Genomic DNA, 144179 nt, shown 5'->3' with positions numbered 1-144179 from the left:
ATCACTGCTGTATTGCGCTTTGTTAAAAATTACGATATGAGTGGGAATGACTTAATGCTTATCACACAATACAACATTGTCCATCAGACAATACAAAATACACTCAATAAGTATTGGTACATTATTCAGAGAGATCCTGTTCTCAGAAACATTGTTAAAGATAAACAGAGAATAGTGTACAGGGGGGCACCAACTTTCAGGAATTAGTTGGCTCTTAGCAAAAGAGTAAAACATCTTAATTTCAAAACATTAGTTAAAAAATCTAACGCAACTGTTTTTTTTTGGTCTCAAAGGAATATACAGATGTGGGAAGAATGGGTGTAACACATGTAAATACATTAAATCAGGTCAAGAATTTTTTTTATCTAATGTTACAGGTGAAAGTTTTCCCATCTCAGGATTTTTTAATTGTGGTTCCTTTTTTGTAGTATACCTTAAAGAATGCTTATGCGGCCTACAATATGTAGGCCGTACTTCAAAAAAAATTAGAACAAGATGGGGAGAGCATTATCGAAGTTGCAAAATTGCAAAAAAGCTAAAATCAAACATACGGCTAGATTTAGAGTTTGGCGTTAGCCGTCAAAACCAGCGTTAGAGGCTCCTAACGCTGGTTTTGGGCTACCGCTGGTACTTAGAGTCTTGTAGGTAAGGGTCTAACGCTCACTTTGCAGCCGCGACTTTTCTATACCGCAGATCCCCCTACGCCATTTGCGTATCCTATCTTTTCAATGGGATCATTCTAACGCCGGTATTTAGAGTCTTGGCTGAAGTGAGCGTTAGAAATCATAGACAAAACTCCAGCCGCAGAAAAAAGTCAGGCGTTAAGAGCTTTATGGGCTAACGCCGGTTCATAAAGCTCTTAACTACTGTGCTCTAAAGTACACTAACACCCATAAACTACCTATGTACCCCTAAACCGAGGCCCCCCACATCGCCGCCACTCTATTAATTTTTTTTAACCCCTAATCTGCCGACCGCACACCGCCACAAACTACGTTATCCCTATGTACCCCTAATCTTCTGCCCCTAACACCGCCGACCCCTATATTATATTTATTAACCCCTAATCTGCTGCCACCAACGTCGCTGCTACCTTACCTACAATTATTAACTCCTAATCTGCCGACCGGACCTCACCGCTACTATAATAAAGTTATTAACCCCTAATCCGCCTCACTCCCACCTCAATAACCCTATAATAAATAGTATTAACCCCTAATCTGCCCTCCCTAACATCGCTGCATCCTAACTTCAAGTATTAACCCCTAATCTGCCAAACGGACCTCACTGCTACTATAATAAATGTATTAACCCCTAAAGCTAAGTCTAACCCTAACACTAACACCCCCCTAAGTTAAATATAATTTAAATCTAACGAAATAAATTAACTCTTATTAAATAAATTATTCCTATTTAAAGCTAAATACTTACTTGTAAAATAAACCCTAATATAGCTACAATATAACGAATAATTATATTGTAGCTATTTTAGGATTTATATTTATTTTACAGGCAACTTTGTATTTATTTAAACCAGGTACAATAGCTATTAAATAGTTATTAACTATTTAATAGCTACCTAGTTAAAATAATTACAAAATTACCTGTAAAAAAAGCTAAGTTACAAAAAATAAAAAAATTAATTACAAACATAATAAAAATATTACAACAATTTTAAGCTAATTACACCTACTCTAAGCCCCCTAATAAAATAGCAAAGCCCCCCAAAATAAAAAAATGCCCTACCCTATTCTAAAATTAAAATAGAAAAGCTCTTTTACCTTACCAGCCCTTAAAAGGGCCTTTTGCGGGGCATGCCCCAAAGAATTCAGCTCTTTTGCCTGTAAAAAAACCCATACAATACCCCCCCAACATTACAACCCACCACCCACATACCCCTAATTTAACCCAACCCCCCCTTAAATAAACCTAACACTAAACCCCTGAAGATCTTCCTACCTTGTCTTCACCATGCCAGGTATCACCGATCAGTCCAGGCTCCAAAGTCTTCATCCAAGCCCAAGCGGGGGCTGGAGATCCATCATCCAGCTGAAGTCATCTATCAAGCGGCAAGAAGAAGTCCAGAAGAGGATCCAAAGTCTTCATCCTATCCGGGCAGAAGAGGAGATCTGGACCGGCAACCATCTTCATCCAAGCGGCATCTTCTATCTTCATCCGATGACGAGCGGCTCCATCTTGAAGACCTCCGGCGCGGTCCATCCTCTTCTTCCAACGTCCTAAGTCTGAATGAAGGTTCCTTTAAATGACGTCATCCAAGATGGCGTCCCTCGAATTCCGATTGGCTTATAGGATTCTATCAGCCAATCGGAATTAAGGTAGGGAAAATCTGATTGGCTGATTGAATCAGACAATCAGATTGAGCTCGCATTCTATTGGCTGTTCCGATCAGCCAATAGAATGCGAGCTCCATCTGATTGGATCAGCCAATCGGATTGAACTTGATTTTTTTTTCCTACCTTAATTACGATTGGCTGATAGAATCCTATCAGCCAATCGGAATTCGAGGGACGCCATCTTGGATGATGTCATTTAAAGGAACCTTCATTCGGACTTAGGACGTCGGAAGAAGAGGATGGATCCGCTCCGGAGGTCTTCAAGATGGAGCCGCTCGTCATCGGATGAAGATAGAAGATGCCGCTTGGATGAAGATGGACCGGTCTGGATCTCCTCTTCTGCCCAGATAGGATGAAGACTTTGGAGCCTCTTCTTGACTTCTTCTTGCCGCTTGATAGAAGACTTCAGCCGGATGATGGATCTCCAGCCCCCGCTTGGGCTTAGATGAAGACTTCGTAGCCTGGACCGATCGGTGATACCTGGCATGGTGAAGACAAGGTAGGAAGATCTTCAGGGGCTTAGTGTTAGGTTAATTTAAGGGGGGTTTGGGTTAGATTAGGGGTATGTGGGTTGTAATGTTGGGGGGGGTATTGTATGTTTTTTTAAAAGGCAAAAGAGCTGAATTCTTTGGGGCATGCCCAGCAAAAGGCCCTTTTAAGGGCTGGTAAGGTAAAAGAGCTTTACTATTTTAATTTTAGAATAGGGTAGGGCATTTTTTTATTTTGGGGGATTTGTTATTTTATTAGGGGGCTTAGAGTAGGTGTAATTAGCTTAAAATTGTTGTAATATTTTTATTATGTTTGTAATTTATTTTTTGTAACTTAGCTTTTTTATTTTTTGCACTTTAGTTAGTTTATTTAATTGTATTTATTTGTAGGTATTTCATGTAATTAATTTATTGATAGTGTAGTGTTAGATTTAATTGTAGGTATTTTATTTAATTAATTTATTGATAGTGTAGTGTTAGGTTTAATTGTAGATAATTGTAGGTATTTTATTTAATTAATTTATTGATAGTGTAGTGTTAGGTTTAATTGTAACTTAGGTTAGGATTTATTTTACAGGTAATTTTGTATTTATTTTAACTAGGTAGCTATTAAATAGTTATTAACTATTTAATAGCTATTGTACCTGGTTAAAATAAATACAAAGTTGCCTGTAAAATAAATATTAATCCTAAAATAGCTACAATATAATTATAATTTATATTGTAGCTTTATTAGGGTTTATTTTACAGGTAAGTATTTAGCTTTAAATAGGAATAAGTTATTTAATAAGAGTTAATTTATTTCGTTAGATTTAAACTATATTTAACTTAGGGGGGTGTTAGGGTTAGGGTTAGACTTAACTTTAGGGGTTAATACATTTATTAGAGTAGCGGTGAGCTCCGGTCGGCAGATTAGGGGTTAATACTTGAAGTCAGGTGTCAGCGATGTTAGGGAGGGCAGATTAGGGGTTAATGCTATTTATTATAGGGTTAGTGAGGCGGATTAGGGGTTAATACATTTATTATAGTAGCGGTGAGGTCCGGTTGGCAGATTAGGGGTTAATTATTGTAGGTAGCTGGCGGCGACGTTGTGGGGGCAGATTAGGGTTTAATAAATATAATATAGGGGTCAGCGGTGTTAGGGGCAGCAGATTAGGGGTACATAGGTATAATGTAGGTTGCGGTGGTGTACGGAGCGGCAGATTAGGGGTTAAAAAAAATATGCAGGTGTCAGCGATAGCGGGGGCAGCAGATTAGGGGTTAATAAGTGTAAGGCTAGGGGTGTTTAGACTCGGGGTACTTGTTAGGGTGTTAGGTGCAGACTTAGGAAGTGTTTCCCCATAGGAAACAATGGGGCTGCGTTAGGAGCTGAACGCTGCTTTTTTGCAGGTGTTAGGTTTTTTTTTCAGCTCATACTGCCCCATTGTTTTCTATGGGGGAATCGTGCACAAGCACGTTTTTTAAGCTGGCCGCGTCCGTAAGCACCGCTGGTATTGAGAGTTGCAATGGCGGTAAATATGCTATACGCTCCCTTTTTGAAGCCTAACGCAGCCCTTCTGTGAACTCTAAATACCAGCGGTATTTAAAAGGTGCGGGAGAAAAAAAGCCAGCGTTAGCTACGCGGGTCGTTACCGACAAAACTCTAAATCTAGCTGATAGTGTTTCCAACCATTTTTTAATTAAACACAATAGTAACACATCTACAGTTTATACCGTTTTCTACCAATTGATTTCATCCCTAAATAATCTGACTACAATAGACTGACGAGTTTACAACAACGTGAAACTTTTTGGATCTTCAAGTTAAAAACTCTATATCCTTTAGGTCTTAATTCTAATCTCAATTTAGCAGCTTTCAATTGATCGTATTTTAGTTTCTTTTTCCTACTTTTTTTTACATGCGTTATTGCTTTTTAGTAGATATTTGCAACTCATTAATATGCCTCCCTTTGATCAACACATGACCAAACAGGTTATATGCCAACACATGACATATACCAGAATTAGAATTCCATCATTTTTTTTAAATCTATAGACGATTCAGTATTTTTTAGCACACACATTCTATCATACATAAACTATTTCAGCACATTCCAACACACATTTCATTTTGACATATGACACACTGAGCACAGATTCACACATAATGTAATTTAGGCACTGATGCTCTTTAAGAATTCACATCAGCACATAGTTCCACAAGTAAAAATATAACCAACCAATCACAATTGGGCAGATATTTCATTTTAAAGGTATAAACCACACAATACCATTACACTTTAGTTTTCCATTCATATATATTTTTTACGTATTTTTTTTATATATATATATATTTTTTTTATTATGTTGTATTTTTTGGGTGATACCCTATGATTAAATGTATACACCACACAGTATTATTATACTTTAGTATCATATTATGATTCATTTTGTTGCATCATTTTATCCCTTGGTAAGTATTTTTTGGCAATTTGCGTCTATTAAAAGATTAATCCACGCAATCATGTAAATGTATATCTCAGGTCACAATTTTATTTAACCGTGTTAAACAAATATTCAAACGAATACCAAATTTGCAGAAAAGTCTGTATATTCTAAACCTGCGTATTTTTTATCCAAAAAAAAGCAAAGATGACATCAGCAAATTTCCAGTAACGGACATATTTTCAGAAAGACTGATACTAGACTTATAATATACCTTCTGTATTATTGGTCACTATTACCTATAGACACAACCATATCACCGAAATACCATTTTCATAGATTCACGCATGCCTCCAATCTCCACACACGCATTCTCTCAGATATATACACGTTCATGACATTTTTACATAATTTTTGACATTACTATTCTAAATCTTGAATATTGTATCCATGGTATGACAGAAAAAGGTTTTTTTGTGTATATATTGTTCATTTACACATATGCATGTTTGTATTAATTTTTTATTAGTTTTCCACTATGTAATTTTTATCAAAGCGCAATATAGCAGTGATATATTGTTTATGTATATTCCCATTGGTATTTTTCGTTGTTCTATGATATATAGATCTTTACAGCATTGATTTTAATAACACTAATGTAGCATGGTAACACTTTTATTATATACAAATGTATTAGCCATTGAATAAGGTTAATATTTGATACAATGCAATGATCACACTGGTATGACGATGCATATTCTCATTGGTGTTTTTCTGAATTGAGAACTTCCTGTTTTATTGCCACGTGTATTTAATGGTGCTAATAAAGCATGTTTGTATCTGTTTTTTTTTAACTTGCCTGATGAAACGACCATTGAGTGGTTGAGAAACAAGTTGCAGCAAAGAGATATTAAAGTTTTAGTTTTTATTACACTTGGGAAGTTGTCTTTATATGCTGACTCGATTTCAGCTTACGTTTTTCCAGTTTGGTGTAAAGATTTGCAGCCCTGACCGGCTAAAACTACTTGGGATTTCTTGCATTTCTACCAGCCCGGCGCTCGCTCTGCTTCTCTTTAAACTTTATTGTTGAAACTTATAGAAAATGATTTAATTGTTGACCATTATCTGCACTTTCTAGTGGTTAAAGTGGGTAGTTTAAATGTGGTGTTACTAAAAATGTGGACATACCTGTATACATAGTCAGTGTCAGTTTTGACTGCTACTGTTATTCCAACCAGATCACTGCCAACCAAACTCAGCGTTAAGAGACTGACAACCACGCTTCATAGTGGCAGCTGAGCGATCTGACATTTGGTATATTTTAGTAACCACTGGTGTGTTAAAACCAAATCTAATCCTGGGTATTATACAATAATTGCACAAAAAGTGCAAATAGTGGTTTTGTACATAACCTCCTTTTACGGTGGCAGCCAGTTTTATGATACATACATCTGTCTCACTATGTGACTATTCAACAAGCTGTAAACCATACAATAACAGAATATCTGACAACAGCATGTGTGTTTATATGAATGAATGTAATAGTGACTGTTTTTTTCGATTCATATGGTCTTACATTTTTTGTAAATTAACCCACAATCTATCCTCCACTTACCACTAGCCTAACAGACTAGCATTCCCTTATTGACTTTGTTGGTGGGAACGCTTTGTGCTTTCCCATATCTGCAAGAGAAGCATGTGCGTGTATTAAGCAGGTAAAATGTGTCTACCCTCTGATACATTTTTCTACCTGACTTGATAGATTTTATAAATCAAGGTTTTATAAATGACATTGTATATGTCATCCTAGGTACACCGTATTACCCAATTATAATAACCGAAGCTACGCCCATTTTGTCCAGTCGTATATAGCTTACCCATTAATGGTGTATTATTCACAATATATTAAGTACTAGTTTTTAGGGCTATCATTTGGGACAACCTTTTCCAATAGGTATTGACATAATAGGGACTGTCCTCATGAATGTGGGACATATACTGTCTGTATAAGTGAACGTAGCAACATGTAATAGATGTAGTAATATGGTGAGACTTATTTTTAATTTATTCTCATTTTATATATTGTTTCATTAATAAAAGTTATGTTTTAATTAATGTCTCATATGCCTATCCCCTATCTGAATACCTAAGACTCTCACTCAAGTGAGCCCCAAGATACCTTCTTTCTTTTCTTCTTTGTCAAATACCCCTGGTATCAAGGCACTGCCCCTGTAATATGTAGGCTTACTCCAAAGGGAAATTTGTGTGAGTCTTTATTCTCTGTTCCCCCTCCTAACTCCCCTGGTTTAGGGGAGTTAATTTTATATGGCCAAGGAACAACTGACAGTGGACTAGCCGCTGTACTAAGTGCTAGCCTGCATTCAAGCACCAGTCACAGTACGGTGCAACAACATCTGGTGAGCATATTTCAACCTGTTTGTTGATAAATTCAGCAATCTGTAATACACTATGAGGCACCCTCTTCTCCTTTTCCATTAATTCAAATTTGCTAGTGCTACAAAAATTTGCGATAATTGTTCCAAATGATAATACATATGTATCTTTATTTGTTTATGTTTATAATAATGGGAGATTTTTAATGACAACAACTAAAGGTACAGTGTAGTGTACATCCTTTATGTGTTTGCTATTTGTTTTAAAGGAGTGGAATTTTATATCCATTTGAAGAAGAAAAAATTGGATATGTCTTGCAATTTAAAAAATAAATAAATTAGTAACTTATAACACTATGATAATGTTTAAATATTTAAAGTAATGAAATTCAATGTAATAGTACTAAATAAAAATTTATAATAGGATGTGTGCAATTATTCTAGTACACTGTCCCTTTAAATATATAAGAGTCCATCCCAAGTAGTGGCCTATGTACTTACATAGAGGTCACTTATTTGTGCTATATAGCAAATGTAAGAGTAAAAACTCCATTTAGATTTAGATTACAAGTGAAGAGCTATTTTAACATGCGCCGGTAAAGGGGCAAATTTACGGGCGCACATTAAATAACCAGCAATTACAAGTGGTTGGTTAATGTTCTCACAAGCTCGCGGTTTCACTTTTAGCTAAGCGCAATTGCCAGAGGTCAGATCTCTGGTTAATGATAAAAAGTTGCTCCAATTGTCTGCCATATAAAGTGGACAGTTTTTTAACATAAATAAAAAAGATGAGAATTTTTTTTTATTTTTAATAAAAAAACTGCACAAAGAAGTTATAAGGGGTTAATTGAGGTGATGTGGGGTGTTTGAAAAAACGGCACTGAAAGTGCTTTTACATAGATGTGAATGGGGACTGTGTTTTTACTCTAAATACATGTGTATATGCTTATATACAGTACATATATATATATTTATGTGTATATACACAACACACTCACAGACTGGACTGGGTATACATCCTAAGCCACAGCTTCAAAGTTCCCAGCAACCCAGGCAGTTAACCCAAGAGCAACCTGGGTGACAGGCCCACAGGGAAGCATTACAAACATTATCAACACAACACACAGAAAATATGGCACTCGCCAGCAGATTCACAGTAATGTTTAAAAGCAAAACTGGGGGAAGTCAGTTACATTTGGTGCCAAAGGAACAAGCCCAGGACCACGACAAGGTCTCCTCCTTCCTGGGACACTAAACCAGCACTCACACAATGCATACTTCCAATCAAACCAACTGGGATCCTCCCAGGGTGACACAGGCTTTTGTAACCTCCCCTATGTAAATACAAAACACAGGAATGGACCGCACTCACAGACTGGACTGGGTACACATCCTAAGCCACAGCAAACTCCACAGCCCTGAACACTGAGAGACAGCTGCAAAGTTCCCAGCAACCCAGGCAGTTAACCCCAAAGCAGACTGGGTGAAAGACCCGCAGGGAAGCATTACAAACATTATCAACACAACACACAGAAAACCTGGCACTCGCCAGCAGATTCACAGTAATGCTTAAAAGCGAAACTAGGGGAAGTCAGTTACATTTGGTGGCAAAGGATCAAGCCAAGGACCACGACAAGGTCTCCCCCTTCCTGGGACCCTAAACCAGCACCCACACAATGCATGCTTCCAAACAAACCAACTGGGAACCTCCCAGGGTAACACAGGCTTCCCTGCGGGCCTGTTACCCAGGCTGCTCTGGGGTTAACTGCCTGAGTTGCTGGGAACCTTGCAGTTGTCTGTCAGTGTTCAGGGCTGTGGAGTTTGCTGTGGCTTAGGATGTGTACCCAGTCCAGTCTGTGAGTGTGATCCATTCCTGTGTTTTGTATTTACATAGGGCAGGTTACAAAAGCCTGTGTCACCCTGGGAGGTTCCCAGTTGGTTTGTTTAGAAGTATGCATTGTGTGGGTGCTGGTTTAGGGTCCGAGGAAGGGGGAGACCTTGTTGTGATCCTGGGCTTGATCCTTTGGCACCAAATGTAACTGACTTACCCCAGTTTTGCTCTTAAACATTACTGTGAATTTGCTGGTGAGTGCCAGGTTTTCTGTGTGTTGTGCTGATAATGTTTGTAGTGCTACCCTGCGGGTCTGTCACCCAGGCTGCTCTGGGGTTAACTGCCTGGGTTTCTGGGAACTTTGCAGCTGTCTGTCTGTGTTAAGGGCTGTGGAGTTTGCTGTGGCTTAGGATGTGTACCCAGTCCAGTCTGTGAGTGTGGTCCATTCCTGTGTTTTTTATGTGTATATACATATATATTTAAATCTGCTGCCCATCGCTGCGCGACTTCATTCTCATTTTGTTTTGCACACATTAATTCCTGGAATAACTCTGTGCTATTTTTGTCTCCTAGATGTGACCTAAGAAACCCTTTGAGTTCCTCAACTGTCACGACTTCCTTATTCATCAACATGTCCTTAAAACTGCCGGCTTTTATTATCCGTAGAGTCCTCCTGAATAATTCAGTATCACTAAAAATTGTTAGTGTATATGATGTCAGATGTGTAGTCGCCAATTTGTCCTCCTTGTATTTTAAATTTGCAACCCTCTTGGAATGTCATACATAACAAAACATGTAATAAATATTTTCTAATAGAAGACAATAATGTATCTGAGATTATCTGTATATAAGGAAAGTGGAGAGCTGATTAAGCGCACATCAACTTAAGGGTTAACTTTTGTCTTGATTGCTAGGTGTATTGCTGTCAGTGTCTTAGCAGGTCTGACAGCTAGAGGGAGATGTTGCAGAGTCTAGATTAGTGTCTGCAGGCAGGAAGTAGGGTCACTAACCTGTTTCTTGTCTTGCAGGTGGAACAATGGTGAAGACTCGTCGCTCCTCCAGGGCTCCAAGGCGGTTTGGCGATGAACAGGAGACACCTGAATAGAGGAAGAAAACATCAGTTTCTACAATGGGTGATATTATCCCTCCCTCTCCTTCTGTGCCCTCTGCTATGCCTTTTCCTCATGCTACCTATTCCCTCTTGTCTTCTTCTGCAGCTTCTGCTGCTGCACCTTCTTTTCTCCCTGCCTATTCCCCTCTACCTCTGTTCTTTCTTCTGTAATTTTTTTCTTCCCCTTCCTCTTTCCCTTCTGTATCTTTTTACTCTTCCCTGTCTGTCCCTATATTCTCTTCTACCCCTTCTATTTTTTCTATTCCCCATGTTGGCCCTTCTTTGGCCTTAGCCCCTTCCTTATTAGCCCCCCTTCCCTCCGGTCCTGCCCCCCTTTCCTCTGGTCCTGCCCCCCTTGTTGTGATCCTGGGCTTGATCCTTTGGCACCAAATGTAACTGACTTACCCCAGTTTTGCTCATAAACATTACTGTGAATTTGCTGGTGAGTGCCAGGTTTTCTGTGTGTTGTGCTGATAATGTTTGTAGTGCTACCCTGCGGGCCTGTCACCCAGGCTGCTCTGGGGTTAACTGCCTGGGTTGCTGGGAACTTTGCAGCTGTCTGTCTGTGTTCAGGGCTGTGGAGTTTGCTGTGGCTTAGGATGTGTACCCAGTCCAGTCTGTGAGTGTGGTCCATTCCTGTGTTTTTTATGTGTACATACATATATATTTAAATCTGCTGCCCATCGCTGCGCGGCTTACCCCCTTCGCTGTGTTAGGTTCTCATGCCATGTCTGGGGGCATGAGAATCAGGCTCTCATTGGAGCCTAAGGAAGCACGCTCTTGTGAGCACAAAGCCTCAGTGCAATGTGAATGCAAGGTTGTATTCACATTGCACCTAACTTGTAAAACCAGTGCACATTTGCATGTGCTGGTTTTACTAAGTGGAGCGCATATATAGTTTTGCAGTTGTATTCAAACATTAAAAGTTTTGCAATTGTATTCAAACAATAAAGTTTTGTAATTACATTCAAACAATAAAGTTTTGCAATCTTAATAACCAAGTAACATGTAATTTGTGCTTATTTATCATAAATATTAAACATGCACATATTCATTTTTCCCTAGTGCAAGAAACTCAAGTTTACCACTATGTAGGCAGTATTTTTTTTCAACTGGGGAGAGTGTCCGGAAGCCATACACAATGACCCTCAACTTTCCATACTGATGCTGGTAGAGGATAGCTCCTAGGCCCCTTTCTGATGCATCAGTGTGGAGCAAGAATGGTAAATTAAAGTCAGGGTAGGCTAGAATTGGTGGTTTTGTCAACATGTCGATCAATACTTCAAGTTTTTTCTGGTGCTTTCTTTTCCACTCCACAGGGGTTCGGGAGGGCATTTGTGGGCCCTTGGTCTTTCTTTGACTGGGCTGAACTGGTGCCACCCCAGGCTTTGCCTGGACAAGCTCATAGATAGGCTTGGCCACACATGAAAATTTTTGAATAAATGAGTGTTGGTATTTTAGGAAGCCGAGAAGCCTTCCTTCCTCACTAATGGTCTGTGGAGTATGATCTTTGAGTGACAGAACTGCTTCAAGATCTTTGGGATCAATCCACACACTTTCAGCAGACACAAGCCGACCCACATATCTGACTTCACAAGAGCTCACATTTTTCAGGCCGAAGTTTGACCCCATGATGTTGGAGCCCTTTTAGAACCTTGCAAATCCCTTCCACATGTTCATCAAAAGACTTGGCATAACATAGCATGTCATAAAGGTATGGTATGCAACATTCATCCCTGAGGGAATCCAGCATTTCCTCCATCCTGCTCTGGAATGCTGCAGGTGCATTGGACAGACCGAATGGAATTCTTACCCATTCATAAAGCCCCCCAAGATGTTATGAAAGCTGTCATGTGCCTGGAACCTTCGGCTATGAAGCCCTGATGGTAAGCTTTTCCTTGGTCAAGAATACTGAACCATGCATAACCCCCCAGTGTATCAAGCAAGTCTTGGATTCTCGGTAGAGGGTGCCTATCGGTTATAGGCACGATATCTAACGCTGGCTTTTTTCTGGCCGCACCTTTAAAAAAACTCTGGTATTGAGAGTCCACAGAATGGCTGCGTTAGGCTCCAAAAAAGGAGCGTAGAGCATATTTAACGCAACTTCAACTCTCGATACCAGAGTTGCTTACGGACGCGGCCAGCCTCAAAAACGTGCTCGTGCATGATTCCCCCATAGGAAACAATGGGGCTGTTTGAGCTGAAAAAAAACCTAACACCTGCAAAAAAGCAGCGTTCAGCTCCTAACACAGCACCATTGTTTCCTATGGGGAAACACTTCCTACGTCTGCACCTAACACTCTAACATGTACCCCGAGTCTAAACACCCCTAACCTTACACTTATTAACCCCTATTCTGCTATCGCTGACCCCTGTATATTATTTTTAACCCCTAATCTGCCGCTCCGTAAACCGCCGCTACTTACATTATCCCTATGTACCCCTAATCTGCTGCCCCTAAAACCGCCGACCCCTATATTATATTTATTAACCCCTAATCTGCCTCCCACAATGTCGCCTCCACCTGCCTACACTTATTAACCCCTAATCTGCCGACCGGACCGCACCGCTATTATAATAAAGTTATTAACCCCTAATCCGCCTCACTAACCCTATAATAAATAGTATTAACCCCTAATCTGCCCTCCCTAACATTGCCGACACCTAACTTCAATTATTAACCCCTAATCTGCCGACTGGAGCTCACCGCTATTCTAATAAATGTATTAACCCCTAAAGCTAAGTCTAACCCTTACACCCCCCTAAATTAAATATAATTTTAATCTAACGAAATTAATTAACTCTTCTTGAATAAATTATTCCTATTTAAAGCTAAATACTTACCTGTAAAATAAACCCTAATATAGCTACAATATAAATTATAATTATATTATAGCTATTTTAGGATTAATATTTATTTTACAGGTAACTTTGTATTTATTTTAACCAGGTACAATAGCTATTAAATAGTTAAGAACTATTTAATAGCTAAAATAGTTAAAATAATTACAAATTTACCTTTAAAATAAATCCTAACCTAAGTTACAATTAAACCTAACACTACACTATCAATAAATAAATTAAATAAAATACCTATAATTATCTACAATTAAACCTAACACTACACTATCAATAAATAAATTAAATACAATTCCTACAAATAAATACAATGAAATAAACTAACTAAAGTACAAAAAATAAAAAAGAACTAAGTTACAAAAAATAAAAAAATATTTACAAACATTAGAAAAATATTACAACAATTTGAAACTAATTACACCTACTCTAAGCCCCCTAATAAAATAACAAATCCCCCCAAAATAAAAAAATGCCCTACCCTATTCTAAATTACTAAAGTTCAAAGCTCTTTTACCTTACCAGCCCTGAACAGGGCCCTTTGCGGGGCATGCCCCAAGAAGTTCAGCTCTTTTGCCTGTAAAAAAAAACATACAATACCCCCCCCAACATTACAACCCACAACCCACATACCCCTAATCTAACCCAAAACCCCCTTAAATAAACCTAACACTAAGCCCCTGAAGATCTTCCTACCTTATCTTCACCATACCAGGTTCACCGATCGATCCAGAATAGCTCCTCCGATGTCCTGATCCAAGCCCAAGCGGGGGGCTGAAGAGGTCCATGATCCAGCTGAAGTCATCATCCAAGCGGGAGCTGAAGAGGTCCATGATCCAGCTGAAGTCTTCATCCAAGCGGGAGCTGAAGAGGTCCATGATCCGGATGAAGTCTTCTATCAACGGCATCTTCAATCTTCTTTCTTCGGGAGCCATCATCTTCCATCCGACGCGGAACATCCTCTCCTCCCCCCTGACGCCTACTAGCCGAATGACGGTTCCTTTAAATGACGTCATCCAAGATGGCATCCCTCGAATTCCGATTGGCTGATAGGATTCTATCAGCCATTCGGAATTAAGGTAGGAATATTCTGATTGGCTGATGGAATCAGCCAATCAGAATCAAGTTCAATCCGATTGGCTGATTCAATCAGCCAATCAGATTGAGCTTGCATTCTATTGGCTGTTCCGATCAGCCAATAGAATGCGAGCTCAATCTGATTGGCTGATCGGATCAGCCAATCGGATTGAACTTGATTCTGATTGGCTGATTCCATCAGCCAATCAGAATTTTCCTACCTTAATTCCGATTGGCTGATAGAATCCTATCAGCCAATCGGAATTCGAGGGACGCCATCTTGGATGATGTCATTTAAAGGAACCGTCATTCGGCTAGTAGGCGTCGGGAGAAGAGGATGTTCCGCATCGGATGGAAGGTGATGGCTCCCGAAGAAAGAAGATTGAAGATGCCGTTGATAGAAGACTTCATCCGGATCATGGACCTCTTCAGCTCCCGCTTGGATGATGACTTCAGCCGGATCATGGACCTCTTCAGCCCCCCGCTTGGGCTTGGATCAGGACATCGGAGGAGCTCTTCTGGATCGATCGGTGAGCCTGGTATGGTGAAGATAAGGTAGGAAGATCTTCAGGGGCTTAGTGTTAGGTTTATTTTAGGGGGGTTTGGGTTAGATTAGGGGTATGTGGGTGGTGGGTTGTAATGTTGGGGGGGAGTATTGTATGTTTTTTTTTTACAGGCAAAAGAGCTGAACTTCTTGGGGCATGCCCCGCAAAGGGCCCTGTTCAGGGCTGGTAAGGTAAAAGAGCTTTGAACTTTAGTAATTTAGAATAGGGTAGGGCATTTTTTTATTTTGGGGGGATTTGTTATTTTATTAGGGGGCTTAGAGTAGGTGTAATTAGTTTCAAATTGTTGTAATATTTTTCTAATGTTTGTAAATATTTTTTTATTTTTTGTAACTTAGTTCTTTTTTATTTTTTGTACTTTAGTTAGTTTATTTCATTGTATTTATTTGTAGGAATTGTATTTAATTTATTTATTGATAGTGTAGTGTTAGGTTTAATTGTAGATAATTATAGGTATTTTATTTAATTTATTTATTGATAGTGTAGTGTTAGGTTTAATTGTAACTTAGGTTAGGATTTATTTTAAAGGTAAATTTGTAATTATTTTAACTATTTTAGCTATTAAATAGTTCTTAACTATTTAATAGCTATTGTACCTGGTTAAAATAAATACAAAGTTACCTGTAAAATAAATATTAATCCTAAAATAGCTATAATATAATTATAATTTATATTGTAGCTATATTAGGATTTATTTTACAGGTAAGTATTTAGCTTTAAATAGGAATAATTTATTTAATAAGAGTTAATTAATTTCGCTAGATTTAAATTATATTTAATTTAGGGGGGTGTTAGTGTTAGGGTTAGACTTAGCTTTAGGGGTTAATACATTTATTAGAATAGCGGTGAGCTCCGGTCGGCAGATTAGGGGTTAATGTTTGAAGTTAGGTGTCGGCGATGTTAGGGAGGGCAGATTAGGGGTTAATACTATTTATTATAGGGTTAGTGAGGTGGATTAGGGGTTAATAACTTTATTATAATAGCGGTGCGGTCCGGTCGGCATATTAGGGGTTAATAAGTGTAGGCAGGTGGAGGCGACGTTGAGGGCGGCAGATTAGGGGTTAATAAATATAATATAGGGGTCGGCGGTGTTAGGGGCAGCAGATTAGGGGTACATAGCTATAATGTAGGTGGCGGCGCTTTGCGGTCGGCAGATTAGGGGTTAATTATTGCAGGTAGCTGGCGGCGACGTTTTGGGGGGCAGGTTAGGGGTTAATAAATATAATACAGGGGTCGGCGGTGTTAGGGGCAGCAGATTAGGGGTACATAAGTATAATGTAGGTGGCGGTCGGCAGATTAGGGGTTAAAAAAAATTAATCGAGTGTCGGCGATGTGGGGGGGGCCTCGGTTTAGGGGTACATAGGTAGTTTAAGAGCTTTATGAACCGGCGTTAGCCCAGAAAGCTCTTAACTACTGACTTTTTTCTGCGGCTGGAGTTTTGTCGTTAGATTTCTAACGCTCACTTCAGACACGACTCTAAATACCGGAGTTAGAAAGATCCCATTGAAAAGATAGGATACGCAAATGACGTAAGGGGATCTGCGGTATGGAAAAGTCGCGGCTGAAAAGTGAGCGTTAGACCCTTTTTTGACTGACTCCAAATACCGGCGGTAGCCTAAAACCAGCGTTAGGAGCCTCTAACGCTGGTTTTCACGGCTACCGCCAAACTCCAAATCTAGGCCTATGAAAACTAAAAATCACACTGCAGTTTAGAGATAGCTTTTTCTTTCAATCTGAATAACTAAAATTGTTAGAAAATGCTTTAAAATTAGATATCACAATCCTTGGTATTTAATAAAAACTCAGCAGTTTATTTTGCAGAATTAATATGTATAAGTGATGTTCCCATCAAATGTGAATTTCCTTAATTGCTTTAGTTTAAGTGTCAGTATGTTAAAATGTGTCTTGATTTTACATTCTTATTGACTTAATACTGCAAGGTTTTAACACAATATAATGTATATATCAATACCAAAATAATAAAACAAGCTATGTTACTGCTGAAATCTAAACGTATTTAATCGCAACATAATATGAATTATCAATAACTAATCATTATTTTATCAGTACAAGTTGATGGAGATGTTTCTGAGGACTTTTCACATAATCTATATTATTTTTTGTGATGTGAGCAAGTTGATGTAAAAATGTTATGTATATACTTTAAAAGCTCAAGCCATTATGTAGTTTAGTGTTTCAATTTGATAAGCCCAGTTTGGGTTGTGAGGTGTTTAGGAACTACATAATAATGTTAGTGTAGTTTGTTTTGAACTGGTACAACCACCAAGAAAACTAATTTGATTTACAAATATTTTTTTTACGTGCAGTATATGTACTGTATAGAACTGGGTGTACTTATGGCTACTCAGATATGCTCTTTATACCAGCTGTACTTGTAGTGTGTGCTGGCTGAACGTTATTAAAGGTGGTCATCACCTATTAAGAAGGGTCCCTTTACCTCTTGTTCAACAGGTCTTATCTGTATTTTACATCAACACATTAATATTTTTTTCATGAAGTTACAATAACAAAAATAATTCCCACACACATAAAACATTTACAGTCCACAATTGTTTTTATATAAAAAAACAAGAACAAAATAGGGAGTCTATTTTAACACAAATGTGGTATAGTTGGAAATGAAAATAAAACCTTGGTTAAAAGCAGACTGTATCCCACAGTAATATGTCACTTTTGATCAATATGGGACAATATTAGGGCTGTGGTCTTTCTATTCCCCATCTTCTACAACATTGGTAACGGTGAAGTTGCCCTCAGGTGCAGCCTCACAATCCACTACTTCTTTGGAGCTCTCATTACTGACTGGTGAATGGCTGGCCAGGGAAACCAAACCAGAGTCCTGGCTGTTGGGTGTGGAAAACACACTTCCATTTGCCTCTGAATAAGAGGGGCTCTCTCCAAAAGCAAACATGGACATGGGTGTAACACAGGCCTGTGTGCCAACACTCTGCCCCATGTATTGAGGGTAATAAGAGTGCATCCTGTACTGAGAGTTAGTGCTGGATCCAGGAAATCGACTCTCAGCAGTCTTTATCTGCCACTGGTTTCCTTACTGGCCTGGGACATAAGCAGAGGAGAGACTTCTAAAACTGTTCTTCATCGGTGACCCACCTATCATAGGTATGTCACCGCCACTAGTGGGTTCAGCAGTCATATCCATTTGGTAAGGGGGGTAGTTGTATAAATTGTTGTAGTATGGATAGAGGGATGTCTGGTAGAAATTGGTATAGTAACTTGAGTACACAACAAAGTCAGATGTATTCTCCATGTGCCCTCTGCTGGTGACAGAAGGGATATCCTGAAAAGACATTTTTCCCTCTTTATCTGATGCGCTTGGTGTGGATATCGAAGAAGATGAAACTATTGTCTGTGTAGAACTGTTTTCTGTAAGTAAGCAAGAGCTACTTCCTCCATGCTCCTTTTTCACAAGTACTTCTCCAGCAATGGGTAAAGGGACAGGATTGCTACCTGCGCGGCCATGACCCGCTGCCTCTCTGCTCCGGGTACAGTCTTTTTATTGAGGAGACGATAATCTATACACAGGCGGAGCGAACCATCCTTCTTTCGGACGCAGACTACTGGTGCAGAATAAGGGGACTTGGACTTCACAATCCACCCTTTTGCCAGGAGATCTTTAATATAGTCCATGACTTCTTGGAACAAAGGCTTAGGTACCGAAGAGTATGACCGCTGCACTGGTATGTCATCTTTGAAATTAATTGACATTTGCAGGCTCGGTATGCAATCAAGGTCACTCTTATCACGAGAAAAGGCAATAGACTCTTCATACAGCATCTTTCTTACTACCTCCTGCTGTTTCACACTCAAATGGCTGAGGTCTACAGGCGTGTGCCACAGTGTCAAGGTTTCTTGAGTAACTAAAGTAGTCACACCCTGGGCCCATACACCAGACTTCATGTCTTCTGGTTGCTCTGCCTCCAGTACTTTTTCAATTGGCTGAATATAACCAAGAATTGTATTACCAGGCAATGTTACATCACATGTGGAGTTGTTTCTGATTGGGACAGAAACATAAAGGCTTTGCTGGTTCTGGACTTCTAGGAGCCCCTCCCCTATATCCAGCTTTTCCAAATATACATTGTTTTGTTCTTGTTCAAACAGTGCGACTGGGGCAGGTTGATCCATGGTGGTTGGTATTTTACACTTTAGCCATGTTACTTGGCCTGCTGGAATGACAATGCCTCTCTATACTTTCAAACCTCCCTGCTGTTAGTTAAGTTCAGGAGTTTGGACAAAGTTTACAAGCATTTGAGCTTTCTCATTTGACACAGAGATGGCTCCAGATAGAAGGGAGACTAGAGTCAGTACAAGGCCCTCGAGTTGCCCCTGAATTAATTCTTCTACTACGTTGACCACAAGCAGTGGTCTTTCAATTGGCAGATGACTTATTAAGAAGGGAACATTGATAGATAGATTAAGGTAATCGTTTTCTTGTAAATTGACAGTGATAACAGCCCATCCATCAAATGGAATGAGATTCCCCATTTACAGCATACACTTCTAACTTCTCTGTAGTTCCCATGAGTTCAGAAAGAGGTCTTATGTCCACAGTCGGTAAATATTTATCTTTCCAAGCACGATCAATGATACTAATTGAGCTCCAGTGTCAGGCAGAGCACTTACTGCAAGACCGTTGAGGTTACACAGAGTAAAAGCCTTCCTTCCTATTAGGTTGACAATAGCCTCATTTTTTGTCCTAGGGGCAGAGAGAATGGAAGTCTGATAATGTTCTTTCTTGTCATTGGAAGTTTTGAATGTCGTACAATGAAATGTATTTGTGCTTTTGCTTTTTACAGGACCAGATTCAACCTCTGGACTTTCATCATTTGAAATTTGGGACAAGGGGGGCTTGGTCACTGGTCGTCCCGTTGCAGTGATCATTTCCCGTTTCCCTGCAGGTTGCGTTTCTTGAGGCATCCCCTAGCCAGGTGCCCTTCTTCACCACACTGAAAGTAGTGAGTACAGTTTTGCAGACCAGTTTCAACACACTTTAAGCAACCCCAAGGTTTTGTCCTTTCTGTAGAGGTGGCCGGCTCACGCCACGCTGACAGGTATGCTCAAGCTGTGCTTGTTGTGATGAATTTCTCATGGAATCTACCATACTGGTAAGTGCATCAATTTGAGCTGTTAGTTGTTTGATTGCATCATTCTTGTTTTCTTGTTCATCGGTTTCTTTCACATCTCCCACAGGTTCACTTTTAAGCTGGGTACCACTTGCAATGTTTGACTTAGTACGAGTTACAGGACCCAGCCTTCGGACCCTCTCATTCTCATCGCTGTTGTTTTTTGTTACATTTCTCAGTATTTCCTCATCTGTGATGTTGTGGTTGGAGAGTAGGGGTTTTAACTCACTACTAATGTCTTTATATTTGTGTCCTAGGCCCTGGTAAATGGTGTGAAGGAAAACATCCTGAATAGTTGCCAAGCTTTATCTCACTTCAGTGTCAGCCTGTTTTGCAGCAAAGATGATTTTTTGTTTGAGACCTATTACTCGATACAGGAACTGCTGGGGCGTTTCATTCTCATTTTGTTTTGCACACATTAATTCCTGGAATAACTCTGTGCTATTTTTGTCTCCTAGATGTGACCTAAGAAACCCTTTGAGTTCCTCAACTGTCACGACTTCCTTATTCATCAACATGTCCTTAAAACTGCCGGCTTTTATTATCCGTAGAGTCCTCCTGAATAATTCAGTATCACTAAAAATTGTTAGTGTATATGATGTCAGATGTGTAGTCGCCAATTTGTCCTCCTTGTATTTTAAATTTGCAACCCTCTTGGAATGTCATACATAACAAGACATGTAATAAATATTTTCTAATAGAAGACAATAATGTATCTGAGATTATCTGCATATAAGGAAAGTGGAGAGCTGATTAAGCAAGCAGCAACTTAAGGGTTAACTTTTGTCTTGATTGCTAGGTGTATTGCTGTCAGTGTCTTAGCAGGTCTGACAGCTAGAGGGAGATGTTGCAGAGTCTAGATTAGTGTCTGCAGGCAGGAAGTAGGGTCACTAACCTGTTTCTTGTCTTGCAGGTGGAACAATGGTGAAGCCTCGTCGCTCCTCCAGGGCTCCAAGGCGGTTTGGCGATGAACAGGAGACACCTGAATAGAGGAAGAAAACATCAGTTTCTACAATGGGTGATGTTATCCCTCCCTCTCCTTCTGTGCCCTCTGCTATGCCTTTTCCTCATGCTACCTATTCCCTCTTGTCTTCTTCTGCAGCTTTTGCTGCTGCACCTTCTTTTCTCCCTGCCTATTCCCCTCTACCTCTGTTCTTTCTTCTGTAATTTTTTTCTTCCCCTTCCTCTTTACCTTCTGTATCTTTTTCCTCTTCCCTGTCTGTCCCTATATTCTCTTCTACCCCTTCTATTTTTTCTTTTCCCCATGTTGGCCCTTCTTTGGCCTTAGCCCCTTCCTTATTAGCCCCCCTTCCCTCCGGTCCTGCCCCCCTTCGATTTTTACAAAACCCTGAGCCAGCACGGATCCCCACTAAGGTAAGTGGTTCATCCGGTGTTGGCCGTGACCACCTGGGGGAAAAATAGCAGTTAAAAAAGGGCAGTGTGGCGGTAGGAGGGGTAAAGAAACCATGAAGAGAGTACAAGGGGTTAAAATGGGAGCACGCAAGAGGAGTGAAAAAGTTAGGGAAGGGCTTAAATTAGGTGAATTAATCCCTACTGGAAAAGGCATAAAAAATAAAGGAGGTTACATGAATATTTTGTCAAGCCTTAAAAAGAGGTTGCTAGCTAGGGGGTCATGCATTTTGCAGGGTGTGGGTGGACTAGAGACACAGGAATAGGGAGTGGGGGGCCTCATCGTTTACTCCAGTGATACCCCCACTTGCCCTCTTGTTTTACGGGTTTCGATGGCATCATCGGCTACTACAGTATCTGTTGGCGAAGCTGCTGCGGCAATGCAGAAGCAGGCTGGGACATCAGCGGCTACTGTGACTCCTGCGGTGAGACAGATTCCCCAATTCCCAAGCCTACACCGTTAATATTCATTCCTGCATCTTCTGGAGCTGAAGCGACGGCTGCAGCTGGTGAGCCATTAACTGCGCCACACTTTAGGGGGGAGGATAGTTACTCCATGGGAGACCCCGATAGTTCTTCAGGGTTTAAGGATAAGGGTCAGCGCAAGCTAATTTGATACATCAGGAAAATAGCGGATGTGAAAGGGGCCAGCGCGGTGGGCCCTGTTAATTTAGGGGCGTCAGCAGGGGCTCAGGGAATAACAGGCTCTAGTTCTCTGTCACGTAGCCAAGCAAGTTCCTCCAAGTCACTTGTGGTGAGCACATCTGACACTTATCCATGTATAGTGCATTCTCTGCATTCTCATCTGAAACCGCGTATAGCCAGGCGCATTAAGGAAGGGAGGTACATTAAGATATTTGAATGCAAGATTTGAAGGAAAGGGTTGAATAGGGGACAGGAGATAAAAAGGTTAAGAGGCTTGAGACTTATGAGGAGTGGATGCGCTGCTTCCACGTGTTGGCATCCTGCTACTTGGAGGCTAACCCTCAACATAACTTCAATATCCTCAAATATATGGAAGTCAAAGATGACATTCATACCAGAGGAAGAGGGACAGCATGGTGTCAATATGATGCTGAATTCAGGCGTAGGTTAGAGTCCAATCCTATACTTAATTTTGGGATGAAGGAGATGGATCTGTTTTCAGGTCTAGAATTATCAGATAGTGTAGCCATGGTGCCAGCAAGGCCCGCACTGTCAAACATACTGAATAGACAGTTCCGGAGGCGCGGAGGGAGAGAGTGTTGGCGGTTTCAGGAAAAGCAGTGTGACAAGGGTTTACACTGTCTTTTTCGGCACATCTGCATCTATTGCGGTGGGCCTCATGCATGGACGGACTGCCCCAGGCATCGTGAGTCAGGTGGGAGGAGGGCTCCATTTAGATCGGCTCCTGCGGGAAAGGGCCCATTCACCCCTGAATCTAGGGGAAATTTGTAGCTTGCTTAGGGCTTATCCTGACCAGGCGGCAGGCTTCCTCAGGTCCGGGTTATTATTAGGTTTTCGCATTCCAGTTAGGCATCCCGTTTCCCCCTTTCCGGTGGTTCATAACCTTAAATCAGCTGTTCAACACCCCCAGGCTGTTGCAGAAAAATTAAAGAAGGAAGTAGACTTAGGGCGTATGGCAGGTCCTTATTCTTGCGTCCCCTTAGAGAATCTAGTTATATCACCACTTGGAATAGTGCCCAAGAAGACAGGGAAGTTTAGGCTGATTCAACATTTGTCTGACCCGGAGGGACCGTCTGTGAATGATGCTCTCGACGAAGGAGACACTTCAGTATCATATCAGTCCTTTGAATCTGCCCTGACGATCATTCAAGGGCTTGGTCCAGATGGCAAAGGTGGACATCGAATCAGCCTTTTGCCTCCTCCCTATTCACTCCTAGAGCTTCTATCTGATGGGGTGCATGTTCCAGGATCGGTATTACGTGGATCGCTGCTTGCCAATGGGTTGCTCAATATCGTGTGCATATTTTGAACTGTTTAGTTATTTTCTGCATTGGGCGGTGGTTCACGAGTCCGGGCTGGTGCATGTAGCTCATTATTTAGATCATTTGCTTTTCTTGGGGAGGGCGGGATCTGGGGATTGCGCTAGACTTCTGACTATCATGCAACAATTGTCCTAGCGCTTAGGCGTTCCGCTTGCAGCCGAAAAGACGGAAGGTCCATGCACGCGCATTGTATTCTTAGGCAAAGAAAATGATACCGTAGATGGGGAATGCAGACTGCCAGGTCAAAAAGTTTATTCTGCCTTGTCAGCTATCCAGGCCATCAGGGAGGCTGGTAGGTCCATGCTTTCGGACTTTCAATCTTTGCTAGGCCTATTGAACTTCGCTTCCAGGGTGATCCCCATGGGTAGAATATTTCACCGGAGGATGGAAGCCGCAACTAGGGGCTTAGGTTACCTAGGGCTCCGGTGAGGATTTCCCTAGATATTGTCAGGGTTTTTTCCCTGTTGTGTTTGCCATGTGCTGCTGGCAGCCATTTTACTCACCTCTCTTCCTGACTATGGTGCATTGTGGGGGATGCTGCTCATTTCCTGCACTTCCTTTTATGGCCAGACTGGTGTGCATCATCCATGTGAGACAGGATGCAGTCTCAGAATTGTGATGTCATCACTTATTATTTAAAGGGCCTCTGTTCAGTATGCTTTGCCTTTGCGTTGTCTCAGACCTGTTTGTGAGAGTTCCTGTGTATTACCTGGCTGCCTGACGTCCTTCCTGGTTTCTGATCCCTGGCTTGTTCCTGACTCTGCTGTTTTCCTTGTTCCTGATTCCGGCTCGTCTGACTATTTGCTTAGGCTCCTGACTCGGCTCGTCTGACTACCAGCTCTGGTTTTGACTCCTGGCTTGTTATTTGACTTGTGGACTTTTTATTATTTTTTGCTATTAATAAAGGTGTGATTATTTTTGCACTTTTCATCTAAGTCTGATTCCTGGTACCCTGACATTACGCAAAGGCCATGAATCCTGATGGTGCTAATAATCCACCTTTACCTGCCATCATTTCCAGGATGGATGTACAGGATCACTGCTTGGATCAATTTGCACTAGCTGTCACATTCTGTACCTTTAAGAAAGAGTCCTGCCCTCTCCTCACTTGGCTATAAAGTATCAACCCACACACCTGTTCTTTGCTTGATTATTGAAGTGCATAGCTACTAGTGATTGCACTTTGTACCTCGCTCTCTGAGAAGTCTTTCTGTCAACAGTTTGTTTGTTGAAACTTACCACCTTTAAAAGTCACTAACTGGATTCAGCCCTTTTGTAACGTGTCAGTTACATTACTTCTACTTTATTCCTGCTACCTGTGACGTCATCTCACAATGCCAGACGCCTAACTTTCTTGTGAGACTGTATTCCTAACTATTTGCTCTAATCATTACTTGCTACACTAACAGCTCTGCTTACTACATGCCTAAATATTTGTGCCTTATTTGCTGTTCAGTTAACCCCTGACATACTTGCTTCTCCCACAGCCTAAGTAAACCCTATAACTCTGTCTCTGAAAAGTGCTACCTTAACTGTGCTACAAACATATTTGATTCAAGCCTTTAATTACTGATCCCTGCTCTAAAAACATAACTTATGACTATATGTGTCTGCTACAGTAAACACTTTATGAAAAACCCTACCTTCTAAAGTGTATTCAGTAAAAACAGCTATCTCTTATGGTAACACCTTATGCATCAATTACATATGTTTAAGGATTTAAAGAGACAGCCACAAAACAACAAATTATACAGGGAGTGCAGAATTATTAGGCAAATGAGTATTTTGACCACATCATCCTCTTTATGCATGTTGTCTTACTCCAAGCTGTATAGGCTCGAAAGCCTACTACCAATTAAGCATATTAGGTGATGTGCATCTCTGTAATGAGAAATGTGTGGTCTAATAACATCAACACCCTATATCAGGTGTGCATAATTATTAGGCAACTTCCTTTCCTTTGGCAAAATGGGTCAAAAGAAGGACTTGACAGGCTCAGAAAAGTAAAAAATAGTGAGATATCTTGCAGAGGGATGCAGCACTCTTAAAATTGCAAATCTTCTGAAGCGTGATCATCGAACAATCAAGCGTTTCATTCAAAATAGTCAACAGGGTCGCAAGAAGCGTGTTGAAAAACCAAGGCGCAAAATAAATGCCCATGAACTGAGAAAAGTCAAGCGTGCAGCTGCCAAGATGCCACTTGCCACCAGTTTGGCCATATTTTAGAGCTGCAACATCACTGGAGTGCCCAAAAGCACAAGGTGTGCAATACTCAGAGACATGGCCAAGGTAAGAAAGGCTGAAAGACGACCACCACTGAACAAGACACACAAGCTGAAATGTCAAGACTGGGCCAAGAAATATCTCAAGACTGATTTTTCTAAGGTTTTATGGACTGATGAAATGAGACTGAGTCTTGATGGGCCAGATGGATGGGCCCGTGGCTGGATTGGTAAAGGGCAGAGAGCTCCAGTCCGACTCAGATGCCAGCAAGGTGGAGGTGGAGTACTGGTTTGGGCTGGTATCATCAAAGATGAGCTTGTGGGGCCTTTTCGGGTTGAGGATGGAGTCAAGCTCAACTCCCAGTCCTACTGCCAGTTTCTGGAAGACACCTTCTTCAAGCAGTGGTACAGGAAGAAGTCTGCATCCTTCAAGAAAAACATGATTTTCATGCAGGACAATGCTCCATCATACGCGTCCAAGTACTCCACAGCATGGCTGGCAAGAAAGGGTATAAAAGAAGGAAATCTAATGACATGGCCTCCTTGTTCACCTGATCTGAACCCCATTGAGAACCTGTGGTCCATCATCAAATGTGAGATTTACAAGGAGGGAAAACAGTACACCTCTCTGAACAGTGTCTGGGAGGCTGTGGTTGCTGCTGCACGCAATGTTGATGGTGAACAGATCAAAACACTGACAGAATCCATGGATGGCAGGCTTTTGAGTGTCCTTGCAAAGAAAGGTGGCTATATTGGTCACTGATTTGTTTTTGTTTTGTTTTTGAATGTCAGAAATGTATATTTGTGAATGTTGAGATGTTATATTGGTTTCACTGGTAAAAATAAATAATTGAAATGGGTATATATTTGTTTTTTGTTAAGTTGCCTAATAATTATGCACAGTAATAGTCACCTGCACACACAGATATCCCCCAAAAATAGCTAAAACTAAAAACAAACTAAAAACTACTTCCAAAAATATTCAGCTTTGATATTAATGAGTTTTTTGGGTTCATTGAGAACATGGTTGTTGTTCAATAATAAAATGAATCCTCAAAAATACAACTTGCCTAATAATTCTGCACTCCCTGTATTACTGAAGTATGCATACAGTTTCTTTTTATATAGTAGCTTCCTGACACTAGCCTTGCAAACCCTGCTGACTCGCACTGCACATTTGGACCAAAGTGTCCCGCAAGTTATGGCTTCTCCTGTTTCTGCTGCTGCACCTATGCCTACCAGGAGCATGTCCGGTTCTGCACTTCTACCTCAGCAATATGGAGGTGATCCTATTCAGTGAAGAGGGTTTTTGAACCAGGTGGGCATTTACTTTGAGATGTTACCTCAGGCCTTTCCCTCTGACAGAGCTAAGGAGGGATTTCTCATCTCGTTACTCTCTGACACAGCTCTTGCCTGGACTAATACCTTGTGGGAGACTAATAAACCTGTGATTTCAAATTACCCTGAATTTGTGGCCTCTGTTCGAAGGGTATTTGATGTTCTGGCTCGCTCCTCCTCTGCTGCTAAACGACTCATGTCCATTCAGCAAGGTACAAGATCTGTTGCTCAGTATGCTATTGAGTTCCGTACTCTTGCCTCAGAGGTAGGTTGGAACAATGAAACCCTTGTTGCCGCCTTCTTCATGGGCTCTTTGATGCGATTAAAGACGAAGTTGCTGCCAGAGATTTACCAGAGGATCTCGAGGCATTGGTGTCTTTTTTGATCCTAATTGACATCAGACTTCAAGGGCTTCTTTCAAGGAGCGCTTGCGAAAGCCTCCTGTTCCGTTGTTAATCCTGTGGCCTACGCTCTTGACCTTCCTCCTGCTATGCGCATCTCTAATGTTTTTCATGTCTCCCTCTTGAAACCATTGGTTTGTAATCGGTTTACCACTGTGTTGCCTTGTCCCTATCCCATCTTTGTTGACAACCATGAGGAGTATGAGGTCAGCATTATTGACTCTCGTATGTCCAGGGGCCGTGTACAGTATTTGGTTCACTGGAGGGCTACGGTCCGGAGGAGCGTTCCTCGGTTCCTGTCAGGGTTTTTTCCCTGTTGTGTTTGCCATGTGCTGTGGGCAGCCATTTTATTCACCTCTCTTCCTGACTATGGTGCATTGTGGGGGATGCTGCTCATTTCCTGCACTTCCTTTTATGGCCAGACTGGTGTGCATCATCCATGTGAGACAGGATGCAGTCTCAGAATTGTGATGTCATCACTTATTATTTAAAGGGCCTCTGTTTAGTATGCTTTGCCTTTGCGTTGTCTCAGACCTGTTTGTGAGAGTTCCTGTATATTACCTGGCTGCCTGACGTCCTTCCTGGTTCCTGATCCCTGGCTTGTTCCTGACTCTGCTGTTTTCCTTGTTCCTGATTCCGACTCGTCTGACTATTTGCTTTGGCTCCTGACTCGGCTCGTCTGACTACCAGCTCTGGTTTTGACTCCTGGCTTGTTATTTGACTTGTGGACTTTTTATTATTTTTTGCTATTAATAAAGGTGTGATTATTTTTGCACTTCTCGTCTCAGTCTGATTCCTGGCAACCTGACATTAGCCAATAGGAATTAGCTGTTCAAATCATCCAATAGGATTTAAGCAGCTCTAATTCTATTGGCTGATTCATCATCCAATAGAATTAGAGCTGCTTAAATCTTATTGGCTGATTTGAACAGCCAATAGGATTTTAGCAGCTCTAATTCCTATTGGCTGATTCATATTTTTCAGCCAATAGGAATGCAAGGGACGCCATCTTGAATCACGTACCTTTCATTGAAGATTCAGTGTACGGCGGCGACCGTATAAGGAGGATGCTCTGCGCCGGATGTCTTCAGGATGAGATCAAGATAAAAGATACCGCCTGGATGAAGATTCAGATCGCTGGTTATTTTCTAAATGTCCCCCAATTTCCCCCAAAATAAAGTGGTGTTTTCGAAAATAAAAAAAAATGAGCATCTTTATTTTTTAAAAATATAACTGCTTAAAGCAGTTATAAGAAATTAAAAATGGCTGGTGTGGGGTGTTAGAAAAAAAATGGCGCTGAAAAGTGCCTTTGCATTGCAGTCTATGGGGACTGTGTTATTTCTGTGTATATATATATATATATATATATATATATATATTTATATATATATATATATACTGTATATATATATACTGTATATATATATATATATATATATATATATATATATATGCTTATATATTTATGTGTTAATATGTGTAAATATAAAACATAAATATTTATATTTGCTGACCATTGCTGCACAACTTACCCCCTTTGGCTGCGCTAGTTTTCATGCCGTTTCTCACGGCATGTGAGCGAGGCTTCAATTGGAGCCTATGGAAGCCTATTGGAGCCTATGGAAGCGCATTCTCGGGAGTGCAATGCTTCTGTGTTCGCATTGCACCTCACTTGTAATATGAGCACACATTTGTGTGCGCTGGTATTACTCAGTTGAGCACAAATATCACTTTTGCGGAAGCAATATTTTGTGCTCAACTTATAATCTAGCCCTGTATCTCAGTTAATAGAGTTATATATCCCTCTAAGCTATGTAATGCTGTAAAGTTGTATATCTTGTCTATTAATATATGTACTTAGAAACAAAGACAATGAGGTAATTTAAGAAACTGTAGATGGATATATTTGGATAAATCTTTTGGTATGCCACCGAATAGTCCTAGACTATACAGTGACATCACTGTGGCTGTTAACTTGCATATTATAGCAATTGCAAACAAAATTCCAGAACACATAGCAAAAGGATTTGCAAAAGCAGAATGTTCTGATGACTAATGAGAGACAAGACAATACTGAGTATATAAATCTTGGTAACACCTTTTTACCCAGATATAAACCTCTTTTTTACTTTTTTGTTTATTTTTTATTAATGGTTTACAGCCTTGAAGAGAGAAAAAGGGTATTGGTAAAGGCTATTTATTTACGCCACTTTTTAATTAAGCATTTACCACAAACTTTAAAAGTTTAATGTATAAAACGTGCACAGTTGAATCAAAGAATTATTTACATTTGAAGCTCCAAAGGTGTTAAAGGGATATGAAACTCAAATTTTTTCTTTCATGATTCAGATAGATCTTACAATTTTAAACAACTTTCCAATTTACTTTTATTATTTAATCTAATTTGCTTCATTCTCTTGGTATCCTTTTTTGCAGTAGTAGAAATGCACTACTGAGGGTTAGCTGAAAGCCAATGACAAGTTGCATATATGTGCAGCAACCAATCAGCAGCTTCTGTACCTACCTAGGTATATTCTCAATAAAGGATGCAAAGTGAATGTAACAAATTATATAATATAAATAAATTGGGATGTTATTTAAAATTGTGCTCTCTGTCTGAATAAAAAAAAATATTTTTCATGTCCCTTTAAACAGATTTTGAAATGAAAAAAAATATATATGTGTATTTTAAGTTTATTTTATTTCAGTATAATATTCCAAAGCCCCTATAGATGTACAGTATATTAAGTTGTACAAATATAAGCCTAGATTACGAGTTTGGCGTTAGCCTTAAAAAGCAGCGTTGAGAGGTCCCAACGCTGCTTTTTATCTAACGCTGGTATTACGAGTCACGCAGGAAAGGGTCTACCGCTCACTTTTCTTCCGCGTCTCGAGGCTACCGCAAATCCCCTTACGTCAATTGCGTATCCTATCTTTTCTATGGGACTTGCCTAACGCTGGTATTACGAGTCTTGGAAGAAGTGAGCGGTAGACCCTCTCCTGTCAAGACTTCTACCGCATTTAAAAGTCAGTAGTTAAGAGTTTTATGGGCTAATGCCGGAACATAAAACGCTTAACTAAAGTGCTACAAAGTACACTAACACCTATAAACTACCTATTAATCCCTAAACCGAGGCCCCCCATTTTGCAAACACTATAATACATTTTTTTAACCCCTAATCTGCCGACCGGACATCGCCGCCACCTACATTATACTTATGAACCCCTAATCTGCTGCCCCTAACATCGCCGACACCTACATTATATTTATTAACCCCTAATCTTCCGCCCCCAACGTCGCCGCAACCTAACTATACTTATTAACCCCTAATCTGCTGACCGGACATCACCGTCACTTTGATAGATGTATTAACCCTTAAACTGCCGTACTCCCGCCTCACAAACACTAGTTACATTTTATTAACCCCTAATCTGCCTGCCCTAACATCGCCGACACCTACTTAGATTTATTAACCCCTAATCTGCCACCCCCAATGTCGCTGCTACTATATTAAAGATATTAACCCCTAAACCTAAGTCTAAACCTAACCCCCCCCCCTAACTTAAATATAATTTAAATTAAACTAAATAAATTTAACAAACTTTTAAAAATTATTCCTATTTAAAACTAAATACTTACCTGTAAAATAAACCATAAGATAGCTACAATATAACTAATAGTTACATTGTAGCTAGCTTAGGATTTATATTTATTTCACAGGCAAGGTTGTATTTATTTTAATTAGGTACAATAGTTATTAAATAGTAGACATGTGCATGGCGAAAAAATTTGGTTTGGTTCGGTTTGGATCGATTCGGATTTTTTCAAATTTCCACCCAATACCCCCTTAAAAAAAACTAACACTACCCCCTTGAAGATCACCCTACCTTGAGCCGTCTTCACCCAGCCGGGCACAAGTGGTCATCCGATCCGTCCAGTAGTCTTAATCCGATGGGGCAGAAGAGGACATCCAGACCGGCAGAAGTCTTCATTCTATCCGGGCAGAAGAGGACATGCGGACCGGGAGAAGGCTTCATCCAAGCGGCATCTTCTATCTTCATCCATCCGACGAGGAGCGACTCCATCTTGAAGACATGCGGCACGGAGCATCCTTCCAGCACGACGGACTAACGATGAATGATGGTTCCTTTAAATAACGTCATCCAAGATGGCGTCCCTGGAATTCCGATTGGCTGATAGGATTCTATCAGCCAATCGGAATTAAGGTAGGAAAAATCTGATTGGTTGATGCAATCAGCCAATCGGATTGAAGTTCAATCCAATTGGCTGATTGGATCAGCCAATAGAATTGACCTCACAATAAATAGTTACAATGCAATTAATTTGTATACAGCGCCAATATTACAGGATACAAGCTAACAAAATAAGATCCCTATAAAATCAAAGATAATAGATATGAATAGAAGGAAGAAGCTTAAAAAAAGGCTAAAGTATCTACATATGCTAAAATATCAAGGTTAAAATTAATTTATTACAAACTTAAAATATGGTAGGGTAGTGTTAACTTAGATTTGGGATATTTTAAAGTGAAATGGCTTCTTTGAATATCACCAAGACCGAAAGTGACTTAATAAATTATACTAATAATCACCATTTTGACTAAGAGCAATGATTAAAATCAATGATAAACATAAGGGCATTTTCTAGACCGGAAGTGACCTAATAATGGCACTAATAGTCACCATTTTGACTAAGGGCAATGATTGAAATCAATGATATATATGAGGGCATTTTCAAGACTGGAAGACACCTAATAATGGCAATAAGAGTGACCATTTTGATTAAGGGCAATGACCGAAATCAATTATATACATAAGGGCATTTTCGATACCAAAAGTGACCTAATAATGACAAAAAGAGTCACAATTTTGATTAAGGGCAATGAACAAAATTAATGATATAAACAAGGGTATTTTCGAGGCGAGAAAAAGTTTCGATTATGATTGGCCAATACAGGCTATTTAAGTTTTAACACTACTAGCAGTTGACATCTTGAAAAAGGCCAAGTTTGGGTCCGAAACGCATCAATATAGACAGTCACTGCTCGAGTCTCAAAATAGGGTAAGCCTAATCCTAGTAGTCTCCATTTATTTTATCAGTATTGCACTATGTAATTTTTGTTTTCACAGGTATCAATTATATTGGATATTAAAATGGATTTTTGGAGCTTCACTTTTTGGTTCAATATTTTTCGAGGCGGGAATAAGTCTCGATTATGATTGGCCAATACAGGCTATTTAAGTTTTAACACTACTAGCAGTTGGCATCTTGAAAAAGGCCCAGTTTGGGGCTGAAACGCGTCAATATAGACAGTCACTGCTCGAGTCTCAAAATAGGGTAAGCCTATTCCTAATAGTCTCAATTTATTTTATCAGTATTGCACTATGTCATTTTTGTTTTCAAAGGTATCAATTATATTGGATATTAAATTGGATTTTTGGAGCTTCACTTTTTGGTTCAATATTTTTCATTTTTTGTAATAATTTTTTGATTTTTTAATTTTTTACTTTTATTTTTGTTTTTATTCATTTTTTGGGAACACTGGATACAACTTAATTCGGATTCACCATTTGGACACATTGGACATTCACAGAGGACACTCATCAAGGACACTTATATTCACTTTGGATACTATATATATATATATATATATATATATATATATATACATATATATATATACAGGGAGTGCAGAATTATTAGGCAAATTAGTATTTTGACCACATCATCCTCTTTATGCATGTTGTCTTACTCCAAGCTGTATAGGCTCGAAAGCCTACTACCAATTAAGCATATTAGGTGATGTGCATCTCTGTAATGAGAAAGGGTGTGGTCTAATGACATCAACACCCTATATCAGGTGTGCATAATTATTAGGCAACTTCCTTTCCTTTGGCAAAATGGGTCAAAAGAAGGACTTGACAGGCTCAGAAAAGTAAAAAATAGTGAGATATCTTGCAGATGGATGCAGCACTCTTAAAATTGCAAAGCTTCTGAAGCATGATCATCGAACAATCAAGCGTTTCATTCAAAATAGTCAACAGGGTCGCAAGAAGCGTGTGGAAAAACCAAGGCGCAAAATAACTGCCCATGAACTGAGAAAAGTCAAGCGTGCAGCTGCCAAGATGCCACTTGCCACCAGTTTGGCCATATTTCAGAGCTGCAACATCACTGGAGTGCCCAAAAGCACAAGGTGTGCAATACTCAGAGACATGACCAAGGTAAGAAAGGCTGAAAGACGACCACCACTGAACAAGACACACAAGCTGAAACGTCAAGACTGGGCCAAGAAATATCTCAAGACTGATTTTTCTAAGGTTTTATGGACTGATGAAATGAGAGTGAGTCTTGATGGGGCAGATGGATGGGCCCGTGGCTGTATTGGTAAAGGGCAGAGAGCTCCAGTCCGACTCAGATGCCAGCAAGGTGGAGGTGGAGTACTGGTTTGGGCTGGTATCATCAAAGATGAGCTTGTGGGGCCTTTTCGGGTTGAGGATGGAGTCAAGCTCAACTCCCAGTCCTACTGCCAGTTTCTGGAAGACACCTTATTCAAGCAGTGGTACAGGAAGAAGTCTGCATCCTTCAAGAAAAACATGATTTTCATGCAGGACAATGCTCCATCACACACGTCCAAGTACTCCACAGCGTGGCTGGCAAGAAAGGGTATAAAAGAAGAAAATCTAATGACATGGCCTCCTTGTTCATCTGATCTGAACCCCATTGAGAACCTGTGGTCCATCATCAAATGTGAGATTTACAAGGAGGGAAAACAGTACACCTCTCTGAACAGTGTCTGGGAGGCTGTGGTTGCTGCTGCACGCAATGTTGATGGTGAACAGATCAAAACACTGACAGAATCCATGGATGGCAGGCTTTTGAGTGTCCTTGCAAAGAAAGGTGGCTATATTGGTCACTGATTTGTTTTTGTTTTGTTTTTGAATGTCAGAAATGTATATTTGTGAATGTTGAGATGTTATATTGGTTTCACTGGTAAAAATAAATAATTGAAATGGGTATATATTTGTTTTTTGTTAAGTTGCCTAATAATTATGCACAGTAATAGTCACCTGCACACACAGATATCCCCCTAAAATAGCTATAACTAAAAACAAACTAAAAACTACTTCCAAAACTATTCAGCTTTGATATTAATGAGTTTTTTGGGTTCATTGAGAACATGGTTGTTGTTCAATAATAAAAATTAATCCTCAAAAATACAACTTGCCTAATAATTCTGCACTCCCTGTATATATATATATATATATATATATATATATATATATATATATATATATATATATATATATATATATATATAATTTTTTCTTAGACACATATTTTTATTCACAGCTATATTATTTCCTCACAAATTTGATGAAACTTGTTTTGAGGAATTGACCTACCTTGTTTTTAATAGAATAAATAGTTAGTTAGGTCGCATTGGTGGATTGAGTAAACTTGTACACTTACACATATTCTGACATATTGCACACATTGCATACATACATATACAAATACACCACACTTTCTTTTCTAACACCTCACATATTTTATTTTATTTTTACAGTGTGATAGGCTTTGTGATAGTGTTTAGTTGTGATTGTGTGTGACTGAACTGGGAGTGTGTGGGAGTGTGTGTAGTGTGATAAGTGTGAGGATGACAGGGAGAGGTAGGGATGAGGGGAGGAGGGGAGAGGGGAGGAGGGGAGAGGAGAGGCAGGGAGAGGAGGATAGGAGAGGACAGGAGGAGCAGTGGGCCCCCTGACAGTTAGTAAGTGGAGTGGAGAGAGGGAAAGCCATAAGAGATGATGGGAGGAGAGATGCCAGAGAGCCCCAGATACCAGGTACATCCAGGAGAGGGACAGAGGGTACACATGGGGGGAGAAAGGGGGAGAAGGGAGAAGATAGGGAGGGACCCACACTGCCAGGGACATCACAGGGAGGAAGCCAAGTGGCCATGGTGGATGAGAGGCTGAGATGTCCCAACTTCTCATTTGATGAAAATGTTGCCCTAGTCTAGGCCATCATGGACAACTACAGTGACCTCTTCGGGCAGGAGAAGGGAAAAGACAGTGACAAAAAAGTAGGACTGCATGGATGGCGGTAGAGGATGCTGTCAACAGTGTGGCCCCACAGAGGAGGACTGTAGAGGGCCTGAAAAAGAGGTGGAATGATTGTAAGAGGCAGGCCAAAGAGAAGATGAGGCAGGAGGCTGTCCACCAGAAGGGAACAGGCGGTGGGCAGCCCTGGAAATGGAGTACAACACATGGCAGGAGATGATACGCAGGTCCCTTGTTACTTAGGGGTTGCAACTACAACACATCATGCTGGTGAGTAACATCCCACACACCTGTATTATATGTAATTCAGTGGCGTAGTGTGGGTTGTCAGCGCCCAGGGCAAGGTAAGAATTGCGCCCCCCTAACCCATTAGCACTGACTGAGCTAATGCATGTAATAAGCAATTGCAAAGCAGGAAACTTGTAAATAATTAACCAGCAATAGATTAACAACTTCCTTGAGCCTCAATGCTAAACCATGCAACAAATGTGCAGCTTTCAAAGCCACAAGAACAGCTTTTTCCACTAACAGCCTTAGCCATGCACAAAACCCATATAATAAGCATGTTTATTAATGTTATGTAATGCAAGTTGGCTATGCATTCTAATATGAAGAAGTCTAAAAAAATGTCAACTTTTACTTAAGTTCCACACCGACCCTAAACCCACACATATGAATAGGCTATTATTTAGACACCCACCAGCAGTGCATCTTGTAAAAACGAGACCAGACAGTCTACACATATAGATCTAAACACCAAGTGATACCCTCAAACAAAAACATTTAACCCCTTAGTGAACAATAAGGGCTACTCTGACCCCTTAAGCAGTTAAAGTGTTAAGACCCACAGGGAACAGCACACATTACCAGCTATATAGCACAACAAACTCCTACTGGGGGGTTTATTTACCTCTGCCGAGCTGTTTGTGCTCCACAAGTCACAGTGCTGAGGTACAGAGGTGTCTTCCTTCAAATTTTTCCCAGCCAGGCTATGGTCTGCAGCCAGGTGATCTCATCCCCGGACCCCATTCACCAATTAACACCCAGTATAAGCTGCTGCCACAGACATCCCTTTCCTCTCCTCCCCAAATTACTTACCACCAGGCTTAATAAAGTCACGGGCAGCAGGGCAGGCACGACACGCTAGAAACAGTCCTCAGGCAGGCAGCAGCTCTTCCCCTCCACTTCTTGCACTCTTGGTCCCTCTTGAACTGCGCGCGCTAGTAGTGGGAGGAGTCAGGACCCGGCGTGCTGTGCTAGTGGCATAAACTGTAAACAGACAGCAGCACAGCAGGGGTAACGTTCAGAGAGAGTTGGATAAGTAGATTTAGGGATTACAGGAGGCGACCAGACCATGACGAGTCAGACAGACGACACACTGACAAACAATTAAAGAAGTTCACACTTGCGTTGACTAATGACTGAGAGTGAGACTTTTGCGCCCCCCATAATTATGCGCCCGGGGCAACAGCCCCTCTGGTCCCCCCCACGCTACGCCACTGATGTAATTGCAATACAACATGCTTTAATATCACACATTTATGTACATGATGAGGAGCATGGTATTTGGAGTACTAACAAAAACATCTACAATTATACTTGACATTACTGCTACATAACACAATGCAATTCACGATGTGATGTGGAATAGTGCAATACTAACATGTCTTAGAGTACTGTTACTGTTAGGGGGGACTTAATATTTTTTAGAGGTAAAAGAGCTGTTTAACTTAGGGCAATGCCCTACAAAATTCCCTTTTAAGGGCTATTGGTAGTTTAGATTAGGGGGTGTTTTTATTTTGGGGGGGCTTTTTTTATTTTCATAGGGATTAGGTATAAAAAAAATATTTTTTGACAATTTTGTTTATTTTTTTCTGTAATGTTAGACTTTTTATTTTGTTGTAATTAAATGTTAGTTTTTTTTATTTTAATTGTAATTTAGTAGTAATTGGGGTTAATTTTGGGGGTATTAGGTTATGGGGCTTAGTAATTAAATTAGTTATTTGCGTTGTGGGGGGTTGGCAGTATTGGGGTTAATATATAAATTAGGGTTATTGCGATGTGGGGGGTTGTCAGTTTAGGGGTTATAGGTTAATTAGGGTTATTAAGATGTGGGGGTTTGGCAGTTTAGAGGTTAATAGGTTAATTAGGTTTATTGCTCTGTGGAGGATTGGTGGTTTAAGAGTTAATAGGTTAAATAGGTTTATTGCGATGTGGGTGGTTGGCGGTTAAGGGGCTAATATTTTAGATATTTTGTGCGGGCAGTTGTGTGTTTTTTATAAAGCTTGTGGTCTGCCTACGCTGCATCCAGGTGGACTCTTTTGGCTGCGCGCGCAGCCATATCCTTTTGGCTGCCGCGCAGCCAACATTCCTTTGGGGATGTGTGCACAACTGGCGACACGACAGACGCGTTATAAACGCGATTATATTAAAAATTATTTTTCATGTTTTCAGGTATTTGAGTGTAAAGGTTACCAAAGTGTTTATATATATATATATATATATATATATATATATATATATATATTAGAATTGATTAAAAATTATTTTTAACTTTTAAGGTATTTGACTGAAAAAGCTCAGTTTATATATATATATATATATATATATATATTACATACACATATACCTATACACCCATACACATATTTAGACATATATATATACATAATAGCTCTTTCCACTCAAACACCTTGTCATATATCATATACCTTTTAACCCTCATCATTTTTTTTTTTAACATTCATAGGAATACATTTTATTAGATAGTGTATATATAAATGTTAACAAAAAAGTACAGATTATGATACGATGTTATACACAATAATCTTGCACAAATGGCAAAGAAACAATACTCTCCTTTTAATCTGGACCGCTGCCTTCCTGCAATCTCTCCCAGAAGACTGAACAATATGGATCGTGTAAAAGGTTTACAGATGGTGCTGGTCTTAGTGCAAGTATTCCAATCAATATAGATATCTCTACTAAATAAAGGAAAAAGGGCTTGACAGATGTATTGTAGCCAAAATGATATATATGCTTTAAACTCACTCCATGAAATTTGGGTTGTCAGCCGAACCGAAGCCGAGTTCAAACTACTTTAATCTTGTTGTTTAAATCTCAACCAAGACTCTTGAAAAGCCTTATGAATGTTTCTCCCCTTATAACCTTGGCTGTGGCTAACTACAAACAAGTTCTTACATATATCCAGTCTCTGGTCAGGTGTTAGCTTTGTGTGTGCTCCAGTCATTATAGGTCAGAATAAAGAATAGATCTGCTCAAAAATAAGCTGCATTTTACACACAAAAAAACAACATAAAGAAGCCGCCTGCAGTGGTAGCGCTTTTCTCCACCCCAGAGTTGCTGGAGTGCAGTCAGTGGAACACAGACACCTGACCAGAGACTGGATATATGTAAGAACTTGTTTGTAGTTAGCCACAGCCAATGTTATAAGGGGAAAAAACATTAATACAGCGTTTCAAGAGTCTTGGTTGAGATTTAAACAACAAGATTAAAGTGGTTCCAACCCAAAATTCATGGAGTGAGTATACTGCATATATATCATTTTGGCTAGAATACATTTGTCAAGCCCTTTTTCCTTTATTTGGTAGAGATATCTATATTGATTGGAATACTGGCACTAAGACCAGTGCCATCTGTAAACCTTTTACACGATCCATATATGAATGTTACACTTTATTTTAATGTATTTATGTTGTGTTTGGTGCAACTTTTAATTTAGCCCTAATGTGAGGACTTCAGTCATGCTAGCCTGCTAAACAGTGTGGTCGCGTTTATTTTCAACTTGCAGTATGAGCACAAGTTAACAGGGGCATGATATTTCAATATCGCGTGCGTTAACATTAGCGAGCCACTTGTAATCTAGCCCTTAATGTACAAAAATATTGAAATAGTAATAAGTTCATAGAAACAAGAACCAATCAAATCACACCATCAAGATCAAATATCAAATGGCTTTGACAAAGCAGCTGACAAATGTGCTTATCAGGCATTTGCATGGTAGGACCCTTTATGTGATTTTATGGTTGAGTTTATGAGCTTGATAATTGTGATTATATTGGTTCATGATAATTTTACTGTGTACTTGTATTAGCATAAGTATGACAGCCCTTGCTGCTGCAATTGTGAGGATTAGTCTGATACAATCTGTAAGACCACTGTTTGTCCTGTCATGGAACTTCAAAAAATGATAGCTTTATTTATATATTGATTTTTTAATTTTGACAGAGCCTAAAAATTAAATACATATTTGATAGTGTGACATTAGTTTTTGAAGTGAGTATGTGGATTTGTAATAACCAGTATTATATAGTATAGTATTTGTAGGTCCCATGCATTGTTGTATATATGTTTCTAATCCACATGTTTGAATTAACTACTATTTCAATATTTTTAGACATTAAAATTTAAAGGGACATGAAACCCAACTTTTTTTCTGTCATGATTCTGATACAGAATACAATTTTAATAAAGTTTCCAATTTACTTCTGTTATCAATTTTGCTTCGTTCTCATGATATTCTTTGATGAAGAGATATCTAGATAGGTAACATTGCACATGCCTGAGGCCTTACATGACAGGAAATAGTGCTGCCATCTAGTGCTCTTGCTAATGTATACAATTGTTTTAATAATGCTGCCATATACTGCTGTAGACACATAAATGCTCCAGAACTTACCTTCCTGCTTTTCAACAAATGATAACAAGAAAACAAAGAAGATTTTATAATAGGAGTACATTGGACAGTTGTTTAAAATTGTATGCTCTATCTGAATCATGAAAGAACATTTTTTGGTTTTATGTCCCTTTAAGTTTTAATGTTTGGCTTTTTTTTCATTTTAGTGGAGAATTGTTTGATTATTAAAGCAAAGTGCTTATAAAGTGCATTATGCAGGGGGCTTTCACAGACTGTCTATATAGAGATTGCAAAGACTACAAGGGAGAACCAGTGTAATACAAACCGATGCTGTACTGTAGTCTAATGTCATTGATATCCTATGTAATAACAATGATAATGCCATATATGGAGGCCAATTTAACAAAGGTCTTGCGGACCTGATCCGACAGTGCGGATCAGGTCCGCAAGACCTCGCTGAATGCGGAGAGCAATACGCTCTCCGTATTCAGCATTGCACCAGCAGCTCACAAGAGCTGCTGGTGCAACGCCGCCCCCTGCAGACTCGCGGCCCCCAGCAGGGAGGTGTCAATCAACCCGATCGTACTCGATCGGGTTGAATTGAGGCAATTCCTGTCCGCCTCATCAGAGCAGGCGCTGCTTCATAACTGCTGTTTCTGCAGAGTCTGAAGACTCGCCTTCTATTCCCCTTCCATTCGGAGCTTGATAGATAGGCCTCATGGTGTAATTTAAAAAGCCCAAGGGAACCACAATTTAATTTCAGAATTAACTTTACTGTAGTTAGTGTGAATTCAACATGATATACAGTATTTCAGTTTTTTGCTGATAAGTTGCATTAATTAGTATAAATATAGAGGTTCCAGTGATCCCAGTGGAATGTAGAGGATTGTGGGCTCTCCAGAGCTGCAGATCTGGTCTCGCATGAAATCACTGGGACTTCTATTTTTCAACCAATTGAAGTAATAATCCTTAACACCACTGATATTTTGACATAAAGTCACAACTGAATCACACAATAAAATAAATACAAAGTGAAAAAATATACACTTTGGGGCCAATTTATGAAAGTGTGAACGGACATGATCCGCTGTAGCATACGCTGATCATTGATACATAAAAAGTAATAGTTAAAAATAAATATTGCAAAATAAAAATCTTCCAATCACAATGAAAGGATGAAAATATTTCTTTCTTTGACAGTACTTTCTGTGACATCATTAGATATGCAAGTTATTGAAATACATTCCAAAGCTGGCAGGCCTGGTACATTCTTTCTGTCAGCTGATTAGGTGCCTAACAAGGAGATATAGTGCAGGAAGGATAGTGTTTGATCAGCAATATTTAGTACTGAGCTGGTTCAGAATTGTTTAGTATACACAATTTTCAGTCAGAGCAATGTATTAGATGTTTATAATGTTGTTACTATGCGTGCCCAGAACATTTCTGATATTTAACAAATAGAAACATATTTTGGTGCCATCCCATTCCATATATACAGAAGCAAAATGTACTTTATTAAAGTGTTTGTGCATGGTGAGAAAGAACAGAAGAGATAAGACCTCTCTTGAAGGATAGATTTATAGATAGATAGTTCATTAATATTTGTAAACAAATGGTTATAGCATTCCACATATCATACAGTGATATAGCACACAGTGTGACATGTTACATGAAGCATCTTCAGAGATGGGGGGGTAGTTATCAAGCCGTCAACTTTTCTGACTTCGCCGGCCCAATACACCCGCCTAAGCTCGCCTACCTTCGCCGCCGCGGACCTGAAAAAATACGCCTAAGTTATCAAAAAAAGCTGTCAAAAAGCCGCGGGGCGATGAGCAGCGGACTGTGAGAGTTATCACTCATCCGATCTCGCTGCTCTTCGGCTGTTTGACAGCTTTCTTGCTAGCCTGTCACTAAGCACTCACACTAAACTACACTGCTCTAACCCCTATACCGGCGCCCCCGGAGCCCCCCGCAACTAAATAAAGTTACTAACCCCTAAACCGCCGCTCCTAGACCCTGCCGCAACTATTAAAAATGTATTAACCCTAAACCGCCGCTCCTAGACCCCGCCGCAAGTCTTATAAATGTATTAACCCCTAAACCGCCGCTCCCGGACACCGCTGCCACCTACATTATACCTAGTAACCCCTATCCTGCCCCCCCTATACCGCCGCCCTCTGTAATAAAGTTATTAACCCCTATCCTGCTGATCCCGCACCTCGCCGCAAATAAAAAAATTGTTTAACCCCTAAACCGCCGCTCCCTGAACCCGCCGCAACCTATATTAAATTTATTAACCCCTATCCTGCCCCCCCTACACCGTCGGCACCTATAATAAATTTATTAACCCCTATCCTGCCCCCCACTACACCACCGCCACTGTAATAAAATTATTAAACCCTAAACCTAAGTCTAACAATAACCCTAACACCCCCTAACTTAAATATTAATTAAATACATCTAAATCATATTTATATTATTAACTAAGTTAATCCTATTTAAAACTGAATACTTACCTATAAAATAAACCCTAATATAGCTACAATATAAATAATAATTATATTGTAGCTATCTTAGGATTTATTTTTATTTTACAGGTACCTTTCAATTTATTTTAACTAGGTACTATAGATATTAAATAGTTATTAACTATTTAATAGCTACCTAGCTAAAATGAAGAGAAATTTACCTGTAAAATAAATCCTAACCTAAGTTACAATTACACCTAACACTACACTATACTTTAATAAATTATTCCTATTTAAAACTAATTACTTACCTGTAAAATAAACCCTAATATAGCTACAATGTAATTCATAATTACATTGTAGCTATTTTAGGATTTATATTTATTTTACAGGTAACTTTGTATTTATTTTAGCTAGTTAGAATAGTTATGAAATAGTTATTAACTATTTAATAACTACCTAGCTAAAAGAAATACAAAATTACCTGTAAAATTAATCCTAACCTAAGTTACAATTAAACCTAACACTACACTATCATTAAATTAATTAATTAAACTACCTACAAATAACTACAATTAAATACAATTACATAAACTAACTAAAGTACAAAAAAAAAAAAAGCTAAGTTACAAAAAAAAAAAAAAGTTACAAACATTTAAAAACATATTACAACAATTTTAAGCTACTTACACCTAATCTAAGCCCCCTAATAAAATAACAAACCCCCCAAAATAAAAAAATGCCCTACCCTATTCTACATTAAAAAAGTTCAAAGCTCTTTTACCTTACCAGCCCTTAAAAGGGCCTTTTGTGGGGGCATGCCCCAAAGTTCAGCTCTTTTGCCTGTAAAAGAAAAATACAACCTCCCCCCCAACATTAAAACCCACCACCCACATACCCCTAATCTAACCCAAACCCCCCTTAAAATAACCTAACACTAATCCCCTGAAGATCATCCTACCTTTAGTTGTCTTCACTCAGCCGAGCCACCGATGGAACTGAAGAGAACATCCGGACCGGCAGAAGTTATCCTCCAAGGGGCGCTGAAGAAATCTTCCATCCGATGAAGTGATCCTCCAAGTGGCGCTGAAGAAATCTTCCATCCGGGCGAGGTCATCTTCCAAGAGGCGCTGAAGAAGTCTTCTATCCGGGCGAGGTCATCGTCGAAGCCGGGTCTTGAATCTTCATCCCGCCGACGCGGAACATCCTCCTTTCCCGATGAACTATCGACGAATGAAGGCTCCTTTAAGGGACGTCATCCAAGATGGCGTCCCTTCAATTCCGATTGGCTGATAGGATTCTATCAGCCAATCAGAATTAAGGTAGGAAAAATCTGATTGGCTGATGGAATCAGCCAATCAGATTGAGCTTGCATTCTATTGGCTGATCGGAACAGCCAATAGAATGCGAGCTCAATCTGATTGGCTGATGGAATCAGCCAATCGGATTGAACTTGAATCTGATTGGCTGATTCCGTCAGCCAATCAGAATTTTCCTACCTTAATTCCAATTGGCTGATAGAATCCTATCAGCCAATCGGAATTGAAGGGATGCCATCTTGGATGACGTCCCTTAAAGGAGCCTTCATTCGTCGGTAGTTCGTCGGGAAAGGAGGATGTTCTGCGTCGGCGGGATGAAGATTCAGGACCCGGCTTCGACGATGACCTCGCCCGGATAGAAGACTTCTTCAGCGCCTCTTGGAAGATGACCTCGCCCGGATGGAAGATTTCTTCAGCGCCGCTTGGAGGATCACTTCATCGGATGGAAGATTTCTTCAGCGCCCCTTGGAGGATAACTTCTGCCGGTCCGGATGTCCTCTTCAGTTCCATCGGTGGCTCGGCTGAGTGAAGACAACTAAAGGTAGGATGATCTTCAGGGGATTAGTTTTAGGTTATTTTAAGGGGGGGTTGGGTTAGATTAGGGGTATGTGGGTGGTGGGTTTTAATGTTGGGGGGGGTTGTATTTTTCTTTTACAGGCAAAAGAGCTGAACTTTGGGGCATGCCCCACAAAAGGCCCTTTTAAGGGCTGGTAAGGTAAAAGAGCTTTGAACTTTTTTAATGTAGAATAGGGTAGGGCATTTTTTTATTTTGGGGGGGTTTGTTACTTTATTAGGGGGCTTAGATTAGGTGTAAGTAGCTTAAAATTGTTGTAATATATTTTTAAATGTTTGTAACTTTTTTTTTTTTTTGTAACTTAGCTTTTTTTATTTTTTGTACTTTAGTTAGTTTATGTAATTGTATTTAATTGTAGTTATTTGTAGGTAGTTTAATTAATTAATTTAATGATAGTGTAGTGTTAGGTTTAATTGTAACTTAGGTTAGGATTTATTTTACAGGTAATTTTGTATTTCTTTTAGCTAGGTAGTTATTAAATAGTTAATAACTATTTAATAACTATTCTAACTAGCTAAAATAAATACAAAGTTACCTGTAAAATAAATATAAATCCTAAAATAGCTACAATGTAATTATGAATTACATTGTAGCTATATTAGGGTTTATTTTACAGGTAAGTATTTAGTTTTAAATAGGAATAATTTATTAAAGTATAGTGTAGTGTTAGGTGTAATTGTAACTTAGGTAAGTTTTTATTTTACAGGTAAATTTCTCTTCATTTTAGCTAGGTAAGCTATTAAATAGTTAATAACTATTTAATAGCTATTGTACCTAGTTAAAATAAATTGAAAGGTACCTGTAAAATAAAAATAAATCCTAAGATAGCTACAATATAATTATTATTTATATTGTAGCTATATTAGGGTTTATTTTATAGGTAAGTATTTAGTTTTAAATAGGATTAACTTAGTTAATAATATAAATATGATTTAGATGTATTTAATTAATATTTAAGTTAGGGGGGTGTTAGGGTTAGTGTTAGACTTAGGTTTAGGGGTTAATAATTTTATTACAGTGGCGGCGGTGTAGTGGGGGGCAGGATAGGGGATAATAAATTTATTATAGGTGACGACGGTGTAGGGGGGGCAGGATAGGGGTTAATAAATTTAAGATAGGTTGCGGCGGGTTCAGGGAGCGGCGGTTTAGGGGTTAAACTATTTATTTATTTGCGGCGAGGTGCGGGATCGGCAGGATAGGGGTTAATAACTTTATTACAGAGGGTGGCGGTATAGGGGGGGCAGGATAGGGGTTAATAGGTATAATGTAGGTGGCGGTGGGCTCCGGGAGAGGTGGTTTAGGGGTTAAGACATTTATTATAGTTGCGGTGGGCTCCGGGAGTGGCGGTTTAGGGGTTAATAGGGATAGAGTAGCTTGCGGTGGGCTCCGGGAGCGGCGGTTTAGGGGGTAATAACTTTATTTAGTTGCGGCGGTGTAGGGGGGCAGATTAGTGGTGTTTAGACTCGGGGTACGTGTTAGGGTGTTAGGTGTAGACAGCTCCCATAGAAATCAATGGGATGTCTGTCAGCAGCGAACTTGTACTTTCGCTATGGTCAGACTCCCATTGATTCCTATGGGATCCGCCGCCTCCAGACTGGCGGTTTGAAAACCAGGTACGCTGGGCCGTAAAAGTGCCGAGCGTACCTGCTAGTTTTTTGATAACTAGCAAAAGTAGTCAGATTGTGCCGCACTTGTGTGCGGAACATCTGGAGTGACGTAAGAATCGATCTGTGTCGGACGGAGTCCGGCGGATCGAAGTTTACGTCACAAAATTCTAGTTTTGCCGGTCTGAAGCCTTTGATAACTAAGGCGAATCAGCCTCGCCACAAATACGCTGCGGAATTCCAGCATATTTGAGGTTGACAGCTTGATAACTTTGCCCCATGGTCCTCTTATTAGCACCTTAATCATTTTAAACAACATATAGGGGCCGAATTATAAAGCTCCGAATGGAGCTTGATGCCCCTGTTTCCGAGCGAGCCATAAATGATCCGCTGTCTCTGATCGGGCTGACAATGTTAAATGCCGACAGCGTATGCTGTCAGCATTCAGCGATGTCTGTCGGACAATATACGTTTCAGCGTATTATGTCGGAGAGATATTGATAAATCGGCTCCATAGCCTCCACGCACTTTTTCAATTGTCCAGATAATTAGGTGTAACTAATATATAGGAACTACAGACTGCACACAGGGGTCTCTAGACTGATGCTGATTAATATTATTATCATTATTATGGATGTGCATTTGAATCCTTTGTGAGGATCTGAATGTGGAAGTAAATAGTGTCTCGTGCCCTTTGGATATTTTTGTAGCTGGATTAATTCTTGTAAAAGATCTCCACACTAAGATATGTGCAAATCCAGATCTTAGAGTGGGGATCTTTTACAAGAATCAATCCGGCTATGAAAATACCTAAAGGGCACAAGCCGCTGCTTACTTCTGCATTTAAATCCTCAAGAAAGATGCAAATACACAGCGATTACATTTACTCCGTAACTAAGGAATACATTGCTTATGATTTGTTCATTCTCAGAAATTCTAAATTAGCCCAGCAATCTAAATCTACTAAACTCTTATGGTTATTGGTAACTGATATATATATAAAAATATTGTTTGCAAGAGAGGGCTGCTTGCAACTGTTTCCAGCAGATGAAGCAAAAATAATGTGTAGTATTATTTGGGCAACATATGTTAGAAATTTGCACATTAATTTCAAGGTGACTCTGGCTATCACTTAAAATGGTGACTTTAGACACTTGTAACTCACAATCCTGGTCTTTCTTGAGCTGTATAATGAGCTGCAAGGAAAGGCTCTTAAATAATATTTTGCTGTCTTTTCCACCTAGTATGGAGCAATACAGTATTCTCTAGAGTTAGATAAAAATCCTTGTGTGCAAATTTTTACTGCGTAACAGTTTACTTCACAATGCAGCTACACCACAAGGTCTTATGGAAAGAGTTGCCACCTTTTCTAGAAAAATAAAATGCTAGCCCTGCTCATTAGCATACATTTGCAATGTATGATCTTGGTTAACGGTGAAACGTGCGTCAGATTTTACTTCCCTCCAACAAGGCTGGTGCCTAGGGCGGCAGTTTTGACGTTTTCCTCCTTCGGCCCGCCCGCCTTCCTGTCTGCTCACACGCCGCACATGGATGGAGGGAGCCACACACGTGATCTCTGAGCAGGGCATTGGACTCCATGTGGTAAGTCACAGTGACAGATGTGAGAGACGACGGTCGGCGGCTATAGACTGCAGATGCAGAGGACAGTGCAGACAGATTCAGTCAGTCAGTGAGAGTGCTGCCTGTGTGAAGTGATTGATTGGAGCGGAGCAGAGCATGGCTAAGAGGGGGTGAGGCAGCACATAGCAGTTAGTCAGTGCACTGTGCAGAGTTACTTTGCAGACACAGTCAGACGGTCACGACACAGGTGAAAAATTACAAGCCAAGGTATTTTTTTTTTGTGATTGTCGCCATTGGGATTGGCACCAAATCATTTCGCCTCAGCTCTATTCTAATTCTAAGCTAAAATAAATGAGAAGTCAGACAGTCTGACAGAGAGTGTGTGTGTACTACTACTACTCAGACTCAGAGAGTGTCATGATCATCCAGCGTCAGTACATTTAATTGCTGTATGGACAACCACCACAAGGGGATTCATTTAATTTAAAGGGTCATAATAGTTCAAAGTCAAAAGTGCATGAGTGTATTTGAACTTGGAATAGAATAATTTTAGCAATATATATTTGTTTTAGTCTAGAAAAAGTGCTTCCACTCCTTCCAGTAAATGTTATGCCAGTTTTAAGTGTTATACGCACATATGCTGTGCAATTGTGCACCAACATTTAAACATTACCAGCTTAGATAGCCAGTGATGGGGTCTGTTGTGTTAGGGATGACTTAATTTGCATTATAGAAGTTAGAAATCACATCTATTATTAGAGCGTGTGAAGTTTAATTGCTGATTCACAGGGTATTGAAAGCATATGTGCTTATGCTACTTAATACAGTCATAACATTTACTAGAATATTTTTTGTTAATAAAATTATATTGCTGTAATGTTTCTAATCAAATAATAGTATACCCATGCTCATTTCATCATAACATAGCTTAACACTTTCTGTTGTGTAATTTTGATCCTGTTAGTACTAGTACTAGTATTAGTACTAGTGAAAAAAAAACCAAATATCTTTTTTAAATTCCCTACTCATCTATTCAGTAAGTGGTAGAGAATGTAATTTTAAAATGTAGCAGCAAAAAAAAATTAAAAAAAAGGAAGTCACAACTCCCTAACCAAAAAATTATATGGCCAAAAATGACCTAAATAAAGGGGGGGGGGGGGGGCAGCAGGATTCTGAGTGCCTAGGGCAGCACAAAACCTAAATACGCCTCTGGGCTAATTAAGTGACGTTTAAATGAATCCGCCCATATTCTAAACAGATTATCATTATTTAAGGTTTAACATTGTAGTGACATGCTTTCCAATGGAATGGAATATAGTATAGAGAATGTATGTACCACCATATTATCTTTGAACTATCATGAAATAGTGATTTAATAGCATATTTTTGCCAAAGTATTATTGCTAAACCCCAATGTCAAGGAAAATATATCATGCAAGTTCCATACTACTGCATGGCTATTATTTTTTAAAATTAAACTATGCACTTATCAGTTTGTTAAAGTTCTTCATACATTCCTATAAGCATCAATTCAAGGTTCACTAAAGTACAAATTAAAGTTTCATGATTCAGATAAAGCACACAATCTTTAAAATCTTTCCAATATACTTCCATTATGAAAACATGCACATTCCTTTTGTATGCATACTTTCTGATGCACCATCTCCTATTGAGCATGGGCCAAAGTGTACAATATATGCATATATGCATTTTGTGATTGGCTGATGCCTGTCATATGATACCAAATGTGCTAGAAAATATTCTACTGCTCATTTGAAATTCAAAGTAAGTGCTATTGCATTATCTTTTTATTGTATATTTATCAGTTATTAAATCCTACAGTATTTAGTACTGCTTTAAGGGGTTGGTCACAATCTCTTGTTTTTGGCAGATATTTCTGAACTTTGACCAGTATTTTGTGTTTTTCCAGTGATCATAATCTCAATATGCTTCTGCTGCTAATTCCTCCTAAAGCTTGAAATCTTTACATCTCTAAACAACACACAGTTGCTATCTGCACTGTTAATTCCCACAATCTCATAATTTTAAAAATGCATAAAATTAATCACAAAAAACAAATAAATAATATAGCCTATATGTTGTTTGATCCATTTTACAGTTTGTAGTGCTGCTAATAGGTGATATGTGTGTAATCAACCTTTTGTTCTCCAAGACCATATAGGTATTTGTATGTGTGCTTTAAAGCATTTGAACAGGACAATTTCAGCATAGTGAGCAATTTGTGTTTGTTCGATAATCATTTTTTGTGCTTATTATTCATTTTTACCGTGATAAAGTATGAAGCATTTTTAGCTGGTGATGTTGCTTCCTAATGCTATGAAATATGTTGGTGGGTAATTCCAGTGTGTTTTGCCCATGAGTAAAATAAATGTTACATTTGAAAAATGTTGGGGTACCCGGAAACAAAATATTGTCAGGGTTTATCAAGTTACCTTAGATTTTAAATTCAATAAGGGAAAATGTGTTATTAAATGTTAAGAATGTGGATTATGCTTCGAAAAACAGTATAGGTCAATTTTTTACCAAATCAAGTGTTGGGCGTGTCCAGCTTCATATGTTAATAGAAAGGACACCCACTGACAAAAACGCAGGAAAAGATAGGTGAAGTGATGATTTTTAAACATGATCTCACCCTTAAAACAAGGCCTTTTGCCAACCTTATTAGAATCTATACATCTATGTCAGTGGGTGCTAGATATTACTGTTTGTTGTAAAACAAAAAGAAATAGAACCTGTACACAATCCCAAAGCTGTGAGAAAATTATTCAGCTACATTATACAGAATTGTTTCCTCTGCATTATTTTTAAATGTTCATGATGAAAAACATGTTAGTGACATTTTGTTGCCAATATATAAGAGCTCAACTGCCAATTTTAAGGCAAATGTAATAATAGGTAAATTGTATATTTAAAGGGACACTGAACCCAAATTTTTTCTTTCGTGATTCAGATAGAGCATGCGATTTTAAGCAACTTTCTAATTTACTCCTATTATCGTTTTTTCTTCATTCTCTTGCTATCTTTATTTGAAAAAGAAGGCATCTAAGCTATTTTTTTGGTTCAGACCCTGGATAGCCCTTGTTTATTGGTGGGTGAATTTATCCACCAATCAGCAAGAACAACCCAGGTTGTTCACAAAAAAATGGGCCGGCATCTAAACTTACATTCTTGCTTTTCAGATAAAGATTCCTAGAGAAAGAAGAAAATTTGATAATAGGAGTAAATTAGAAAGTTGCTTAAAATTGCATGCTCTATCCGAATCACAAAATAAATTTTTTTGGTTCAGTGTCCCTTTAAACTGTGATATAATTAAACTCAATTGTAGTTTCCCAAAATAAGTTGACCTGAATACCTTCTATTATATAAGCTAATATTAGTATAAAACTTTAAAGTCTATTACAGATTGGATAAGTAGTTGTTTTATTTAATATTGATATATCAAGCATTATGATATTAAGGGGCTTATTTATTAAACCAGGACTAGGACATTAACTTTCGGCTAGATTACGAGCTTTGCAGTAAAAGGGGTGTGGTGCTAACTTGCACATTATTGTCACCGCTCACTTCCCTACAGCGCTGGTATTAAAGGTTTTCATATACCCGGCGTTAGGCAAGAAGTGAGCGTAGAGCAAAATTGTGCTCCATACCACACTCCAATACCAGCGCTGCTGAAAGCTACGGTGAGCTGGTTTAACATGCTCGTGCATGATTTCCCCATAGACATCAATGGGGAGAGACGGCTGAAAAAAAGCCTAACACCTGCAATAAAGCAGCTTAAAGCTCTGTAACGCAGCACCTTTGATTCCTATGGGGAAACAAAATTTATGTTCTCACCTAACACCCTAATATGAACCCCGAGTCTAAACACCCCTAATCTTACACTTATTAAACCCTAATCTGCCGCCCCAACATCGCCAACACCTACATTATACTTATTGACCCCTAATCTGCCACTCCGGACATCGTCGTCACTATAATAAACATATTAACCCCTTAACCGCCGCACTCCCGCATTGCAAACACTAGTTAAATATTATTAACCCCTAATCTGCCACCCCCAACGTCGCTGCCACTATACTAAAGTTATAAACCCCTAAACCTAAGTCTAACCCTAACACCCCCTAACTTGAATATAATTAAAAGAAATCTAAAAAAAATTACTATCATTACCTAAATAATTCCTATTTAAAACTAAATACTTACCTGTAAAATAAACCCTAAGCTAGCTACAATATATCTAATAGTTACATTGTATCTAGCTTAGGGTTTATTTTTATTTTACAGGCAAGTTTGTATTTATTTTAACTAGTTAGAATAGTTAGTAAATAGTTATTAACTATTTACTAACGACCTAGCTAAAATAAATACAAATTTACCTGTAAAATAAAACTTAACCTGAGTTACACTAACACCTAACCTTACACTACAATTAAATAAATTACCTAAATTAAATACAATTACATAAATTACAAAAACAAACAAACACTAAATTACACAAAATAATAAATGAAATTATCAGATATTTAAACTAATTACACCTAATCTAATAGCCCTATAAAATAAAAAATCCCCCCAAAAATAAAAAATAAACCCTAGCCTACAATGAACTACCAATAGCCCTTAAAAGGGCCTTTTGCAGGGCATTGCCCCAAATAAATCAACTCTTTTACCTGTAAAAAAAATACAAACACCCCCCCAACAGTAAAACCCACCACCCACACAACCAAACCCCCCCAAATAAAAACCTAACTAAAAAAACCTAAGCTCCCAATTGCCCTGAAAAGGGCATTTGGATGGGCATTGCCCATAAAAGGGCATTTAGCTCTTTTTCAATTGCCTAAACCCTAAATTAAAACTAAAAGACACCCTATAAACCCTTAAAAAAAACTAACACTAACCCCTGAAGATCCACTGCTCCAATCAGCCATTAGAATGTGAGCTCAATCATATTGGCTGATTGGATCAGCCAATAGGATTGAAGCTCAATCCTATTGGCTGATTGCATCAGTCAATAGAATTTTTTTCACCTTTAATTCAGATTGGCTGATAGAATTATATCAGCCAATCTGAATTTAAGGGACGCTATCTTGGATGACAATACTTAAAGGAACCTTCATTCTTTAGTCGCCGTCGTCAGAAGAGGACGCTCCATGCCGGATGTCTTGAAGATGGAGCAGCTCCGCGCTGGATGGATGAAGATAGAAGATGCCGTCTGGATGAAGACTTCTGCCCGTCTGGAGGACCCCTTCTGCCGGCTTGGATGAAGACTTCTCCCGGCTTTGTTGAGGACTTCTTACTGCTTCGCTGAGGACTTCTCCCTGCTTCGTTGTGGATCTTCAGGGGTTAGTGTTAGGTTTTTTTAAGGGTGTGTTGGGTGGGTTTTAGTTTTAGATTTAGAGGTTTGGGCAATTGAAAAAGAGCTAAATGCCCTTTTAAGGGCAATGCCCATCCAAATGCCCTTTTTCAGGGCAATGGGGAGCTTAGTTTTTTTTTAGTTAGGTTTTTACTTGGGGAGTTTGGTTGTATGGGTGGTGGGTTTTACTGTTGGGGGGGTGTTTGAATTTTTTTTACAGGTTAAAGAGCTGATTTCTTTGGGGAAATGCCCGCAAAAGGCCTTTTTAAGGACTATTGGTAGTTTATTGTAGGCTAGGGTTTTTTTTAATTTTGGGGGGGCTTTTTTTTTACTTTGATATGGCTCTTAGATTAGGTGTAATTAGTTTAAATATCTGATCATTTCATTTTTGTGTAATTTAGTGTTTGTTTTTTTGTAATGTAGGTAATTGTATTTAATTTAGGTAATTAATTGTAGTGTAAGGTTAGGTGTTAGTGTAACTCAGGTTAGGTTTTATTTTACAGGTAAATTTGTATTTATTTTAGCTAGGTAGTTAGTAAATATTTACTAACTAGTCTACCTCGTTAAAATAAATACAAACTTAGCTATGAAATAAAAATAAAACCTAAGCTAGCTACAATGTAACTATTAGTTATATTGTAGCTAGCTTAGGTTTTATTTTATAGGTAAGTATTTAGTTTTTAATTAATTAGTAATTTTTATTTAGATTTATTTTAATTATATTTAAGTTAGGGGGTGTTAGGGTTAGGGTTAGACTTAGGTTTAGGGGTTAATAACTTTAGTATAGTGGTGGTGACGATGGGGTGGCAAATTAGGGGTTAATAACTGTAATGTAGGTTGCAGCGATGTTAGGGACAGCAGAATAGGGGTTAATAATATTTAACTAGTATGTGCGAGGTGGGAGTGTGACGGTTTATGGGTTAATATGTTTATTATAGTGGCGATGATGTCGGGAGCAGCAGATTAGGGGTTAATAATTTTATTTTAGTGTTTGCGATGAGGGATGGCCTCTGTTTAGGGGTTAATAGGTAGTTTATGGGTGTTAGTGTACTTTTAGCACTTTAGTTATGAGTTTTATGCTACAGCTTTGTAGCGTAAAACTCATAACTACTGACTTCTTCAAATCTTGTGGGATAGGCTGTACCGCTCACTTTTTGGCCTCCCAGAAAAAACTTGTAATATCGGTACTATGAAAGTCCCATTGAAAAAAAGACTTTACACAAATTGCGTAAGTTAATTTGCATTAAGGCCAAAAAAGTGTGCGGTGCCCTTAAATCTGCAAGACTCGTAATACCAGCGGTAGTGAAAAAGCAGCGTTATGAGCCTTAATGCTGCTTTTTCACTCATAACGCAAAACTCGTAATCTAGCCGTTTGTTTTTTTGCATCAAAATAAGCTCCCAGATAGTCTTTCATATTTATCAAAAACAAAACTGTTGAAACTAAACGTTCATTATACATTGAATCTGACGTGAAATTATTATTCATGTGAATTCAATGTCAACACAATTTCCAGATGCTCTGAGCACATCTACTAAACAGATTGTCTGTTTAATGTATTTATCAGATTTTGTGCACTATCAAATCAACACTACGTACATGAATTCCTACTCAACCCTTCCAATGTTGAACAAGATAAATTAAACTTGTATCTCTCTTTATAGTTAAATGGCAAACACATTGAAACAGTAGTCTATGCCAATAGCTGAGCATTGTTAATTTAGTTGAATGCTGACCGTTCAGACATTTTACAGCAGCCTTAACAGAAAACAGAAGAGAACGAGGAGTCAACACATGGTCAAAAGTCAATAGGTGCATGTAGTGGGACTATATAGACATCTTATCCAGTACATCAGTGTTAACTCCTTCACTACTGGGACTTTCAGAGAAGAACTTGCCCAAAATACCAGAGAATTGTTTGCATTTTTGCTATCACTCCTTTTAAACAGAGTCTTGTTTTTTTTTACTTACTTGTCAAAACTCTCTCTCTCTCTCTCTCTCTCTCTCTCTCTCTCTCTCTCTCTCTCCCTCTCTCTCTCTCTCTCTCTCTCTCTCTCTCTCTCTATATATATATATATATATATATATATATATATATATATATATATAATTTAAGAGACAACCCAAGGTATTGATCTAGGCCCATTTGGTATATTTAAAGGGACATTAAACACTTTGAGATAGTAAGTAAAAATGATAAATCATGTAAATAAAAGAAGTCTGTAATATATTTTCATTATTTATTTTGTCCCATTTTCCTGTAATTCCTTTCTGAAATGGTAAGCTTTTCAGTTCATGTTAAAAATGGAAGTGCAGAACACGGTTAAATTCCACACAGCCATTGGCTGCACAGTTACCTATTTTTAACTGTCCCTAATTGGCCACAGTAGAGAAGGTAACCTAAGTTACAACATGGCAGCTCCCATTGTTTTATAGACACTAAAACTTTACACTTATTTTGCCAACATTTAAACAGCTAATGAAACTTTAAAAAAAACACATCTACATGTTATTCTCAGACTAATTTTTCTTTGAATGCATCATTCTACCAAGCATTTATCTAGTGTTTAGTGTCCCTTTAATGCCACCATTTCCCTGCTAAATAAAATCATATAAAAATAGTTAACTTTTTCACAAACTTTGGGTTTCCCATTGAAATTATTTACATACCGCTTGTGCAATCGTGGCACAAATGATTGTAAAAGATTCTCTGGGAACCACTTTGTTCAGAAATATCAGACATATATTGCTTTGCCAATGCTTTTTGGTAATTAGAAGGCTGCTAACTGCAGCTGCACACCACACGTCTATTATTCCTGGCAGTGAAGGGGTTAATCAGGTACCTTGTAAGGTTATTTTTAGCTTTAGAGGCCTATTTATCAAGCCGTCAGCTATGTTGCATTCGATGGCACCAATACACTTGCCTAACATTGCAGCCGCGGACCTGAATACGCTCTCCATATTTATTAAAAAAGTCTGATGAGCAGCGGACTGTTGTTAACTAACAGTCATCGATCTAGCTGCTATTAGGCTTTTTACCAACTTTATTTATACCCTGTCGCTAAACACAGCCACTATACTAAAATGTTTAACCCCTGTCCCGCCTCTCCCGGACCCCACCGCCAGCCCCCACATCGCCATAAACTAAATTAAGCTATTGACCCCATAACCTAACAACCTGCTAACTTTACATTAAAATTACAACATCCCTATCTTATAATAAATTAAAACTTACCGGTAGAATTAAATTAAACTATATTAAACTTTTAATTAACCTACCCTAACTATTATACTAAAATTACATTAAACTACCAATTAAATGAACTATATTACATATTTAAAAACCTAACCCTACTCAAATTATTTAAATCTACAATTAAATATTACTAAATTACCAAAGAAATAAACGCTAAGTTACAAAAAATAAAAAACACTAAGTTACAAAAACAAAACAAAACCATAGTATCAAAAATAAAAAACAATTACACCTAATCTAATAGCCCTATCAAAATAAAAAAGCCCCCCCAAAATAAAAAAAACCCTAGCCTACAATAAACTACCAATGGCCCTTAAAAGGGCCTTTTGCAGGGCATTGCCCCAAAGAAATCAGCTCTTTCACCTGTAAAAAAAAATGCAAACACCCCCAAACATTAAAAACCACCACCCAACCAATGACACCCCCAAATAAAAACCCTATCTATAAAACCACCTAAGCTCTCCATTGCCCTTTAAATGGCATTTGTATGGGCATTGCCCTTAAAAGGGCATTTAGCTCTTTTACTGCCCAAAGTCGCTAACCTAAAAATAAAACCCACCCAATAAACCCTTAAAAAAATCTAACACTAACCCCCGATGATCCACTTACAGTTTTCGAAGACCGGACATCCATCCTCATCCAAGCGGCAGAAGTCCTCAACAAAGCCGGTAGAAGTCTTCATCCAAGCGGACCGAAGTTCTCATCAAAGCTGGCAGAAGTCTTCATCCAGACGGCATCTTCTATCTTCATCCATCCGTCATGGAGTAGATCCATCTTCAAGACATCCGGCGCGGAGCATCCTCTTCTTCCGATGGTCAACATAGAAAGAAGTTTCCCTTTAAGGTACGTCATCCAAGATGGCGTCCCTTACATTCCGATTGGCTGATAGAATTCTATTTGCCAAAAGGAATTAATGGGGAAAAAATACAATTGGCTGTTGCAATCAGCCAATAGGATTGAGCTTGCATTCTATTGGCTGATTGGAATAGCCAATAGAATACAAGCTCAATCCTATTGGCTGATTGGATCAGCCAATAGGATGGAAGCTCAATACAACAGCCATTAGGATTTTTTCCCCTTTAATTCCTATTGGCTGAAATAATTCTATCAGCCAATTGGAATGTAAGGAATGCCATCTTGGATGACGTACCTTAAAGGGAAACTTCATTCTATGTTGACCATCGGAAGAAGAGGATGCTCCGCACCAGATGTCTTGAAGATGGATCTGCTCCGCGCCGGATGGATGAAGATAGAAGATGCCGTCTGGATGAAGACTTCTGCTGGCTTCGATGAGGACTTCTGCCGCTTGGATGAGGATGGATGTCCGGCCTTCAAAAACTGTACGTGGATCATCTGGGGTTAGTGTTATTTTTTTTTAAGGGTTTATTAGGTGGGTTTTATTTTTAGGTTAGAGACTTTGGGCAGTAAAAGCGCTAAATGCCCTTTTAAGAGCAATGCCCATACAAATGCCCCTTTCAGGGCAATGGGGAGCTTAGGTTTTTTAGATAGGGTTTTATTTGGGGGGTTTGGTTGTGTGGGTGGTGGGTTTTAATGTTCGGGGTGTTTGTATATTTTTTTTACAGGTAAAAGAGCTGATTTCTTTTATTTTTTGTAACAGCGTTTTTTATTTTTTGTAACTTAGTGTTTTTTATTTTTTGTAACTAAGCGTATTTATTTTTGGTAATTTAGTAATTTTTTATTGTAGATTTAAATAATTTGAGTAGGGTTAGGTTTCTAAATATGTCATATAGTTAATTTAATTGGTAGTTTAATGTAATTTTAGTATAATAGTTAGGGTAGGTTAATTAATATAATTGAAAAAAAAGCCACTACTGCTCACGGTCACTGGGTACATGCGGTGTCTAGAATTGATGATGTAACCTATCAACGGGCAATCCTCACCACAGCCCTTGGAATGCAATACTCCATCCGAGCAAGGTGCAAAGCCGTGAATGCGGAAACCAACCGTCAATGACAACACAAATGAAGAAGAGGCTGCACAACATATCCAAATAAAAAAAACACAGGTTTATTCAAGTGATACAACCGGGACAGACATGGACAAGTTAGTAGGTAGGCTGACGCGTTTCACGCCCTCTAGTGGCACTTCATCAGAGACTCAACTACAGTGTAAAACCACCGTCTTTAAATAGGGCTACCTTTGCTCTCAACATTTGCCCATACATAACAAAATAACAAGTACATATAGACAATTTTAAAGAAATTAATTGATACACAACATATACAGTTTTATCAGCTATTCATTTATGCTCAAGGCTGTACTTAGAGTAATATACTAATCACTTGCTAAGTTATCTCTTAGAATTTAGCAAAAAATATATAAATAAATTATGTTACAAATGTAATCATCATTCTAAGTCATTGCGACTACTACGGGTCAGATCCTACAAGGAACTACTTACTAGATCCTGTATACTCATATCCACATAAGGTGTAAGCTCAGTGAGTTGAACGATACTTGTGGTATACTGTCACTTAATTGAAACTAAGTGTCCCATTCCCATGTTTTGTATAACAACTCTATACCTCATATCTGGAAAATGATAATAAACAAATTCAATACATTACCCCATAAAAGTTAGTGTGAAGACACATACCCTATGATGGTATTTATAATGAATATAAACATATATGCATAAGTCAAATACGGATTGACAGACAATCCCACAAGACAAATCTAGACAAAGTAACATGTTCCATTCTTTATTCAAACCTAGTGGGGCTCTCGGTTTTAATTTAAAGATCCAATAAAGTTCTTTTTTTTAATAAAGTTCTTTTTTGTCTAGTTTAATATAGTTTAATGCAATTGTAGTATAATAGTTAGGGTAGGTTAATTAATAGTTTAATATAGTTTAATTTAATTCTACAGGTAAGTTTTAATTTATTATAAGATAGGGATGTTGTAATTTTAATTTAAAGTTAGGGGGTTGTTAGGTTTAGGGGTTAATAGGGGTCAATGTGCACCATTGAAAAATTTGTTTTGTCTGAAATATTTGTTTAGTTCGTACTTGATTATTAATTTGGTCAACAATTCTTTCATTTGCTCACTTGTTTCGGATGAATATTCATTAACATATTTGTTTATTAATTCGTTCACTATTACATTCAATAGTAAATTGAATAATAAATTAATTTTAACTGAAAACCTGCATTATACAACTTGAGAAATTAAAAGAATAACATTAATTTAATGCTAACACTAGTAATAGAACATATACAAAATAATTTCATTATTATTTGTACTTTTGTAGGGAATGCAAATGTTATTTAAAACAAAGCATTGTCTTGCCAGTGACAGCCACCTAAGCCTTCTATAAAGTGAACATAGACAACATGAAACAGTTTAGAAAAGTACTTTCATAAACAAGTAAAGTCACATGCAGCAGTGTTGGATTGCAGCCTACCATATGTAATACATAACTGTCAAGATGACAAGAATTGATCACACTTCTTGACCAGTTATACCTAGTAGGTCAAAATAAAATACATTTTCTTTGTGACTTACTGTCATGCAACGTTCAGAACGTGTAAAGTTGGGTTTTGCATCACTGACTGAAAATAAGAGCATGCTGACAGAGAGCAGCGGAGTACAGTCTTGTGTGTGTGAAGTCCCAGCCATTTCCTGGTCGGTAACTGGATAGGATACCCAGACATTAGGGATGAAACTTTACAGCTTAATTTACCAGTCAATCCTAAGTATTGTTAAAGTACACTACTGTATTATTAATAGTGTAGTCACACTGATTTATCTAAGTGAGAGTTGAGTGATTGTTGTTTTCAGTGTCTTCCTGTATAGCCCATTGACTGTATTCACCATTCAACTCCCTTGGACACAGAAGTGCATTGTTTCCTAAGTAAATTACACATTCAGTCTAGGAGCACCAGCAGAACAAAATAAGTATTTTTGCTTATTTTTCAGGTTTGAAATCATTTGTGCAGGGACGAAACTACAGGGGGTGCAGAGGTCGCAGCTGCGACTGGGGGGCCCAGCTTTAAAAAAAAAAAAAAAATCAATAAAAAACTTTGACCAGCCACTGCCTGCACTGATATCATGTGAGTGTGACATGATGCCTCACTAGTGTCTCTGACTACAGGGGTTAGTGTTTCTGTTTTACCCATTGGTGTTTATGTGTGTGTGTTTGTATGTATGTATGTGACTGTGTGTATTTATGCATGTATGTATATACAGTATGGGGGGGGGCTGGACCATGTCACAGACTACTGTGGTCACTCTATAAAGTACTGGGGCGGTTAGGGTCAGGCCAGCTATCTCACCAGAAGATTACAGACTGTGTCACTAACTCACTATATACAGTACTGGTGGGTTAAACAGTGTCACTATATACAGTAATAGGGGGTCAGACCATCTCACAGACTGTTGGCAAAGGGTACCTCCTTTTGCAGACATGTAATCTGATTCACATTTTTTTTCTATGTTAAAAAGAATTCACCTTTGTTTTTTTTTTCTTTGGGGGGGGGGGTAGGGGGGCCCTTCTTAGATTCTTGCACCTGGGCCCTGTGCTTTATAGTTACACCTCTGCATTTGTGTGCTTTTCTTAAAGGAGATGACACTGTTAGCTGCAGTATAAGTGGAACTTTGTGTAGAAATGGATTTGAAATCTTGAAATCACTCTAGAGACAAAAGTCATTTGATTAATATTACATTTACTTAGCCATTAGCTAACTATATCTTAGTCAGAGGCCACACAACAGTCATGGCATTAGCTAACTATATCTTAGTCAGAGGCCACACAACAGTAGCACAGCAGCAGTAGTATGAGTGAAAATTTGGCAAAAGGTAACTTTTTAAGTCTTCAAATCACTTTAACGAGAAGAGTGTTTTTTTTAAGTAGATGTTCTATTAGATTCATGTCAGAGGCCTGGTGCTCAACCCACTTGTACTCAAAGACATTCTCTTCTCTAAGCAACTGACACCCTCAGTCTTGGAGCAGCAGCAGCAGCAGTTTATGAATAAGACTTTGGCAAAAGGGGACATTGAAATATTTAAATCACTGTAACAAGCAGAGTGATTTTTTTGAAGTACATGTATGTACTACTAGATTCAGGTTACAGGCCTGGTGAGCAATCCCCCTGGACACAGCAATGTCCTGTTCCCTAAGGAACTGTCACCCTCAGTCTTGGAACAGTAGCAGACTACGAATGAGACTTTGGCAAAAGGGAACATTGAAATCTTCCAATCACTATACAGGGAGTGCAGAATTATTAGGCAAATGAGTATTTTGACCACATCATCCTCTTTATGCATGTTGTCTTACTCCAAGCTGTATAGGCTCGAAAGCCTACTACCAATTAAGTATATTAGGTGATGTGCATCTCTGTAATGAGAAGGGGTGTGGTCTAATGACATCAACACCCTATATCAGGTGTGCATAATTATTAGGCAACTTCCTTTCCTTTGGCAAAATGGGTCAAAAGAAGGACTTGACAGGCTCAGAAAAGTAAAAAATAGTGAGATATCTTGCAGAGGGATGCAGAGCTCTTAAAATTGCAAAGCTTCTGAAGCGTGATCTTCGAACAATCAAGCGTTTCATTCAAAATAGTCAACAGGGTCGCAAGAAGCGTGTGGAAAAACCAAGGCGCAAAATAACTGCCCATGAACTGAGAAAAGTCAAGCGTGCAGCTGCCAAGATGCCACTTGCCACCAGTTTGGCCATATTTCAGAGCTGCAACATCACTGGAGTGCCCAAAAGCACAAGGTGTGCAATACTCAGAGACATGGCCAAGGTAAGAAAGGCTGAAAGACGACCACCACTGAACAAGACACACAAGCTGAAACGTCAAGACTGGGCCAAGAAATATCTCAAGACTGATTTTTCTAAGGTTTTATGGACTGATGAAATGAGAGTGAGTCTTGATGGGCCAGATGGATGGGCCCGTGGCTGGATTGGTAAAGGGCAGAGAGCTCCAGTCCGACTCAGACGCCAGCAAGGTGGAGGTGGAGTACTGGTTTGGGCTGGTATCATCAAAGATGAGCTTGTGGGGCCTTTTCGGGTTGAGGATGGAGTCAAGCTCAACTCCCAGTCCTACTGCCAGTTTCTGGAAGACACCTTCTTCAAGCAGTGGTACAGGAAGAAGTCTGCATCCTTCAAGAAAAACATGATTTTCATACAGGACAATGCTCCATCACACACGTCCAAGTACTCCACAGCGTGGCTGGCAAGAAAGGGTATAAAAGAAGAAAATCTAATGACATGGCCTCCTTGTTCACCTGATCTGAACCCCATTGAGAACCTGTGGTCCATCATCAAATGTGAGATTTACAAGGAGGGAAAACAGTACACCTCTCTGAACAGTGTCTGGGAGGCTGTGGTTGCTGCTGCACGCAATGTTGATGGTGAACAGATCAAAACACTGACAGAATCCATGGATGGCAGGCTTTTGAGTGTCCTTGCAAAGAAAGGTGGCTATATTGGTCACTGATTTGTTTTTGTTTTGTTTTTGAATGTCAGAAATGTATATTTGTGAATGTTGAGATGTTATATTGGTTTCACTGGTAAAAATAAATAATTGAAATGGGTATATATTTGTTTTTTGTTAAGTTGCCTAATAATTATGCACAGTAATAGTCACCTGCACACACAGATATCCCCCTAAAATAGCTATAGCTAAAAACAAACTAAAAACTACTTCCAAAACTATTCAGCTTTGATATTAATGAGTTTTTTGGGTTCATTGAGAACATGGTTGTTGTTCAATAATAAAATTAATCCTCAAAATACAACTTGCCTAATAATTCTGCACTCCCTGTAGAGAGTGTACAATTATTTTAAGTGCTGTTCCATAATTGCTCAGTCCATGTTAAAACTTAGAGCAGGTCCTAACTGCTGGCACATTGAATTTTAGAATGGCCATCTTTTTAACCAGGTTTTGGGAGAACTGTGACCGTTGAGGTTTAGGATATTGCCCCTGACAGAGAACACTCTCACTTTTGGCATGGGGGGGGGGCATGACAGCAACTCCTGGGCAACCACATACTCTTTTTCTCATTCCAGTACATTAGGAGATCAGATGTGGGAGTCAAGGGAGGTTCTGCTAGATAGACTTCTACTATTTCTGAGCATCACTTCTTTGTACAAAGAACCCAAATTCTCTGCCCAAAATGCTGCTGCTTCTCACTGACATGTTAAACCACATCCATGGACAGCTGTAGAGTATGAGGAGGAAGTCATTTGTGTTGAAGTTCTGCTGACTCCACTGTTGACAACTTACTGGGAAATGTCTTGCTTCCTTACCTTCTCCCTCTCTTAAACATACCAGTCTTGCCCTGCACCGAAATAACTCTTTTGGTGAGTTTTTCTCTCCACTCTGGCAGAATATTTGCCTTCTCAGACACACTGCCCTTTTCCCTTAAGTAACACAATGTATCAAGAATTTAATTTGTGCTGTCGTCTATGTCCAACAAATTATGCAAGAGTCCTTTAACTGTACTTTATATGTTTTTATAAGTGCTGCAACATCAACAAACAGCCTGTCACCAGGTACAGCCATGAATAACCTTGTTGAGGCTTGAGGTGGTTTGACTGAGAATTTCACTGACATCCCTAAATGGCTTCAGGACTGTCATTATCTGACCTATAGTTGTATAGCTGTACATTTATCTCTGCCAAGTGGACACTGCACTCCAATTTGCTCCAAGAGCCACTCCAAAATCTGCAAGGTGGTTCCACTTTGTGACTACATCTTGGCGTAGAAGATGCTTGAGTAGGCCAACTCTGATTCTTTCCTGCCACCAGAGAAAAGGAAGCCCCTTCAACAGTGATCTTCTACCCAATTAGTCTTGTAATCTTATTAGATTGTTGTTTAGACACACCCCTAGAATCAGTGGCATATTTAGATTTTGTGCTGCTTTAGGCACTCAAATTCTGCTGCCCCCCCCCCAAGTTTTAGGCTCAGGGAGTAATGTGTTTTTTTTTCCCATGACATTTCCGAAGTAAAATTCTCCAGGACTTGCAAAACATTTACATACAATTATACACAGGCACACACAAATATACTGTATATACAAACACACACAGACACATACACACACAGAGATATTCACATACACACTGTCACATGCGCACACATATATACACATACAGACATATATACATATCTATCTTTTGCTGCAATATAAATATATATATATATAAACACAGATTTCTTGAAACAATACTTCCCTGAACACAATACTGAGTGTTAAAAGCCAACAGAACTAAAGGCAACAGCTAGCTAAATATATGAAAGGTTCAGAGTTACCTCTAAACTGTAAGCTCTATGTGCACTCTTTTATTATGCCCCCTAGAATGTAAGCTCTTTGGGCAAACTATCCTGTTATATACCTGTTTAATACTTCTAAAATAACTGTAATCTTCTGATAAATATATCCATAAAAAACTGCTGCCCCCCTCCAATCTGCTGCCTTAGGCAAGTGCCTTGCTTGCCTAGGCCCAAATATGTCACTGCCTAGAATGGAAGGTGCCAAAATGTTTTAGGGTGGGCTGCTGCTGGCTATGTCCCTGCCTTATTGGTAGTGATGTCGCGAATAGTTCGCCGGCAAATAGTTCCCGGTGAACATAGCATGTTCGCGTTCACCGCGGCGGGCGAACATATGCAATGTTCGGTCCACCCCTTATTCTTCATCATTGAGTAAACTTTGACCCTGTCAGTCAGTCAGCAGACACATTACAGCCAATCAGCGGCAGACCCTCCCTCCCAGACCCTCCCACCTCCTGGACAGCATCCATTTTAGATTCATTCAGCAGCTGCATTATTAGTGAGAGGAGGGACAGTGTAGCTGCTGCTGATTTAATAGGGAAATCGATAGCTAGGCTAGTGTATTCAGTATCCACTACAGTCCTGAAGGACTCATCTGATCTCTACTGTAAGGACAGCACCCCAAAAAGCCCTTTTTAGGGCTAGAACATCAGTCTGCTTTTTTTTCTTTCCTGTGTAATCTAATTGCAGTTGCCTGCCAGCGTGTGTCAGGCTCACAGCGTATACTGTGCCCACTTGCCCAGTGCCACCACTCATATCTGGTGTAACAGTAGTGTACATTTAAAAAAAACAACACTTTTTTGACTGTGAAATAATAGCAGACAGCTGCCAGTACCCAAGATGGCCGCCAATAAGGCAGATGGGGAGGGTTAGAGAGCTGTTTTGGGGGGATCAGGGAGGTTGGGGGCTAAGGGGGGATGCTACACCACAGCATGTGTAAATATGCTAAAAAAAAAAAAAAATTAAAAACCTTTTATTTTAGTACTGGCAGACTTTCTGTCAGTACTTAAGATGGCGGGGACAATTGTGGGGTGGGGGAGGGAAGGGAGCTGTTTGGAAGGGATCAGGGGGTTTGTTGTGCCAGGTGGGAGGCTGATCTCTACAATAAAGCTAAAATTAACCCTGCAAGCTCCCTGCAAACTACCTAGTTAACCCCTTCACTGCTAGCCATAATACACGTGTGATGTGCAGCAGCATTTAGCGGCCTTCTAATTACCAGAAAGCAACACCAAAGTCATATATGTCTGGGGGTTCCCAGAGAAGCATTTACAACCATTTGTGCCATAATTGCACAAGCTGTTTGTAAATAATTTCAGTGAAAAAAATTAAGTTTTTTTTAAATTTGATCGTATTTGGCGGTGAAATGGTGGCATTAAATATACCAAAATGGGCCTAGATCAATACTTTGGGGTGTCTACTACACTACACTTAAGCTAAAATTAACTCTACAAGCTCCCTACATGCTCCCTAATTAACCCCTGCACTGCTGGGCATAAAACACGTGTGGTGCACAGTGACATTTAGCAGCCTTCTAATTACCAAAAAGCAACGCCAAAGCCATATAAGTCTGCTATTTCTGAACAAAGGGTATCCCAGAGAAGCATTTACAACCATTTGTGCCATAATTGCACAAGCTGTTTGTAAATAATTTCAGTGAGAAACCTAAAATTGCGAAAAAAATTAAGTTTTTTTTAAATTTGATCGCATTTGGCGGTGAAATGGTGGCATTAAATATACCAAAATGGGCCTAGATCAATACTTTGGGGTGTCTACTACACTACACTTAAGCTAAAATTAACTCTACAAGCTCCCTACATGCTCCCTAATTAACCCCTTCACTACTGGGCATAAAACACATGTGGTGCGCAGTGGCATTTAGCAGCCTTCTAATTACCAAAAAGCAACGCCAAAGCCATATAAGTCTGCTATTTCTGAACAAAGGAGATCCCAGAGAAGCATTTACAACCATTTATGCCAAAATTGCATACGTTGTTTGTAAATAATTTCTGTGAGAAACCTAAAGTTTGTGAAAAAGTGAACAATTTTTTTTTATTTGATCACATTTGGCGGTGAAATGGTGGCATGAAATATACCAAAATGGGCCTATATCAATACTTTGGGATGTCTTCTAAAAAAAAATATATACATGTCAAGGGATATTCAGGTATTCCTGACAGATATCAGGGTTCCAATGTAACTAGCGCTCATTTTGAAAAAAAGTGGTTTTGAAATAGCAAAGTGCTTCTTGTATTTATTTCCCTATAACTTGCAAAAAAAGCAAAGAACATGTTAACATTGGGTATTTCTAAACTCAGGACAAAATTTAGAAACTATTTAGCATGGTTGTTTTTTGGTGGTTGTAGATGTGTAACAGATTTTGGGGGTCAAATTTAGAAAAAGTGTGTTTTTTTCCCTTTTTTCCTCATATTTTATAATATTTTTAATAATAAATTATAATATATGATGAAAATAATGGTATCTTTAGAAAGTCCATTTAGTGGCGAGAAAAATGGTATATAATATGTGTAGGTACAGTAAATGAGTAAGAGGAAAATTACAGCTAAACACAGACACCGCAGAAATGTAAAAATAGCCCTGGTCCTTAAGGGAAAGAAATTGAAAAATGGCCTTGGTCCTTAAGGGGTTAAAAAAAAAACTAGAAATTTGACTGTGAAATAATAGCAGTCAGTTTCCTTCACGCGTGTGCGTTTCAGGGCCTGCCAGGGCACAGTGTCACTGACACCAGTGCAACTCATATCTGGTTTAACAGTAGTGTACATTTAAAAAAAATACAATTTTGACTGTAATAGATTGAATAGCAGTTAGTTGTCTGCAAGCGTGTGTGTCAGGCCTACAGCGTCTACTCTGCCAACTTCTGCCAGTGCACAGTGCCACTCATATCTGTTGTCACAGTAGCTTGCACGCATAGTACCACTAATCGAAAAAAAAATGACAGGTAGAGGCAGGCCACCCCGCAGGGGCCTTTGTGGTCGTGGTGCTATGATTCCCTTTGGCCCTAGAATAATGCCCAGTGTTCAGAGGCAACGTACCCTGAACTCGAAAAGTTCTGAGGACATAGTTGACTGGCTAACACAGGACACCCAATCTTCTACAGCTTCCGCTCAGAACCTTGACGCACCATCCTCCTCCAGCTTAGCTTCAGGCACCTCTCAAGTTACCACTCGCCCGCCTGCCGCCACCACCAACACTAGCACCACAGCCGTTTCACTTGATCTGTCAGAGGAGTTATTTACACATCAGTTGGAAGAAATCAGTGATGCGCAACCATTATTGCCAGAGGATGTAGATAACAGGGATATGTCTCAGTCAGGCAGCATTACACACATGGACGTACGGTCTGATGATGATGATGTTGTACCCGCTGCGGGAGTTTGGTCTGTCACTGTGAAGCGGGCATAACCCTTACACTACCTGATCGATACTCATCATACCTGATGTTTTAAAGCACGTTATTCCAAACAATTTAGGAATGTTAGGTGATTTATGCCCTTTATGGATTAAAACCAGACTCTGCATCAACTATGTAATTTTCCATGGGAGTTTTGCCATGGATCCCCCTCCGGCACGCCACAGTCCAGGTGTTAGTCCCCTTGAAACAACTTTCCCATCACTATTGTTGCCAGAAAGAGTCCCTGTGGGTTTTAAAATTTGCCTGCCTATTGAAGTCAATGGCGGTTCAGCCGGTTCGCCCATTCGCAAACTTTTGCGGAAGTTCTCATTCGCCGTTCGCGAACCCAAATTTTTAGGTTCGCAACATCACTACTTATTGGTCACTGCAGAGAACTTGCTTCACTCTCAAGGCTAGAGGACGTTGAAGCGCTGCCTTTTACTTGGCTTCTGCGGCTAATGCTGCTGCTACTGCTTGTGGGTGCTGGGATGCTCTGGGTGTCTCTGCTAATGCTGTCAGCCTGGCAGTCCGTTGGTCTGATGATATTTTCAAAGGAAAAGGGGTGTGGAAGAGCAGCGCCTGGGAGCTACAATGTCTGTCCTATAGAATTCAATGGGAGCATGACATCACCTACTCATCCCCGTCATCGCTGCTCATCAGCATTTTGTGGCGTCCGGGGGTTGTCCTATTTGGAGTGGGCTTACGCTTACTGAAACTAAAAATATAAATATGTTATATTGCTGGTGGGACCTAAGTTGCACTACACCTCTGCTAACTACCTCAGGCAATGTGAGTCTCGCAAGCTGATAGCTGGCAAGACAAACATGGCCACTACCCTCCTCGCATCCTGCACTATGCAGATTCAAACATATCGCATTGTGTGGCAATATATATTGGAATCAAAGTGCAGCCTTCTCCCCCTAGCATGCCCCGCTAACTCCCCCTGAATGCCTATTCCTTCCTCACACCTAACCTACACTCCCCCTGCACCGCCCAGCTAAACCCCCCTGACCATCTAAAACCTATGTCACGCCTAACCTACAAACCCCTGGAATGCCTGACTTACAAGTTAGATGCAATGTATTTTGCGCTAGCGCAATGGCGATTTCCCAATCCATTTTTCTCCCGCTGATAATACAGGTCGGCAGACATCGTGATTGCAATAGCGCAATAGCCTTTTACGTTTTAATCCATACTGCGATCTAAGAGCTCTGGTAAACTGGTTTCTTAAACTAAAAAGTTGCATAGAACACAACAAAAAATACCACTTACACCCATAGACTACACTATTAACCCCTAAACCACCATCCCCCCACATCGCAAACACTAAATAAAACTATTAACCCCTAAACCGCCATCCCCCAAATCACAAATACTAAATAAAAATATTAACCCTTCAACCGCCATCCCCCACATGGCAAACGATCAAAATAAACTATTAACCCCTAATCCGCCACCCCCACAACACAAAATATCTAAATAAATTGTTAATTCCTAAACCACTATCCTCCCACAATGCAAACTATATAAACTATTAACCCCTAAACTGCCATCACCACAATGCAAAATAATAAACTAACTAAACCCCCTAACCCAACACCCCCTATCTTAACCGCAATTAAAATACTCATAAATTAAATAAAAACTATACTAACTACCTTAAAATAAATAAAAACTTACTGTAAAATTAAATTAAATCATAATCTTACCCTACAAATAAACTACTATTACCAAAAATAAAAAACCTACATTAAAAAAAATAAAAAACCTAACATTTACCGAAAATAAAAAAACCTACCATTTAAAAAAAAAAAAAATACCATTACAGAAAATTACAAATCCCACCCTTACAAAAAAAATAACAAATGAAATTACCAAAATTAAAAAAATTATTTCTATTTTAATACCTCTAACCCCCCCCAAAATACCCTCTCATTCTACAAATAAACTACCAATTGCCCTTAAAAGAGACTTTTGTAGGGCATTACCATAAAGCACAAAGCTCTTTAGCATAAAAAAATGACCCCTAACGTTACAACCCCCCACCCCCAAAAAATAAAAAAAAACTTGTCTAACCGCAAAATTGGTACTCAACAATAATGATGGGCGGAGCTCCATCTTCATCCTGGTGGCACTGCATCTTCAATCTTCATCTTCTTTCATCAGCGTTCCATCTTGTATCTTCATCCCAGTGTTGGCGGTGAGGTCAGTGGCACCCTTGCATTCCTATTGGCTAATTTGAATATTCAAATTCAAATCAGCCAATAGGATGAAAGCTTTTTCCTTTCATCCTATTGGCAGATTTGAAATTGAGGAATTAAATCAGCCAATAGGAATGCAAGGGTACACCTATATTAATGGGGTAGCTTGCATTTAATCTTCAGTGTGCGGCTGGAGACCGCAAGAAGAGGACCTCCGTGGCGATGGTCTGAAGAGGAGGACCAACATCGCTGTCATAACCGATGACCTTGCCATCGACACCGTGATGAAGATTTACACTGCTTTTTAGCAGGTGTTAGACATTTTTTCAGCTGGCTCTCCCCATTGATGTCTATAGGGAAATCGTGCACAAGCATGTATGACCAGCTCACCGCTGACTTAAGCAGCGCTGGTATTGGAGTGCGGTAAGGAGCACAATTTTGCTCTATGCTCACTTCTTGCCTTTTAACGCTGGGTGTATAAAAACCTGTAATACCAGCGCTGTCGGTAAGTGAGCGGTGAGACAAAACTGCTTGTTAGCACTGCACAGCTCCCAATGCAAAACTCGTAATCTGGCTGTAAGTTCTTTTGCCCTTATCTCACTCCAGTCCTCGTCGGCCAGCAAGTTTGTACCTTACCATTAGAAATCAGCCCGAGGCTCAACACCCAGGATCCATGCAAATCTTGTTCTCTTAGGAAAGGTCCTGTTAGTGGACCCCATAAAGTCCGTGCATTAAGACCCTTGTAGTAACCTCTTGTTCTGCTTCTCATCTCTCGATGTTGGGGGACTGAATCTTTCACCGCGATGAGTATATGTCAGACCTTTGTTACACTCAGGGAGGCCGACCGCACCTCCCAGAGCACCACACACAGGTGGTTTTACTTCTGATCATTCCCCTGCATTTTCCCCTGGATGACTCTCTGTACTGACCACTGTCCTGTGTTGGGGGCTATGGGCTCTTCACTTTGTGCCACAGTAAAATACTTCTGACATTCTTTCAAACCAGTGGTGGATCTCAGTGCAGCACACTCTTCTATACTGGAGCGGGCTATCTCTGTGCGTTTGAACTTTGGGGCACATTCTGTTTGTTCCAGATCCGCAGAGTGTCTGAGAATGAAATAACTGGTTTGGAGTGGAGGAAAGCATAGCCAGATAACAGTGAAACTAACTTCTGTTCAAGTTCCTCCATATGGCTCTGGATCATTTGGGATATTTTTGCTTCCCATTTGTTAGTAGCCTCCATGACCATATTCCTTCTGTAACGTTATAAGTTCACTTAGCTTCCGCTAAATTTGGTGATAGATTGCTGTAGAAGGTCTCAATTGTTGTAATTATATAGGCACTGTTTCTTCTCCCCTATCTGCCATAACAATTACGATTTTGCATCTACTATTTGAGTGTAGGACTATGTAGGGAACTTGAGAGCAATGAAAGTGTATGGAGACCAGTCCCTTGGAGTACCAGAGTACTTAGTAACCCAGTTGTTTGAGGGGAGGGGGATTATTGCGGCAGCCAAAGCCACACTGTAGAAGAAGCTCATAGACTATAACCTCCAAGGCCTAAATGCAGGTTCACGTGGCGTTTCTGAAGAGCATAGGCCAGGCTTGCAGTTGATTATCAGCTCTTTAATTAAGATGTTGGCATGCAGCATAAGTTAGCGTTTAAATCAGTAAATACAACATATTGCCAATAAACAATTATATCTAGGAATATACAGAAAAACAATACTGAAGCCAGGAGCTTCACTAAGATGCGTCCTGACGCTTCAGAAGTCGTCTCCGCCCCCTTTGTGTTTATTATTTTAAATATAAATATATATTTTTTAAATATATTTATTCTATAAAAGACAGTTGCATTACATGTCAATAATGCAATTGTAATGCTATTGACTTTTGTAACATATACATTTTTAAAAAAAAATTATGTTTACATTAATAAACACAAGAAAAAATAAATACATTTAATTTATATACAATACTTAAAATAATACGCATCATACATGAGAAGGCATATTATTTTAAACATTGTAGATAAATGTTAAAATACACTATTAAACCCTATAGGAATGGGGGTGGTAAGGTGATTAAGGCCTACTAAGTACTAAACAACACTAATCACCTAAACAAACCCCATACAGGTATGGGGGTGGTTGTGTGATTGAGGCCTACTAATTGCTAAACAACACTTATCACCTAATCAACCCCCATATAGGTACGGGGGTGGTTAGTTTATTAAGGCCTACTAAATGCTAAACAAATACTAATCACCTAATCAACCCTTATGCAGGGGGAATAGGTTATCTTGTGCACGATAAGTCCAGCTTTCTTCAGATGTCGGATTAGCACAAGAGCAAAACATTTTTACTTTCAACTCATAATGCAAGCGGAACCCGATGCACGCAAAAAGTTTACTTCTAGCGCTATTAGTGTTCTAGTGAACGCACTAAATAGCGCTCCACTCGTAATCTGGCTCAAAGTGTTTGCGCATACATTAGTGAACTCCTAAACAGACATGCGCCTTTGTGAGTTCAATTCAAGCGGGACTTTGTTTGTACAATGTTGCAATGGATTTAGTTCAAGATCTACTGTTTCAGTACTGTTAAAATCCAGTAAAGAAGATAAAAGTCCTTTCAATAAAATAATGAACAATTTGAAAGGACAAAACAAGGAGACAATCTTTCCAATAGAAAAGGGACTGAATCTGATTGTTGAAATAAGAATTGTTTATATGTAGAGAGTAGAATCATTTATTAAAATTTTACCCAGAAATTGGGGTCTAGCAGACAGTGGTGGTGGACAAACTGTAGATAAAACTAAAGCAGTAATAATTGGTAGAGTAGGACTTAGCTTTTAACAAAATATGTCCCTGAAAAATTCGATTAGTGTACTAATTATTTTCATTTAGCATTTTCTGTAGCTTCAAAGTATTGCATGTTTCATAAGGACCGAAAAAAAATGTTTATTTTCTTGAAAATCAGACGTTTTCAATGCCAAAACAGTTAATACAAAAATCCCAGAAATATTCAGCTTGATCTTGAAAGTTAATAAGGATTGGCATCTGGGTTTAATCTATAGTTTGTTATTCATTGCCAACCCCCCCCCCCAAAAAAAAATACATTTAGTAGTTTCAGATTCAATTTTTTCTTCATGTGGGTATAGCTTGACACCAAAAATTAATGACTTTTGCAGCTCATAACATTTAGCTACGCTACAGTATTTATTTACTAAGCTAAAGCATAGTACTTAACTGTGCTAAAGAGTCTATAACAGAAATTGCAATTCATTTAAATCATTACTGCATGTCATATAAAAAAAATGGTTATTAATTAACCTTTGTTCTTCACTCAGAAGAAAATGTTACTGTGTATATAGATAGAGAGATAGATAGATAGATAGATAGATAGATAGATAGATAGATTATAGATAGAAAGATAGATACATCAGGATTTCTTCATTGGAAGGTGCATGGTCTTATTTTATCTATGTAATATTATATATGGAGCTGCAGAACTCCAAGTGGCAACTAGCATTAGAGATATCTACTGAGTGACTATGATTGAAAGAGGACCTATATATATATATATATATATATATATATATATATATATCAATATCCACAGGAAGTACACTCTCACCAAACTTAGCAACTGCCAGGGTACAAGCAAATCAACATCTAATAAATAACCACAGGCTTGCACTCTCTGGTCTTTTCAAATCGCTTTACTTGTGCAGTGACGTTTCGGGGACTAGACTCCCCTTCCTCACACATGTGCGTGTCTGTGTGTATTTTAATTAATGGGATATGAAACCTAAAATTTTCTTTCATGATTCAGATAGCACATGTAGTTTTAAACAGTTTTCTAATGTACTTAATTTCTCTTTATTCTCTTGGTATCTTTTGATGAAAAACATAGACATATGCTTAATAATGGCACTCTAAAAACTAAGCATATGTGTATATGGGACCTCTTCCTTATATCTCAGTAATGTCTGCTGCAGCAATTAAATTAAGATAGTCACTGAAAATAAAAACTCATATAAATAATCAAGAATCCTGATAAAAAATCCTGTTAAAAAGGAAAAAATCCTAATAAAAAGTCCTGGTTTATAAACCACTTTAAAATACTGAATAACGAGGGGCGGAGTTTGAAGGGAGACGAAGATGGCCGCATAATCAGGCAGCTCTGTGCAGGACATTAAACTAAGAGGTATTAAAACCCGTAAAACACCACTACCGCAACTAGAACTAGCTCTGGGTAACTAACCGACATAAAGATGAAGCAAATGCTTGATTCCCAGAGTTCAGGAACGTAAGACAAAGGAAGCTTTGAGGCGACGCTGACTAGGCTGAACGGAGGCGCCATCTTAGCAGCTAAAGAAGCGATCTACAGATACGGCACTACAATTGAATATACACGCTGCGATCATCCCTAAGACTTGCCGATAATGCATCCACACCACCGCAAGTAAGCATAACCGAAGGCGCAGCCTGTGATCTCCTGAAAGGGTAGGGGAGCATTCCCGCGGCAGCTCACATGTAACGGGCTAAGAATATATTGCCACGCAGCTTGAGAGGCCGCACATAAGAAGATCCATGCTGCCCTTTTTCATTATGGAAGGTGCCCGAGAGGTCTCAGCTTAGTCTTTAAAAGAGCCCCATGATATGGGAATAAAATAATAAAGCACCAACTTAGCGGTGAGGGAGTCCGGCCTAGAAGTGGCCCAGGAAGGGCTAAAGCAACTAAAGCAACAGATAAAGAAGCTGAATGGGTTAACATATACACAAGCCGGTCATTACAGATATATGGTATAATCTTTGAGTCGATTTCTAGCTGTGTCATTTATAAAGAGTAGAATCGTTTTATTACACTGAACGTTTTTCCTGCAACTTGTTATATGCAACTTTTTGAAGGTGTAACTGGGGGATATAACACTGCTATCTGACAAGGTGACCCTCCCAAGTAAAAGAGAGGCATGGCTTCTAGAAAATTAAATAAAACACAGGTGGTGGGTAAAGCGGCTGCAGCCAGTTTGTTTTTCAAATCCTCTAAGGGTGACAAAGCTACAGAACCCCAAGATGCAGAGCAGGAAGAGGAAATGGATGCAGAATTAAGTGTGCAGGCCAGTCCTGAGGAGCTGATCCCGGTCACGAGAGCTGATATTAAAACGCTAGTTTCAAAAAAAGATATTGAGACAAATTTTGAAAAGATGTGGAATAAAATGGACTCTTTCCAAAACTCCGTCACCAATAGCCTAGCGGAACTTAAACATGAAATTCTTGATTTAGGTATGAGAGTTTCGACTCTGGAGGAGAACGAAAACAATGTCGAAGAGACAGTAACTAACTTATCCCAACGGACCCTAGACCAGCAAATAGAACTGGATGCTCTCCAAGACAAAATGGAGGAGATGGAAAATCGCTCTCGCCGCAGTAACTTGCGACTTAAAGGAATTCCGGAAACTATAATGCAATCAGACTTTTCCGGGCAATCACAGGCTGCGCGGAGGAAGACAACTTCCAACTAGAAAGGGCACATAGAGCTCTTAAACCAAAGCCGAAAGGAGATTATCCCCCTAGGGATGTCATAGTTAAGTTGCTCCGATACCCTGAAAAAGAACTGATTCTCCAAGCAGCAAGGAAGAATCCAACTTTCAAATATCAAGGTGTAGTAGTCCAGTTTTATCAAGATTTATGCATTCGGACTCTACAGAGGCGGGGCCTGCTCAGACCTCTTACCCAGCTGCTCCGTAAAAACCAAATAAACTATAGATGGGGTTTCCCCTTTGCATTACAGATATTACACGAAGGTAAAACTCTGACGATAAAGGACAAAAGGGATATTCCGGAAATCTGCACATACCTGGGCCTGGACGCACCTGATCTACCTTCCAGCCACAGCGACTCAGAAACTGAAAGACCCTCTCAAAGAGAAGAAAAGAACAAAAGACCCAAATGGACCAAAGTGACCAAGAAAAAACCAAAATAGCAAGTTGCGGAAGAAAACTATAGGACCCTACAGAAGAGCAAGTGTCAGATGAGTATACTTTATAATGTTTTACTGATCTATGCTCACCATGGTTTCTCCCCTTGAAAGACTAGGCTATTAAAGCTTGTAGAAGGGGGATAGAGTTATGCCCCCCCCTAAGTTGGGGTAAGTTGTGTTGCAAGCTATCTCTTTGTCCACAGGCTAAGGACAGTTTTTATTAATAAGTTCAGACAACCTCCCAGGAGATAGGGAGGATGATACAAGATGTTTGATTTGAAACAAAAGAGACTGTCCCATGAGGAACAATGCTACACTTGAACAGTGAAGGTGGTTTACAGGACACATGCCCTGATTTATTTACTTAAGGTGTAATAACCTCTAAGACTATAGCTCTAATTATAATAAGTTATAACCCTGCACAAATTTTTTCTTTTATTTGCAGCAAAATTGATATGGACAGTTCAAGTCATATTCAGGACTTTTACCTGAATGAATTTTGTTTTTATTTGTTTATAAAGTTTCAATTGTTATTATGTTGTTTTCATGTGTGGTCAAATGGGACACTGATGTTCAAAAGAGCCTCTGTCAATCCTACTCTAGGGAGTACACAGTGCTGTCTTACGATTAACAGGTTTATATTGTAATCAATAATGTCATCTACTCTTACAGTTCTCTCACATAATGTGAGAAGTTTAAACACGAATGTTAAGAGAAAGATAGCCCTTACTCAATACTTGAAGCTAAAAGCTAAATTAGTTTTCCTACAGGAAACACACTTTACACAAACACTAATACCTAAGTACTGGCATAGACATTTCCCCCTACATTACCATGCCACAGCTGACCAAAAGAAGAGAGGGGTCTCTATCCTCATCCATTCTTCCTTAAACTTCAAGGTAGAGGAGGTAGTAGCTGACAAAGAAGGCAGATTTCTCATAGTGAGGGGTATGGTCCAAGATACGAAGATTACACTTTGTAATATCTATGCACCGAATGAACAACAACACATATTTTTTAATCAAGTCTCTTATCACCTCACTCAGTGGTCCCAAACAAGAACAATTCTAGCAGGTGACTTTAACATCCCATTGTCGCTCCACTTGCATACTATGGGCAAAAAAATGACAAAGAAACAACAAAGACAACTAGGAATAATTAAGTCAGTTAGGGAATCCCTAGCCTCACATAATTTGGTTGACACCTGGGAGACCTTATACGGGCAGACAAACGACCATACTTTTTTCTTGCATGCTCATAAAACATATACCAGATTAGACCATGTAACAGTAAGTCAGACTTTAATACCAAATATCAGAAAGGCAAATATACATTCCTGTGTGTGGTCTGACCACTCTATTGTACAGACAGACCTGACAGGCATAATTGACATACATAGACAAAGATCGTGGACATACGACCCAAGCATTCTTAGCAACAAACATACATATAAACGGATACTTGAAACTATGGAGGAATACTGGAGGCTTAACGAGCATTCTACAGACAATCCGCTATCCTCCTGGGCGGCACATAAACCTTTTATAAGAGGGATTCTTATTCAAGAAAAATCAAAGTTCAATAAACTTGCCAATAAGGCTATAGAACAGCTACAGGCAGATATACATAAACTTGAAACTCAACATAAGCTATCCCAGTCAGACTCCATTCTCAAACAGCTCCAGACCAAGCGACATATTCTAGCAAAGGTCTAAAATGATGCAGCGCTTAGAGCAATTCAGAGACTGAAAAGCACCTACTTTATACACTCAAACAAACCTGACAGATATTTAGCGAATAAATTGAGAGAGAGAACAAAAATGTACACGATCTCATCTATACAAAATCAAGAGGGGATAGGGATGAGTAATCCGAGGGAAATTGCAGATATTTTTGCATCATATTATGAAACTCTCTATGACGGTAGGAAAGTTCAACACTCAATAGAGAAGAGGGTTATTACTACTAACTTCTTGAGACAAGCTAAACTCAAGGTTATCAGTGAAACAGATATAGAAGCATTGAATGCTGAGGTCTCAACCCAAGAGATTGTTAATGTGCTGAAGGAATTGAAGATAGGTAAAGCGGCAGGACCTGACGGTTTATCCAGCGAATATTATAAGTTATTTAAGTTAGCACTGGTCCCACACATTAGGAAGTTTTGTAATGACATTATGAAAGGAGAAAAGATCCCAACAGACATTCTTAGGGCCAAGATAGTAGTTATCCCCAAACCTGGGAAAGACCCCACACTGTGCAAAAATTACAGACCAATCTCCCTGATCAACCAAGACATAAAAATTCTGACAAAGATTTTAGCCAATAGACTTAAGACGATTCTTCCAAACATTATACATCCTGATCAGGTAGGTTTCATCCAGGGAAGGGAAGCCCCAGACAACATACGGAGAACTATAGATCTGATAGAGCACTTGAGGGAGACGCGAACGCCTTCTCTGCTCCTATCTCTGGACGCGGAGAAGGCGCTCGATAGAATTGATTGGACATATATGTTTGAAACCCTAGGGGCATTTGGGTTTAAAGGAGAATTTATACAAGCAGTTAAGGGAATTTATTCCACACCAACAGCCACGATAAGCGCAGCAGGCTATCAGTCTAGATCCATGCAGATTTTAAATGGTACACGCCAAGGCTGCCCATTGTCCCCGCTCCTATTTGCGTTATGTATTGAACCGCTTGCGTCCTGTATTAGAGGATCCGAGGAAGTTAAGGGAGTAAACATAGGAACATCAGAATATAAATTGTCGTTATTCGCTGACGATATCCTACTGACGCTGACCAAACCGCTTAATTCTTTGACACACCTATATCAGATTTTAGGGGAGTTCTCGGAGATCTCAGGCTACAAAGTGAATTTAGACAAGTGTGAGGCTTTGCCGCTTTCGATCCCTTCTCATACACAAAAAATTATAGAGATTAATTTTGAAATGACATGGACCAAACACTCTCTATCTTATCTAGGCACTAAGATCTCGGATTCAGGGGACAAGCTGTACAAATTAAACTACATCCCATTATACAAACAAATTAGACAGGAGTTACAGAAGTGGAAGAAAGGCAATTTCTCGTGGTATGGTCGCCTATCAACTATTAAAATGAACATATTTCCTAGAATCTTATATTTATTTCGCGCATTGCCAATTACAGTGCCCCCCCAAGATTTGAAAAGACTACATTCAGACCTTCAGTCCTTTTTAAGGGGAGACAGGGGAGCGAGAATAGCCTCTCAGGTACTAGCCCGACACAGACAGCTTGGGGGAGTGGGGCTACCTAATCTAGCAGACTACTACCAAGCCTCAAGGATTGCACAAGCCACCCTCTTAAGCAAGCAGTCACAGAGCTTGATCTGGACAAAAATAGAAACAGGACTAGTAGGCAAAGACAACTCAGACAGTATTTTATGGGACACTGGGGTAGGAGGTAATAGTATTATGAACAAAATATCTACCATTAAGGACACGTGGTCCCTCTGGAGAGCAGTCACAAAAACCCAAGAACTTATGCCCACAAATACATGGTCTATACCCATTAGGTACGTTATTCCAAAAGAGATACAGAAGCAAGTAGGGAAGTGGTCAAACAAAGGATTATACAGGGTAGCAGACTACATGACAAATAATAGCATTATTACGTTCAATCACCTACAGGATACAATACACCCAGACAAACTACACTGGTATGTATATCTACAGATTTCCTCAGCCTTAAACAATTACACCATACACCACAAACACCAACCAGGGACAAATCTTGAAAGGATGTGTAGGTCAATAGACAGGGAAAGACAGATGATCTCCAGATTATATATAGACATTCAAAGAAGCAAAATTAAAATCAAACCCAATATATTATTAAAATGGGAAGATGATGTAGGAGTCGTACTTCCAAGAGAAGACTGGTACCAAATTTTGTATAAGTCTTGTAAGGGACTGTTGAGCGCTGACCTGAGGGAAAACACCATTAAGACGATATTTAGATGGTATCTGACCCCAATAAACACATCCCACTACTCCAAAAGAAACACCAAATTCTGTTATCGGGGATGTGGGGAGATAGGCTCCTATAAGCATATGTGGTGGGAATGTGTGGTAATAAAGGATATATGGCAAAAGTTGAATGAATTACTAAATTATACATTAGAGGAAAACTTTACATTAACCATGTTTCAGGCATTACTGAATCAAGGTTTTCCAAAATGTATTCCAGCAATCAACAGATATATTAGAATACTATGCACAGCCACCAGAATTTGCATTGCCAGGCACTGGAAGGAAGGTACTCCTACTTGGACAGAAGTAAAGGATAAGATCCAAGACATATATATTATGTCTGAAGGAGCTTCTAGAATTCAGGGCACAGAAGAACAGTTTCAGGCAACCTGGTATTATTGGATCTTGAATAGTAGAGAACTAAATAGTTAAGAAGATAAAGAAAATAGTTATAAAATAGAGGGATTGACATATATAGAGAGATCCTGGGCCAGCAGGGGTTCTGGGAGTTGGTGTCCCAATAGAAGCGGTTAATTTAATTCAGTTAGAAGTATTTTGACCACACTGGGTTTTGATTGTTTTAAGTTCCGATGTTTATTTGTTTACTAGATACTAAATGAAAATATTCCCAAGGTTTATGTATGAATATGCATTGTTAACTAAAGCTTGAAAGGAAAACCCTAATTGGAAACTATTTCAGAAATGTAATAAACAATGTTTATATATGGGTAATTAAGATGATATGTACCATTGTAACGTTTTATGAAAATTGTACACTGCATTCACCTTGTGGAATGAAATAAAACTTATTTTAACATAAAATACTGAATAACTAATATGTCCAAAAGGTTCACTCTTGTTAGTGCAATTTTAGGGCATATAAACTTTAAGCCCACAGGCTTCACATAATAATATGTAAAACGTAGAAGTGAAAGGTTCCAAGTGTCAGTTGTAATACAAAAACCCAAGTACCTTTTACAGAGTATATCCGTAGCTCTTAGCCTATCTTTGCAACTCACTGCTGTAAGGTAAACAGGATTTGTGAGAGAAAAGGGGTTTATCGCGTCTGTTTGTGTGCTTCGCTCATATTACAAGTTTAAAGTAAACGGGGATAGTGCATCCTCAGAGCTCTGGTTAACTGTTTCACGTAACAAAAGAGTGTCACAAAACACATGAAAATACAAGTAAAAGTACAGTTACACACATAATAACAATATCTAATACACATTATTTAAAAACAACATTGCATAAACAAGTTATAAGGGCTCAAAGATGTGAGTTCCCAGGTGTAAGAAAAAAAAGGTTGCAAAGGGCTTTAACATAGAGATAAATACATAAACATGTCTAATAATGTACGTGTGTGTGTGTGTGTATATATATAAATATATATATTTAAATATGTGTACATATGTATTTATATGTCTTTATATGTATTTACAGACATATATACACATATGAACACATACATACGTATGCATATATAGATTTATAGACATTGAAGCCCTTTGCGATTAAGTAGATGAAAACATGTAAAATCATATTTATGTTATACAGTATATATATATATATATATATATATATATATATATATATATATATATATAGAGAGAGAGAGAGAGAGAGAGAGAGAGAGAGAGAGAGAGTATAGATTAATATGTAGAAATATATATTTAGGAATAAATCCTATAATATAAAAGGCTGAGTGTGTTTGTCCGAAGCTGTCATGCGCAGTAGAGACAGCACAAGGACAAACACACCTGGCCTTACCTGAGATGCTGTTTGCGGCGATGGGGCAAAAGTGGGTTTGGCCGGATGGGAGCATGGGCGTGACCAGGTATGATCAGGTGTGGTCAGGGTCATGGTCGGGTGTGGTGGGGGCATGGTCGGGCACGGTCGGCACGAGAGAGAGGGGCGAGAAATAGAAAGAGAGGGGGAGAGACAAAAAGAAATAGGAAAGAGTTAAAGAGAGGGGGAAGAGCAGAAGAGAGAGGGGAGAGAGAGCAAAATAGAGGGGAAAGAGCAAAAGAGAGGGGGAAGAGCAAAATAGAGGGAAGAAAGAGCAAAAGAGAGGGGGGGAGAGAGAGGGCAAAAGAGAGGGGAGAGAGAAAATAAGAGGGGGAAAGAGAGAGAGCAAAAGAGAGGGGAAGAGAGAGAGTAAAAGAGAGGGGGGAGAGAGAGAGCAAAATAAGAGAGGGGGGGAGAGAGGGGGTGGGAGAGAGCAAAAGAGAGGGGGGAGAGAGAGCAATAGAGAGCGGAAGAGAGAGAGCAAAATAGAGGGATGGAGAGAGAGCAAAATAGAGGGGAAAGAGCAAAATAGAGGGAAGAGAAAGAATAAAAGAGGGGGAGAGAGAGCAATAGAGAGGGGGAGAGAGAGAAAAAGAGAGGGGAAGATAGAGAGTAACAGATGGGGGGAGAGAGAGCAATAGCGAGGGGAAGAGAGAGAGCAAAAGAGAGGGATGGAGAGAGAGAGCAAAAGAGAGGGGAGAGAGACAGAGCAAATGAGAGGGGGGGAGAGAGAGAGCAAAAGAGAGGGATGGAAAGAGAGAGATCAAAAAAAGGGGAGAGAGACAGAGCAAAAGAGAGGGGGGAGAGAGAGAGCTCAAAAGAGAGGGGGTGAGAGAGTGCAAAAGAGAGGGGAAGGGAGAGAGCGCAAAAGAGAGGGGAGAGAGAGAGCACAAAAAAGAGGGGGGAGAGAGAGAGCGCAAAAGAGAGGGGAGAGAGAGAGCGCAAAAGAGAGGGGGAAAGAGAGAGCACAAAAGAGAGGGGGAGAGAGTGCAAAAGAGAGGGGGAGAAAGAGTGCAAAAGAGAGGGGGAGAGAGAGCGCAAAAGAGAGGGGAATAGAGAGAGTAAAAGAGAGGGTGAAAGAGAGCGCGTTAAAGAGGAAGGGTAGAGAGAGAGATCGCAAAAGAGAGGGGGAGAGAGTGTAAATAGAGGGGGGAGAGAGAGAGCAAAAGAGAGGGGCATAGAAAGCAAAAGAGAGGGGGAGAGAGGGAGAAAAAGAGAAGTTGAACGAGAGAGAGTGCAAAAGAGAGGGGGAGAGAGCGCAAAAGAGAGGGGGAGAGAGCACAAAAGAGAGGGGGAGAGAGAGAGCAAAAGAGAGGTGGGTTGAGAGAGAGCGCAAAAGAGAAAGGGGGAGAGAGCGCAAAAGAGAGGGAGAGAGAGTGCAAAAGAGAGGGGGAGAGAGCACAAAAGAGAGGGGGAGAGAGCACAAAAGAGAGGGGGAGAGAGAGAGAGCAAGGGGTGGGACCGCTGTACTGCAAAAAATGGCCCCTGTAAACGGGCTTTAGGACTAGTATAACATATTTGTAAATGTTAAGAACACTGGAAAGTGAAATATTCATATTTTCATGTCGGGTTAGCGCACGAGAATATGCAATTGAGATTGCGTGTGCGAGTAGGGTGCTACTTTATTCCACTTTCTTTTTGCTCCATTTACTTCTATGGGGGAATACATTAATGTGATCACAAGAGGGATTTTACTATACATTGCAATGGGTAGCGATGCTGGCAATATATTCCAAGCAACATCGCCATCTACATTTATGATGTAAAGGATCCCTTTTAAATATATCACCAATCCTAATAAACATAACTATTAACCCATAACATGACATAACCCCAACGGCATCAAACGTCCTACACTACTTAACCCCTTAACTGCAAATACCCCCTGCAAACTAGCCCTACACATTTAACCCCCTAACTGCCAATACCCCCACTGCAAACTACCCCTAGTCTATTAACCCCGTAACCACCAATACCCCATCGCAAACTAACCCTTCACTACTTAACACCCTAATCGCCAACACCCCACCACGATCTACCCCAACACTATTTAACCCCTAACTGCCAATTCCCCCAGCGAAAACTACCCCTAACCTATTAACCCCCTAACTGTCAATAGCCTCTCTGCAAACCACCCCTAATCTATTAAACCCCTAACTGATAATACCCCATCACAAAATACCCCTACACTACTTACCCCCCTAACCAACAATACCCCACAACAAACTACCCTTACACTACTTACCTCCCTAACTGCTAATACTCCCATTGCAACTAAAAAAAAAACTCAAGAGAATCTTGGTGGATACATAAATTGGAAACCATGATCCCTAAGGGGTTAAATAAAGAGTTGGATATGTCTGTATACCTGTAAAAAAGCAAAAAAGTAGAATTGAGATAAATATAGAAATCCCTCAATAAGCGGTTAATTTCAAACAAGATATATAATATGTACATACATAATATGCTTTATACATGTAGCATTATCCAGTACCAATAGTGTAACACCTTTGTAATTCTTTCTTTGTTTTTAATATATCTGTTTTAATGTTGTATAGTTATACATGTGGTCACCACTAGATGGTGTCAGAGAGGCATTAAGTGATGAAAAATTGCCATTTGGCGCCAATACACAGGGTATAAAAGTTCACAAATCACAGTATTAACCCATGCATGATTAAGGGAAATTAATCCCGAAACGTTGCTGTTTTATTGTGTCCTGAAATAAAAGAATTTGTCATTTGGAGTGCTGTGGACATTATCATCTTTTGTGACTTCTGATAGGTGAATAGGCAGTTCACCGGTCTACACGAGCACCCACTTCATAGAAAGTGCTGTTCCACTCTACTTGTTTCCTGCAATACTATACTGCCTAGGAACGTGCACTTCTACACAACCTGTATGACATGGAAAAGGACACTAATATGGGTACTGATGGTACTAGAACATTTGCTTATACAGAAATGGATGCAGCACGCATCACCATTCTGGTAAAAGGATCAAGAGATTTTTTGAAAATACAGCCAAGCGAGAATTTGGGTAAAGAATATGAACAATTGAAATTCAAGCACATGAGATGGGATCTCCACGCTACCACCTTGGCCGAATACTACCGAGTAAAGAGAAAACCCAGAGGACTCCGGATGAGTACCTGTCCTACTTTATTACGGGACAACAAAGAATATTGCAATACATTTGAGGCGATCCTGAATAAATGCTCTTACGACTTAATGGTACTCACCGTAGAGTCGCTCCTAAAGGAGATGGAGGTACAAGAAACGAAGATTAAAGAGAGCCGTGACAAGCTGCTGAAAATAATGACAACGGAGGAGATGTCAGCCTTGGAGACACAGATTGAAGGAAATATCAAGACAACACAGATCGAGATTAAAGAAACAAAGCGGATCAAGTTCCTCAGAGATGAAGATGACTACCGGAGGGGATTCGTTTACAAATGGCGTTCCGGTAACAATAGCAACAGGCCAACCAATAGAGGAAGAGGCAGACGCATAGCCAATGCGCAACGCACACGTCAGCAGAGAGGCACTTCCGGATCATCGTCACAAGGCAGCTCGTCGGAGCTATCACCATCCCCTTTAGATCAGAGCGGGGAAGAAAGTACCGGAGAGGGGGCCGAAAGCACAACCGGTGGAAGCAGAAGGAGAGGCATGACATTAAGGAAACCCGGCAACAAGAAGAAAGTCCAAAACCGCAAGTAAACTGCAATTTGCAGAATGACATTTCAACTGTTGTTAATATTTCGGGACATGAACTAACTTCATATGAGCAGAAATTGCTTGATAAGGGCCTTTCTTTTTGCCCTTACACTAATGTGAATTTTTTTGAATTGGAAAAAGATTTGTTCAAATTCTTTAGAAATATTAAGTTGAAATACTGGTTTGCAAATAAAGGCAATAATGGTAATACACTAGAGAGACAACAAACTTGTGATTGGTCATTATCAAAATTGGGGCTAAGTAAGAAAAACAGCACTTTTAACCCTATTATAAATGAACACAGTGTAAATACATATGTAAAGTTGGTAGAGAACGATATTGCAAAATTGAAAGAAACAAGTAAGCATAAAATAATCGTTAATACCAACTTTTCATATGATGATAAAAAAGCTTTAAAATCTTTAAAAGCACAAACCAATCTCATATTGAAAGGGGCCGACAAGGGAGGGGCCACAGTCCTTATGGATAAAAGTTATTATATTGGGGAGATTCAAAACCAATTACAGGATAAAAGTACGTATAAAAAAATTAAACAATAATCCAATTTTTTCCATACAAAAAGAAATAACTCACATATTGGATAAGGCACATAAAGATGGTGTTATCGATAAAAAATTGAAGGAATATTTATATGTACAAAATCCACGTACTCCAATTTTTTATACAGTCCCAAAAATTCACAAACATGACAAAAGGCCCCCAGGTAGACCCATTGTCTCAAGTATACAATCAGCATACTCTAACATTTCTATCTTTTTAGACAAAATTTTGCAACCAGAGGTTAACAAAATGTCATCTTATGTGAAGGATACTAACCATTTTCTAGAAAAGGCCAGATCTCTTGAATTTGTGTCCAATAGGTATATATTATATACTATGGATGTAAAAAGTCTGTATACATGTATCAAACATGAGACAGGTATCGCTATTGTCATGAAAAATCTCTTGAACAACAATATATGCACAAGAAAACAGGGCATATTCATTGAAGATTTACTCAGACTTATACTCTTTTGGAACTATTTCCTATTCCAAGATGATTGGTATGTACAACTGAGAAGTACAGCCATGGGGTCCAGTGTTGCCCCATCATATGCCAATTTATTCATGAATGAAATTGAAGAACGTTTTATCTATGAAAATGATATATTTAAACAGTTTGGTTCAGTATGGTGGAGATATATAGATGATGTCTTTGGCATATGGTGGGGCAGCATTGGATCCCTGGAAGAATTTGTAAGGGAGGTTAATTCGTCTGTTGAAGGCCTGGAACTCACTATTACCTATAGTGAAGAAAGCATAACTTTTCTAGACACTAGAATAAGCAAAATAGGTAACACTCTAGAATTTGACTTATACACAAAAGACACTGACAAGAACACACTATTAAGGTTCGACAGCTTTCATCCCAGGCCATTGGTGGAATCACTCCCAAAGAGTCAATTGCTCAGAGTAAAGAGAATTGTGAGCAATGAACAGAAATGCAATCTGAGGATTGAGGAGATGTCCAATAAATTTTTGAATAGAGGCTATCCAAAAAAATTAATTGAAGAAAAGAAAATTGATATTTTTCAAAGAAAACAAGTAATGAGTAACCCTAAAGATAAGGACAATAGAATGGTATTCATTTCTCAATACAGTCCACTCAGCAAAGAAGTTTCAAAAAGTATATGTAAGCATTGGCATGTGCTGAGGGACTGCAATGAGAAGGTATCCATATTCAAGAACCCCCCACTCATAGCTCACAGGAGAGTAAAAAATTTGAGGGACCACTTGGTAAAATCTGATGTGGGCCCTAGTAAAATTAGTGTACAGTCCTGTATTACCAAGAAAAACTTAGGCTCATATCCCTGTCTTAACTGTATGAGTTGCAGTTCTATAATAAAAGGAAAACATTTTCACCACCCATATAAAGGTACAACATATGAAATCAATGGCTATTATACATGTGATACCACTCACGTGGTATATCTTATTAAATGCCCATGTTCTTTGTTCTATATTGGCGAGACCACTCGCAAGGTGAAAGATAGAATGAGCCAACATCGCTCTAATATACGTTAGGGCAATACTGAAGCACCAGTGTCAAGTCACTTTATTACAAAAGGGCATAATATTAGCCAGATGAGGTGGCAAGTCATAGATCATGTAAAAACTCAGAGGAACGGGCAGGACAGGGAGAAAGTTCTCAAACAAAGAGAATCTTGGTGGATACATAAATTGGAAACCATGATCCCTAAGGGGTTAAATAAAGAGTTGGATATGTCTGTATACCTGTAAAAAAGCAAAAAAGTAGAATTGAGATAAATATAGAAATCCCTCAATAAGCGGTTAATTTCAAACAAGATATATAATATGTACATACATAATATGCTTTATACATGTAGCATTATCCAGTACCAATAGTGTAACAACTTTGTAATTCTTTCTTTGTTTTTAATATATCTGTTTTAATGTTGTATAGTTATACATGTGGTCACCACTAGATGGTGTCAGAGAGGCATTAAGTGATGAAAAATTGCCATTTGGCGCCAATACACAGGGTATAAAAGTTCACACATCACAGTATTAACCCATGCATGATTAAGGGAAATTAATCCCGAAACGTTGCTGTTTTATTGTGTCCTGAAATAAAAGAATTTGTCATTTGGAGTGCTGTGGACATTATCATCTTTTGAGATTGCGTGTGCGAGTAGGGTGCTACTTTATTCCACTTTTTTTTTGCTCCCTTTACTTCTATGGGGGAATACATTAATGTGATCACAAGAGGGATTTTACTATACATTGCAATGGGTAGCGATGCTGGCAATATATTCCAAGCAACATCGCCATCTACATTTATGATGTAAAGGATCCCTTTTAAATATATCACCAATCCCAATAAACATAACTATTAACCCATAACATGACATAACCCCAACGGCATCAAACATCCTACACTACTTAACCCCTTAACTGCAAATACCCCCTGCAAACTAGCCCTACACATTTAACCCCCTAACTGCCAATACCCCCACTGCAAACTACCCCTAGTCTATTAACCCCGTAACCACCAATACCCCATCGCAAACTAACCCTTCACTACTTAACACCGTAATCGCCAACACCCCACCACGATCTACCCCAACACTATTTAACCCCTAACTGCCAATTCCCCCAGCGAAAACTACCCCTAACCTATTAACCCCCTAACTGTCAATAGCCTCTCTGCAAACCACCCCTAATCTATTAAACCCCTAACTGATAATACCCCATCACAAAATACCCCTACACTACTTACCCCCCTAACCAACAATACCCCACAACAAACTACCCTTACACTACTTACCTCCCTAACTGCTAATACTCCCATCGCAACTAAAAAAAAAAACTCAGTTACACCAAACAAACACTACCATTACCAGAAATAAAAGAAATTACCACAAAAAAAAAAATAGTAAACCTATTCTAAAACTAAAGTCCCATTTAAGAAAAAAGCCCACATCTAAAAAAAAAACTATACTAACACTAACACCTACTCTAAAAAATGTTTGGCAGTGCCATAGTTTGGATCTTTGCATCCAAAATACCCTATATTAAAATAAAAGTAACCCCCTACCCACCCCCCCAAAAACTCCTATACTAAAAAAAGATGCCTGAATAGGAACTCAGTAATTTAGCACTTTTGCTAAAAGAAAACCCTATACTAAAAAAGATGCCCTGAAAAGAACTCCCGGGCCTGCCCCTCCAGTCTCGGCAAACACAGAGAATGACTTATCTTCATCTTGGCCAACCACATGGAGGGACGCAGAGACTCGGGCCTCTAGTTATCAACGTGTATACTTACCTGCCATCGCCGGCCCCAATACGCCCGCCTAAGCTCGCCTACCATCGCCGCCGCGGACCTGAATACGCTCGCCAAAGTTATCAATAAAGCTGTCAAAAAGCCGCGCACCAAGTACGGGGCGATGAGCAGTGGACTGTGATAGTTATCACTCATCCGATCTCGCTGCTCTTCGGCTTTTTCCCAGCTTTATTGATAAGCTGTCACTAAGCACTCACACTAAACTACACTGTTCTACCCCCTATTCCGGCACCCCGGAGCCCCCCGCAACTAAAGTTATTAACCCCTAAACTGCCGCACCTACACCCCGCCGCAACTATAATAAATGTATTAACCCCTAAACCGCCACTCCCGGAGCCCACCGCCACTCTAATAAACTGATTAACCCCTAAACCGCCACTCCCGGACCCCGTCGCCACCTACATAATACCTATGAACCCCTATCCTGCCCCCCTATAGTGCCCCCACCTATAATAAAGTTATTAACCCCTATCCTGCCGATCCCGTACCCCGCCGCAACTAAATAAATTGTTTAACCCCTAAATCACCGCTCCCGGACCCCGCCGCAACCTATATTAAACTTATTAACCCCTAATCTGCCCCCCTACACCGTTGCCACCTATAATAAATTTATTAACCCCTATCCTGCCCCCCCATACCGCCACAACCTATAACAAAATTATTAACCCCTAAACCTAAGTCTAACCCTAACACCCCCTAAGTTAAATATTAACGGCTAGATTTAGAGTTTTGTCGGTAAGGACCCGCGTAGCTAACGCCGGCTTTTTTCTGGCCGCACCATAAAAATAACTCTGGTATTGAGAGTCCACATAAAGGCTGCGTTAGGCTCCAAAAATGGAGCGTAGAGCATATTTAACGCAGCTTCAACTCTCGATACCAGAGTTGCTTACGCAAGCGGCCAGCCTCAAAAACGTGCTCGTGCACGATTCCCCCATAGAAAACAATGGGGCTGTTTGAGCTGAAAAAAAACCTAACACCTGCAAAAAAGCTGCGTTCAGCTCCTAACGCAGCCCCATTGTTTGCTATGCGGAAACACTTCCTACGTCTGCACCTAACACTCTAACATGTACCCCGAGTCTAAACACCCCTAACCTTACACTTATTAACCCCTAATCTGCCGCCCCCGCTATCGCTGACCCCTGCATATTATTATTAACCCTAATCTGCCGCTTCGTAAACCGCCGCTACCTACATTATCCCTATGTACCCCTAATCTGCTGCCCTAACATCGCCGACCCCTATATTATATTTATTAACCCTTAATCTGCCTCCCACAACGTCGCCTCCACCTGCCTACACTTATTAACCCCTAACCTGCCGACCGGACCTGAGCGCTACTATAATAAAGTTATTAACCCCTAATCAGCTTTACTAACCCTATAATAAATAGTATTAACCCCTAATCTGCCCTCCCTAACATCGCCGACACCTAACTTCAATTATTAACCCCTAATCTGCAGACTGGAGCTCACCGCTATTCTAATAAATGTATTAACCCCTAAAGCTAAGTCTAACCCTAACACTAACACCCCCCTAAATTAAATATAATTTTAACCTAACGAAATTAATTAACTCTTATTAAATAAATTATTTCTATTTAAAGATAAATACTTACCTGTAAAATAAATCCTAATATAGCTACAATATAAATTATAATTATATTGTAGCTATTTTAGGATTAATATTTATTTTACAGGTAACTTTGTATTTATTTTAACCAGGTACAATAGCTATTAAATAGTTAAGAACTATTTAATAGCTAAAATAGTTAAAATAATTACAAATTTACCTGTAAAATAAATCCTAACCTAAGTTACAATTAAACCTAACACTACACTATCAATAAATTAATTAAATAAAATATCTACAATTACCTACAATTAAACCTAACACTACACTATCAATAAATTAATTACATAAAATACCTACAAATAACTACAATGAAATAAACTAACTAAAGTACAAAAAATAAAAAAGAACTAAGTTACAAAAAATAATAAAATATTTACAAACATAAGAAAAATATTACAACAATTTTAAACTAATTACACCTACTCTAAGCCCCCTAATAAAATAACAAAGCCCCCCAAAATAAAAAAATGCCCTACCCTATTCTAGATTACTAAAGTTCAAAGCTCTTTTACCTTACCAGCCCTGAACAGGGCCTTTTGCGGGGCATGCCCCAAGAAGTTCAGCTCTTTTGCCTGTAAAAAAACCCCACATACAATACCCCCCCCCAACATTACAACCCACCACCCACATACCCCTAATCTAACCCAAACCCCCCTTAAATAAACCTAACACTAAGCCCCTGAAGATCTTCCTACCTTGTCTTCACCTCACCGGGTTCAGCGATCGGTCCAGAAGAGCTCCTCCGATGTCCTGATCCAAGCCCAAGCGGGGGGCTAAAGAGGTCCATGATCCGGCTGAAGTCTTTATCCAAGCGGGGCAGAAGAGGTCTTCCATCCGATTGAAGTCTTCATCCAAGCGGGATCTTCTATAGTCATCCATCCGGAGCGGAGCGGCAGAATCCTGAAGACCTCCGACGCGGAACATCCATCCTGGCCGACGACTGAACGACGAATGACGGTTCCTTTAAATGACGTCATCCAAGATGGTCCCTCGAATTCCGATTGGCTGATAGGATTCTATCAGCCAATCGGAATTAAGGTAGGAACATTCTGATTGGCTGATGGAATCAGCCAATCCGAATCAAGTTCAATCCGATTGGCTGATCCAATCAGCCAATCGGATTGAACTGGATTCTGATTGGCTGATTCCATCAGCCAATCAGAATATTCCTACCTTAATTCCGATTGGCTGATAGAATCCTATCAGCCAATCGGAATTCGAGGGACGCCATCTTGGATGACATCATTTAAAGGAACCGTCATTCGTCGTTCAGTCGTCGGACAGGATGGATGTTCCGCGTCGGAGGTCTTCAGGATTCTGCCGCTCCGCTCCGGATGGATGACTATAGAAGATCCCGCTTGGATGAAGACTTCAATCGGATGGAAGACCTCTTCTGCCCCGCTTGGATGAAGACTTCAGCCGGATCATGGACCTCTTCAGCCCCCCGCTTGGGCTTGGATCAGGACATCGGAGGAGCTCTTCTGGACCGATCGCTGAACCCGGTGAGGTGAAGACATGGTAGGAAGATCTTCAGGGGCTTAGTGTTAGGTTTATTTAAGGGGGGTTTGGGTTAGATTAGGGGTATGTGGGTGGTGGGTTGTAATGTTGGGGGGGGTATTGTATGTTTTTTTTTACAGGCAAAAGAGGTGAACTTCTTGGGGCATGCCCCACAAAGGGCCCTGTTCAGGGGTGGTAAGGTAAAAGAGCTTTGAACTTTAGTAATCTAGAATAGGGTAGGGCATTTTTTTATTTTGGGGGGCTTTGTTATTTTATTAGGGGGCTTAGAGTAGGTGTAATTAGTTTAAAATTGTTGTAATATTTTTCTTATGTTTGTAAATATTTTATTATTTTTTGTAACTTAGTTCTTTTTTATTTTTTGTACTTTAGTAAGTTTATTTCATTGTAGTTATTTGTAGGTATTTTATGTAATTAATTTATTGATAGTGTAGTGTTAGGTTTAATTGTAACTTAGGTTAGGATTTATTTTACAGGTAATTTTGTAATTATTTTAACTATTTTAGCTATTAAATAGTTCTTAACTATTTAATAGCTATTGTACCTGGTTAAAATAAATACAAAGTTACCTGTAAAATAAATATAAATCCTAAAATAGCTATAATATAAATATAATTTATAGTGTAGCTATATTAGGATTTATTTTACAGGTAAGTATTTAGCTTTAAATAGGAATAATTTATTTAATAAGAGTTAATTTATTTCGTTAGATTTAAATTATATTTAACTTAGGGGGGTGTTAGTGTTAGGGTTAGACTTAGCTTTAGGGGTTAATACATTTATTAGAATAGCGGTGAGCTCCAGTCGGCAGATTAGGGGTTAATATTTGAAGTTAGGTGTCGGCGATGTTAGGGAGGGCAGATTAGGGGTTAATACTATTTATTATAGGGTTAGTGAGGCGGATTAGGGGTTAATAACTTTATAATAATAGCGGTGCGGTCCGGTCGGCAGATTAGGGGTTAATAGGTGTAGGTAGCTGGCGGCGACGTTGTGGGGGGCAGGTTAGGGGTTAATAAATATAATACAGGGGTCGGCGGTGTTAGGGGCAGCAGATTAGGGGTACATAAGTATAACGTAGGTGGCGGCGCTTTGCGGCCGGCAGATTAGGGGTTAATAGGTGTAGGTAGCTGGCGGCGACGTTGTGGGGGGCAGGTTAGGGGTTAATAAATATAATACAGGGGTTGGCGGTGTTAGGGGCAGCAGATTAGGGGTACATAAGGATAACGTAGGTGGCGGTCGGCAGATTAGGGGTTAAAAAAATTTAATCGAGTGGCGGCGATGTGTGGGGACCTTGGTTTAGGGGTACATAGGTAGTTTATGGGTGTTAGTGTACTTTAGAGTACAGTAGTTAAGAGCTTTATAAACCGGCATTAGCACAGAAAGCTCTTAACTACTGACTTTTTTCCTGCGGCTGGAGTTTTGTCATTAGATGTCTAACGCTCACTTCAGCCACGACTCTAAATACCGGAGTTAGAAAGATCCCATTGAAAAGATAGGATACGCAATTGACGTAAGGGGATCTGCGGTATGGAAAAGTCGCGGCTGAAAAGTGAGCGTTAGACCCTTTTTTGAGTGACTCCAAATACCGGAGGTAGCCTAAAACCAGCGTTCGGAGCCTCTAACGCTGGTTTTCACGGCTAACGCCAAACTCTAAATCTAGGCCTAATTAAATAAATCTAAATAAATATTACTCTTATTAACTAAATTATTCCTATTTAAAACTAAATTCTTACCTATAAAATAAACCCTAATATAGCTACAATATAACTAATAATTATATTGTAGCTATTTTAGGATTTATTTTTATTTTACAGGGAAATTTTAATTTATTTTAACTAGGCACAATAGCTATTAAATAGTTATTAACTATTTAATAGCTACCTAGATAAAATAAAGTCAAATTTACCTGTAAAATAAAAACTAACCTAAGTTACAATTACACCTAACACTACACTATCATTAAATAAATTATTCCTATTTAAAACTAATTACTTACCTGTAAAATAAACCCTAAGATAGCTACAATGTAATTAATAATTACATTGTAGCTATTTTAGGATTTATATTTATTTTACAGGTAACTTTGTATTTATTTTAACTAGGTAAAATAGTTATTAAATAGTTATTAACTATTTAATAACTACCTAGCTAAAAGAAATACAAAATTACCTGTAAAATAAATCCTAACCTATGTTACAATTAAACCTAACACTACACTATCATTAAATAAATTAAATTAATTATCTACAAATACCTACAATTAAATACAATTAAATAAACTAACTAAAGTACAAAAAATAAAGATACAAGATTTTTAAGATAATTACACCTAATCTAAGCCCCCTAATAAAATTACAAAGCCCCCAAAATAAAAAAATGCCCTACCCTATTCTAAATTACGAAAGTTAACAGCTCTATTACCTTACCAGCCCTTAAAATGGCCTTTTGCGGGGCATGCCCCAAAGTATTCAGCTCTTTTGCATGTTAAAAAAAATACAACCCCCCCGCCAACATTAAAACCCACCACCCACATACCCCTACTCTAACCCACCCAATCCCCCCTTAAAAAAAACTAACACTACCCCCCTGAAGATCATCCTACCTTTAGCCGTCTTCAGCCAGTCGACCACCGATGGAACAGAAGAGGACATCCACAGCGGCCGAAGTCATCATCCAAGAGGCGCTGAAGAGGTCTTCCATCCGATAGAAGTCTTCATCCAAGGGGCGCTGAAGAGGTCTTCCATCCGATAGAAGTCTTCATCCAGGCGGCATCTTCATTCTTCATCCATCCGGAGCGGAGCCATCTTCAAAGCAGCCAACGCGGAGCCATCTTCATCCACCGACGCCTACTCGCTGAATGAATATTCCTTTAAGTGACGTCATCCAAGATGGCGTCCCTTGAATTCCGATTAGTGGCTGATAGGATTCTATCAACCCAATCGGAATTAAGGTAGGAAAAATCTGATTGGCTGATCCAATCAGCCAATCAGATTCAAGTTCAATCCGATTGGCTGATCCAATCAGCCAATCAGATTGAGCTCGCATTCTATTGACTGTTCCGATCAGCCAAAAGAATGCAAGCTCAATCTGATTGGCTGATTGGATCAGCCAATCAGATTTTTCCTACCTTAATTCCGATTGGCTGATATAATCCTATCAGCCAATCAGATTTCGAGGGACGCCATCTTGGATGACGTCACTTAAAGGTATATTCATTCGGCGAGTAGGCGTCGGTGGATGAAGATGGCTCCGTGTCGGCTGCTTTGAAGATGGCTCCGCTCCGGATATATGAAGATTGAAGACGCCGCCTGGATGAAGACTTCTATCGGATGGAAGACCTCTTCAGCGCCCCTTGGATGAAGACTTCGGCTGCTGCGGATGTCCTCTTCTGTTCCATTGGTGGTCGGCTGGCTGAAGACGGCTAAAGGTAGGATGATCTTCAGGGGGGTAGTGTTAGGTTTATTTAAGGGGGGTTTGGGTTAGAGTAGGGGTATGTGGGTGGTGGGTTGTAATGTTGGGGGGTGGTATTGTGTTTTTTTTTACAGGCAAAAGAGCTGATTTCTTTGGGGCATGCCCCGCAAAAAGCCCTTTTAAGGGCTGGTAAGGTAATAGAGCTGTTAACTTTTATAATTTAGAATAGGGTAGGGCATTTTTTTTATTTTGGGGGGCTTTGTTATTTTATTAGGGGGATTTGATTTGGTGTACATAGTATAAAAATCTTGTAATATTTTTTTATTTTTTGTAACTTAGTTTTTTTTTATTTTTTGTACTTTAGTTAGTTTATTTAATTGTATTTAATTGTAGGTATTTGTAGTTAATTAATTTAATTTATTTAATGATAGTGTAGTGTTAGGGGGGAGAGAGTGTAAATAGAGGGGGGAGAGAGAGAGCAAAAGAGAGGGGCATAGAAAGCAAAAGAGAGGGGGAGAGAGGGAGAAAAAGAGAAGTGGAAAGAGAGAGCGCAAAAGAGAGGGAGAGAGAGCACAAAAGAGAGGGGGAGAGAGAGAGCAAAAGAGAAGTGGGTTGAGAGAGAGCGCAAAAGAGAAAGGGGGAGAGAGCGCAAAAGAGAGGGGGAGAGAGTGCAAAAGAGAGGGGGAGAGAGCACAAAAGTGAGGGGGAGAGAGCACAAAAAAGAGGGGGAGAGAGAGAGAGCAAGGGGTGGGACCGCTGTACTGCAAAAAATGGCCCCTGTAAACGGGCTTTAGGACTAGTATAACATATTTGTAAATGTTAAGAAAACTGGAAAGTGAAATATTCATATTTTCATGTCGGGTTAGCGCACGAGAATATGCAATTGAGATTGCGTGTGCGAGTAGGGTGCTACTTTATTCCACTTTCTTTTTGCTCCATTTACTTCTATGGGGGAATACATTAATGTGATCACAAGAGGGATTTTACTATACATTGCAATGGGTAGCGATGCTGGCAATATATTCCAAGCAACATCGCCATCTACATTTATGATGTAAAGGATCCCTTTTAAATATATCACCAATCCTAATAAACATAACTATTAACCCATAACATGACATAACCCCAACGGCATCAAACGTCCTACACTACTTAACCCCTTAACTGCAAATACCCCCGGCAAACTAGCCCTACACATTTAACCCCCTAACTGCCAATACCCCCACTGCAAACTACCCCTAGTCTATTAACCCCGTAACCACCAATACCCCATCGCAAACTAACCCTTCACTACTTAACACCCTAATCGCCAACACCCCACCACGATCTACCCCAACACTATTTAACCCCTAACTGCCAATTCCCCCAGCGAAAACTACCCCTAACCTATTAACCCCCTAACTGTCAATAGCCTCTCTGCAAACCACCCCTAATCTATTAAACCCCTAACTGATAATACCCCATCACAAAATACCCCTACACTACTTACCCCCCTAACCAACAATACCCCACAACAAACTACCCTTACACTACTTACCTCCCTAACTGCTAATACTCCCATTGCAACTAAAAAAAAAACTCAGTTACACCAAACAAACATTACCATTACCAGAAATAAAAGAAATTACCAAAAAAACAATCAGTAAATCTATTCTAAAACTAAAGTCCCATTTAGGAAAAAAGCCCACATCTAAAAAAAAACTATACTAACACTAACACCTACTCTAAAAAATGTTTGGCAGTGCCATAGTTTGGATCTTTGCATCCAAAATACCCTATATTAAAATAAATGTAACCCCCTACCCACCCCCCAATAACTCCTATACTAAAAAAGATGCCTGAATAGGGACTCAGTAATTTAGCACTTTCGCTAAAAGAAAACCCTATACTAAAAAAGATGCCCTGAAAAGAACTCCCGGGCCTGCCCCTCCAGTCTCGGCAAACACAGAGAATGACTTAGCTTCATCTTGGCAAATCACATGGAGGGACGCAGAGACTCAGGCCTCTAGTTATCAACGTGTCTACTTACCTGCCATTGCCGGCACCAATATGCCCGCCTAAGCTCACCTACCATCGCCGCCGCGGACCTGAATACGCTCGCCAAAGTTATCAATAAAGCTGTCAAAAAGCCGCGCACCAAGTACAGGGCGATGAGCAGTGGACTGTGATAGTTATCACTCATCCGATCTCGCTGCTCTTCGGCTTTTTCCCAGCTTTATTGACAAGCTGTCACTAAGCACTCACACTAAACTACACTGTTCTACCCCCTATTCCGGCTCCCCCGGAGCCCCCCGCAACTAAATAAAGTTATTAACCCCTAAACCACCGCACCTACACCCCGCCGCAACTATAATAAATGTATTAACCCCTAAACCGCCACTCCCGGAGCCCACCGCCACTCTAATAAACTGATTAACCCCTAAATCGCCGCTCCCGGACCCCGTCGCCACCTAATAATACCTATTAACCCCTATCCTGCCCCCCCTATACCGCCCCCACCTATAATAAAGTTATTAACCCCTATCCTGCCGATCCCATACCCCGCAGCAACTAAATACATTGTTTAACCCCTAAACCGCTGCTCCCGGACCCCGCCGCAACCTATATTAAACTTATTAACCCCTAATCTGCCCCCCCTACACCGTCGCCACCTATAATAAATTTATTAACCCCTATCCTGCCCCCCATACCGCCGCAACCTATAATAAAATTATTAACCCCTAAACCTAAGTCTAACAATACCACCCCCCCTAACTTAAATATTAATTAAATAAATCAAAATAAATATTACTCTTATTAACTAAATTATTCCTATTTAAAACTAAATTCTTACCTATAAAATAAACCCTAATATAGCTACAATATAACTAATAATTATATTGTAGCTATTTTAGGATTTATTTTTATTTTACAGGGAAATTTGAATTTATTTTAACTAGGCACAATAGCTATTAAATAGTTATTAACTATTTAATAGCTACCTAGATAAAATAAAGTCAAATTTACCTGTAAAATAAAAACTAACCTAAGTTACAATTACACCTAACACTACACTATCATTACATAAATTATTCCTATTAAAAACTAAATACTTACCTGTAAAATAAACCCTAAGATAGCTACAATGTAATTAATAATTACATAGTAGCTATTTTAGGATTTATATTTATTTTACAGGTAACTTTGTATTTATTTTCACTAGGTAAAATAGTTATTAAATAGTTATTAACTATTTAATAACTACCTAGCTAAAAGAAATACAAAATTACCTGTAAAATAAATCCTAGCCTATGTTACAATTAAACCTAACACTACACTATCATTAAATAAATTAAATTAATTATCTACAAATACCTACAATTAAATACAATTAAATAAACTAACTAAAGTACAAAAAATAAAAAAACTAAGTTACAAAAAATAAAAAAAATTTTACAAGATTTTTAAGCTAATTACACCTAATCTAAGCCCCCTAATAAAATTACAAAGCCCCCCCCCAAAAAATGCCCTACCCTATTCTAAATTACGAAAGTTAACAGCTCTATTACCTTACCAGCCCTTAAAAGGGCCTTTTGCGGGGCATGCCCCAAAGTATTCAGCTCTTTTGCATGTTAAAAAAAATACAACCCCCCCGCCAACATTAAAACCCACCACCCACATACCCCTACTCTAACCCACCCAATCCCCCCTTAAAAAAACTAACACTACCCCCCTGAAGATCATCCTACCTCTAGCCGTCTTCAGCCAGTCGACCACCGATGGAACAGAAGAGGACATCCGCAGCGGCCGAAGTCATCATCCAAGAGGCGCTGAAGAGGTCTTCCATCCGATAGAAGTCTTCATCCAAGGGGAGCTGAAGAGGTCTTCCATCTGATAGAAGTCTTCATCCAGGCGGCATCTTCATTCTTCATCCATCCGGAGCGGAGCCATCTTCAAAGCAGCCAACGCGGAGCCATCTTCATCCACCGACGCCTACTCGCTGAATGAATATTCCTTTAAGTGACGTCATCCAAGATGGCGTCCCTTGAATTCCGATTGGTGGCTGATAGGATTCTATCAGCCAATCGGAATTAAGGTAGGAAAAATCTGATTGGCTGATCCAATCAGCCAATTAGATTCAAGTTCAATAGAATTCGAGCTCAATCTGATTGGCTGATTGGATCAGCCAATCAGATTTTTTCTACCTTAATTCCGATTGGATGATATAATCCTATCAGCCAATCAGAATTAGAGGGACGCCATCTTGGATGACGCCACTTAAAGGAATATTCATTCGGCGAGTAGGCGTCGGTGGATGAAGATGGCTCCGTGTCGGCTTCTTTGAAGATGGCTCCGCTCCGGATATATGAAGATTGAAGTCGCCACCTGGATGAAGACTTCTATCTGATGGAAGACCTCTTCAGCGCCCCTTGGATGAAGACTTCGGCCGCTGCGGATGTCCTCTTCTGTTCCATTGGTGGTCGGCTGGCTGAAGACGGCTAAAGGTAGGATGATCTTCAGGGGGGTAGTGTTAGGTTTATTTAAGGGGGGTTTGGGTTAGAGTAGGGGTATGTGGGTGTTGGGTTGTAATGTTGGGGGGTGGTATTGTGTTTTTTTTTACAGGCAAAAGAGCTGATTTCTTTGGGGCATGCCCCGCAAAAAGCCCTTTTAAGGGCTTGTAAGGTAATAGAGCTATTAACTTTCATAATTTAGAATAGGGTAGGGCATTTTTTTATTTTGGGGGGGCTTTGTTATTTTATTAGGGGGATTAGATTTGGTGTAAATAGCTTAAAAATCTTGTAATATTCTTTTATTTTTTGTTACTTAGTTTTTTTATTTTTTGTACTTTAGTTAGTTTATTTAATTGTATTTAATTGTAGGTATTTGTAGTTAATTAATTTAATTTATTTAATGATAGTGTAGTGTTAGGTTTAATTGTAACTTATGTTAGGATTTATTTTACAGGTAATTTTCTATTTCTTTTAGCTAGGTAGCTATTAAATAGTTAATAACTATTTAATAGCTATTGTACTTAGTTAAAATAAATACAAAGTTACCTGTAAAATAAATATAAATCCTAAAATAGCTACAATGTAATTATTAATTACATTGTAGGTATCTTAGGGTTTATTTTACAGGTAAGTATTTAGTTTTAAATAGGAATAATTAATTTAATTATAGTGTAGTGTTAGGTGTAATTGTAACTTAGGTTAGTTTTTATTTTACAGGTAAATTTTCTTTATTTTAACTAGGTAGCTATTAAATAGTTAATAACTATTTAATAGCTATTGTGCCTAGTTAAAATACATTGAAATTTCCATGTAAAATAAAAATAAATCCTAAAATAGCTACAATATAATTATTAGTTATATTTTAGCTATATTAGGGTTTATTTTATAGGTAAGTATTTAGTTTTAAATAGGATTAATTTAGTTAATAAGAGTAATTTTATTTAGATTTATTAAAATAATATTTAAGTTAGGGGGGTGTTAGGGTTAGGGTTAGACTTAGGTTTAGGGGTTAATTAGTTTAATATAGATGGCGGCGGTATAGGGGGGCAGGATAGGGGTTAATAAATTTATAATAGGTGGCGACGGTGTAGGGGGGGCAGATTAGGGGTTAATAAATTCAATATAGGTTGCGGCGGGGTCCGGGAGCGGCAGTTTAGGGGTTAAACAATTTATTTAGTTGTGGCGGGGTACGGGATCGACAGGATAGGGGTTAATAAATTTATTATAGGTGGCGGCGGTATAGGGGGGGCAGGATAGGGGTTGATAGGTATTATGTACGTGGCGGCGGGGTCCGGGAGTGGCGGTTTAGGGGTTAATAAGTTTATTAGAGTGGCGGTGGGCTCCGGGGGCGGCGGTTTAGGGGGTAAAACATTTATTTAGTTGCGGCGGTGTAGGGGGGCAAATTAGGGGTGTTTAGACTCGGGGTACATGTTAGGGTGTTAGGTGCAAATGTTTCCCATAGAAATCAATGGGATGTCGGGCAGCAGCGAACATGAACGTTCGCTATGGTCAGACTCCCATTGATTCCTATGGGATCCGCCGCCTCCAGGGCGGTGGATTGAAAACCAGGTACGCTGGGCCAGAAAGCTTACGTCACAAAATTCTACTTTTGCCGGTCTGTAGGGCTTGATAACTTAGGCGAATCAGCCTCGCCACAAATACGCTGCGGAATTCCAGCATATTTGCGTTTGACGGCTTGATAACTAGGGGCCTCGGTCTCTTTTGATGCTTCCTGCAGCTGCTACTGAAACCTCTAGGCATACAAATTTAAAGAGGCCATGTACTAATTATATGAACGCTCACCTGGAGAACTCAGGTGTGGGAGTTCCTATAAAAAATCCCCCAGCCCATCACTGTGTGCTGAGTTATTGTCTTATCTACCTTGCTCACCTTGCTCCTGATACTAAAGCATACTTAGCTGATTCCTGTGTATGCTCACTTTGCTCTTGAGTTCAAAATATACGTAACAGGATATCTGTGAATGCTCACCTTGCTCCTGAGACCAATCATACTTAACTTATGTCCGTGTATGTTCACCTTGCATCAGAGACCAAGCATATTTACCTTGCACCTAAGTATGCTCACCTGGATCCTGAAAGTCAAGCAGAATAACCTGATGCTAGGATATGCTCACCTTGTTCCTGAAGTTGTGCCTGCTGTACATATATATTATGGATTTATATGTGTGGTGAAGATGAATATCCTATTTATGGTCTATGCATACATAATGCAAACTATCCCTCTTTTACCCACTTCTCCGTACATTGATTATATTCAGAATGCTATAGAAGAGTATATATGGCAGAAAAAGCCCAGAAATCATCTGTACCTGCCAATAGAAAATTTATTTTTCTATTGGCAGGCCAAGCAAGCCTGCAGCCAAAGGTGCTCTGAAGCTGTTATCACAGATTACTATATGGAGCCCTGTGTATGTTCTTTTTTAGCACCTGCCTCACTAAGACTCTGATCTAAACATCCACAATGTGCCGATATATTAAAAATAATCCATCGCAGGAATGAGATTGCCGGTGAAATATTAAAAACTGCTGACATCAATGTTTGAAGGCAGACTTGCCAAGGGGCATTTTACCATACATCTCAGTGGGTGGTGATGCTGGCGATATTTTCAATGCAGCATCTCTACCTACAATGAAGTTCTAATGCAAATCATCTCTGTTAGACATATCACACATGTACAGTTTTCATGGAACAAAGAGAGCACTAAAAACAACATTCAGCCTAAAACATTCCAGAACAAACACACAAAGAAGCTTGATCACTGGCATAGAGTTAGCCTGATTATAGCACAGACCACCACCATGTTGTATGAATGAAAAATACATTTTTATTCCTTATTTTGAATTACAAATTATGTGAGCCACCACCAGAGAGAATAGTTCTAGGAACAGCAAATTCTTGGTAACCCCCAGATCAACCCAGGTCAAAGGCCAACCTACCACACACCATTTACCCTTCAGATATTCTCCAAAATCATGGGCAATTGACCCCTTAACAAATGCATGTCAATGTCAGACACAGAAGGATTCTGAATCATTGTAAATCCATTGAATTCTTTAAAAGAAAGCACAAATCTTCCTTCAAATCCACAGTTATAAGAATCTTGTGATGAGGTTCCTTCAACCAGCCATTGCTAACGAACACTGCCTACAAAAATTTGCCACACATTGCTTTCCCAACAATGACTGAACTTCCTTCAACTTCAGCTTCTTCCTGCAAAATGCTCACTTGATGGTGAAAACTAGATCCTCAATCTTGCCCCTTGGTGACCTACACGACTTTCTCCAACAGAATTCCTAAGAAACTCAAGGATGTAACTGAACCTTTAGTCTTCTCAGATGCCACTGAGATACCAATACATTAAGCCACTTTCAAAAAAGTATAAATTAGAATTCACAAATCAAGGCCCAACGAATAAAAAGCTGTCAAGGAAGTAAAAGACAGAACACACACCAGACTGCTTCTTAACCAGCCATTCCACAAAACAGGTTAATTTTTCAAAGAGGGTGCAAAAAATGGAACATTCCATCAGCCAACAAAGATCGATAAAAAAGTATCAAAAAAACAACTGAGCTGGTGATGGGAAACAGGATCAACTGGAATCAATCTTAAAGCTGATTCAATATTGAATTTAGCCAGCAACAACCTGGGTCCTGCTCTCAGTATTAATCTGACTGTCTTATCAAAAGATGCATATTGCACAGATAACACACAAGGATCAATAAAAATTAACAGACACGCCTTTTGGGTATGATAAGCAATGTATTATTCAATATTGTCATGGGCCTCTATTTATCAAGCTGTCAACCGCAAATACGCTGGAATTCCGCAGCGTATTTGTGGTGAGCCTGATTCGCCTTAGTTATCAAATCCTACAGACCAGCAAAAGTAGAATTTAGTGACGTAACATACGATCCGCCGGACTCAGTCCGACACAGATCGATGCTTACGTCACTACAGATGTTCCGAACGCAATTTCGGCACAATCTGACTACTTTTGGAAGTTATCAAATTCCTACCAGGTACGCTTGCCACTATTCCGACCCAGTGTACCTGGTTTTCAATCCGCCGCCCTGGAGGCGGCAGATGACATAGAAATCAATGGGAGTCAGAAAGCAGCGAAAACGTATGTTCGCTGCTGCCCAATATCCCATTGATTCCTATGGTAAATGTTTACACCTAACACCCTAACATGTACCCCGAGTCTAAACACCCCTAATCTGCCACCCCCTACAACGGCGCAAATAAAAAAAGTGTTTAACCCTTAAACTGCCGCTCCTGGAGCCCGCCGTCACCTACATTATACTTATTAACCCCTAATCTGCCCCCCCTATACAGCCGCAACTCTAATAAATGTATTAACCCCTAAACCGCCGCTCCTGGAGCCCACCGCAACTCTAATAAAGTGTTTAACCCCTAATCTGCTGCCCCCTACACCGCTGCCACCTATATTATATATATTAACCCCTAATCTGCGCCCCTACACCGCCGCCACCTACCTACATTTATTAACCCCTAATCTACCGCCCCAACGTCGCCGACACTATATTAAATTTATTAACCCCTAAACCTAAGTATAACCCTAACACCCACTAACGTAAATATAATTTAAATATATCTAAATAAAATTACTATCATTAAATAAATTATTCCTATTTAAAACTAAATAGTTACCTGTAAAATAAACCCTAAGCTAGCTACAATATAACTAATAGTTACATTGTAGCTATCTTAGGGTTTATTTTTATTTTACCCTGTTATTTTCTGATGTATGTATTGTTATATGTATTGGTTATTATTTTGTTTGTTTTAATTATTTTAAATGCATATTTTATCACCATTATGTCTGACCCTTATGTTAAAAGTTAGTTTAACCACATAAGGCCCATATATCTTTTTTGTACTTCGTTTAATGGTTTTATTACCTTACATGAATACCTCTGTCTTATCTCTGTAATTTTCAACTTTCCCTGTTTTTTCTTGAATGACCCTTAGCTCAAATGTCCATAGATATACCCTCCCAATTCCTTTAAATTTTTAGCAGGCCAATCTGACGCTAATATATCTCTCTCCTTCAGCCTGATTTTAAAGTATATCTGCCCCAGTCTTACAATAAAATACACAGACCTTCATTTCAGCTGTCCCACTGATATGCAAACAGGTAGCCTCTGGAAGATAGTTTCCCATCCAATACCAGCACATTATTTAGCTTGCCTCAATACAAAAAGAAAGCAGCTAGATCCTCCTTTTCCTACAGAGCACCACAATTATGGAACGACCTCCCGCACACTTTCAAACCTTCCCCAAGCCTAATATTCTTTAAGTGATCCCTTTCTACATATCTCAAAACAGAATGCACCTGTCATGGTTGATTATATATTTCCTACCTGTTCTATGTTAAATTTTTGCATATATTGAAGCCTACTTATCAAGCTGTCAACTGATTGAATCAGCCAATAGGATGAAAGCTCAATCCTATTGGCTGATTGCAACAGCCAATAGGATTTTTTCAAACTTAATTCCAATTGGCTGATAGAATTCTATCAGCTAATCGGAATCTAAGGGACGCCATCTTGGATGACGTCATTTAAAGGAACATTCATTGTTGAAGAAGACGTCGAAAGAAGAGGATGCTCCATGCCAGATGTTTTGAAGATGGAGCCGCTCTGCGCCGGATGGATGAAGATAGAAGATGCCCTCTGGATAAAGACATCTTCCGGCTTCGTTGAGGACTTCTACCAGCTTAGTTGAGGATGGATGTGGGGTCTTCAGAAACTGTAAGTGCCGAATTTGCATTCATAACATCTGCAATGACGTAAGCATCTATCTGTGTCGGACTGAGACCGGCGGATCGTATGTTACTTCACAAATTTCAACTTTTGCCGGTCTGTAGGCTTTGATAAATAAGGGGAATCAGGCTCTCCACAATTACGCTGTGGAATTCCAGCATATTTGCGGTTGACAGCTTGATAAATAGGCCTCATTATGTATTATTATTCGTTTTGTATTTTATTGTACCCTATTGTATCAATGCAATGTTTTGTGGACCCAGGACATACTTGAAAATGAGAGAAATCTCAATGTATCCTTCCTGGTAAAATATTTTATAAATAAATAAATAAATAAATTTAAAGGGACAGTCTACACCAGAATTTGTATTGTTTTGTAAGACAGATAATCCCTTTTTTACCTATTCCCTTGCATAACCAACACAGTTATATTAATATACTTTTTACCTCTGTGATTATCTTGTATCTAAGCCTCTGCAAACTGCCCCTTATTTTAGTTCTGTTGACAGACTTGTATTTTAGACAATTAGTGCTGGCTCCTAGGTAACTTTTTCCATGTGCATGAGCACAGTGTTACCTATATGACACACATGAACTAACACCCTCTAGTGGTCAAAAACTGTCAAAATGCATTAAGAAAAGAGGCGGCTTTCAAGGTCTATGAAATTAGCATATTAACCTCCTAGGTTTAGCTTTCAACTAAGAATACCAAGAGAACAAAGTTCAAAATTATATGCCAAGGAGCCGAATTATCAAGCTCCGAAAGGAGCTTAATGCCCCTGTTTCCGTGCGAGCCTTCAGGCTCACCAGAAACAGCAGCTAGGAAGTAGCAGTCTAAAGACTGCTGCTCCATAACTTGTCCACCAGCTCTGAGGCTACGGACATCAATCCACCTGATCCTATACGATCGGGCTGATTGACACCCCCTGCTAGCGTCCGATTGCCCGCGAATCTGCAGGGGGCGGCATTACACTACATCATATCATGTCCGCTCGCACTTTCATAAATCGGCCCCATATCTGAATCATGAAAGTTCATTTTGGACTAGACCGTCACTTTAATGTTCCTTAAAAAATAATTTTGTTTTTTTCGTGTTCTGTAAAGAGAAAAAGATATAAAGATCATTTGTTTTACAAAAAAAAAGAAATATTGGTTATATTTAGAGCAAGGTTACTCAAAACATGCTATCTTAAGCAGCTTATACATGCAACCTAAAATGGTAGTTACATCATTTGTAATACTTTTGTGTGAGTAGTACAATCTGAACAATAGTAACGTACTGTAATAAAAAAGCTAACAAAAATCAAATAAATATAGCTAGTATTTGCAGTTTAGAGAACAAAAAAAAATTATAATTAAAAACAAAGATGCAGGCAGAGAAAATTGTGACATACTGGAAGGAAAATTGGTCATTTTTAAACATTTTGGACTAGATTAAAAGTGGATTGCAAAAATCTTAGCTATGTTGAGCGTTAACACTGCTCAAGTTAAATTAATAGCGCTTCTATGTTTGTGCCGGTATTTTAAGTTAAAAATAAAAAAAGCTATTGCTTGAGCGAAAGACAAAGGGGGGTAGTTATCAAGCCGTCTACTTTTCTGGCTTCGCCGGCCCAATACGCCCGCCTAAGCTCGCCTACCTTCGCCGCCGTGGACCTGAAAAAATACGCCTAAGTTATCAAATAAAGCTGTCAAAAAGCCGCGGGGCGATGAGCAGCGGACTGTGACAGTTATCACTCATCCGATCTCGCTGCTCTTCGGCTTTTTCCCAGCTTTATTGCTAGCCTGTCACTAAGCACTCACACTAAACTACACTGTTCTATCCCTATACCGGCGCCCCCGGAGCCTCCCGCAACTCAATAAAGTTACTAACCCCTAAACCGCCGCTCCTAGACCCCGCCGCAACTCTTATAAATGTATTAACCCCTAAACCGCCGCTCCCAGACCCCGCCACAACTCTTATAAATGTATTAACCCCTAAACCGCCGCTCCCTGAACCCGCCGCAACCTATATTAAATGTATTAACCCCTATCCTGCCCCCCCTACACCGTCGTCACCTATAATAAATTTATTAACCCCTAATCTGCCTCCCCTACACCGTCGCCCCCTATAATAAATTTATTAACCCCTATCCTGCCCCCCACTACGCTGCCGCCACTGTAATAAAATTTTTAACCCCTAAACCTAAGTCTAACCCTAACCCTAACGCCCCCCTAACTTAAATATTAATTTAATAAATCTAAATAATATTTCTCTTATTAACTAAGTTAATCCTATTTAAAAATAAATACTTACCTATAAAATAAACCCTAATATAGCTACAATATAAATAATAATTATATTCTAGCTATCTATTAACCCCTAACTTGCCCCCCACAAAACGTCGCCGCAAGCTACTTAAAATAATTAAACCCCCTAATCTTCCGACCGCAAATCGCCGCCACCTACGTTATCCCTATGTACCCCTAATCTGCTACCCCTAACATCGCCGACCCCTATGTTATATTTATTAACCCCTAATCTGCCCCCCACAACGTCGCCGACACCTACCTACACTTATTAACCCCTAATCTGCCGAGCGGACCTGAGCGCTACTATAATAAAGTTATTAACCCCTAATCCGCCTCACTAACCCTATCATAAATAGTATTAACCCCTAATCTGCCCTCCCTAACATCGCCGACACCTAACTTCAATTATTAACCCCTAATCTGCCGACCGGAGCTCACCGCTATTCTAATAAATGTATTAACCCCTAAAGCTAAGTCTTAACCCTAACACTAACACCCCCCTAAGTTAAATATAATTTTTATCTAACGAAATAAATTAACTCTTATTAAATAAATGATTCCTATTTAAAGCTAAATACTTACCTGTAAAATAAATCCTAATATAGCTACAATATAAATTATAATTATATTATAGCTATTTTAGGATTAATATTTATTTTACAGGCAACTTTGTAATTATTTTAACCAGGTACAATAGCTATTAAAATAGTTAAGAACTATTTAATAGTTACCTAGTTAAAATAATAACAAATTTACCTGTAAAATAAATCCTAACCTAAGATATAATTAAACCTAACACTACCCTATCAATAAAATAATTAAATAAACTACCTACAATTACCTACAATTAACCTAACACTACACTATCAATAAATTAATTAAACACAATTCCTACAAATAAATAAAATTAAATAAACTATCTAAAGTACAAAAAATAAAAAAGAACTAAGTTACAGAAAATAATAAAATATTTACAAACATAAGAAAAATATTACAACAATTTTAAACTAATTACACCTACTCTAAGCCCCTAATAAAATAACAAAAGCCCCCCAAAATAAAAATTCCCTACCCTATTCTAAAATACAAATATTACAAGCTCTTTTACCTTACCAGCCCTGAACAGGGCCCTTTGCGGGGCATGCCCCAAGAATTTCAGCTCTTTTGCCTGTAAAAAAAAACATACAATACCCCCCCCCCCAACATTACAACCCACCACCCACATACCCCTAATCTAACCCAAACCCCCCTTAAATAAACCTAACACTACCCCCCTGATGATCTTCCTACCTTGTCTTCACCATGCCAGGTTCACCGATCCGTCCTGGCTCCAAGATCTTCATCCAACCCAAGCGGGGGCTAGACATCCACTGAAGAAGTCCAGAAGAGGGTCCAAAGTCTTCCTCCTATCCGGCAAGAAGAGGACATCCGGACCGGCAAACATCTTCTCCAAGCGGCATCTTCTATCTTCTTCCATCCGATGACGACCGGCTCCATCTTGAAGACCTCCAGCGCGGATCCATCCTCTTCTTCCGACGACTAGACGACGAATGACGGTTCCTTTAAGGGACGTCATCCAAGATGGCGTCCCTCGAATTCCGATTGGCTGATAGGATTCTATCAGCCAATCGGAATTAAGGTAGGAATTTTCTGATTGGCTGATGGAATCAGCCAATCAGAATATAGTTCAATCCGATTGGCTGATCCAATCAGCCAATCAGATTGAGCTCGCATTCTATTGGCTGTTCCGATCAGCCAATAGAATGCGAGCTCAATCTGATTGGCTGATTGGATCAGCCAATCGGATTGAACTATATTCTGATTGGCTGATTCCATCAGCCAATCAGAAAATTCCTACCTTAATTCCGATTGGCTGATAGAATCCTATCAGCCAATCGGAATTCGAGGGACGCCATCTTGGATGACGTCCCTTAAAGGAACCGTCATTCGTCGTCTAGTCGTCGGAAGAAGAGGATGGATCCGCGCTGGAGGTCTTCAAGATGGAGCCGGTCGTCATCGGATGGAAGAAGATAGAAGATGCCGCTTGGAGAAGATGTTTGCCGGTCCGATGTCCTCTTCTTGCCGATAGGAGGAAGACTTTGGACCCTCTTCTGGACTTCTTCAGTGGATGTCTAGCCCCCGCTTGGGTTGGATGAAGATCTTGGGAGCCAGGGACGGATCGGTGAACCTGGCATGGTGAAGACAAGGTAGGAAGATCATCAGGGGGGTAGTGTTAGTTTATTTAAGGGGGTTTGGGTTAGATTAGGGGTATGTGGGTGGTGGGTATAATGTTGGGGGGGGGGGGTATTGTATGTTTTTTTTTACAGGCAAAAGAGCTGAAATTCTTGGGGGCATGCCCCGCAAAGGGCCCTGTTCAGGGCTGGTAAGGTAAAAGAGCTTGTAATATTGTATTTTAGAATAGGGTAGGGAATTTTTATTTTGGGGGGCTTTGTTATTTTATTAGGGGGCTTAAGTAGTGTAATTAGTTTAAAATTGTTGTAATATTTTTCTTATGTTTGTAAATATTTTATTATTTTCTGTAACTTAGTTCTTTTTTATTTTTTGTACTTTAGATAGTTTATTTAATTTTATTTATTTGTAGCAATTGTGTTTAATTAATTTATTGATAGTGTAGTGTTAGGTTAATTGTAGGTATTGTAGGTAGTTTTATTTAATTAGTTTATTGATAGGGTAGTGTTAGGTTTATTATATCTTAGGTTAGGATTTATTTACAGGTAAATTTGTTATTATTTTAACTAGGTAACTATTAAATAGTTCTTAACTATTTAATAGCTATTGTACCTGGTTAAAATAATTACAAAGTTGCCTGTAAAATAAATATTAATCCTAAAATAGCTATAATATAATTATAATTTTATATTGTAGCTATATTAGGATTTATTTTACAGGTAAGTATTTAGCTTTAAATAGGAATCATTTATTTAATAAGAGTTAATTTATTTCGTTAGATAAAAATTATATTTAACTTAGGGGGGTGTTAGTGTTTAGGGTTAGACTTAGCTTTAGGGGTTAATACATTTTTAGAATAGCGGCTTAGGATTTATTTTTATTTTACAGGTACCTTTCAATTTATTTTAACTAGGTACCATAGCATCTAATTAGTTATTAACTATTTATTAGCTTACCTAGCTAAAATAAACTGAAATTTACCTGTAAAATAAATCCTAACCTAAGTTACAATTACACCTAACACTACACTATACTTTAATAAATTATTCCTATTTAAAACTAAATACTTACCTGTAAAATAAACACTAAGATAGCTACAATATAATTAATAATTATATTATAGCTATCTTAGGATTTATATTTATTTTACAGGTAACTTTGTATTTATTTTAGCTAGTTAGAATAGTTATTAAATAGTTATTAACTATTTAATAACTACCTAGCTAAAAGAAATACAAAATTACCTGTAAAATAAATCCTAACTTAAGTTACAATTAAACCTAATACTACACTATCATTAAATTAATTAAATAAACTACCTACAAATAACTACAATTAAATACAATTACATAAACTAACTAAAGTACAAAAAATAAAAAAAGCTACGTTAAAAAAAATAAAAAAATAAGTTACAAACATGTTAAAAATATTACAACAATTTTAAGCTACTTACACCTAATCTAAGCCCCCTAATAAAATAACAAACCCCCCCAAAATAAAAAAATGCCCTACCCTATTTTAAATTAAATAAAGTTCAAAGCTCTTTTACCTTACCAGCCCTTAAAAGGGCCATTTGTGGGGGCATGATGATCTTCAGGGGATTAGTGTTAGGTTTTTGTAAGGGGGGTTTGGGTTAGATTAGGGGTATGTGGGTGGTGGGTTTTAATGTTGGGGGGGGGTTGTATTTTTCTTTTACAGGCAAAAGAGCTGTTTTCTTTGGGGCATGCCCCCACAAATGGCACTTTTAAGGGCTGGTAAGGTAAAAGAGCTTTGAACTTTATTTAATTTAGAATAGGGTAGGGCATTTTTTTATTTTGGGGGGGTTTGTTATTTTATTAGGGGGCTTAGATTAGGTGTAAGTAGCTTAAAATTGTTGTAATATTTTTAACATGTTTGTAACTTATTTTTTTATTTTTTGTAACGTAGCTTTTTTTATTTTTTGTACTTTAGTTAGTTTATGTAATTGTATTTAATTGTAGTTATTTGTAGGTAGTTTAGTTAATTAATTTAATGATAGTGTAGTGTTAGGTTTAATTGTAACTTAAGTTAGGATTTATTTTACAGGTAATTTTGTATTTCTTTTAGCTAGGTAGTTATTAAATAGTTAATAACTATTTAATAACTATTCTAACTAGCTAAAATAAATACAAAGTTACCTGTAAAATAAATATAAATCCTAAGATAGCTACAATATAATTATTAATTATATTGTAGCTATCTTAGTGTTTATTTTACAGGTAAGTATTTATTTTTAAATAGGAATAATTTATTAAAGTATAGTGTAGTGTTAGGTGTCATTATAACTTAGGTTAGGATTTATTTTACAGGTAAATTTCAGTTTATTTTAGCTAGGTAAGCTATTAAATAGTTAATAACTATTTAATAGCTATTGTACCTAGTTAAAATAAATTGAAAGGTACCTGTAAAATAAAAATAAATCCTAAAATAGCTAGAATATAATTATTATTTATATTGTAGCTATATTAGGGTTTATTTTATAGGTAAGTATTTAGTTTTAAATAGGATTCATTTAGTTAATAAGAGTTAATTTATTTAGATTTATTTAATTAATATTTAAGTTAGGGGGGCGTAAGGGTTAGGGTTAGACTTAGGTTTAGGGGTTAATAATTTTATTACAGTGGCGGCGGCGTAGTGGGGTGCAGGATAGGGGTTAATAAATTTATTATAGGTGGCGACGGTGTAGGGGGGGCAGATTAGGGGTTAATAAATTTATTATAGGTGGCGACGGTGTAGGGGGGCAGATTAGGGGTTAATAAATTTATTATAAGTGGCGACGGTGTAGGGGGGCAGGATAGGGGTTAATACATTTAATATAGGTTGGGGCGGGTTCAGGGAGCGGCGGTTTAGGGGTTAATACATTTATTATAGTTGCGGTGGGCTCCGGGAGCGGCGGTTTAGGGGTTAATATGTATAGAGTAGCTTGCGGTGGGCTCCGGGAGCGGCGGTTTAGGGGGTAATAACTTTATTTAGTTGCGGCGGTGTAGGGGGGACAGATTAGTGGTGTTTAGACTCGGGTACATGTTAGGGTGTTAGGTGTAGACAGCTCCTATAGGAATCAATGGGATGTCTGTCAGCAGCGAACTTGTACTTTCGCTATGGTCAGACTCCCATTGATTCCTATGGGATCCGCCGCCTCCAGGGGTGGCGGTTTAAAAACCAGGTACGCTGGGCCGTAAAAGTGCCGAGCGTACCTGCTAGTTTTTTGATAACTAGCAAAAGTAGTGAGAATGTGCCGCACTTGTGTGCGGAACATCTGGAGTGACGTAAGAATCGATCTGTGTCGGACTGAGTCCGGCGGATCGAAGCTTACGTCACAAAATTCTACTTTTGCCGGTCTCGAGCCTTTGATAACTAAGGCGTATCAGCCTCGCCACAAATACGCTGCGGAATTCCAGCGTATTTGAGGTTGACGGCTTGATAACTAAGCCCCAAAGGCTCACTAACATCTGGAGGTCAGGTAATGCAACCCAGCTAACTCCCTTTCCCCATAGACTTTTATGGTGCATGCCTAAAAAGCCTTTTCTGTCTTTCGCTTGATTGCTAATCCGAAGGTGCCCTATGTCAAATGCACTGCAAATTCTTCATTTCCAAACTTGCATCTTTTGCTCGGCTGGGTTAGGGATCCACTGCTTAGACTGAGGAGGGACAGTTTCTCTGGTAGGTTGGAAGGAGACAGGAAGTGTAGTCTGATAGGGTGCTAGGTGAAAGCGTAGGTGGTGCACAGTGACTATCTGTATTTAAAGGGATATAAAACATTCTGTTTCATTTTGGTAATAAAAATAAATAAATAAATATATTTAAAAAAATAAATAAAAAATATTCAGTACTTTCTCATTCTGTTTTGCAGGGGCATAACTATTTTCTCAGGTGTAATCTTCTGCCCATTATCATTTGACATTCAGTAACTTAGTAGTTTAATAGTTTTAGAAGAACATTGGCATATTAGCATATGTTGCTTAAAGGGCTATGAATTCCAATTATTGTGCGTGTGTGATTCAGACAGAGCATAATATTTTAAAACAGTTTCCAATTTACTTCTTTTATAATACTTGCTTTGTTACCATTATATGTTTTAAGGACATACCTAGGTAGGCAACTGGCAAATAGTGCTGCCATCTAATGTTTTTGCAAGTGGATAACATTAAAAACTGCTCCCATATAGTGTTCCATGAGCATACTTCCCTGCTTTTCATCAAAAGATACCTAGAGAATGAAGAAAGTTGATACTAGAAGTAAATTAGAAAGTTGCTTATAGGGTCAGTCTACACTAAAAAAAAGAGACTTAAAGTCTGAGCTGCTGTTGTGTCCTGGGCAGCCGGAGAAACATTTGTACTTTTTAGCATGCCTTTAATTTTTGAGAACATTATTGGACTCTCATTGCAACCTGCAAATTGAAAGTATTCGGAGCTACTGCATCCAGAAAATTGAGTCACTATTTGATCATTTGGCCAGTGTCAAAGGGATATACAGACACCGCCCAGTTTGAGGGACGTGGAGACCGGAACCTCTTTGCCACTGTGAACTTTCTGAATGGCTCGTTAGAGTTCAGAAGGCATATCTAGCACTTTTTAAGTGCCATCCAATTTGTGAGTATGTCAATTGATTTGGTTGAAATCTATCATCAGTGATATTGCACCATTGTGGCACTTTCTTCTTTTTTGTTGATGTTTCAGATCTTTTTGCTCAGTGCCCAATCGAGCTTGGGAAGAAGTCAGTGGCCTCAGCTATCCATCGTGTAACCACATTGTTGGGGGTAGATTTATCATAGTGCGAGTGGACATGATACAATGTAGCGTATCATGTACGGTCCACATCAATAAGACAGCTGCTTCATAACTTCTGTTTCCGGCGAGCCTAAAGGCTTGAGCAGAAACAGGGGCATCACGCTCCATACAGAGATTGATAAATCGGCCTCCTGGTCTCTATTTATTTCAAAGATCAAAGTTGAATAAAGTAATTGCATGAACTTGTTTGTAATTTGAGGACACTGTTTTCACAGTACATTCATCACAATTTTTTATTTTTATTATTGTTAGCAATTTGTTGCATGTATACATAGATTGAAATGGTATTGTTGTAATTTTTATAACACATTCTAAGCATTTGTGTATCACTTTCACATATCTAAGAGAGGGAGGCGTACCCAGATTCACATGTATTAAGACTAGTCCTAAAGCCCGTTCACACGGGCCATTTTTTGCAGTACAGCGGTCCCACCCCTTGCACTCTCCCCCCTCTCTTTTGCTGTCTATCTCCCACTCTTTATCCCCCCTCTTCTGCTCTCTTTCTCCCCCCTCTCTTTTGCATTCTCTCTCCCCCCTTTCTTTTGTGCTCTCTCTCCCCCCTCTCTTTTGCGCTCTCTCTCTCCCCCTCTCTTTTATGCTCTCTCCCCCTCTCTTTTGCGCTCTCCCCCCCTCTTTTTTGCGCTCTCTCCCCCCTCTCTTTTATGCTCTCTCCCCCCTTCTCTTTTGTGCTCTCTCCCCCCTCTCTTTTGTGCTCTCTCTCCCCCCCTCTCTTTGTGCTCTCTCTCCCCCCTCTCTTTTGCACTCTCTCCCCCCTCTCTTTTGCGCTCTCTCCCCCCCTCTCTTTTGTGCTCTCTCCCCCTCTCTTTTGTGCTCTCTCCCCCCTCTCTTTTGCGCTCTCCCCCCTCTCTTTTGTGCTCTCTTCCCCCCTCTCTTTTGTGCTCTCTCCCCCCCCTCTCTTTTGTGCTCTCTCTCCCCCCCCTCTCTTTTGTGCTCTCTCCCCCCTCTCTTTTGTGCTCTCTCCCCCTTCTCTTTTGTGCTCTATCTCCCCGCCCCCTCTCTTTTGTGCTCTCTCTCCCTCTCTCTCTCTATCCCCTCTCAGGCCCCTTCGCACCTGGTCACGCCCCCTTCACATCCGACCACGCCCACTTCTGCCGCAGATCAGGTAGGGACTCAAATGCCAGGTGTGTTTGTCCTCATGCTGTCTCTACTGCGCATGACAGCTTCGGACAAACACACTTTGCCTTTTATATAATAGGATGAGAGATGATAGTTGCTTTCTCTCAGTTCAACAACTTCCTTTTTCTGACCAGCTGTTATCTTCCCCAGAACCCTAGTTGATGTTTCTAACTGCTATGCACTTATTTTTGTTAATGTATTACTGTATGTAGCATTACTTAATTTATAGTATAAAACAAAAATAATATTAAAAATTACTGCACAATAAGGTGTTTCCCTTTGACTAAACATTTGCAAGAGGGGGTTAGTGGGTGTGGTGTGGGTGGGGCAATGGGTGGGATCAAAAGTGGGGAGTAACTTTTTGGGCTAGCTTATAGCTTAGGGCATGAAATTTTGAGCCCTGTGTGTGTATAGATAGATAGATAGATTAGAGAGATAGATAGATAGATAGATAGATAGATAGATAGATAGATAGATAGATGATAGATAGATAGATAGATAGATAGATAGATAGATGATAGACATGCATTTATCAATTCTTTATAACTTTAATATATACTATTCAAGATTTAATATTTTTTATATTTATATACAAAATAGGAGAGTCAAGATAATTAATACAATTTTATTGAATTTGCAAGTGTTTTAGAAGTTTTAAAATGTTTTATCTTTTACAGTAATAGTTAGGAAGGGCAATCTGTCCCTTCATGTGTAGTAAAGCTCGCCAAAAACTTAAATCCATAATACAACCTGATAGTTGTTAATGGGCTTAAATTAAACTGAAAAAAAAAACACCTTATGCTGCCTTAACTTGGCCTTTGTAAACTTCGACATGCTGTAATATTTTCTGGAAGCTTAAATAAAAAGAGAGAAGCGCTCAACCTGGGAACGAACAATAGCATAATAGTTTGTTCTATGGCTAGCCAAGAAGCAGCCTCTTTTTGCTCAACATGTGCCTTTCACAGAGAAGAATTTTCCTGAAGCATATCAGTTTGATCCTAACTTCACAGTACAGTCCAGCCCCGAAATACTAGGCAATCCCTCTCTGAACGAGAGAAACAGCAAAACCCCAGACGTATGTTTCGTAATTCTTGCAACTGAAATATTGACCCAAACTTTTGTCATCAGAAAAAAATCAAAATCCAAACATGAACTTAAATAATCACACAAAATAAAATTAAACATATTTAAAATACAGACAAAAACAAACTGGAGAAAAAAAAACTAACAGCTAGATTACGAGTTTTGCGGTAAGCTGAAAACGCTGCTTTTTCACTACCACTGCTATTACCAGTCTTGCAGGTTTAAGGGCACCGCACACTTCTTTGGCCTTACCGCAAAACGACTTACGTAAACCTCGTAAACCCTTTTTTCTATGGGACTTCCATAGCGCCGGTATTATGAGTCTGTCCTGGGAGGCCAAAAAGTGAGCGGTACACCCTCTACCTCCAAGATCCCTAATGCATTCTAAAGTCAGTAGTTATGAGTTTTACATTACAACGCTGTAGCATAAAACTCATAACTAAAGTGCTAAAAAGTACACTAACACCCATAAACTACCTATTAACCCCTAAACTGAGGCCCTCCCGCATTGCAAACACTATAATAACATTTTTAACCCCTAATCTGCCACTCCGGACATCGCCGCCACTATAATAAACATATTAACCCCTAAACTGCCGCACTCCCACCTCGCAAATACTAGTTAAATATTATTAACCCCTAATCTGCAGTCCCTAACATCGCCGCCGCCACCTACATTATACTTATTAACCCCTAATCTGCCGCCCCAACGTCACTGCCACTATATTAAATGTATTAACCCCTAAACCTAAGTCTAACCCTAACCCTAACACCCCCTAATTGAAATATAATCAAAATAAATCTAAATAAAATTTATATCATTAAGTAAATTATTCCTATTTAAAACTAAATACTTACCTATGAAATAAGCCCTAAACTAGCTACAATATAACTAATAGTTACATTGTATCTAGCTTAGGGTTTATTTTTATTTTACAGGCAAGTTTGTATTTATTTTAACTAGGTAGAATACTTACTAAATAGTTATTAACTATTTAATAACTACCTAACTAAAATAAATACAAATTTACCTGTAAAATAAAAGCTAACCTAAGTTACAATAACACCTAACACTACACTACAATTAAATAAATTAACTAAATTAAATACAATTAAATAAATTAACTAAATTATATACAATTAAATAAATTAAATTAGCTAAATCACAAAAAAACCACAAAATTACAGAAAATAAAAAACAAATTACAGATCTTTAAACTAATTACACCTAATCTAATAGCCCTATCAAAATAAAAAAGCCCCCCCAAATAAAAAAAAACCCTAGCCTAAACTAAACTATCAATAGCCCTTTTGCTAAAAGGGCCTTTTGCTGGGCATTGTCCCAAAGTAATCAGCTCTTTTACCTGTAAAAAAAAAATACAAACAACCCCCCCAACAGTAAAACCCACCACCCACACAACCAATCCCCCAAATAAAATACTAACTAAAAAACCTAAGCTCCCCATTGCCCTGAAAAAGGGCATTTGGATGGGCATTGCCCTTAACATGGCATTTAGCTCTTTTGCAGGCCCAAAGCCCTAACCTAAAAAAAACCCCACGCAATACACCCTTAAAAATATCCTAACACTAACCCCCGAAGATTCACTTACCGGGAGAAGTCTTCATCCAAGCGGCAAGATGTCCTCAAGGAAGCCGGCAGAAGTGGTCTTCCAGACGAGCAGAAATGGTCCTCCAGACGGGCAGAAGTCTTCATCTAGACGGCATCTTCTATCTTCATCCTTCGGGCGCAGAGCAAGTCCATCTTCAAGACATCCGATGTGGAGCATCCTCTTCAAATGACGGCTTCTTCGTAATGAATATCTCTTTAACTTATGTCATCCAAGATGAATTCTATCAGCCAATCGGAATTAAGGTAGTTATTAAATAGTTAAAAACTATTTAAAATAAATACAAACTTGCCTGTAAAATAAAAATAAACCCTTAGCTAGCTACAATGTAACTATTAGTTATAGTGTAGGTGTTTAAGCTATCTTAGGGTTTATTTTTTAGGTAAGTATTTAGTTTTAAATAGGAATAATTTAGTTAATGATAGAAATTTTTATTTAGATTTATTTTAATTATATTTCAATTAGGGAGTGTTAGGGTTAGACTTAGGTTTAGGGGTTAATACATTTAATATAGTGGCGGCGACGTTGGGGGCGGCAGATTAGGGGTTAATAAGTGTAGTTAGGTTGCGGCAACATTGGGGGCGGCAGATTACGGGTTAATAAATATAATGTAGGTGGCGGCGATGTTGGGGGTAGCAGATTAGGGGTTAATAAGTATAATGTAGGTAGCGGCGGTGTCCGGAGCGGCAGATTAGGGGTTAATAACAATAATGTAGGTGTCTGCAATGTCGGGGGCGGCAGATTAGGGGTTAATAAGTGTAAGATTAGGGGTGTTTAGACTCGGGGTTCATGTTAGGGTGTTAGGTGTAAACATAAAATGTGTTTCCCCATAGGAATCAATGGGTCTGCGTTACTGAGTTTTACGCTGCTTTTTTGAAGGTTTTAGACTTTTTCTTAGCCGGCTCTCCCCATTGATGTCTATGGGGAAATCGTGCTCGAGCACGTATGACCAGCTCACCGCTGACTTAAGCAGCGCTGGTATTGGAGTGCGGTATGGAGCAAAATTTTGCTCTACACTCACTTCTTGCCTTTTAACGCCGGGTTTAGAAAAAACAGTAATACCAGCGCTGCAGGTAAGTGAGCGATGGGAAAAAAATGCTCGCTAGAACCGCACAGCTCCTAATGCAAAACTCGTAATCTGGCCGTAAATAATCCAATCCTTGCACTTCTATGTCTTCAAGATGCCTTCAGAATCTAATTCCCCATATCGCCTCCTATCAAAAGAAAAATACAAAAACAACTTCCCACGGATCATACCCACACAATTACCTACTGTAACGACCTCTTTCTTAAAAATCTAAATATTACGCACATCCCACAACACCTCCTTCTCACAACATGCCAACAACCATATCAATCTCGCTTTCACATTTTCCACAACACTTCCACACAAACCATACATCATCATATTAAAAGTAAAAAACTGCACTCCAGTCAGACCCTTAATCATCCTTTTCAAACTTCTCCAAACATCCCTAGCATACTCACAATTCCAAAACAAATGAATAACACTCTCGCTTTGACAACAACCATCTCTAGGATACACTTCTGAAGCCACTTAACGACGCACTCTCTGAAAATCCCTTGTAAGCAAACCCTTATGCACACTCATCCAACTAATATATTTCTGTCTATTCATCAAATACTTACTACACACATTTTTCCATACCAACACACATTCATTCTCATTCAAACCCCCAATCAACCTTCCTTCTTCTCCAACATTTTCAACACCATTCTGTTTGCACACCACATCTCCTTCCTAAAATTCTCCAAACCATATTTTTTAATCCAACATTCCACCCTTACATAAAACCACGGAACAGCAAAACATACCGGTTTCTTTCTATCAATCTCAAACAAACCATATTGTCTTAAAACATTTCCACAAGCATACTTTACCATACAACCAGCCATGCTAACATATTTGACAGCCAAAAATCTCTCCACATTTGGAAAACCCTTACCACCAATATTCCTACTCTTAACAACAACATCTCTTTTCAAATGCTCCATACCAGAACTCCAGAAAAAAGAAAACAACACTCTCAAAACTCTCCAAAAAATCCTCTCAGGAGGCGGAAAAACTAGCGCCAAATATAACATAATAGGTATCAAAACTGATTTTATAACTAACATTTTTCCTTCCAAAGATAAAGTCCTTAAATATCAAAACTGAAGTTTTCTACTCACTTTATCAAAAACATTCTCCCAACTTTCAAAGCCTTTCAAATCCACATCAAATTTCACACCCAACACCTCAATTGCACTGTCAGTCACAGGCCATCCACAGGAATGAATCTCCATATCATTACCAAAAACTTTAACTTTACACTTATTCCAATTAACTCTGAAACCCCTTGCCATACAAAAACATTCAACAAAAGTTTTCACCCTCCTCAAACCAGCCTGAGTCTCACATACCACACTTACATCATCCATATACCCAATCACTTTTAAACACCTTCCATTACTGCCAGGAACACTCACACCTCTAACTAATTTATCCTTCCTCAAACTAGTTAACAATGGCTCAATGACACATACAAATAACACAGGAGACAAAGGACATCCTTGACGCACTCCAGATTTAACACAAAATTCCTCAGTCAAAAAAACATTAACCTGAACTTGACTCACAATATCACAATACAAACATTTAAACCATCCAATAATCTTACCAGAAAAACCTAAAAGTTCTAAAACATGAAACATAAAATCATGCACTACCCTATCATACACTTTTTCAAAATCCACAATAGCAACAGCAACAGACCTCATCCTCTTCCTCACATACCACAGTACATCACGTAGTAACAACAAACTTTCAGAAATCTGATGTCCAGGAACAGCACACACTTGCTCTTCACTCACAACCTTACCAATCACTCCACATATTCTATTTGCCAGCACCTTTGCAATAACCTTATAGTAAACATTCAACAACATAATCGGCCTCCAATTCCTCAAATCTCTCTTATCACCCTTTTTAAATAACAAAACAATCAAACCTTTCCTCATTGAAACAGGCAAAACATTCATTCTCAAAACAAACTTACAAACATAAAACATATCCACCACAAATTCCAAAAACAAGTATAAAATTCAACAGGCAAACCATCACAACCAGGTACCTTCCCATTCTTAAAACTCCTAACAACCTCTGCAATCTCATCCAAACTTAAAAAAATATTTACTACAAGACTCATCCTTTTCCATTTTCTCCAATCTTGCCATAAAAACAATTTTCTTTCCTTTTTCATGCATACACTTTTTAATTATCTTTCTTGCTTCAGCAATTTCCTTCAATACCACAATTTCTCATTTCATACAAATACAACAACCTCAGATACCATTTATCATACAACTCCCTTTCCATTCTAGCTTTCTCACAGCCTTTCTTAATAAAAAAAAACCTCTTTATTTCCACCTTGAATCATTCCCACCACATAAGCACATTATTAAAATCACAGTTTCTTTCACGCCACCTTTCATACATCCAGACAAACTGATGCTTAATCTTCTAACAAATCCACTTTCAGTTTCCAAACACCCTTACCATACTTGATCTTCAAATCACAATTCATCTTACACATCAAAAGGGCATGATCTGTAAAGGGCATCCACTTTAAAGAAAAATCATCAACACACAGAAATTTAGATAAAAAACAAAAATCAATGCGAGATTTTATCCCACCACTATCACTAAAGAAAGTAAAACCCTCCCCTGAAAATGAAACAGACCTGAAGGCATCCTTCAAACCGAAAGATTTAAGCAGATCAACTAAAAACTTCCCTGAGCTATCCACCCTACAATCACTCCCACCCTCTCTGCCCCCATTCTTAATAATACAATTAAAATCCCCAAACAAAAAGTTGGCTCTCGACCTGGCAGAAAAAACTTTAATGTTTCAAAATTAAGCAAACGTTCTACAATATTTGGAGAAGCATATACATTAAACAATGAAAAACAGTGCCACAAAATCTGAAGAACAAGACCATATTTTAGGACCATATTCCCAGTCAGCACATTTAGGATGTTCCTGCAAACAAAACATATTAGCAGAACATACAGATAATAACTTAAAAATTGTAGCTTTCCTTGCTATAGTTTTCCTACACCTGATATTAAGGGAAGAAATGGTCAGAAATATCACAAAAATAAATTAAAGAAAAACAAAAAAAGAATTAACATCAGGACTTATTCTTTCCTTTCTTTTTCTTGGGACTCAAAGGAGATCCTTTAAATCTGCCTCTGTGACGTTCCGACCTCCTAGGATCCCCCCTTGCCAGCCCCATAACCAGTAACTTCAGCAAGTTGCTTCACATCCCTTTTATCTAGATAACCAACAGAAGAGGCATCAGAAAAGTCACCTATACACTGGCTTGAGCCAGAGGGAAAGTCTTTAGTAGAGACAGAAGAAAACTCTGAAATTAAAGAGTCAGCATCACTTGCAGTATCTGGATCTGCACTCATAACTACTGGAAGATCCAAATCAGGACTCTCCCATAAATCAGAATCCGCACCTTTTTTCCGCTTGGAAGCAGATTTTTTCCCTGCAGTGTCCATATCCTCCTCAGAACCAGAGGACACAACAGCAGACCAATCAATGTTCTCCCCTTCACCAATAAAAGCATCAGGAGCAGAATTACAAGATGACTCAGTGAAGGAAAAATTTTCTGTCCCAGGAACAGCAACAGTATCATCCACAGAATTTGGCAACAGGGCTTCAAGAACATCAGAAGCAGCTATCACATTAGATGTAGCAAGATCCACCTCCTGAAGATTAAATTGGGATTCCTCCACCTTCTCAGCCACAGGAACCACCAAAGGAGCATCAGACACCTCTCCGACAGGGACACCAGCTGCAGTTTTCTTACACTAAAGAGGCAATATAGAGTTCAATGCCTCATCAGAGACCTCCTCCTCATTCACAGAGGGCTCAACTGCAACTGAAGATGTTTATTTTTGTAACATCAACGTAGGAAGGCTTTACTCTATCAAGCCCCTGCAACATCATCAAAGGACACATCCTGCACAGATGACTTGAAGAACCACACAGGTCACAGGTCCAGCGTTTACTACAGTGGGCAACAAGATTATTCTCCTCACCGCAATTTCGAAATCTGGCACCTGGGCAATTTTCAGCAATGTGACCAAGCAGGTTGCAACTACGAAAAACAGAGGCATGTCATCATAGTATAGAAAACCTCTATTTCCACCAATGGCGAAAGTCTGTGGAGGGTGTTTCTTTCAACCAATAGCTAATTTATCTGGCACAAATCGCACCCAGAACCTGCACTTCCGTTGAAAGTCCCAAATTGATTCTTTAGCTTGCTACCTCCTTGAACATCATCAAAGTAGTGACAAAGAAACAGACGAATTTCCACATCAGTGACCCAAGGGTTGTACATATGTACTGTCACCGGGATTCTTCTCTCCCTCTGCACACAGGCAACAAATCTCATGCCCACCAACTCTGGAGCAGCAGCCATATCAATAGTCTGTTGATAGCAGGTCTATAAATAATGCTCATCGGTGAATGCCACATCAAAAATCCCTCTTGAAGGGAAAGACTGAACACAATGCAAACTTGCTCTTGGCATCTCCAAAACAACCTGCTGGACATGAGTCAATATTTTCTCGGAAGTCCTCAGAAATCAACACCCGAAGTGTATGGGGAATGTTTGGCACATTGGTAGCCATAATTGTCCTATTGCCTCTTTAGGCTTAATTTCAGAGCGCCCCCCCCCAAAAGCAGCATGTGGCTGAAGTCCAGGGACAATGCCACAAGGCCAAGGGGATGGCCCTACTACGCTTTGGCCTATTGTGGGCCTCGTATTTGCCTGGTATTTCAGGGCTGGACTGTACTGTGAAGTCAGGATCAGACTGATATGCTTCAGGAAAGTTCTTCTCTGTGAAAGGCACATGTTGAGCAAAAAGAGGCTGCTTCTTGGGTGGTAACTAGCCATAGAACAAGCTATTATGCTATTGTTCATTCTCAGGTTGAGCGCTTCTCTCTTTTTATTTATGCAAATTATGACACTTAGGGAAGTCTCCCTAAGTGTGATGCGGGAATCCAGACGTGGACGCGTTGCTCAGTGTGCCTAGAGGGATATGGCTGCACCTCACTGACGAGGCCCACAATAGGTAGAAACATACATCTGGGGTTTTGCTGTTTCTCTCATTCAGAGAGGGATTGCCTGGTATTTCGGGGCTGGACTGTACTGTGAAGTCAGGATCAGACTGATATGCTTCAGGAAAGTTCTACTCTGTGAAAGGCACATGTTGAGCAAAAAGAGGCTGCTTTTTGTCTACACCTAACACCCTAACATGAACCTAACATGAACCCCAAGTCTAAACACCCCTAACCTTACACTTATTAACCCCTAGCCATAGAACAAGCTATTATGCTATTGTTTGTTCTCAGGTTGAGTGTTTTTTTCTTTTTATTTATTTTCTGGAAGCTGTTTGAAAAGTTATCTGCATGCAGAAAAACTATACCAGCAACAATGTAAAAAGATTTTCATTTTGGAATATTTTGAAGAAAAAGATGTTGCAGGTTCACAAACTCTTTATGTAAAACCAGATATCTAATTTGTAAGTTTATAATTGTACCATTTCATTTTTACATTTCTTTTTCTTTCATCAGATTTCACTCATGAAACCTTTCATGTCTGCTTCACATTAGTTTAAATTATGAAAGCAATGGAAACTGGTAATATTTTCAAAATCAACAGAATAAAAGAAAAAAAAATAATATAATTAAAAATATAACAGAAGTTTTTCAAATGGCATAAACAAAGCTTCCTGTAGCACATCAGCTCTTCTTTCAAACTATGTTGACTTTAGTGTGAAGTTATTTATGTTTTATTCCAAGACAGGAGTACATTCTTGGAACTGCACACAGTAAATCATTTATCTGTGCAGCACATATTAAAAATGTCCTTATTTTAAATGCAATCAAATTATAAAAATCTGCAAAGGATTTTCGAGCTTGAGTGTTGGAGCAGATTGGCCTGTCTTTTTTTTTTTTAAAGTAAATGAGGAGAAAGCACATTTTAAAACAGTAAGTAAGAGTGTGTTCGGCATCATTTATTATTCTTACATTATTCATTTTTGTTTTATGCATTTATTTTATATAAATCATATTCCCTAATAGACTGTCAGTAGTAAACACGTGCCTAGACCATAGCTCTCTACATTTGTGGCTAGATATTATGCACTCAGGAGGTTGATGGTGGCTGTTGCTTTTTGTGGACTGGACCATGTTGGGAGATGGCAGGGATACAGGTGAATAGTGGGAAGGGTCTGGGCAGTTGGTGGGCATGTATGGTCATTCTGTGGGTGGGGCTAAGGGAAATTCTGCAAATAGATACTTAAGGACAGAGTTCAAAATTAGGGACTGTCAATCTCAAGTGGGACATTTGGGAAGTCTACTAGATTCACAGAAGCTTATGAGGTTGCTGATGGAACTAATAGTAAAGGCAACACCACCATGTTTGAAATGTATTGAACCTTTAATCTAATTAATATATTTTATAAACTTTTATAGTTGATGTTCTCTAACATCTATAGCTGTGTAAAGTGCTTAAAACATGATATCTGGCACATCAAATAAGAACTGCTGGTAAGGAAACATACCGCTAGATTTAGAGTTTTGTTGGTAAAGACTTGCGGTGCTAACAAGCCTTTTATTTTCCAGCGCACCCTTAAGACAACGCTGGTATTACGAGTTGTCTGAATGGCTGCGTTAGCCTCAGAAAAGTGAGCCAAATTTAGCTCCACTTCAACCCTCAATACTTACGATAGCGGTGAGTTGGAAAAACGTGCTTGTGCACGATATCCCCATAGGATACAATGGGGCTGAGCTGGCATAAAAAAAAAAACTAACACCTGCAAAAAAGCAGCGTTCAGCTCCTAACGCAGCCCCATTGTTTCCTATAGGGAAACACTTTCTAAGTCTACACCTAACACCCTAACATGAACCCCGAGTCTAAACACCCCTAACCTTACACTTATTAACCCCTAATCTGCCACCCTCGCTATCGCTGACACCTACATTATATTATGAACCCCTAATCTGCTTCTCCGGACACCGCCGCAACCTACATTATAGCGATGAACCCCTAATCTGCTGTCCCTAACATCGCCGACACCTACATTATATTTTTTAACTCCTAATCTGCCCCCCCAACGTCGCCGCCACCTACCTACACTTATTAACCCCTAATCTGCTGACCGGACATCGCCGCCACTATAATAAATGTATTAACCCCTAAACCGCAGCACTCCCGCCTCGCAAATACTATAATACATTTTATTAACCCCTAATCTGCCCTCCCTAACATCGCCGCCACCTACCTACAATTATTAACCCCTAATCTCCCGCCCCCAACGTCACCGCTACTATAATAAAGTTATTAACCCCTAAACCTAAGTCTAACCCTAACACCCCCTAAGTTAAATATAATTTAAATAAAACGAACTAAAATTACTATCATTAAATAAATTAATCCTATTTAAAACTAAATACTTACCTATAAAATAAACCATATGATAGCTACAAAATAACTAATAATTACATTGTAGCTATTTTAGGATTAATATTTATTTTACAGGCAACTTTGTATTTATTTTAACTAGGTACAATAGCTATTAAATAGTTAATAACCTAGTTAAACTAATTACAAAATTACTTGTAAAATAAATCCTAACCTAAGTTACAAATACACCTAACACTACACTATCAATAAATTAATTAAATAAATTACCTACAATTATCTAAACTAAAATACAGGGAGTGCAGAATTATTAGGCAAGTTGTATTTTTGAGGATTAATTTTATTATTGAACAACAACCATGTTCTCAATGAACCCAAAAAAACTCATTAATATCAAAGCTGAATATTTTTGGAAGTAGTTTTTAGTTTGTTTTTAGTTTTAGCTATTTTAGGGGGATATCTGTGTGTGCAGGTGACTATTACTGTGCATAATTATTAGGCAACTTAACAAAAAACAAATATATACCCATTTCAATTATTTATTTTTACCAGTGAAACCAATATAACATCTCAACTTTCACAAATATACATTTCTGACATTCAAAAACAAAACAAAAACAAATCAGTGACCAATATAGCCACCTTTCTTTGCAAGGACACTCAAAGGCCTGCCATCCATGGATTCTGTCAGTGTTTTGATCTGTTCACCATCAACATTGCGTGCAGCAGCAACCACAGCCTCCCAGACACTGTTCAGAGAGGTGTACTGTTTTCCCTCCTTGTAAATCTCACATTTGATGATGGACCACAGGTTCTCAATGGGGTTCAGATCAGGTGAACAAGGAGGCCATGTCATTAGATTTTCTTCTTTTATACCCTTTCTTGCCAGCCACGCTGTGGAGTACTTGGACGTGTGTGATGGAGCATTGTCCTGCATGAAAATCATGTTTTTCTTGAAGGATGCAGACTTCTTCCTGTACCACTGCTTGAAGAAGGTGTCTTCCAGAAACTGTCAGTAGGACTGGGACTTGAGCTTGACTCCATCCTCAACCCGAAAAGGCCCCACAAGCTCATCTTTGATGATACCAGCCCAAACCAGTACTCCACCTCCACCTTGCTGGCGTCTGAGTCGGACTGGAGCTCTCTGCCCTTTACCAATCCAGCCACGGGCCCATCCATCTGGCCCATCAAGACTCACTCTCATTTCATCAGTCCATAAAACCTTAGAAAAATCAGTCTTGAGATATTTATTGGCCCAGTCTTGACGTTTCAGCTTGTGTGTCTTGTTCAGTGGTGGTCGTCTTTCAGCCTTTCTTACCTTGGCCATGTCTCTGAGTATTGCACACCTTGTGCTTTTGGGCACTCCAGTGATGTTGCAGCTCTGAAATATGGCCAAACTGGTGGCAAGTGGCATCTTGGTAGCTGCACGCTTGACTTTTCTCAGTTCATGGGCAGTTATTTTGCGCCTTGGTTTTTCCACACGCTTCTTGCGACCCTGTTGACTATTTTGAATTAAACGCTTGATTGTTCGATGATCACGCTTCAGAAGCTTTGCAATTTTAAGAGTGCTGCATCCCTCTGCAAGATATCTCACTATTTTTCACTTTTCTGAGCCTGTCAAGTCCTTTTTTTGACCCATTTTGCCAAAGGAAAGGAAGTTGCCTAATAATTATGCACACCTGATATAGGGTGTTGATGCCATTAGACCACACCCCTTCTCATTACAGAGATGCACATCACCTAATATGCTTAATTGGTAGTAGGCTTTCGAGCCTATACAGCTTGGAGTAAGACAACATGCATTTGCCTAATAATTCTGCACTCCCTGTACAATTCAATAAACTAAACTATAGTACAAAAAAAAAAATTACAAAAAATAAAAAAATATTACAAGAATTTTAATCTAATTACACCTAAAATAAAAAAGCCCCCAAAATAATAAAATTCCCTACCCTAAACTAAATTACAAAGTAATCAGCTCTTTTACCAGCCCTTAAAAGGGCTTTTTGCTGAGCAGCGCTTCAGCTGGAGCTCCTTCAGGACTGTGGACACTTCCTGGGCTGCCAGTAGTGGAGTGGCGGCTGGTGCTGAATCCAGCAGTAACCTTCTGTGGTGGCACAAGCGATCAGTGAGTCACCCGTGGGGTTTAACTTGACCAGTAGTGCCTTGACTTCCAGTGACTCTCAAAGCAATGACTCACTAGGGTTAGCTAGCAAGGTAGACAAAAAGATGTTCAGGGTGCTTAAAAAAATAGTCACTAGTAAGGAAGATCAAGATGGAATGGAAGCTATTGTGTTATGTTTTCCAGTGTCTAGCCCAGTAGTTGTGCAAGGACAAACACAGGGGTTGTCTGGTGATAACCAAGGGTTTCCTTGAGAGTAAGCCGGCACAAGAACGATCTTGTTTTGTAACATTCCCTGATGACATTGTATTCACAAAGGCATTGAAATTTGAAATATGATGGCTTTTCCTTTGGTCAAGACCCTGTTTAAAGTGGACATTGCTAATAGCTCTCTACACTCTATTACACAGCAGTCGCAAAGTCATCACATTTCAACGACCTGTTATGGACTAACTGTTCCACTCAGCTCTAGGGACATATCCTCTTCTGGCTGTGTGAAGTAGACATGTGCATTTAATTTTGTTCCGAATCGAAATTCGGACGAATTTGTCAATTTCGGAGCATCGGATCGATTCGAATTTCCGAATTACCGTAGCACCGAAACTAACGAATAAATCCAAATTTGTTTAATTCGAATGGCCATGGACTTATCACAATTACACTAGTATTGTACAGTATATTAAGTTATGCTTGGGATAGAACCAGGCAATCCAGGTTCAGAGTCTGGATTGTGCAATAATATTATCCTCAACAGGTGTGTCGCCCAGCTCAAAACCCTCTGGATGCCAGCCAATCAGTGAAGTGCTCTCTAACTACATTTTGAGCAACCTATTCCTTCACACCTTGCTTTGGCATTGGAGTCTTTCATGTTCCACTTCCTGAATCCTCTCCCACTCCCTCTAATGCCTGAAATAGGACACTCAAGTTGAAGGAGCCAGAGAAGACCGAATTAGCTGCATAATTGAGTCCTAGGGCACGCTAATAGTCAAAGATAAAACAGCATTAAACATAGTCAGGAGCAGCCCTCAGGGATAATTTTCTAACTTTCTCCAAAGACAATGCATCAACAATTACACTTTTAACCACAGGGCTGTGTCTAGTGGTGAAATCAATGTTAAACTGCAAGCAGTGCTAAACTAAATGCCACAGCAAAGTAATCACTGGAGGAGATGATGCCTATAAGTGGTTTATGGTGCAAACTACACTCATGTTGTCATATCAAAAAACTACTGACCTATGCTTTAAGCAACTGCCCCAAAGCTCAATTGCATCCACAATTGGGAACATTTCTAGTAAAGTCAGATTCTTTAGCAGTCCCATCTCTATCCAATGTTCTGACCATGGCCCGGAACTCCAACTCCCTACCATATGTGCCACAAAACCGTGAGGCCTCACATGCTGTTAGAATGGTTGCTATGCCTTAGGAGGAGAGGGGAAAAAAAACGGTTTTGTGATAAGTAAATTAGCAGCCCTTTCCTTATTTGATAAATTGTTTGGTTTTCACAAGGTGATGGGTTCTTTTGTGGTAAGACAGATTGTGAAGGGCTAGTGTAGTCTGGAATCGCTGTGGCAGAATTCAAGAGAGCCCATTACCAGGCAAAGGCTAGTGCAGATAGTGAAGGTGCTGGATAATAGCGATAATGAAAGCTTATCTGAAGTGTCTGAGCATGTGGGTTCCAGGAGTGAGAGTTGTTTGGTCCAACATTATACCTAGTCTTAGGTATCATCATTTGGTCAAGCACAGGACAGCTTTTGGTGTCAGAAAAAAGTAAATAGGTAATTGGGGAAAGCTGTTAGGGAGTTGCATGGTTTTATTCTATCAGCCAATCGGAATAAAGGTTGAAAAAATCCTATTGGCTGTTGCAATCAGCCAATAGGAATGAACTTCAATCCTATTGGCTGATCCAATGAGCCAATAGGATTGAGCTTGCATTCTATTGGCTGATTGGACTAGCCAATAGAATGCAAGCTCAATCCTAGCTGATTGCAACAGCCAATAGGATTTTTCAACCTTAATTTCAATTGGTTGATAGAATTCAGCCAATCTGAATCTAAGGGACCCCATCTTGGATGACGTCTTTTAAAGGAACCTTCATTCGTTGTTAGTCCGTCAGAAGAAGAGGATGCTCCACGTCGGATGTCTTGAAGATGGACCCACTCCGCGCCGGATGGATGAAAATAGAAGATGCCGTCTGGGTGAAGAATTCTGCGGGCTTGGATGAAGACTTCGGCCGGCTTCTTGGAGGACTTCTTGCCGCTTGGATTAAGACTTCTCCCGGCTTCTTGGAAGATGGATATCGGATTTTCAAAACTGTAAGTCGATCTTCAGGGGTTAGTGTTAGGATTTTTTAAGGGTTTATTGGGTGGGTTTTATTTTTAGATTAGGGTTTTGGGCTGCAAAAGAGCTAAATGCCCTTTTAAGGGCAATGCCCATCCAAATGCCCTTTTCAGGGCAATGGGGAGCTTAGGTTTTTTAGTTAGCTTTTTATTTGGGGGGTTGGTTGTGTGGGTGGTGGGTTTTACTGTTGGGGGGTATTTGTATTTTTTTTTACAGGTAAAAGAGCTGATTACTTTGGGGCAATGCCCCGCAAAAGGCCCTTTTACGGGCTATTTGTAGTTTATTGTAGGCTAGGGTTTTTTTTTTTTTGGGGGGGGGGGGGGTTTATTTTCATAGGGCCCTTAGGTGTAATTAGTTTAAATCTTTGATAATTTCTTTTTTATTTTTTGTAACTTAATGTTTATTTTTTTGAATAACTATGGCCTAGATTTAGAGTTCGGCGGTAGCCGTCAAAACCAGCGTTAGAGGCTCCTAACGCTGGTTTTGGGCGCCCGCTGGTATTTGGAGTCAGTGATTAAAGGGTCTAACGCTCACTTTACAGCCGCGACTTTTCCATACCGCAGATCCCCCTACGCCATTTGCGTAGCCTATCTTTTCAATGGGATCTTCCTAACGCCGGTATTTAGAGTCGTTTCTGCAGTGAGCGTTAGAGCTCTAACGACAAGATTCCAGCCGCCTGAAAATAGCAGGAGTTAAGAGCTTTCTGGCTAACGCCGGTTTATAAAGCTCTTAACTACTGTACCCTAAAGTACACTAACACCCATAAACTACCTATGTACCCCTAAACCGAGCTCCCCCCACATCGCCGCCACTCGATTAAAATTTTTAACCCCTAATCTGCCGACCGCCACCTACGTTATACTTATGTACCCCTAATCTGCTGCCCCTAACACCGCCGACCCCTGTATTATATCTATTAACCCCTAACTTGCCCCCCACAACGTCGCCGCAAGCTACTTAAAATAATTAACCCCTAATCTTCCGACCGCAAATCGCCGCCACCTACGTTATCCCTATGTACCCCTAATCTGCTACCCCTAACATCGCCGACCCCTATGTTATATTTATTAACCCCTAATCTGCCCCCCACAACGTCGCCGACACCTACCTACACTTATTAACCCCTAATCTGCCGACCGGAGCTCACCGCTATTCTAATAAATGGATTAAACCCTAAAGCTAAGTCTAACCCTAACACTAACACCCCCCTAAGTTAAATATAATTTTTATCTAACGAAATAAATTAACTCTTATTAAATAAATGATTCCTATTTAAAGCTAAATACTTACCTGTAAAATAAATCCTAATATAGCTACAATATAAATTATAATTATATTATAGCTATTTTAGGATTAATATTTATTTTACAGGCAACTTTGTAATTATTTTAACCAGGTACAATAGCTATTAAATAGTTAAGAACTATTTAATAGTTACCTAGTTAAAATAATAACAAATTTACCTGTAAAATAAATCATAACCTAAGATATAATTAAACCTAACACTACCCTATCAATAAAATAATTAAATAAACTACCTACAATTACCTACAATTAACCTAACACTACACTATCAATAAATTAATTAAACACAATTGCTACAAATAAATAAAATTAAATAAACTATCTAAAGTACAAAAAATAAAAAAGAACTAAGTTACAGAAAATAATAAAATATTTACAAACATAATAAAAATATTACAACAATTTTAAACTAATTACACCTACTCTAAGCCCCCTAATAAAATAACAAAGCCCCCCAAAATAAAAAATTCCCTACCCTATTCTAAAATACAAATATTACAAGCTCTTTTACCTTACCAGCCCTGAACAGGGCCCTTTGCGGGGCATGCCCCAAGAATTTCAGCTCTTTTGCCTGTAAAAAAAAACATACAATACCCCCCCCCAACATTACAACCCACCACCCACATACCCCTAATCTAACCCAAACCCCCCTTAAATAAACCTAACACTACCCCCCTGATGATCTTCCTACCTTGTCTTCACCATGCCAGGTTCACCGATCCGTCCTGGCTCCAAGATCTTCATCCAACCCAAGCGTGGGCTAGACATCCACTGAAGAAGTCCAGAAGAGGGTCCAAAGTCTTCCTCCTATCCGGCAAGAAGAGGACATCCGGACCGGCAAACATCTTCTCCAAGCGGCATCTTCTATCTTCTTCCATCCGATGACGACCGGCTCCATCTTGAAGACCTCCAGCGCGGATCCATCCTCTTCTTCCGACGACTAGACGACGAATGACGGTTCCTTTAAGGGACGTCATCCAAGATGGCGTCCCTCGAATTCCGATTGGCTGATAGGATTCTATCAGCCAATCGGAATTAAGGTAGGAATTTTCTGATTGGCTGATGGAATCAGCCAATCAGAATATAGTTCAATCCGATTGGCTGATCCAATCAGCCAATCAGATTGAGCTCGCATTCTATTGGCTGTTCCGATCAGCCAATAGAATGCGAGCTCAATCTGATTGGCTGATTGGATCAGCCAATCGGATTGAACTATATTCTGATTGGCTGATTCCATCAGCCAATCAGAAAATTCCTACCTTAATTCCGATTGGCTGATAGAATCCTATCAGCCAATCGGAATTCGAGGGACGCCATCTTGGATGACGTCCCTTAAAGGAACCGTCATTCGTCGTCTAGTCGTCGGAAGAAGAGGATGGATCCGCGCTGGAGGTCTTCAAGATGGAGCCGGTCGTCATCGGATGGAAGAAGATAGAAGATGCCGCTTGGAGAAGATGTTTGCCGGTCCGGATGTCCTCTTCTTGCCGGATAGGAGGAAGACTTTGGACCCTCTTCTGGACTTCTTCAGTGGATGTCTAGCCCACGCTTGGGTTGGATGAAGATCTTGGAGCCAGGACGGATCGGTGAACCTGGCATGGTGAAGACAAGGTAGGAAGATCAACAGGGGGGTAGTGTTAGGTTTATTTAAGGGGGGTTTGGGTTAGATTAGGGGTATGTGGGTGGTGGGTTGTAATGTTGGGGGGGGGTATTGTATGTTTTTTTTTACAGGCAAAAGAGCTGAAATTCTTGGGGCATGCCCCGCAAAGGGCCCTGTTCAGGGCTGGTAAGGTAAAAGAGCTTGTAATATTTGTATTTTAGAATAGGGTAGGGAATTTTTTATTTTGGGGGGGCTTTGTTATTTTATTAGGGGGCTTAGAGTAGGTGTAATTAGTTTAAAATTGTTGTAATATTTTTATTATGTTTGTAAATATTTTATTATTTTCTGTAACTTAGTTCTTTTTTATTTTTTGTACTTTAGATAGTTTATTTAATTTTATTTATTTGTAGCAATTGTGTTTAATTAATTTATTGATAGTGTAGTGTTAGGTTAATTGTAGGTAATTGTAGGTAGTTTATTTAATTATTTTATTGATAGGGTAGTGTTAGGTTTAATTATATCTTAGGTTATGATTTATTTTACAGGTAAATTTGTTATTATTTTAACTAGGTAACTATTAAATAGTTCTTAACTATTTAATAGCTATTGTACCTGGTTAAAATAATTACAAAGTTGCCTGTAAAATAAATATTAATCCTAAAATAGCTATAATATAATTATAATTTATATTGTAGCTATATTAGGATTTATTTTACAGGTAAGTATTTAGCTTTAAATAGGAATCATTTATTTAATAAGAGTTAATTTATTTTGTTAGATAAAAATTATATTTAACTTAGGGGGGTGTTAGTGTTAGGGTTAGACTTAGCTTTAGGGGTTAATCCATTTATTAGAATAGCGGTGAGCTCCGGTCGGCAGATTAGGGGTTAATAATTGAAGGTAGGTGTCGGCGATGTTAGGGAGGGCAGATTAGGGGTTAATACTATTTATGATAGGGTTAGTGAGGCGGATTAGGGGTTAATAACTTTATTATAGTAGCGGTGCGGTCCGCTCGGCAGATTAGGGGTTAATAAGTGTAGGCAGGTGTCGGCGACGATGTGGGGGGCAGATTAGGGGTTAATAAATATAACATAGGGGTCGGCGATGTTAGGGCAGCAGATTAGGGGTACATAGGGATAACGTAGGTGGCGGCGGTTTACGGAGCGGCAGATTAGGGGTTAAAAGTGTAATGCAGGGGTCAGCGATAGCGGGGGCGGCAGATTAGGAGTTAATAAGTGTAAGGTTAGGGGTGTTTAGACTCGGGGTACATGTTAGGGTGTTAGGTGCAGACTTAGGAGGTGTTTCCCCATAGGAAACAATGGGGCTGCGTTAGGAGCTGAACGCTGCTTTTTTGCAGGTGTTAGGTTTTTTTTCAGCTCAAACAGCCCCATTGTTTCCTATGGGAGAATCGTGCACGAGCACGTTTTTGATGCCGGCCGCGTCCGTAAGCAACTCTGGTATCGAGAGTTGCATTTGCGGTATAAATGCTCTACGCTCCTTTTTTGGAGCCTAACGCAGCATTTGTTTGAACTCTCGATACCAGAGTTAAATTTATGGTGCGGCCAGAAAAAAACCCGCGGAGCGTTAACAGCCCTTTTACCGCCGAACTCTAAATCTAGGCCTTAGTGTTTGTTATTTTTTGTAACTAAGGCCTAGATTTAGAGTTCGGCGGTAAAAGGGCTGTTAACGCTCCGCGGGTTTTTTTCTGGCCGCACCATAAATTTAACTCTGGTATCGAGAGTTCAAACAAATGCTGCGTTAGGCTCCAAAAAAGGAGCGTAGAGCATTTATACCGCAAATGCAACTCTCGATACCAGAGTTGCTTACGGACGCGGCCGGCATCAAAAACGTGCTCGTGCACGATTCTCCCATAGGAAACAATGGGGCTGTTTGAGCTGAAAAAAAACCTAACACCTGCAAAAAAGCAGCGTTCAGCTCCTAACGCAGCCCCATTGTTTCCTATGGGGAAACACCTCCTAAGTCTGCACCTAACACCCTAACATGTACCCCGAGTCTAAACACCCCTAACCTTACACTTATTAACTCCTAATCTGCCGCCCCCGCTATCGCTGACCCCTGCATTACACTTTTAACCCCTAATCTGCCGCTCCGTAAACCGCCGCCACCTACGTTATCCCTATGTACCCCTAATCTGCTGCCCTAACATCGCCGACCCCTATGTTATATTTATTAACCCCTAATCTGCCCCCCACATCGTCGCCGACACCTGCCTACACTTATTAACCCCTAATCTGCCGAGCGGGACCGCACCGCTACTATAATAAAGTTATTAACCCCTAATCCGCCTCACTAACCCTATCATAAATAGTATTAACCCCTAATCTGCCCTCCCTAACATCGCCGACACCTACCTTCAATTATTAACCCCTAATCTGCCGACCGGAGCTCACCGCTATTCTAATAAATGGATTAACCCCTAAAGCTAAGTCTAACCCTAACACTAACACCCCCCTAAGTTAAATATAATTTTTATCTAACAAAATAAATTAACTCTTATTAAATAAATGATTCCTATTTAAAGCTAAATACTTACCTGTAAAATAAATCCTAATATAGCTACAATATAAATTATAATTATATTATAGCTATTTTAGGATTAATATTTATTTTACAGGCAACTTTGTAATTATTTTAACCAGGTACAATAGCTATTAAATAGTTAAGAACTATTTAATAGTTACCTAGTTAAAATAATAACAAATTTACCTGTAAAATAAATCATAACCTAAGATATAATTAAACCTAACACTACCCTATCAATAAAATAATTAAATAAACTACCTACAATTACCTACAATTAACCTAACACTACACTATCAATAAATTAATTAAACACAATTGCTACAAATAAATAAAATTAAATAAACTATCTAAAGTACAAAAAATAAAAAAGAACTAAGTTACAGAAAATAATAAAATATTTACAAACATAATAAAAATATTACAACAATTTTAAACTAATTACACCTACTCTAAGCCCCCTAATAAAATAACAAAGCCCCCCAAAATAAAAAATTCCCTACCCTATTCTAAAATACAAATATTACAAGCTCTTTTACCTTACCAGCCCTGAACAGGGCCCTTTGCGGGGCATGCCCCAAGAATTTCAGCTCTTTTGCCTGTAAAAAAAAACATACAATACCCCCCCCCAACATTACAACCCACCACCCACATACCCCTAATCTAACCCAAACCCCCCTTAAATAAACCTAACACTACCCCCCTGATGATCTTCCTACCTTGTCTTCACCATGCCAGGTTCACCGATCCGTCCTGGCTCCAAGATCTTCATCCAACCCAAGCGTGGGCTAGACATCCACTGAAGAAGTCCAGAAGAGGGTCCAAAGTCTTCCTCCTATCCGGCAAGAAGAGGACATCCGGACCGGCAAACATCTTCTCCAAGCGGCATCTTCTATCTTCTTCCATCCGATGACGACCGGCTCCATCTTGAAGACCTCCAGCGCGGATCCATCCTCTTCTTCCGACGACTAGACGACGAATGACGGTTCCTTTAAGGGACGTCATCCAAGATGGCGTCCCTCGAATTCCGATTGGCTGATAGGATTCTATCAGCCAATCGGAATTAAGGTAGGAATTTTCTGATTGGCTGATGGAATCAGCCAATCAGAATATAGTTCAATCCGATTGGCTGATCCAATCAGCCAATCAGATTGAGCTCGCATTCTATTGGCTGATCGGAACAGCCAATAGAATGCGAGCTCAATCTGATTGGCTGATTGGATCAGCCAATCGGATTGAACTATATTCTGATTGGCTGATTCCATCAGCCAATCAGAAAATTCCTACCTTAATTCCGATTGGCTGATAGAATCCTATCAGCCAATCGGAATTCGAGGGACGCCATCTTGGATGACGTCCCTTAAAGGAACCGTCATTCGTCGTCTAGTCGTCGGAAGAAGAGGATGGATCCGCGCTGGAGGTCTTCAAGATGGAGCCGGTCGTCATCGGATGGAAGAAGATAGAAGATGCCGCTTGGAGAAGATGTTTGCCGGTCCGGATGTCCTCTTCTTGCCGGATAGGAGGAAGACTTTGGACCCTCTTCTGGACTTCTTCAGTGGATGTCTAGCCCACGCTTGGGTTGGATGAAGATCTTGGAGCCAGGACGGATCGGTGAACCTGGCATGGTGAAGACAAGGTAGGAAGATCATCAGGGGGGTAGTGTTAGGTTTATTTAAGGGGGGTTTGGGTTAGATTAGGGGTATGTGGGTGGTGGGTTGTAATGTTGGGGGGGGGTATTGTATGTTTTTTTTTACAGGCAAAAGAGCTGAAATTCTTGGGGCATGCCCCGCAAAGGGCCCTGTTCAGGGCTGGTAAGGTAAAAGAGCTTGTAATATTTGTATTTTAGAATAGGGTAGGGAATTTTTTATTTTGGGGGGCTTTGTTATTTTATTAGGGGGCTTAGAGTAGGTGTAATTAGTTTAAAATTGTTGTAATATTTTTATTATGTTTGTAAATATTTTATTATTTTCTGTAACTTAGTTCTTTTTTATTTTTTGTACTTTAGATAGTTTATTTAATTTTATTTATTTGTAGCAATTGTGTTTAATTAATTTATTGATAGTGTAGTGTTAGGTTAATTGTAGGTAATTGTAGGTAGTTTATTTAATTATTTTATTGATAGGGTAGTGTTAGGTTTAATTATATCTTAGGTTATGATTTATTTTACAGGTAAATTTGTTATTATTTTAACTAGGTAACTATTAAATAGTTCTTAACTATTTAATAGCTATTGTACCTGGTTAAAATAATTACAAAGTTGCCTGTAAAATAAATATTAATCCTAAAATAGCTATAATATAATTATAATTTATATTGTAGCTATATTAGGATTTATTTTACAGGTAAGTATTTAGCTTTAAATAGGAATCATTTATTTAATAAGAGTTAATTTATTTCGTTAGATAAAAATTATATTTAACTTAGGGGGGTGTTAGTGTTAGGGTTAGACTTAGCTTTAGGGTTTAATCCATTTATTAGAATAGCGGTGAGCTCCGGTCGGCAGATTAGGGGTTAATAAGTGTAGGTAGGTGTCGGCGACGTTGTGGGGGGCAGATTAGGGGTTAATAAATATAACATAGGGGTCGGCGATGTTAGGGGTAGCAGATTAGGGGTACATAGGGATAACGTAGGTGGCGGCGATTTGCGGTCGGAAGATTAGGGGTTAATTATTTTAAGTAGCTTGCGGCGACGTTGTGGGGGGCAAGTTAGGGGTTAATAGATATAATACAGGGGTCGGCGGTGTTAGGGGCAGCAGATTAGGGGTACATAAGTATAACGTAGGTGGCGGTCGGCAGATTAGGGGTTAAAAATTTTAATCGAGTGGCGGCGATGTGGGGGGAGCTCGGTTTAGGGGTACATAGGTAGTTTATGGGTGTTAGTGTACTTTAGGGTACAGTAGTTAAGAGCTTTATAAACCGGCGTTAGCCAGAAAGCTCTTAACTCCTGCTATTTTCAGGCGGCTGGAATCTTGTCGTTAGAGCTCTAACGCTCACTGCAGAAACGACTCTAAATACCGGCGTTAGGAAGATCCCATTGAAAAGATAGGCTACGCAAATGGCGTAGGGGGATCTGCGGTATGGAAAAGTCGCGGCTGTAAAGTGAGCGTTAGACCCTTTAATCACTGACTCCAAATACCAGCGGGCGCCCAAAACCAGCGTTAGGAGCCTCTAACGCTGGTTTTGACGGCTACCGCCGAACTCTAAATCTAGGCCTTAGTTTTTTGTAACTTTGTAATTTTTTTTGTGTAGATTTAAATTATTTGAGTAGGGTTAGGTGTTTAAATATATAATATATTTAATTTAATTTGTAGTTTTATGCAATTTTAGTATAAAAGTTAGGTTTGATTAAATTTTTGTTTTAATATAGCTTAATGTAATTTTAGTTTAAAAGATAGGTTGGATTAATCATTAATTTAATATAGTTTAATGTATTTTTATTATAATAGGGTAGGTGAATTATTAATTTAATATAGTTTAATGTAATTTTATTATAATAGGGTAGGTTAACTAATAGTTTAATATAGTTTAATGTAATTTTATTATAATAGTTAGAATAGGTTAATTATTAGTTTAATATAGTTTAATTTAAATCTAAAGGTAAGTTTAAACTTATTATAAGATAGGGATGAGTTATTATTTAATATAAAGTTAGCGGGTTGTTAGGTTTAGGGGTTAATAGGTTAATTTAGTTTATGGCGATGTGGGGTGCTGGCGGTTTAGGTGTTAATACATTTAATTAGTTGCGTTGGGCTCCGGGAGCGGCAGGATAGGGGTTAATAAGTTTATTAGAGTGGTGGTGGGCTCCGGGAGCGGCAGTTTATGGGTTAATAACTTTATTTAATTGCGGAGGGGTCCGGGAGCGGTGGGATAGGGGTTAAACAGTTTGGTATAGTGTGGGTGTTTAGTGACAGTATACAAACAAAGCTGGGAAAAAGCCGAAGAGCAGCGAGATCGATGACTATTAGTTAACAACAGTCCGCTGCTCATCGCACCGTACTTGGTGCACGGCTTTTTGACAGCTTTTTTGTTAAATATGGAGAACGTATTCAGGTTCGCAGCAGCGATGTTAGGCGATGTTAGGCGAGTGTATTGGTGCCGGCGAATGCAGCACAGTTGACGGCTTGATAAATAGGCCCCATAGTTTCACAGATAAAACAGTAGCAAACAAAGCAGTGATTGTTTTTCTATTCCTTTTAGTACCTAGGAACATAGAGAACAGTTTTTTTTACTGCTATTCAGAAAGTAATAAAACAGAATGCTAAGGCCTTATATATATATCATATATATAGGTAGCCCTCAGTTTACACCGGGGTTAGGTTCCAGAAGGAATGGTTGTAAATCGAAACCGTTGTAAATTGAAACCCAGTTTATAATGTAAGTCAATGGGAAGTGAGGGAGATAGGTTCCAGGCCCCTCTCAAAATTGTCATAAGTAACACCTAATACATTTATTTTTAAAGCTTTGAAATGAAGACTTTAAATGCTAAACAGCATTATAAACTTAATAAAATAATCACACAGCACAGAATATATAATTAAACTAAGTTAAATGAACAAAAACATTTGCTAAACAGCATTATAAACCTAATAGAATAATCACACAACACAGACATCACTTGCATTTTTCTGCAAACAGTTCTTTCTATGCATTCCAATCTGGACTGATTTATAGACAGGAAGATCTTGTTCCTTTGAAATCTGCTCGATAGCTCAGGTCTTGTTAAACTGATTAATTTCAGCTTGCTTGGCTTTTCTGCAACCCAAGCGGACAGCTCCATCTACTGGCTATTTTAATAAATGCACTGCTTCTCAATGCTTTTGAATAGCAGTCACATGAACCGAACAAAAGGTTGTTATTCTGAAACGGTGTAACTTGAACCGTTGTAAAACGAGGGCCACCTGTATTAGTTTTTTTTGGTAAAATATAAGTTTCTATACATAAATATATATCTATACATAAGGGACGTGCAGTCATAGGAGTCAGGGGAGGCAGGGTCATATGGGGCAAAGTAAAATTCAATTTTAATAAATGCAAAAAATAAAAAGAAATTGCCAAAAAAAAAAATCACCATTTTTTTCCTACCCATGTAACGCTATGGAGAGGCAGGTACAGGACTGCTTCTCTCCATAGCACTACATGGGTCATAGGAAAAGCTGTGCTGGAGCGCCACCTGTGTGCTTGCAACATATCAGCACACAAAATTGATACCAATCGGAGGCATCCCTCTTTATGCCTCCTAACAAGGGAGCCAATCAGAGATGGTCATGTTCTGGGGATTGACAGCACCAGGAGAACATGACCGGCGTTGATTGACTCCCTGCAGCAATTGATAGCACGGTACTGGTGGGAAAAAGAGAGTAGAGACTGCAGCCTGTCACTGACATAGCGAGCACACCTTCCGTTTCCTCTAACACCTCTTTCCAAAGTAGCGCACATGTCTTTTAATAGTGTGCAACAAGGTAGGAACTGCAGTTTTTATTTTTTTAAATGATGCAGGAAATGTTTAAAATTTTGGTGGCTTAAGTTATTAGAAGCAGCACCAGTGGTAGATCAAGGGTGGGGGCAGAGCAACAAGAACCCCTGATAGCCGGGACTGCACTTCTAGCTCACCTGGTAAAGCTATCTGATATGACAGTGATGCTTCCCAGTGAGTGCTGCGCTGCCAGGGAGGAAATGGAGCTGCAGATAATGAAGTTAGCTTCAACTGTTCAGTGTAGAGATTAGCATAAAGATGAAATGCTGAACGGCTACAAGTAAAAGACAGTGGATCATGTTAGAGGAGGAGTGGGGGACAATAACTGCAGCTTGCAACAAGAGGTTAATTAGAGAAGTAGTATTAGCCTTATACTACTGCTCTAAATAATTAACCTCTTGTTGCAAGCTGCAGTTATTGTCCCCCACTCCTCCTCTAACATGATCCACTGTCTTTTACTTGTAGCCTTTCAGTATTTCATCTTTATGCTAATCTCTACACTGTACAGCTGA

General features: G+C 39.2%; 1 pseudogene; it reads right to left on the bottom strand.

The window, feature by feature from the left end:
• Positions 1 to 17828: 17828 nt before the first annotated feature.
• On the bottom strand, positions 17829 to 19264 carry LOC128661647 (doublesex- and mab-3-related transcription factor 1A-like; annotated as a pseudogene).
• Between the last annotated feature and the right edge of the window lie 124915 nt (positions 19265 to 144179).

The sequence above is a fragment of the Bombina bombina genome, chromosome 5 (genome assembly GCF_027579735.1).
Source record: "Bombina bombina isolate aBomBom1 chromosome 5, aBomBom1.pri, whole genome shotgun sequence".
Lineage (NCBI taxonomy): Eukaryota > Metazoa > Chordata > Amphibia > Anura > Bombinatoridae > Bombina > Bombina bombina.
Note: the sequence above shows the minus strand (reverse complement) of the source record. Positions and strands in the feature narration are given on the sequence as shown.